Source organism: Diplotaxodon limnothrissa, linkage group LG16 (genome assembly GCF_057381915.1).
Source record: "Diplotaxodon limnothrissa isolate DT_005_m linkage group LG16, D_limnothrissa_male_GT1.1, whole genome shotgun sequence".
Lineage (NCBI taxonomy): Eukaryota > Metazoa > Chordata > Actinopteri > Cichliformes > Cichlidae > Diplotaxodon > Diplotaxodon limnothrissa.
This window is the reverse complement of record NC_140611.1, coordinates 12,362,667-12,484,562: the sequence shown is the minus strand read 5'-3', so window position 1 is coordinate 12,484,562 and position 121,896 is coordinate 12,362,667. Positions and strand designations below refer to the sequence as shown.

Sequence of the window (121,896 nt, the reverse complement as noted above, 5' to 3'; positions counted from 1 at the left end):
TGATGGATCACATTAAGAGAACTATGTCGATGTTCCAAGAAACATTTGACACTCAGTGTAGATCTTGTTTGTTTTGCCTACAATGGCTTTAATTTCAGAGATAAACAGTGAGTGATCAGGTCACTGAAACACACAGGGCCATTTGTGCATGTGGTGTTGGTGGTCTTCCATTGACAGATCGACACTGCTTTACCAGTAGAGTTTGCAAGACAGCAGGTACACCTAGTGTGGTTGCCTACCTCTGGAAACACCTCCCTGCAGGGGAGTTTCCAGGATTTTTTAAATCCAAAAGCAGATTAATTTCAGATGTGAACTGAAGCTCAGAATAAAAAAAAAAGACAAGACACGTGCTAATAAAAGAAAAATTTTTAATCGTTTTATGTTATCGCAGGCAGGTAGTAGCTGTATAAATACACACATTATTTTCCAGTTTTTTTCAGAGTGGGTTACGGCTTTAGTTCACATTTGATCAACTTTATTCCAGTCAACTTGTCAAATCTTAATCTGACTGTCCTGTCAAAACAAAGGTAAATAGAATTTGAAGCAGTTATTATTTACATATGATACAAAAATAGATTTCACAATAAAAGAGAGATATATTTACAATAAGAAGCTCTATAAAATACAAATATCTTTCTGTTATAAAAAGCCATTTTTAAAATAACTCTTCCAGCTCAAGTTTTGCACGAGGGAGTGTAATCTGGTCTGTGGCAGGATGAATTGTAATTCAAACAACGAATGCACCTTTAATGGGAGTCCATTACTTCATGGCTGCGCAGTATTCTTGTCCTACAAAGCTAATCTTAACCCTGACTGCAGTCTTTACAGCCATGTGGTCTGAAGTTAGTGCTGGGTTAACTTTGGGAGCGCTGAGCGGCTGGAACTGATGCTGTGGTCGAGCTACTTGGCAGCTGCTCCGCCATCCAGCTGCATCCTGTTGGGTGGTTTTCTGTGAGGGGTGGGCAGGTGCATGTTAACTGTTCAAGGGGGGTCCTCCAGACTTACACTCCCTCCTTCCCTCATGGCCAGGCTCCAAGCTGACTGTGGGCCTCTGTGTCACATGCCTAGACCAGACAGAGACGGACACGGTTAGAGCAGGACTCCCTGGCTCCTGGTTCTATTCTCAGAATGGTGGACGCTCAACTTTACAGGCTGCTCATCGTAAACACTGGTGGCCCCAATAAACACACCACACTCCGTTGCTAACAGAGGAGCTGGCTGACTGCCTGAACGGCTAATTGAATGTCCAACTTTACAGACAGACGGGATGTCTGCGAAAGACGGATGTGCAGTGGCTAAAACAGAGTAGGGAGCCCAAGGAACAGACATGGAAATAAGAAAAGTTCCTCACTCCCACCCCTGTCTCTTTCCAATACTGACATTTAAAGTTGAAATTTCCGACAGGGTTTACCCGGCACACATTCCTTATTCTCTGATGCAAGTTCCAACTCTGACAAGGCCTGAGCAAAGAGGAGGCGCAGCACAAACCAGCCGTCTATTAGCCTAACATAGTGTAAGCTACCAAATTGCCTTCTCAGGTTACAGATTTGTGCATTCCAAGTCAACTCAGGTCAAATATTATTATTAAAGCCCAGTAGGCTAGAGATGACAAATTTGCATACACCACGGAACATTCCCTACCTCTGGGTTGCCAAATATACAGCAGAGGTTCCAGATTCAGCCCACTGAATGGCTTTGCAGAGTGCAAAGACTGCAACAAGGAGGGCATAAATTTTGGAATTTTCACTGCTTTTTACATTTGGAAGAACTGCGCTGCTAGTTGATAAGAATGAATGGTGTGATGACAGCTGTTATTTAGGTCACTGCTGGGTTTGCAGTTTATCCTGACATCACTCAAGGCTACACGAGAGTAAGGTGGGGGTTTCTTTGCTTCACTACCACCACATATTGTTCAAACTGACTTGTTTTTCTAAAGACATCTCATCATTATCATTACAAATAGATGTTTTATTACCTGTAGATATTTTCACATTGGAGTTACACTTTACATGAAAAGAAAAGAAAGTAATAGGAATGATTTGGAGGGTTGAACTGGGCTGTATGTGACCCACAAACTAAAATAAGTTTGACACCCCTGCTCTACACTAAGAGGATCAATTTGGATAAAGAACAAAAGCCCAGAGGAAAATGCCTCCGTACAGGGTATATGTACCATGCACTGTATACACGGAAAGAGATAGGGGAAGAATAGACCAGGATGAAATTTATAAAGCAGCGTTCCACTGTGTATGATCTGCACTTCAAAGCTGAGTGACAGGTGAAAAGGGATACGCAGCCTTTCTCTCCAGTGTGGCCCTGGAGGCCTGGAGGTCCATATAGCAAGCCTCAGCCACTTCATAATCCTGACACATCATTGTTTCATAGAAACCTGCGGGGTGGCTCTCATGGCATTTTATGAGCAGTTGTTAACACAGCCGACACAGGGAACAAACGCTCCGGTTAATCCCGAGTAGCGGGTGGCGCCAGCATGCAGGCTAATTTATCATGGGGCTCTGACAGCCAGATTGCATTTGTGCTTACTCTCTAGTGTCTTGTCCAGGTCAGCGATGAAGTCCTCCAGCTCTTTAGTGTCGCCCAGTTTGGCTGCAATGGAGACACGCAGAAAGAATCACAATTTTGAAGCAGTTTAAATATAAGCTTCTTCAATCACTCATTACCACATATACAGTACAATACATAGCTTGTTTATGTCCATGAGTTTTCAAGGGCTTTTACTCACGTTTTGGTGACATTAGGGGAGGTGAGGTGGTGGTGATGGGGGAGAGCATGGTGGGCGAGTTCAGTCTCTCGTCGCTGAAGCTGAAGCTGTTTCTGTTGAGAGACTCGGCACCTGTCAGAAAGAGACAGAAGAGAAAATGCAGGCACATAAGATCAAGCGAGTACTCACTTTTCTCTACATCTGTGTCAGTGGAACAAGCTTCAGTGTGTAATCATCGCATTCTCCTCTAATGACACCCTTTCTCTATGGGCTGTCGCGTGCATGCCTCACAAACACGTGCGGGTACAGCACAAAAACTAAAGTGTTAAAATGAATCTCTACGGAAGTCTTTGTTTTTCTAGCAGCAAAAGTTTCTGGATGACTTTCAAAGCTAAAAAAGAAAAAGTCTCGATGACCATAAATCATGGATTAAAGCACCACTGAGGCTGTTAGTGACAGTAATATCAAAAGTTTTTCTGGGCAAAGAGGTCTCTAAAGGCAGCCAACTCTTCTCCTGCTCTTTAGTAAGATTTATCTTTGACATGTTCAAAACAGCAGAGCACGCTCTTATTTGGGATACTGTTTGTGTTTTTTATGCACCACCCAAATCTCTACACAGAGTCTTACATAAATGACCTAATAGTCACCTTTATTTTGCCGCACAGTACTTCAAACCACCACTCTTGCTTCACAGCAAGGAAGGTTCTGGGTTTGAATCCACCATCTGTGTGGCTGCTCCGGCTTCCTCGCACAGCCCAAAGACTTGCAGTTAGTGGGGTTAGATTAACTAGTGATTCTAAATTGTGTGAATGTGAGTGAGAATCTTTGCTTGTGGCAGACAAGTGACCTGTCGGGGTGTAGCTTGGATAGGGATAAATGTTTATCCGACAGCATGAGAGACTTTTTAAATCATTCTTTGTAGAAGTGCAAACCACACTGATAATAATGAATGTGTAGCTGTGAAGTGTGTGTGCTCAAACTAAGATTAGGCTACACTTAAAGATGCCGATGTGTATCTTGCACCATGTCTGAGATGTCAAGCACCCACTTGTTCCCGCCTCTCTGACCAATGCCTCTCCCGCAACTCTGGATTGTGGGAAATTGCACATGGGATAAAGGCAAAACACGCGGGAAGTGCAAGTGGATCACATGCAAACACACACACACACACACTGATGAGCCCTTAATGTCTGCACTTGACTTGAACCTGAATCCCTCTCATTTCTCAGCTTCCTCTGCTGCTCTATATTCATGTCTGTCTGTCCTTCTTATTCACTCCTACATTCTTCATACCACTTTCTGTGGCTCTCTGTCGCCTCTCTCACCCACACTGACACTCCAGGGTGCAGCTCCAAGACTTTTTTGTCATCTATCTACGCCTTCAACAGTCAATACATCCATCAGACTTTGAGACAATAGATGACCCCTGTGGGAGACAGCTCGTTCGTCATTACTTCACTACCATGGAGAGGACAGGGTTCAAGCAGGAATCCGATCCACTGATCAAATCAGCAAGCTCATTAGTGCCATAGACATGTGTTCAAACACCTTCCCTGTGTTTGTATCACTGATGTTGCTCCCTGCGAGATCATTAGTGATAATGGCCCCTGTTATTGTGCAATTATCTAGTTTTAAACATCTGATTCTCTTTCTAGTATATATCATACATTCGACTGTTTGGCCATCAAACCTGTACACCCTCTTTCCTCCCTTAGACGGCCCAACCCACTGGCATGTGTTTGGAAAAGTATATTTGCGCATGGGGACATGAAGCATATTTTTCTCTGTGTGTCAGCATATCCCACTTGCCCGCCTGAAGTCGGCTCTACAGCTGGGGGAAGCTAGACTTTTAAGACACTGTATGGTAGAGTGATATGGTAACATATGACAGTAAACCCTTAGAGACGCAGCCACAAAATAGGGGCAGGTGTGCCAAAATATGCAGCTCAACGTGACGCCAACATCTCTGAAGCATGAGAAAGGGATTTTCTCTCACTGCTACTCTCCCTGCGTGCGAGCATACATGAAGGCGTATGCAACAGTTTGACGCTCGACTCGGGTGCCCTCTGGATGCGGCACTGTAAATGCAAACAATACCCTAATCAATTCAAAATAGTCTGTATGCTTATCTGTACCTCATACACCTGTGAGAATGTTAATGTTTAACTTTCAGTAAGTTTAGCAGTGTGGTGATCCCGATTCCAGTTATGTCGTGTTTGCACTTCTTGTGGATGTGGAATGTGGTCTCTAGCATTTCCTCCTGTTGAGAATAATGATTCCTGCTCAGTTTTCTTGTTTAGTTGATGGTCAAATGTTTGCTAGCGTTTATGTAACTGTGTGGTATTTGGGCCACTGTGACATTAATCAGCAATACTAAATTAAAATTAAATAACACTCTCTTATGTTTATGTGTACTATATTACATTGATGTGACATATCCTCCTCAAGCCAAGTACACTCAAAATAAACAAGCTTGTGAACCTGGCTTTTTTTAAAAGGTTTCCTTACTTAGAGAGTTTGCATGTTTTTTACATAAAGCCTACTTTACAGTGTACCTGATAAGACACTACACACCCAAGGCATACAGTGCGCTATAGGAGGAGTGGTACTGTAGAGATAACAAACCCTGTGTCTTCAGTCTGCAGAGAAGTACAACGTGTCATTATTTTGTGACACTCTGTAACTCTTGCCTGACTGTCTGGGGTCCAATTTAATTGCTCCATGTTAAGGATGACAACAAAGTCGCGCCACTGAACCTTTCCACTGGTTAGATAACCATGGTAATACTGAGGAGCAGGTGAGCCGAGAGTAAATCACAATCCTTGCCCACTTACTTTCTGTGTCGCTGATGCCGCTGTCGCTGACGCTGGCGCTGCTCCTCCTCTTCATGGTCTTCAGGTGTTCGTCGTACCTGAAGTGTCGCCTCTCCACCGGCGATGTGAAGTCTTCGATCACCGCGTCGAACTCGCACAGCACATCGTTCAGATCCTCCTCATTGACGAACTTGGCTGCAAAGGGGGGGGGGATAATTCACAAAATTGAAATAAAATGTTACGCAAACTGTTGATGTTATGATTCAGGTCTGAAAATCATTCACGTAGCACATTATTCTATTCTTATATAAACACAACTGCAATTCAGTTATCGTACTCATATATAAGATAATATTTATATACATATATATTTAAAACAAACGACATTACCTTGAGGCTTCAGCTTTGGGGACTTCATGATTCCACTAGTTCGCTTAGAAATGATCCAGAAACGTCGTGAAAACTTCTAAATAAATAAATGTGGCCCTCAGCGTAAAGTCCCACTTCGTCGTAGGGTGCTTCAGGTCTTTATCTAACCTCCAGGTCCAGGACTGGCGCTTTTTAACGAGCCCTGAGGAGTGGGGGCGGAGACGCAGGGAAGGGAGGGGAAGCGTATGTGTGTGCGCGATCTCTTACGCGCTCGCCATTACCAATAAAGCTTCCCCCGGTTAAAGTTACGGTCCCCTGACGTCTCCTTCTTAAAAGTATGTTTGTAAACAACTTCTGTGTCACTTGCCAGGCAGAAGTGTAATGCAGGGATATTTATAATCACGAGTCAGGGCTTTTCATATTTTATCACCGGGCAGATCATCACAGTAGGGTGAGTAAGTATACTTACTCACCCTACTGTGATGATCTATAGCCTCATCTTTGATGAATGACCAAGTTTCTATAATCAAACTGCGTTTCCTCTCTTTGCATTTAGAAGAAATGAAATGAGAGTATGATCAGTGTGGGGCATCTTTAGATCAATGATTAACTCGGTACATCTCAGCCTTACTGTGAGTGATTGATTTTCATTCACACAGTGGGAAACTGCGTGTTTGCTGCTAGAGTTATTCACAAAGAGACAAAACACTGACAGATCCCATAAAAAATCAAGTTATTGAATAATTTCTCTAAAAAATGGGAATTTATTCTGGTTTTATAGATAGAACACTATTCAGGTTACATAATCTGCACTGTACTCAGATAGGAGTAGTGATGTATCGGTCGCGAACGAAACAGCTCTTAGAGCCGGGTCTTTGAGTGAACGACGCGAGCCGGCTCCTTATCGCAGGCCATGGTTTTTTCCCCCTTTCTCTCACCCTCTCTCTCGCACTATTTTCCGCTTCACTCCGCATGCGAGCCTTGTGCTTTGCGTTGGGAAGAGGGGGGACTCGCAGTAGCACAGGAACAGAGCTGAGGGAGAGACAGAGAAAGAGCGCCAGGGACAACAACGTCACATTAGAAAGGTATAGTAATCATCCACAACTATTTTCAGTTGCAGATGATAAAGGATTCAGAAAGTTTATTCATGCAGGCCCATATGACAGAGAATATGCATGTTCTTTTTGTTTTTATATTTTAATTTATATTTAATTGTGTTGTGGTTTGCAGTGTTTTGTGTTGTTTCACTTTAAATTTGTTTAAAAGGAAAAAGCTGAAAATTTAAATAGTTAAAAGTTGAAATGTGAATAGTTGGTTTTTGTATTATATGATTTATTTATTACATTTTATGTGGAGTGAATAAATAAAAGTATATTTACAGTGGCCCCTAGAGACAAAGCACATACAATCTTCAAAACACGTACAAACCCTGAAGCACGTAAAAACTCCATAGCACGTACAAAAGACAACAGAAGTGCTCCAGGATGCTACGTGCAGTGTTGAGCTTTTGTTATTTAGTGGCTACACAAGCCAGCAAGTACCAACGACCGGATTTGGTGTGTGGTAGTAACAGGTAAATGAACTTTTTTAAAAAAAATTATTTGAATATATATGTGTGCTTGTGTTTTTCTGGGCAAAGAGGTCTCTAAAGGCAGCCAACTCTTCCCCTGCTCTTTAGTAAAATTTATCTTTGACATTTTCAAAACTTGTGTCCTTTTGTGCATAATTTTATATTATTGTTAATAATAAATTAATTAAAGCAACAAAACAGCCTGAAGAGCCAGTTCGGAGCCGACTCTTTTTAGTGAGCCGAGCTGAAAGAGCCGGTTCTCTAAAAAGAGACGGAAATCCCATCACTAGATAGGACCTCCATAATCCAACGAGACAGCTCGTTTTGCACTGTATGATCTCCGGGGCTCTTATTTTGTCTAGGTCTGATTTTCAGCCATCGTGAAACTGCAGTGACATCTGGTGGTGGAATCTCACAGTTGCGGCTGATCTTTGCTCAGCAATACAACAGTCCCAAAACAAAATCTCACCTCAGTTGTATTTTGAACTGAACTGTAATCTACATCAGCAAGTACAATTTAAGGAGGGCGCTCTCAATATATCGCCTTTGCTTTCATTTCCAGAGTACCCAGAGGGAACCCACGCAAAGACGGGGAGAACATACAAACTCCACACAAAAAGACCCCGGCCGGGTGGTGGAATTGAACTCAGGACCTTATTGCTGCATCATCATCATCATCATCATCATCATCATCATCATCATCATCATCATCATCATCATCATCATCATCATCAGTAGTAGTAGTATTAGTAGGTTCAAGGTTCTTTATTTGTCACATGCATAGTTATACAAGTATAACACACAGTGTAACCTGACACGCTCCTCGACTTGTGCAAAAAGGGGGGGGGAATAGAGGAAGAACATTATATATATAATATATACATTAGTTGAATGTGCGGTAGTAGCATACATGCAGTATTATTATTTCCAAATCACACAGTTAAGCAGCTGCTCCCAGGCAGACCGCAGGTGTCCAATAAGGCTATCTGTGAGTTGATTTGCCTCCATAGATCAGTAGCAAAGTAATCCAAACATGCTGAGACGTTCACACCTCTGGTGCCCCGTTTAACATGATCAGCAAATGGATAAACATAACGTGTGTGCAGCTGCATGTGTCTGTTGACTCTTGTGCTGCGAACCAAGGCTTGGCCCCAGCAGAGGTGTTAAAAGTGAGACCTTCAGGACATGAGAAGATGTCAGCGTTCCCACACTCATGCTTGGGATACCAAGGCTCTCCATTTGTACAGCGTATTCAGTCATGCAAACCGTCCATCCATCACTGAACATGACACCGAATAAAAACAATGCATATTGTATTTATTAGAAATAAATTACATATTCGTTCTCTGCTTACATATTTACATGAATCAATATTTGTTCCTGATAAAATACTGCATATAAACTTGAAAATACAACTAGTATTTCATAAAACACACAAATCCGACTTACTCATTACATTTTTACTACTTTTTACTACTTTGATTGCAACTTCCAAAAAATAAAAAATCATAGTGACAAGTGACAATTCACTGAGTTACTCAAGCTACAAGACAAATCTGGCAAATAGTCTGAAACAAACATGTGTGAGTTTTTTTCATGTTAGCTGTGATTTGGTATTTCTATGTTATGTTACCTTTTTAGCTTCATGTCCATTTATTTGCATATTCATGAGCATGCTTGAGCTGACCTGTATGATCTATTATCTATTATCACTCAAAGTCACATCCAAGTAGCTCAATTCTCATGGTGATGGAGGTCATCCAGCTTTTGGGGATGACTCGGATAAAGCGGGAGAAAATGGGAGGGTAGATGTAGTTCCTGGCGTGGCCGTTGTTATTTGTATTTCCCACAAAAACCTGGATTTGATGTGAGCAGAGAGACAGGAATTGTTTACAATCACTTCTTTACTTCACTCAGTGAAAACACAAGTTTACTTGCTCAACATGTTGGACGGCTCACCCTGGCAGGCTCATCCTCACTATCCGTGTACTCTTTCCACTCTATCCCATTGTCACTGTACTGCAAAATGTAGGACATGACATACATCTCCTTCCCCAGAGACTTGGCTCCCTGGGTTATGACACCTGTGATCTTTTTAATCTGAGGCAGTTCTACCTGAAGCCACTGGTCCATGTTGTTATACTGAGAAGGAGAAGAAACAAGAGAGGCAATCAAGAAAAATCTGAATGCTAATGAACTGGCAAATTCTCAAGGGTTTTTAAGTGTTGTAGGTGTACTGGTTTTTACGCGATGCTCACATTAAATCTGAATGCACTTCTGTTTTATCTATCACGGCAATATTAGGACATTTACCATAGCCCGCCATGCGTTGACGGCACCTTGTCTGTTGAGGCGTGCGAGTGATGGTTTCCAGGGTCCATTGTACCAGCTAGTGGCTGTAGAGCTGGCTGTGATGTAAATGTCCCCTATAGCTTCACTTTCCATCCCAAGAGGCACTGAGCAGCCTGAGGCAGGAGATCAGAAATGTTCAGGACCTTTCACTTGATCATAACATACACTTTTAAAATTTTCACAGCATCCCTTACAGCCAGTTTAAAGTCTTATGCATTTAGTCTGGGGTTTGAAATGCACAGTGTCCAAACCTTTTTTTAATTTTTTTTTAACTAAAATCGTTGTTACTGTACCGGCTTACCATCAAGCTCACAGCCAAAGTACTCCATGCGGACTGTTGCCATGTTGTACCATTCAATGGGGTGAAGCCTAATGAATCGTCCAATCACGGGAGGGAAGAAAATATTTGTCTTTGTCCCATAGGCTTCCTGGTTACCAGTGAATACCTGGTAAGAGAGGATAAGACACAAAGTGAGAGAATTAGATAGCTGCTCCCAAGCTTGTCCAGTTTGTAGGTCTCTGCATTAAAGAAAGGAAGTGATCAAACTTCCCCCCCACCTTTCTAAAGCCTTCGCTGTCGCCTTTATAAAAGATCCACTTCCGGCGGTCGTTGCTGTAGGAGATCAAATATTTGACCACATACTGGGAATAGAACATTTGCTTGGCTCCCTGAGTTGCCACCTGGCTGATCACAACTGGCCGCTGGAAGTCTACCTGTGTAGGGGAAAGTAGATATTAAGGCACAGTGTCAAACATAAGGCCCGCTAAAGCCTCCAGTCTGTCCCACTGGATGTCTTCAGAAAAGAAATTTTGGACTTTTAATTGTATTTTCAGAAGTTTCACAGCTTTTCCTGCTGATAAAGATGTCCCCCATGGTCATCCCTACTTAAACAAAGTTATTCAGTTATAGATTTCTGTAATTTTACACATTTACTCTTTAAAATTTAAGACTTGTGATGACAGATTTCTTTCTGTTAAAATAGTTTGTATATGAGATATACAGTGGGGCAAAAAAGTATTTAGTCAGCCACCGATTGTGCAAGTTCCCCCACTTAAAAATGATGACAGAGGTCAGTAATTTGCACCAGAGGTACACTTCAACTGTGAGAGACAGAATGTGAAAAAAAAATCCATGAATCCACATGGTAGGATTTGTAAAGAATTTATTCGTAAATCAGGGTGGAAAATAAGTATTTGGTCACCTCAAACATGGAAAATCTCTGGCTCTCACAGACCTGTAACGTCTTCTGTAAGAAGCTTTTCTGTCCCCCACTCGTTACCTGTATGAATGGCACCTGTTTGAACTCATCATCTGTATAAAAGACACCTGTCCACAGCCTCAAACAGTCAGACTCCAAACTCCGCCATGGCCAAGACCAAAGAGCTTTCGAAGGACACCAGGAAAAGTATTGTAGACCTGCACCAGACTGGGAAGAGTGAATCTACAATAGGCAAGCAGCTTGGTGTGAAAAAATCAACTGTGGGAGCAATCATCAAAAAATGGAAGACATACAAGACCACTGATAATCTCCCTCGATCTGGGGCTCCACGCTAGATCTCATCCCGTGGGGTCAAAATGATCATGAGAACGGTGAGCAAAGATCCCAGAACCACACGGGGGGACCTGGTGAATGACCTGCAGAGAGCTGGGACCAAAGTAACAAAGGTCACCATCAGTAACACACTACAACGGCAGGGAATCAAATCCCGCAGTGCCGGACGTGTTCCGCTGCTGAAGCCAGTGCATGTCCAGGCCCATCTGAAGTTTGCCAGAGAGCACATGGATGATACAGCAGAGGATTGGGAGAATGTCATGTGGTCAGATGAAACCAAAGTAGAACTTTTTGGTATAAACTCAACTCGTCGTGTTTGGAGGAAGAAGAATACTGAGTTGCATCCCAAGAACACCATACCTACTGTGAAGCATGGGGGTGGAAACATCATGCTATGGGGCTGTTTTTCTGCCAAGGGGACAGGACGACTGATCCGTGTTAAGGACAGAATGAATGGGGCCATGTATCGTGAGATTTGGAGCCAAAACCTCCTTCCATCAGTGAGAACTTTGAAGATGAAACGAGGCTGGGTCTTCCAACATGACAATGATCCAAAACACACCGCCCGGGCAACAAAGGAGTGGCTCCGTAAGAAGCATTTGAAAGTCCTGGAGTGGCCTAGACAGTCTCCAGACCTCAACCCCATAGAAAATCTGTGGCGGGAGTTGAAAGTCCGTGTTGCTCGGCGACAGCCCCAAAACATCACTGCTCTCGAGAAGATCTGCATGGAGGAATGGGCCAAAATACCAGCTACTGTGTGTGCAAACCTGGTAAAGACCTATAGTAAATGTTTGACCTCTGTTATTGCCAACAAAGGTTATGTTACAAAGTATTGAGTTGTATTTTTGTTATTGACTAAATACTTATTTTCCACCCTGATTTACGAATAAATTCTTTACAAATCCTACCATGTGGATTCATGGATTTTTTTTTTCACATTCTGTCTCTCACAGTTGAAGTGTACCTCTGGTGCAACTTACTGACCTCTGTCATCATTTTAAGTGGGGGAACTTGCACAATCGGTGGCTGACTAAATACTTTTTTGCCCCACTGTATAAGGAATTAAATGTGCAGTTAAACTTCTGTTCAATGGCAGAAAGGGCAGTTTTGCTGGTCTGCCCCACATAAGATCAAAGTGGATCAAAAAGGAGTTTTGATCCACGTATTTGGCCTTTGACACTTCTACACACTGGACAGGTAAAATTTGTGCAAATATTTTGTGCGGTAAAAATATTTTTAAGACCCACATTTTCTTAATGCAGTTGTTCACACCAACTGAGTCATTTCGCCTGATGAAACTTGCAGCATTTATTTTTCAGATAAAGATAGATTTTTAAATTTTTTCCATATGAACAATAAATGTGACAAATCAAACTGCTGCAATTGGTGACAGGTGCGCTCATAGCGCACCGAAATCGAGTATACAGTGATAATAGTTAAATAATAGCAGAGGTGCCAAAAGTACAGACTTTACTTAAGTAGAGGTATGGATAGCTGGGTTAAAAATACTCCAGTAGAAGTACTGAAGCAACTTCTTTACTCAAGTAAAAGTGAAAATATGCACTCAAAGTAAGAAAACAAACTGTAGGTCTTTGATTCTACTAACCATTTTTGTCCAAAGGTAACTGAGGCTTGTGCTATATTAATATAATAATAAAATAATGTTAGTACATGAGAATTTAATTTTAAATGCTAATTCTAATGAATATACTTAGCTTGAACATGTTATGTAGGACACATGAAGTGAAAGAGAATTAAAAACAAACAAACACACTATTTTCTGTTGCCTACATTGTCGAGGGTGCCTCCACAGATAAACAATAAAATGAGTGCAGTCAAGGGTTACAGTCGGATTCAGTGGGATACATCAAGGAAACTCTAAGATCTGTGCAGAGTCTAAGCGTTGGGAAAAGAATCACAACTTACATTAATTTCTAACGTGAGCTCCAGTAGGTTTTCTTTGTGTACATGCTGTAATCAGCTGACCAGCTGCTCTTTGTGGATTCACACAACTGAACATGATGTAAGCAGTTTCACAAGCTATCTTGGCTGATGTCTATCCCCTACACTGACACTACACTTTTTATACGGTGTTAATAATAGATAGTATAAAGCTGGAATTCAGTTAATTAATATAAGCATCATTGACTTAAATGCAAATTCATCTCTGCTGCACTTGTAACCTAACACTGACCATGAGCAGCACAGCCACTATGCACCAGACGCACACAGTGTTTTAATAAAGAATTCGCCGCAGTACTAAAACTAACCTGTTTACCCAGTATTTTCATGCAACATTTGAAGAACATAAAGTTTGTGTAGGTTTGTTTGTTTTGCAAGACATTTCACAATATGATAATACATAATTTATCAAAACACACCATATACAAATCAAATATGTGATTAGAATTATGACATTGAATACAAGCTTTAAAGTTGCAGTTTATCAAGCGTCACTGAGCAGTCTTTATCTTTAAATCTAACCTCTCTTTTTCTTACCCACTCCTGTTTGTGTTCCTACATCTTTCTCCATCTCTGAGTGAACTCATGTCACACAATTTTCTCTCCCTGTAAAATACAGCAGCTGGACCTTTAGCTAGCAGGAGCACTGTTGTGCCAAGGTAGTTATACTTGGCGTTGGGAGTGCACAACACCATTCCACTTTAACCCCAGATGATAAACGCTACAGATGACACAGCTGAACCTAATGTAACCTATCCCAAACCTAAGCTGTTTTGAAAATGGAAGTACAGCTAGTCATTTAAAGATCTAGGGAGTAAAAGTAAAAAGTTGTCAGAAAAAGAAATTCTCAAGTACAGATACCTGAAAATTGTAGTTAAGTACAGTAACAAAGTATTTGTACTTCATTACTTCCAACCTCTGACTATTTTACCTAAGACATAATTTCTCTGCCTCTTCAGATGTGGTCCCAACTTTGCCAACAAGAGCTCAAACTGCCCCGCTCACATCCTGAAACATGTACAAGCAGTCGTAAAACAGCTTCAATTCCTGGATTTCAAACCATGGAGTTCTCCCTGCTGCTGCCTTCTTGTGAGAAGTGGATGAACCCAGAATCTCTCTGTCTTCCCTTTCTGGTTTAGAAACATCAGGACCAGCTACTTTTTTCAGTCCAGTGTTGGAGGAAAATTATTTTTTGTGAGGACAAACGCTTTCAGTGTGTATATGTTAAACAACAAGTTTGCATCTGAAAAATGTGGAATTTCGTGTCTTTTTTTTGCATCGCATCTGGTATGTAAACAACTGTATTTGCATGGTAAGCATGGGAGTGTAGGTTATCACATCTACACCACATTACCTGAATAAAGCTGTTGTTCTTGTCTGTGCTCCATGCATTGTATTTACCCTGATTGTTCAATCTGGCAAGATGGGGCTCCCAGTATCCTTAAAAGACAGAAAAAATTACAGACCTTTACCATGCAATAATTTCCCAGGTCCTCTGACAAGATACCGAACTGCCGATTGCCTCCGATGTATCCATCAGAGTGTGATTGGTCAAAGTGCAGAAAATAATGCGGGACAGGGGTGAATGCAGCTTGTGGTATAAGAAGTGCATTGAGTCCACAGTAAAAGTCCTTTTTATGAGAATTATATTGTCGGATATGGTGGTGGATTTGGAGACACAACTGGTGAAGAGAAAGATTTCTGTGATAGTTGGTGCTAGAGCATCTGTTCAAGACTGTTCCACCTGTAGATATAATGTAGAAGTTGGACTTCTAGCTTGGCTTTAGTTTTTATTAATATTTTTAAATGCCCTGGGCTTGTTTTATTGTAAATAAATCATGTTATTTGCTACTCTTGAGTTTTGTACTCCTTGGCTATCACTGCCCTTTTAGTGTTTTAGTTGATCTCCACCCAATGGAAAAGGACCTCCCTCTTCCTTCTCCTTTTCCTGCATTACATAAAGGCAATGACCTTGATTACCCTTCTAGTTTTAGTCCAGGTAACAACAACATCAGTAGATCAGTAGTGATTCGTGATGTACTGTGAGTTAAGTAGTACCGAAGTGTATTTGTTGCTAAAATAAATTATTGCAGACAAGAGGTAGTATAGCTACCTCTAGTTTTGATTGCTGTGATCTCTCCATCCTTCACACTGCCCGATTCTAGACCCAGTGGACGATAGCAGTCTTGGGGACACACGAGAAATATTTCAGTATTAAAATGTAAGACATATAAAACATGTCAAAATGGGTAGAAAATCATGTTGTAAATGCAGCAGAGTGATAGTTTTATATTTGCACCATTATCCAGAACCAAAAAGAGTGTCTGCATGCCCTTCTGTTGGCTAAGGCCAACTTCTGTCTCCAGCTGCCAGAGGCCAGGTTTGGATGGATACATCTCCAGGGTAGCAAAACCCCCTGCGAACACAGTTCATCACACGGACTCACTTGAAACTTTTCTCTCTGCTGCTACAGCTGACAATCCAAATCCTGCAGACTGTGAATTCTAATGTTTAAAATGTGGTGAAGAAGGTGTTACTCTAAGTTTACATATCATTCTCACCAGGCAGCAGTGGGTAGACAGCCTGTCTGTAGCTGGTGCTCTTCTTGTGTATAAATGTCTGCCCATGAAAGTGGACACTATGAAAATCATTGGGAGAACCCAAGTTGATGAGATGCCAGGTCACAAGCTGGTTGGTGTACATCCTCAGGCCCTTCAGGCTGTGTATAATTCCATTGATTGCTAAAAAAACCAAGACATTTTTATATAATTCTGTTTTTGTCTCTAATAGGTGCATGGTATAGAAGGCACTAAAAGTAATGCATTACAATGGAACTTTAGGTTCTCCTTGAACGTGTGATCCATGATTCTCCTTCGCCTTTTTCTTTGCATTATCTCAGAGTTCTTCTCATAGTACCAGCTCCGTGACTCATCAAAAGTCATGAAAAGTAGTGTGAATTCTCTCCTATCTGTTAATTTCGTGTCCAAGGTTCCCTCTCGACACACCAGCAAAGGCCCAATCAAGCCTGAGTGGATATCCCTTTCCTAAGAGAAAGCGCACATGTGAGGTTCAATATTATTTTAAATAAATCATTACTTTGTTTTTGTTTTATTGAAGATATAACTTAAACCACAGAAAATTCTCTGCATCTCTCTTTTTTATAACAAGTATTAATTATTATACTCACAGGATTTACGCCTGAATAGTAGGCCCAGGTTCGGCAGACAGACTCTTCTGGTTTTGGCCCAACTGTATGCCCGACTTGCCACAAATAAGTAAAGGTGCTATTGGGTTTAACCTCATTGTCATATTGGAACCAGTAATGGGATTCATCCTCATAGGAGAGGCCTTCTGTCCGCTTGGTATAGGACACCCCATTGGGGTGTATTGAATATGGACGGTTGGCATTGTTCCTGAACACCACCTACGAGACAGTGACACACATTCTGCATTTTGGAAAGATGGAGTGTTAGGGTTGGGGTAATAAACTTTTTTTGGAAAACGCTCTTTTTGATTATCTTGCTGAGAGTTAGATTAGGAGCTCTGACCTTTAAACCAGGATAAAGGACACATAGTGAGTCTATTAGCTTAGTGAAGGTAATTGGTTAGATGGATCTTGGTTGCTTTAGACAGAATATATAAATATTGAGAAAGTAAAGGCAGCTGGCTTATGTCGGGTTAGTCTTACCATGATGCTTTGTCCAACCTCCGCTTTGATGACCGGCCCCAGGATGCCGAGATGCTCGTCTATCTCCCCACGGATGTCGGGTGTGGTGAAGCTACTATCCAAGTAACCTCGAAAGACTACCTTGGTGAACTTAGTTTCTTGGCTGAGTAGTTCATGCTTTTCTTGCCTCCTGTTTAAATAACAGGATGATGCTTTAGCTGACATGTTCTTGATTTCCTGTAAATCAGCATTCAGGTGTTATATTAGTCTTTTAAATTTTCACAACTCTGAGCTTACCTGTGTCCATACCCTGCATAATCCCATTCGACCTCCTCTGCAGCAATGAAATAAGTCTTGACATTGGGGCCTGACATTTTTAAGTAATATTTTGTGGTCTCGTCAAGGTCAAGGTTCTTGATATCATCAGCGACGCTGTAAGGGTCTTTGTACATCACGTACTCGTATTCATCCTGTTCTTCTAGCGCTAGGTGATCTGGTTCTCCCCCAGGAATATAAAGCTCATAGTCGCTGAAATCAGGCCGAGGCACACCAATAACAACGGGCATGTCAATGACGTGGTCCTCAGTCAAGACGGGCTTTGGTGAGTGAGGCCGTGACCCACGAGGAGTCATTCCTGGATTAAATCCACGAGGAGAGAATGGTAAACCACTCCGGGCCTGAGGCTTGTATTCCTTTCTTTTCCTTGTTTTCATGCCATGTCCCTTCTCTGGTCTCTGTCGACGGTTCACAACCCTGACTTTCTTTTTTGGAGGCAGTGTTGTTTGAGGGGTTTCCTTCTCAAAGTGTTTCTTCAACTGGTCTGGAAGTTCCTCAGGTATCATTTGGTAAGTTCCTTCGTAGGTCCAGTTGTGACCTTGTATTTTGACCAAACTGGTTTTAATAGCCTCTGTATTGTTTTCCTTAAGGAAGATGATCACTTCTTCACTGCTCTCTGAGAAACCTAGCTCTTCAGAACTGAGGGACTGGTTACCTGAAACTGTAGTCTGATTAGAAAGACTTTCCAAAGATGTGTTGGTCAACTTGTCAAAGAGACTTGAGATATTCTCCTCACGCCCCATACTGCTCATCACTGATAGAGCTGATCTGGATGCATCCCCTGTGACATTTTGCTCATTCTCAAGCAAAATCTGGGTTACATTTTTATAGCTGGAATTAGTTGGAGTAGTCACAACTTCAAGGTTAATTTGAAGTCCATACTCTAGCTCTCCTGAGCTCAAAAAAGTGTTATTGTCACTGGTTTTATTTTCTGTCCTTTTAGTCAACTCCAAGATGGTTAAGTTGTTCCTTTTAATGTTGCTGCTGACTTCTTCAGCATCTACCTCTAGAACTGACAATGAATGGTTTGTTCTCTCTGCTGACGTGTTGCCATACTTTACTGCAGTGTTAGTCTCGTCTTCCCGTTTTGTATTTTCCAGCAGAGTGTCAGCTGATAAATTGCTGTTTAGGCTACTGTTGAAATTGTTAATGCTCGGCTTTGACAGAGGCACAGAGTAAGAGAACACATCCCCTCTAGTGTATTTCTCCTCAGAGTCCTGTACAACCTCTTCAATAGAAGTGTGGTTATCAGTGGTCAGTGTTACATTTATTCTTTCCCTTTCTAAACTGTTACTTGAATTTCCTGATAGTACTGCAGTGAGATTGGTCGGCTCTTGCAATGCTACGTTAGGTCTGGTAGTCTCTGATGACAAACTGCCATTTCTAGTTGTACTGGAATCCTTTTGTGACACATTGTGGCTATTCAAACCAGTTAGGTTCTCTGTTTGATACAGAGTGGAACTCTCTAAAACTGACTGTGTCAATGGTGTACTGCTGTTCAGTATATGTGTTGTATTCTCACTTGTGCTTTGTTTCTGCAAATTACCTATTGTAATATTCAGGACTTTCAAAATAAGAAACCACACTTCAGTTAATGCATCTGAGTTTATAGTGGAGGTCTCGGGTTTACTCTTTATCTCTGTGAAATTAAGGGTGCTGTTCATATCTTTTTCAAGGACATCAACAACATCGTAATCCAGGAAAGAGAGGTCCAAGTTCTCCATATCTGAGTCAGCAGACTGGTTCTTGAGAGACCTGAGATTCAATTCTTCTGCAAACATTTGTGTGTAGATATCTGGCTCCAGTGATGGGTTTTTATCTGGATCTACCTTCTCTTTCTCTTCTTTTTCTTTGATTTCCTCCAAGCTAGGGGGCTTCCACACAGTAAACTCACTTTTTGGCAATGAATCTTCGTACTCATACTGGTAGTCACGGAAGCACTCAGCATCCCGAAACTTAACACGCATTCCGTTAGTTGTCTCGTGGGAATTCAGGGAAGCAAGAAGCCAGACACCTGGTTTAAAAGAGACACAAAAAACATCAGTGATAAAACTATGGAGTGTGCATCTGTTTCGGATGGTGGCAGTGACTGGTTAATTACATGGACTATATAGGATGGATATGGGAAATGTTACGTTACACTTATGAAGTTTCGTGAAGTCATGAAACATTTTTGTTCTCACCATCAACCCACCAGCCTGGGGTGCCTCTAAACATGAAACCAAAGGACACTATCTTTGATAAATCGTGAGCATATCCTCACCTTTACAACTTTGTACAAAATGAACTTCTTGTATATTAACTATGATCTGTAATGTAACAATTAGGGCCATAAACTCATCAGAAAAGCATTTATTTAGGGCACAAAAAAGAGCGCTGAGGGTTCTGTTTCCATAGACTTCTGTGCAACTGCACTGGTTTTAATTTTAACACCAGAGCTATTGCATCTATGAATCTACACTTAATATCATGCAGTTCAATAAAGTGTTACTTTCAATGTCTTTCTGAAGGTAAAAAATATCCTGGCAAATAATTATCTGGATGTTAAGAATCTGACATAATATGAGCACTGTCAGTCCTTACTGACCAGTGTTGAGCATGTTCATAGTGATGGTCTCTCCAGTCATGGGGTAGAGGCTTAGGAAGTCCTCTGTTCTTTCATTCAGCTCAAATGTGTGGCCGTAGAAAGTAGCTGTCTGGATGTAGTCCTGTGCGCCAATGCTGGACACGTGCCATGTTGCAACCTCACCACTGCAGAAGCCCAAGGGTGGGTCGTCCTTAAAGATGTAACCGTTGACAGCTGTAAGGTAATTCATGACAGTTAGTTGACTGCAGCCAGGTAAATGCAAGGCCAATATGTTATATGAACCTTAATTAGCTCAAGGAAAAACTCACTGTGCTTGATATTGGACTTATAAAATTCTGGGTCTTCCCTGTTGACTTTAGATTGATTACAATATTGGCGAATGTTATCCTCTAGATACCAACTCTTGTTCTCATCAAAGACCGCAAACATCGCATGCTGCTCTTTGTCTGCTTTCAGCTGTAGACAAAAAGAAAGACATGTACTCCTCTTCACACCATCAGCTTCTATATCAACAGCAAATACATCTCAGTCTTATAGTTTTTGGGCTTGCAGGTATTTTGGTCATCATCAAATTATTCGACAAATTAAAACAACATTCATTAAAATCTTTTTCAATAGTTGTTAACTAAACATAAACTAAAAAATGATAACTAACTGAACAAGATTGTGTGCTCACAAACTAAGTTTAGTTTTACTCTTTGCCTGGTTCTGGCGGAGGTTTCTTCTTCCTCTGCACTGGCGCCAAAGTGCTTGCTCGGAGGACATCTGATTGTTGGGCCTTTCTCTGTAGGTTCTTACCTTACAATATAACTCGCCTTGAGACAACTGTTGTTGTGATTTGGTGCTATATGAATAAAACTGGACTGAATTCAACTTAAATAAGTGAACTTGAAAAACTATATGAAACCAAACTTAATTCAAAATACCACTTAAATATGAAGACTGAGGCCTTTCTGTGTGGAGTCTGGACGCAAACCAAATAACACTGAAAGCAGCATTTATTATTTATTTTTTATTTTTGCTGCCCAGTGTCTAGCAGCTGTTTTTCTTACCTGCACATTCCTGACATTGAGGGACTGACTCTTGCAGATGAGCATTGGTCCAATCAGTCCAGAGGCGATGTCCCGTGGTGTGTTCACTGCACTGTGATAAAGTCGTGTCAGACATCTGGAATCTCCCTCCAAAGGCTCATCCTCTTCGACCACTTTCCACACATAGGTGTGTGTCTCACCTGGCTGGACACCATGAGAATGGTTTCCTGGAAACCATAATACAAAAACTCCATCAAATATATGTCAACTTTTAAAATAAGCAAACTAAAGTGGGCTGTTCAGCCTTAAAACGTTTGCTTTAAATGGGATGAGAAATGAGTACCTCCTTTTGGGTAGTTGACTCCTTCTTGGGACTTCTCTATTGTCAGTCCATGCGGGTAGATACTGTAGGGTCTGGAGGCCATGTTCTTAAAAACAATCTGTAACAGCAGTAAGGGTACATGAGGACAAACAGTCTGTAATCACTGTGAAATAATTACACAATCCCTGCAGTCCACTTTAGTGAGACACACACAAGATACTTGTCTTAGCTCTGTGTTTATTGATTTGAAATACCACTGACTGTCTGGATAAAGTGTTGACTTTCAACTCAAAAGTACATCTATTTCCTGTCTTTGAGAGATAGGTTTTGAATTTTTGAACATAGTTAAATAATATTCTGTTTTAAATCATTTAGTGAAGACTGTTGATGCCTAAATAATTGTCATTTTATTGCCTGTCAGTGCACGTTGGTGACCCTCCAAACCAGGTTCCCTCAGCCAGAACTAAGAGTGAGACTGCTTTGAAAGTAAAGCATTTGCAGCATGGTACTTTTAAGCTGTTTTTTCCTAAATATGTTTTGAGTTATGTGGCTCGTGTGATCATGTGGAGTGATATGAATAATAATTGAACTCATAATATGCTAAGTGACTATAATTTGGCTTCAATACATGTTCTCTCACCGTGATAATGTCTCTGATTTGCGCTCTGATCACTGGGCCCAAAATACCCAGCTCATTTTTCCTCTGCTTGTTCTCTGATTTTTCAGTGAACGTCTCATCTTTGTACTGAGTGTACACTGCCTTCTTGTACTTCCCACCTATGCGTGTTGGTGACTGACTCAGGTACTGGCGCTTGAAGTCCCTACACAAAAAAAATGAGAAATTTTCTATATCAGTTCATGTCGGCACATTTGCAGTTTTAATCTTTCATAAACAAAAAAATACCTAAAATGTTTTAAAATATAGTCTGCTTACTCATCAATATGGTCTTGCTTGGTAGGCGCATAGTCCCAGAAAATTTCCTCAGCAGCGATGTAGTATTTCCACTCCCTGCTTCGTCGTTGTTCTGCATAGCTCACCCACCGCTGTGGTTTTTCAAATCCTTTACAATTTATCACATCCACAAAAGCGTGCATGCTAGCTGCAATGATAGGAATGAATTTTTACTGTCAGTTTAACTACACAGGTGAATACTTTTCTACTCTGGTTAATGTAGAGAAACACTTACCTTCTATGTGCTTGACGGTGTGTGAGGAGAGCAGCCAGCGTCCTGTGTGGACAGCCACCATTCTGGCAGTGATGGAGGAACCAGTGATGAGCCCGACTGATGACACTTTATGCCCAGCATGTTCCAGTACTTGCCCGTTCATATGCACTGAGAATACCTCTGGCTCTGAGCTCATACCCACCAGATGTACACTCACAGGGGCATAGGTGCACATGCTGACATCTGGAAGGAAAAGAGGAAACTCTGAGTCTCTTTATGGTTTTTACATTGTCAATATTGACAATATTGACATGACAGTCAATATTTTTCCTTTACACCGACATACACACCCTAGCATTTACCACTCAATTCCATCAGCAATGTCACTGTTCCTGAAAATACAGTTGTGGCCAAAAGTTCTGGCAATGGCACAAAGGTCTTTTGGTACACTTTGCAACTTGCAGCTTTTGAATGATTAAATCTTTGTGATTGTTCTTCAGTTTATCATAGAAACCTGTCAATAATAATTTCATTAAAAACAAAAGCAGCATGAAATGAATGAAAAACTTTGTGCCAATGTCAAAACTTTTTGTACAACTCACTGTATAAACCCCAGCTGTCAGAGAAATGGAGTGAACTGTAGCTAAAGATTAATGAATCTCATGGAAATGTGAATCAGAGATGCCAGTGTAAATAATTGTTTAGTATACATCAGAGGAGAACAGAAAAAACAACTGTGAAATTCTGGGCTGCTTCTGGGGTCTGTATTTAACGTAACAATTTAGTCCATTTATATATATATATATATATATATATATATATATATATATATATATATATAACACACACACCCAGCACGCCCCTGCGGGCGGTTTATCCTTCAAGCTCGGGTCCTCTACCAGAGGCCTGGGAGCTTGAGGGTCCTGCGCAGTATCTTAGCTGTTCCCAGGACTGCGCTCTTCTGGACAGAGATCTCCGATGTTATTCCCGGGATCTGCTGGAGCCACTCACCTAGCTTGGGAGTCACCGCACCTAGTGCTCCGATTACCACTGGGACCACCGTTACCTTCACCCTCCACATCCTCTCGAGCTCTTCTCTGAGCCCTTGGTATTTCTCCAGCTTCTCGTGTTCCTTCTTCCTGATATTGCTGTCATTCGGAACCGCTACATCGATCACTACGGCCGTCTTCTTCTGTTTGTCTACCACCACTATGTCCGGTTGGTTAGCCACCACCATTTTGTCCGTCTGTATCTGGAAGTCCCACAGGATCTTAGCTCGGTCATTCTCCACCACCCTTGGGGGCATCTCCCATTTTGACCTCGGGACTTCCAGATTATACTCGGCACAGATGTTCCTGTACACTATGCCGGCCACTTGGTTATGGCGTTCCATGTATGCCTTGCCTGCTAGCATCTTGCACCCTGCTGTTATGTGCTGGATTGTCTCAGGGGCATCTTTACACAGCCTGCACCTGGGGTCTTGCCTGGTGTGATAGACCCCAGCCTCTATGGATCTTGTGCTCAGAGCTTGTTCTTGTGCTGCCATGATTCGTGCCTCTGTGCTGTCTTTCAGTCCAGCTTTGTCCAGCCACTGGTAGGATTTCTGGATATCAGCCACCTCCTCTATCTGCCGGTGGTACATACCGTGCAGGGGCCTGTCCTTCCATGATGGTTCCTCGTCTCCCTCCTCTTTCTTGGGTTTCTGCTGCCTGAGGTATTCACTGAGCACTCGGTCAGTTGGGGCCATCTTCCCAATGTATTCTTGGATGTTCCTTGTCTCATCCTGGACTGTGGTGCTGACACTCACCAGTCCCCGGCCCCCTTCCTTCCGCTTAGCGTACAGCCTCAGGGTGCTGGACTTGGGGTGAAACCCTCCATGCATGGTAAGGAGCTTTCTTGTCTTTATGTCAGTGGCTTCTATCTCCTCCTTTGGCCAGCCTATTACCCCAGCAGGGTACCTGATCACGGGCAGGGCGTACGTGTTGATGGCCCGGATCTTGTTCTTACCATTCAGCTGACTCCTCAGGACTTGCCTGACCCTCTGCAGGTACTTGGTGGTTGCAGCTTTTCTAGCGGCCTCTTCATGGTTCCCATTCGCCTGCGGGATCCCCAGGTACTTGTAACTGTCCTCTATGTCTGCAATGTTGCCTTCTGGTAGTTCAATCCCCTCAGTTCTGACTACCTTCCCTCTCTTTGTTACCATCCGACTACACTTCTCCAGTCCGAATGACATTCCAATGTCATTGCTGTATAGCCTGGTAGTGTGGATCAGGGAATCGATGTCTCGTTCACTCTTGGCATACAGCTTGATGTCATCCATGTACAGGAGGTGGCTGACAACTGCTCCGTTCCGTAGTCGGTATCCGTAGCCAGTCTTGTTAATGATCTCACTGAGGGGGTTCAGGCCTATGCAGAACCGCAGTGGGGACAGAGCATCTCCTTGGTAGATCCCGCACTTGATGGTGACTTGTGCTATGGGCTTGGAGTTGGCCTCTAGTGTTGTACGCCACATCCCCATTGAGTTCCTGATGAAGGCTCTTAGGGTCCCATTGATCTTGTACAATTCTAGGCATTCCAGTATCCAGCTGTGGGGCATTGAGTCATAGGCCTTCTTGTAATCAATCCAGGCAGTGCACAGGTTGGTCAGCCTGGTCTTGCAGTCTCGGCTGATTGTTCTGTCTACCAGTAGCTGTGGTTTTGCGCCTCTGGTATTCTTGCAGTCAGCTTCTTTAGCCAGTAGGCGTGAACCATGTCGGGCCCTGGTGCTGTCCAACTCTTCATACTGGAGACCCTTTCTTGGATATCTGCCACTGTGATGGTTACTGGACCCTGTTCAGGGAGGTCGCTGTGGTCTGCCCTCAGATCCACTAGCCACTGAGCATTGCCGTTATGGGTTGCGTCCTTCTCCCATATGCTCTTCCAGTATTGCTCCGTCTCCAGCCTTGGTGGTGCTGTTCTTTTATTATTATTATTGTTCCCTTGCCACTGAGAGTACACCTTTGCTGGTTCTGTGGAGAACAGCTGGTTTATTCTCCTGCCTTCTATCTCTCTGGTGTACCTCCTCAAGCGGCTGGCCAAGGCTATGAGTCTTTGCTTGGCAGTTTCCAAGGCCTCAGGTATGGACAGCTTGCTGTATTTCTTATGCACCTTCTTTGTCGCACCTTTCTGCAACTCCGTTAGTTGGCTAACCTCCCTCTGTGCTACTTTGATCTTGCCCTCTAGCCTCCTTCTCCATGGAGGGTACTGCCCCTTGTGGCTGTTCAACTTGTAGCCAAGCATCTCACTGATCACTGCTGCTGTATTGTAGATCAGCTTGTTAGTGTCGGTAATCGTGGTTGTAGGTATCGTCCGTAGTGCTGCATTAACATCATCTAGCAGACCTTAACCCGTAGTCGGTTATATATATATATATATATATATATATATATATATATATATATATATATATATATATATATATATATAGTTTTCATTGTTTTGCTATTGAATACTTCATTATTGTATTGTATTATTGTAGAATCCATATATTAAAAAAGGCTAGCTTTTAGATCCCTTAGTGACAAATAACTGAGTGTTATACAGACTTACCTGGCAGAGATCCGTTTGTATATCCATTGATAGTATATTTCACATGGTTGTCTGAGGTATAGCCGCTAGGCTCGTATTTGCTCCTGCTCTCATCAAAAACCCCGAAAAGAAATACATACTCGTGGTGGATGCCAGCCTGCTGCCCTGATTCATCTAGACTGCCTGCCCAGAGAGAAAGAAAAAAAGAGAGCGTTCAAAATTCTAAAAGCAGTGTAAAAAAACACAAAAAGCACCAACACATTTTCATAGTTACCTTGCTTGCAGATGAGCAAAGTGCCAATGAGGCCAGAGTTGTAGTCTTTGACCACATTTTGATGGGAGATGTAGGTGTAGGTAAGACAGGTGGGGTCATTTTTCTGAGGAGCAACATCTGACGTCACCTCCCAGTAGTAAACGTGCTCACTGTTTGGAAGTACTTTGTCGTCCTCTTTCTCTTTTTGTGACGTGTTGTCAAAGTAGTAGGCTCCTGTGAAGAAAGGAGATAACTACTCCGAATTACAGATAAATAATATCATGATGGCAAAATTAACAAAATGCCACTGGTGTGCAGCAACTACAACTAAAAAATAAACTAAAACTAGATGTGAAAAAAACAACAACATTTTAGTTAACTAAAATAAAATAAAAACCAGCCTTTTGAAAAAGAAATTCAAAATAATTTAAATGATCTTGTAAACTTGGAAAACTAACTAAAATGAAATTAAAATATATAGAGAAAATCTCCTTAGTTGCACTGATGTCATGTTCACAAGACTTTAAAAAGTTTCTGTTTTGTTACTGTCATGGTCCTGGGTCAGTGAACCGGTGTTTTATATTTTGTGTTATCATGATTTACTACAGTTAGCGTTTTGGTTTCTGTTTTGTATTTCTAGCTCCTTAAGTTTTCTAGTAGTTCTTGGGTTTTGTTCCTGTGCCCCTCACGTTTAGTGTGGATTTTGTTCTGTCTTCATGTTTATTTTCTTGTTCCCCAGTCAGTCGTGTCTCATGTCGCTCCTGTCCCGGTGCTCCGTGTTCCCTCTGTTCAGTATCAAATCCATGCCTCTGTGCATCTCGTGTGTTTCCTGTTTTATTTTGATAGTCCCTGTCTTGTGTTCAGTGTTTTGAGTTTTTACATCTGATGAGTTCCAGCTGTGTTTCCACCTTTTCCCCCATCCTCTCGTTTCCTACGTGTGTATTTTAGTTCTCAGTCTTCCCCTGCTTGTTATTGCGTTGTACTCTCACAATACTGTGTTTTCCTCCGTGTTCCTAGCCGTTCCCGAGTTCCTGGTTCGTTTTCTTGTGTTCTAGTTGAAGTTTGTAGTTTCCAGTTTCTAGTTTAGTTTTGTGTTTAATGTTAGTTTTTACACCCTAAATAAAACTGCCTCCTTTAGTTCGCTCTTTCGTTGTCTGCAGTATGTGGAAGTCTGAGAAGATTTAGAGCTTTTTTTATAACCAGCTTTAAACAGTTTACAAAGATAATAGAGACTCTCCTGCATGGTTTTCTTACATTTTTGTGTTTCCTGTGTACTCTGACTTTTGTATTAAGAGCAAATTAAGGAACACTTTGCCTCAATTTCCTAAGTTCACTTTAATTCCCGTAAGTCTCAGAGAGTGATTTCCTAAGGCTTAGCAGTTCTTCCTGTTGGACTTCAGAACTGTCTGCTTTGATAATCTGCCTGCCTGGTTAATATTTTAGAAGAAGTCAAACAGATTTGTTTGTTGTATTGGCTAATGTTGTGTAATTATTACAATAAGGGACATCACAAGCACTCACAGTAACATTATGAGGCAGACTATGTTATGAAGTAGTGGTACTGTTGTTTTAAGGATAGCAGCATCTTTTGCATTCATCTGTTAGCAGCTGGGTTAATACGCACTCACCCTCAGACTGTTTCCCATAAGCCACACCGTGTGGGCTGATGCTATACGGGCTGGTGGCCATGTTTCTGAAAGTTACAACAATCGTCTCCCCTTCTTCTGCCCTCAGCGTGGGACCAAGGAGACCTGCAGAGAAGTTTATTTATGTGGAATCATGTCGTTTCAAAGGCTTTAGTTCATCACAGGGACACACTCGGATAAACACAGACTGACTCATCACTCTTTCTCTTTAACTGTTGACTTGCACAGCAACTTGACCGTAAACATTTGCAATAAAATGAAAGTAACCTTCTTCTTTGTAAATACAGCTTTATATTTTTTTCTTGCTTTCTGGGAAAGGAATTATTCTGTGACTGTTATTTCACTATCCTGCAAATGAATATATGCTTTGGCACCACATAAGAGGTGGAAGGGAGAAAGTCCAACCTTTTAATTCAGTTCCTTCAGAGAAAAATTAGCAAAAGTGGTAGCTGCTTATCCATTAATATGCACTCGGAGTGATACATTAAATGAATAATAATAACCTAATGTGTCCTAAAGTAAAAAGAGTGCATTTGATAGCGACTGTCTGTGTTTTTTTCCCACTGCGTGACACCAGGGCACCTTAAAAGCTCCTCAACACTGGTTCATTAAGTCTCTAATATACATGCATGTACATGGTAACTGCTTTCTGGGACCGTTATTGGTAAATACACCCCTCTATCTCACAGGTTAGTTAATGTGCAGACAGCGCAAGTGTTACTTAAAAATTTAAACCAGACATACGGTGTGTTCATGTAAACCGCATGAAGCATTTACCTAACCACGATGGATGAGTCTTAGCCTGTCTGAAGCCTTTCTCATATTCCCGAAAGACCACTTTCTTATAGGTGGGTCCAGACCTAAGGAAGGGTGGAAAAACACAAAACATTACTCATTGTGCACACATAAGAAAATCCCCACAATACTTACACAATGGTGCATAGAGTCTAAGATGTGAAATTTACTGATTTAACATGGTGTGACTACTGATTTCATAATAAAACGGATTTTTAAAAATACAATAATAAAGTTACCAGATGCAAAAAAACAAAAGACAAAAAAGCATTCCAGTTACTCTTTATCAAAGTTTGAAGTGCTGTCCTACCCGTCTGTGTCGTTGCCAGAGTATTTCCAATCTATCTCCACAGCAGCAATGTAGTAATGTCTCTCCTTAGGCTGAGGCTGGTTTGCTTTGACCTGGTGGGCAGTCAGAAGAACCAGGACAGGTAGGAGCCAGCGAGCTCCAGTCCGGACACGGAGCCTCATACTTATGATCAGAGAGTGTGCTCTCTTCTACAACTCAAGAACGTGGGAGCTGACAGACAGTCTGCTGTGTCCTTTATCTGCCACTGACACACGTACACATACCCACACTTGCTAGTTCAAACATTATGTCCCAGGGCAATGAACTGCGCCTCTGCATATTTTTCTTCCCTTTTGCAACTGGAAACATATGTGCGTTGCTGTGAGTCATGCCCGAAGGGTGTTGATGGTGGGAATGAGTGTTGAAATTCTGATCATAAATTTCTCTGGCCTAAGAATGTTCCAGAAAACCACTCTTAAAAACATGCCATAATTTCAGGGAAGCATTACTGTAAGTGTAATAGGTGTGGCCACACGTCATTCTGGTTTACCCCAATTTCACGCAGTTGAAATACTATTAAATGTAGCCTAAACTCATATCTGGACATTCACTTAGTGTTTACCAGTTTATTATTATTTTTAAGTAAGATGTGACTTAAAGTATCACATTTACATAAAACAAAGACAAAAAAAATCTATTGAGGCTACGTCCACACGTACACGGGTATTTTTGAAAACGGAGATTTTCCGTTTTCGTTTTAAAAAATAATCCCGTCCACACGTAAACGCAGAAATGAAGGAAAACGCTGCTATGAACATGCCAAAGCAACAGGTGGCGATATATTCCTAACCGTGCAGAAATGTTGGCCAATCAGAAGTCTAGAAGCCTCGGTGGGAAAAAGTAAACAAAGCTGGGGCATTGAAGCAGAACTGAGTCGTATGTGTGGAGGGACAGTAACTGTGTGTGTATATGTAAGCATTCAAACACTGCAGAGAGTAAAATTAACAGTAACAGTATTGTAGAAATTCATTTCACCGAAACAATAACGTGGCGCACAGTGTGACGTCAAAAAATGCGCACACCTTTGACGCTGGATTTTCTCGGTTTTTCTCATCCATGTGTAAATGCAAAAACGGAGTTTTCGAAAATATCCACCCTGGCAGGCGTTTTTAAAAATCTCGAAAATGCCGTTTGCGTGTGGATGAAAGGTGCAAACGCATAGAAAAATCTGCGTTTTCAAAAATACCTGGGTACGTGGACGTAGCCTCATACTCACGCTTTTATTCGTGTATCGTTTTTCTCTTGTCTCTTATTTCCCCTTGTCTCGATTGTACTTTATTTTCTTGTCCCGTGAACATACTTTTCTATGCTGTGGTGTGCTGGGGGAGCAGCACAGCAAAGAAGGACTCATCCAGGCTGGAGAAACTGATCAGGAGGGCTAGCTCTGTGGTCGGCATGAAGCTGGACACTCTGGTGACAGTGGCAGAGAAAAGGACATTAAAGAAACTGATGGACATTATGGACAATGCTAGGCATCCTCTGCACACGGCCATTAACAACCAGAAGAGTCTGTTCAGTGACAGGTTGCTTCTCCCAAAGACAAGAACTAACAGACTTAAAAACTCCTTTGTCCCACACACCATCAGACTGTTTAACTCCTCTCTGGAGGGGAGAGGGAGGGGAAACAGGAGGACAAAGGAGGGGGGAACAACTAAGTTGTAGTGCCTCTTCACCTCACTGTGCAATACCTTTTGTGCAATACTTTTGTAAATAGTCAACAGTGCAATAGACCTCAATACTTGAAATGTGCAATTCACTTGTATTTTTATTTTTTATTCCTATTTATTCTATTTATCCCCTTCGTATATTTTATTTATATTGTCTCTGTATTTATATATATGTGTGTGTGTGTGTGTGTGTGTATATATATATATATAATATTCTGTAACTCTGTAACTTCTGTCGGTGCTGTGCTTTTCTGGAAATCGAATTTCCCAGAGGAACCCACCCGAGGGATTAATAAAGTTCTATCTAATCTAATCTAATCTAATAGAGTTTCCGCTCCACTGCCTTATTTCATACGGGTCCACATTACCGATGCACACTATTTTTTCCAAGTACGGCCGTCTGGGCGCAATCGGTCGCGATACAGCCCTTTGTCTTTTGCGCTGATTTTAATTTCTCTTTGATATTTGGGCATATTGGGGCCCGATGAATGTAAAAACAAAGAATTACCAGATTTTTTTTAACTTACTTTTGTTTTTAAGAAAAACGAGAGCCACAAATGAGGATATTCATTTAAGATTATGATAGAACGGTAGCAGTATAATGTTCTCGTAAGTGGATATCAGGCCCATGTAGAGCAAAATTGAGTATTTTTGTCTAAATAACCCAAATGTGATGTCCACATATGTGGACGGCAGGTCCTAGGAGGTTAAGCATGGTTCTGATAGTCCTGCTTCCAACACAGTAGTGTGTTTGTTTTGATTTGTGGCCTTCTGTCATGGCGCCGCGATCCCACAATGCAATGCGGCGTGACGTCAACTCCAAAGCCCAAAACGGGATGACGTCGTAACCTGTGTTTTAACGCATGCGCAGATCAACCAGGAAGCGGTAGTGTTGGCGAAATGCAATCCCTCGGTTATGTTTCGTACTAAAGAAGACTAACAGGCAGGTATTTATAACACTGCCCTGTTTTCTCATGTTATGGACAGTAGCCTCAAAAAATAATTTCCGAATATTTAAAAGAACAAGCGTGTTTTATCGGCGTTTATTGGCACAAAGGTGACGATTTAAAGGCTAGTGATGCAAGGCCACCTCTGTGCTAATAGAGCTGTGTGTTGAATTTTGTGTGTTTGAACAGTCTAACTTACCGTCCTGCCAATTTTCGGGTGATTTTTATAAGTTTTATGAGTATTATTGGACATGGCAATGGAGTTTAAATTATCTCAAAAGCTGGAAGTTGATTTAAAAACTGTCGACTAATTTGCCGTAAGTTTGTTTTGTTAGTTCTTAAGTCACTAAGTCTTTGTAAAAGTGAAATATAACTACGTATTTTAGCAAAGTGTCGGTGTTTAAATTCTGTGTATTTAGGTCTGTGTAGGTTCTCAGACGCCAAGATCATGGTAATGTAAGTCGCGTTTTTCCCCAAACGCCTTAGATTGCAAGAGTACAAAACACGTATTTTCTCTTGTGAGTAGGTAAAGGAGAGGAAGCACTGTATCAAATAAGCTTAAATTAAAGCAAGAGTACTTTTAAAACATCATTCAGTAGTTATTATAGCTATCTAGTGTAATCATTATTATTATTTTTTGTTAAATTAGTGAACAGAAACCCCCCCAGCACCAATACTTGTTGTTAAGCAGGGAGTGTTTTTTTGTCTTGGTGAAATTGTGGATATACAGTACTGTGCTAAAATATTGAAGCTAGCCTCATTTGTGGCTATTGGCGGCTTTTTTAAAAAAAAAAAAAAAAAAAAAAGAAAAACAAATTTTCAGTCCAGTCATTGTACCTGATTATTTTCAGAGGAACTTTTATTTATTTATTTTTGTTTGTTTGATAAGCCACTTAACACTGACCTGTGAATTATTCAAGAATAGGAGAGCCCAACTCAGTGTTGTGTCTGCACATAACAAACAACTGAGCAAAGAGCCAATTTTAAAATATATTTCTAGCCACTTTATTACTTGCTGCCTCTCACAAAAACACAGAATTTGTGCCCATTTACTTATTTGAATATACAACAAATGCCCAGGATAATGCTGTTTGACAGGGACAAAATTGTATTTTTTGCACCAAAGAAGTGTTAGCTGAAAACTTGGCATATCTCAGCGTGGTGTGCAGCGTGTCTTTAAAAGCAAAAGGAAGGTAGACAAGTGGAGGACAAAAGAAGAAGTGGCAGGCTTAAAAACCTGCCCACAGCTGATTAACAGTATCTCAAAGTCACGTTCTTTAGAATAAGGGGGGGAAAAATGCAGCAAAGACCTGACACAGGACCTGAGAGATGCATCTGGGCTTGCAGTTGATCCATATACTGCTTACTGAAGCCGCATCAGAAATGGTGTCAGTGTGAGGGTGGCTGTCAAAAAATTACTCTTAAGGAAGGGAAATTGGAAGAAAATGTTATGGTATGCCAAATGACACAATAACCAGACTGAAAATCCCTGTGAGCCCTGTTGCAACAGTGCTTATTGAGTCATAGTTTGACAGAGAATAAACAAAAACAGCCAACATCCACATAAATCTCTTGGATTACTTAAAGAATTGACCTGAAAGCTTGCCTGATACATAGATTTCTTGGAATATAAAGGTCATCTTACTGAATATTGAAGTTTTAAAAAATTCTTTGGCAGTATAATAATCATAATGTAAAGGGGAAGTCTGATAAACATGTGTGCGTGCATCGTTGTATGTATTCCAGCAGGTTTGGCTGGATCCATTTCCAGTCGCAGCCATGGCATGCTGCCCCTTGTGCCCCAGGCTGTGCTCCCGCTCATCAGCCTACACTCTTGCTCTCGGGCTAGGCTTTGTAACACTGGGGACCAGCCGCATCCTACTTCTGAAAATGTCTGCCAATGCCGGTGATTACCTGACAGTAAACACATGCACACAACTTTTTTTTTTTTCCACAGCTGGATAAAAAGATTTAAAAAACAGTGTTAATGTGTTGGCAGCTTGCTCAGCACGTGTCTTCACATTTTGTTCTTTTTGCAGAAAACAAGTATGACTTCCTCCCAGCATCTGTAAATCTGCTTGCCGAGGCTCTTAAACTGCTCTTCTGTCTGGTCATGTCAGTCAGGGTCATAGTCCGAGGTAAACTTTGATGCCTGCGTGTGTGTCCTAGTTGGGATCAGCTTATGTTCTGGTTTCATATCACATCTCAAAGTGTTTTCTCACCTGCGGTGTTTTGTCTGTTTAAATCAAACTCTAGTTCGTTTTCCCTCCTTGGTGTAGTTCGTTCGTGCAGGTGTGACTGCACTCAGGAGCGGATGAAAAGAACAGCACCGAGACCCTTTGGAGGAAGTGGTCTCAGTACAGTTCCAAATTGACTCCAGAGCGGTTCGTTTATGGTGTGAAGGTGTAGTTTGAGCTATAAAAAAACCCCCATCCCATAGCAATGTATGCTTTGTAATCTCAGCATCGAAAGGTACTATAGATGTGCAAAGGTCTGTACGAGCTAGCAGCTAACCATGAAATAAATGTAAATTCTCTGTGTTCAGCACCTTCTTCCTGCGTTTACTTTTGTTGCTCCCAGCCCGACAAATCTGGCTGCTGAGCAAACTGAACATTGTCACATTGTTTGTAGTGACGCAGTTTGGTTTGTGTGGAGTTCACTTGATTTCTTCTCTGTGTGGAAACAAACCCAATCACAGCGAAAAGCTAAAAGTTTACAAACTCATCAAGTGGCTAGGACCAGAGTAAATGAACTATAGATGTGAAAACACCCTCAGTTTCAGATATCTGGGCAAACTGCTTGAATGTGGAAGAAGTTAAAAAGAAACTAAGATAATGTTGGAAGTGTGATTACAAGTTTGCCTATGAAAATAAAGAAAACATAGCAGTTAAATATGACTGATCTGTTTTTAAGGTTAAAAGCCCCATTTTTGTGGTTTCATTTGTGTAAATTTTCATCTCAAACTTACAAAGAGAGAATCTTTCTGTCAGACTGGCCCAATTTCCTGTAGAGGACCATTATTAATGAATTATTAATTATGTGTTATTTATTATAAAGTCCTGTGTCTCCAGAATTTTGGGATTGTACCTATTAGTTTATCATACATAGGTGTGACTGCCTGTTGAAATTATTTTTAGATTTCAATACATCTGCTAGCTTGGATCGTAGAAGGCACTAAAAATCTAAACTAATGAAGTCTATAGGAGACAGGTTAGTGAATGATGGCCAGTCAAAATAAGGTCAACCCTCCAATTAAAGGTCAGTGGCAACAGGAATGTTGAATTAACCATTACAAAATAGAAGGGATCAATAATCTGGGTATTGGTATTTATCATGTCTCGAATATGACAAAAACCACGACAAGTCTTACAACTAATATTTGTGTTCATAAGTTCATCTGACCTCATTCTGTGTTCCATGAGTGAAGGATGTTCGTTGACTCTTTCTTTCTGTTACTACAGAGGGCCGATCATGCAGAGATTTGGGTTGTGCCTCCAGCTCTTCCTTCCTCAGCTCCCTGAAGTGGGCCGTCCCTGCTTTCCTTTACTTTCTTGACAACCTCATCATCTTCTATGTTATGAGCTACCTGCAGCCCGTCAGTACAGATAAGATATTTAAGATGTTTGCTAAATGATAGCTGCTAGAGGGAAATGTGGTTGCCTGGACTGCAAATTTTTTTAACCCTTTGTTAACATCCAAATCTCATTTTCCAGTTTGTAGATTTGAGCTTTTCATATCAGACTGGCATTAACAAAATGTCCTGCACATTTGATGCTTTAAATGTGCTGAGCTGCTGCTGTTCTTTTTGTTCCCAGGCTATGGCAGTGTTGTTCTCCAACTTTGTCATCCTGACCACAGCTGTGCTCTTTAGAATAGTTTTGAAGTAAGTTTCACTTTTAACTCAACTGTTCTTCAGAAACATGTTGTGTGTGTTTGATTGTGGAATGAGAGGTGATATTTTAAGATTTTATTTGGTTGGTCTCTTGAGGAAAAAAGACATTTTTTTCATGTTTTCCAATTGTAAGCGGACCAAAGTGTGCATGTGAGTGAGAATGGTCTCCTATACCATGGAACACTGTTACTGAATGTGTTTTGCTTGTCCCAGTGCACTAAAGCACTCACAGGTAATTTGATCTTCAGGCTGTTATTTTTATTACTGTATATCATAAGCTAATAGATTAAGCGTCATTTGTTTTTTGTTTTTTACTTGGCCTTTTCCTACAGGAGGCGCCTGTCTTGGGTTCAGTGGGCAGCGTTGGTTATTCTCTTCCTGTCCATCGTTTCCTTGACAACAGGATCAGGAGGCAAGCAAAACTCAATAGCTGTTCCCAGTCTTCACTCAAACCCACTTTCTAGCCCCTCCAACTCTTGCCTACTCTACACCCAGCTTCTGGAGGAGATGAAGAACAGCAGGTAAAAGTGAAGCATGCAGGATTATTTAACCTTTACTTAACTAGGAAGTAGATCTTCGGAGCTTTAAAATATTTTTGCAGCAGAACAATTTTCCAGAACAAGATGAGCAGCAGCACGAAATAGAACAATACACACCCAGTGAGCATATTTATACACATGAGATAAAGAATAAAGTGTAGAAACTTAAGTAAAACATTTCAAAACTATGAAAACATCATGGCAGGTCAAATGTAGTGAGGCTGCAAAACATTTATCACTGTATTCAAATAATTTCTAATCACCTTGAATTCATTTAGTGAGATCAGTCCCCTCAAATGTAGTTGATTTTGCAGCTCATGCTGGGAAGCTGAATATTAAACTGCCCACAGCTGTAGGGAGAGATGGAAAGATTATATGTATCAGTTCCAACTATTTTAGCAGGTCTTTTATGCAAAGGGAGAAGAAAAGGTTTGGTAATCTAATAAATGACACATATCTGTCATATTTGTAATATTAGATTTAAATGATGGTGTTTTTGACTGCTGCATCGAGAAAGCATTCTGTAAGTAAAATGGCGCAGAGAGCTTTGGGAAATTCTGAGCACTTCTTTTGCAACTTGATAACATTTTTGTATTATTTATTAATCTACAGTGAAATACTGTAATGTACACGTTACATTAAATACGCTTTTTCACATCTTTGTTCCTTTACACTGCCAGTATATCATGGGCATCAACCCTGCCCGGCCAGGCCTGGAGGGACAAAGTAGTATCGAAGCTTCAATCTCTGGGTGTGGGTCACATCCTGCTCATCCTCCAGTGCTTCATCTCTGCCATGGCCAACATATACAATGAGAAGATTCTCAAAGAAGGAGAGCAGCTCACTGAAAGCATCTTCATACAGAACAGTAAACTGTGAGAAGCTGCTTGTGAAGAAAATGGGAAAGCAGAGGACACGTGGATGACTTTGGTGCTAACATCAGTCGTTTTTACTGCGTGTTTTTTAGGTATGCCTTTGGTGTGGTGTTTAATGGTCTGACTCTTGGGCTCAACAGCGAGGCACGAGGTCTCACCATGCACTGTGGCCTCCTACATGGACATAACATTTATTCCCTGGGCTTGGTGCTGGTCACTGGTGAGTAATGGTGGATTAATGACTCGCACTGTCATCACAAATTTGTATTTTTTCTTTCCCCATTAGTCAGATTTGTCAGTTTCTTCCAAAATGTCAGTGTTAAACAAAAGTGGACCAAAACAGCTTCAACATTTATTCTACTTTTGGACATCATGCAGTCATTGGGACCACAAAATTACATTTAACATTTTTAACTTTTGGTGTTTCTGCCTATCACAAGATTGATAACTTCAGTCAGCACTGTAGTGCATCATTCTCACATCAGAGGGACATTTGAATACTGTTTTATACAGCATATGACTGGAAGATGAATATCAAGCAGGCATAAGTGTGATGTTTATTGAACTGAGATCTCCTACTGTCATTTCTGTTGCTGGAGATGTCCACTCTAATTTAATTTAATTAGTTTGCTGCTTTGAATTATATGCAAACATGTCCATGTGGATTATAGAAGTTGCTTGAGGAAGAGAAAATATGTTCATCAAAAGAAGACAGTTGAGGTACTCGGGGCATCTAACCAGGATTCCTCCTGGACTCCTAGGTAGGTGAGGTGTTTTTGGCCATGTCCTACTGGGAGGAGGTCTCAGCGGGCTTGGGGAATACTGTGTCCTCCAGGATGAGCTGGAAGGGATGGCTGGGTTGAAGGAAGTCTGTCAAATTGATAAGCAGAGGAAGTGGTGCAGCACCTGGTTCTGTTTGTAGAAGCTCAGATGTAGGGGCAGCCAATCAGATGAAAGCTGGCGTAAATAGAGGAGGGGTCGGAGTGGGAGCTCCAAAAGACTGTAGCATGCAAAACCACTACTTTGTACAATTTCTGTCGTCTACAGACAAAATCATCTTAACTTGTGATCTTGTAAGCTGCTGGTACTTGAGTTGTTTTATGCCTCTGAACAGAACCTGGTGGGTATTTGGTCCTGCTTCTGGCATCAGTGCTAAGCTACACTAATCCAGCTGCTGGATGTAATTTGTTATTAACTGGACTAGTTCATTTATCTATCTCTAGTATGCATTTGAAGAACTCATAATCTTCTGTGTTCTCCCTAGCTGCCCTGGGCTTATCCGTGGCCTTCATCTTAAAATTCAGAGACAACATGTTCCATGTGCTGACTGGCCAGATCACTACTGTTCTGGTCACAGGCCTCTCCCTCTTCCTCTTTGACTTCCACCCTTCGCTGGACTTCTTCTTCCAGGCACCCACTGTCCTGCTGGCCATCTTTATCTACAATGCCAGCTGGCACAAGGACCTGGAATATAGCCTGCAGCGAGAGAAACTACGGGTCATCAACGGGGAGGTGTTTGAGAGGTCAAGAGGGGTAGGAGACAAACCACATATCCTCAGTAGTCACGCACACAAGCCCACACACTCCTTTTCCTCACACAACTTCGCTCACCTAACCCCGATGTATATCCACTTCCTCTACTCCCGCCCACATACCAAGTGCTCTGCAGGAAACTTGGCTCTTGTTTCTCTGTAATGTCATTTCTTGAGTGCAGGAGGAAACCTGATTCCCAGCTATGAAAATAGCATTCAGGCTCATGCTGGAGCCTTGCTTCATATAATTCCTTTAGTAGTCAAGTGTTTTTTGATGGAAGAAGCTATTTAACAATACAGTAGTCTGTGGGGATACTATCCTGGAATTCTTTTCATCCCCAGCGTCCCCAGGAAGAAACCCTGTAATTCATGTGAAATGCCAGGTTTCAGGTGTTTGTTTCTTTGCTAGAGCACTAACAAAAATACCCTCTCCATTGGCAGCCGTGGCTTTAAAATGCACGGTACTTCCCTGGTGTTTTTCGGGGAGCAAATACTGCCCTCCACTTTCTGAAGACAGAAAAAAGATGTGCACGGTGCCTCATTGTCTGCAGATTTGTCCACTGGATTTGACCACTTGTGCATTCATTCTGATGCCTTGTCTCTTTTTTGTGTTGCAGGACGGTGAGGAGCTCGAGCTCCTGACAAAGGCAAATGCAGACAGTGAATCTGATGAAGAGTCCTTGTAGTAATGATAGCGCTAGTAGTATCCAGAGGATACTCTGCATCTTTCCTGCTGCTGGTGTCGAACTGCACAATTGACTGGATGGAACATGGTCACAGATTGTCTGTGAAAGCATTTATTTGAACAGTGATAAGCAGGTAAACGGTGAAAGATACTGTTGCTAGATTATATGATAGACTCCTAGAATTAAAAACAAACAAGGTGTTTAATAACAGAATTAGCAAAATCTGTATATTTTGGAAACGTGCCTGTCTGTGGATGACTGCTGTCATTCGTATGGGGGAAAGTACCAGCAACGCTGTTTGTTGGAAAATAAGTGATAAGTGATACTTTTGGATTCATTATGGATTTCTTTTATGGACAGTGTATTTCTTTACATGATTCCTGTTGTACATGCTGCTATCTGACTGCTTGCTGGTGCTGGACGTCTAAGGACCAGAAACTGCAGTTTCAAGATTGTTTTGATAATAGATGTCCAACGCAAACCCCCCCCCCCCCAAATCTCAGCCTTCATGAAACTCCACTCTTGTCCATCAGCCTTGTTTCCACTCCGTTCTGCAGTCATGAATGGATGTAGGAGCTCCTTTAACTGTCTGGACATTTGCAGCTCAAATAATTTCACATGGTGATGAATAGAACCACAGAGAAGACGCAGAGTTTTCATCAAGGTGGATAAAAGAAATTGTCTTTTATTTGGTGATCTCAATTCTGGAATCACAAAAGAAGAAACTCAACCAAAAGGAAAAAAGGAACAGAGGCAACTATTAAGTCCAAAGTAAAAGGGGAAAGAAAGAAAATACCACTCACATTACTACGAGAGGCAAAAAAAAGTTGTTTTTCATTGTTGAAAAAAGGAAAGCAGAGCTGCAGCTTTTTATAGGACCTCAAATTTCCCCCAAAACAATAGGAGGCTTGCTAAAATTTAGTACACCCGACATTAGGTGGAAACAAAAAATATAAATGAATGTTTTATACATCTGGCACCTGGACTATTATTTTCATTGGACTATTGGTGTTTATTTTCTGAGCCAGAATAAGTGGTATTGATATAATTGCCACTAATGCCTGACTTTCTGTCAGCACCACAAACTCCCTGCTTCTCTTACTTGGGGCTTGAATATTTTCTTGTTAAACTGTAAAATAACATTGTCTAAAGATTGTTGTTTGTGCCATTAAAATCCTCACGTGTGAATGCATTTTCTTGTAAAATAAATGGCAAGTTGTTTTACTTCTGTGCAAGTAATGCAATTTAATACAATCGCTGATGTCTTGTCATAAATTTATGTGCATTTATTTAAATACTGAGGTTTTCTGGAGGAAGACCTAAAGGGTACTAGCTGCTCTAACTCCGTTTTTATTCTATTACTTTGCACATACTTGATAGCTGTTTTAGCTCAATATCAGTTCCTCTTAGATATTTTACCCACCTGCTGAATAACAGTGTTCCACACCCACTAACATTATACAGATCCAAGAGAAAAGAGACTGTAACGCAGTCTGATGTCTAAGCTTTAAATGAACAAGACTTACTTGTACATACACTTTGGCCATGTTTAATACAAACTCTCTCTTGCTCTATGGCAGCTGAGAGATGCTCCAGCCTCCCCATGCCTTTAATTGGATAAGTGGAAGAAAATGGGTAGGTGGATTCCAGCCCTTCTTACTCACAAAGTGTGTTTGCAAATGTGATTGCATTGAGGGGACAGTAAGTTGAGAAGGTCTGAAACTACTGTAGATATTTCAAGTACGGCAGGTTGTTTCAGTCATTACATGACCACTAAAATATACTTGGAAATATCTTTCCAGTTTTGCCACTAGGGGGAGGTGTTGCTCAAAAGATTATTGCAGTGCATTGGCACTGAAAGTGAGACAAATAATTTAAAGGACCTGGTAGTAAACAAAAGTTTATTTTCATATAGCCATATAGAAACAGAGTATAAATAGAAACAATGTATAGCAACAGAAACTTTACAAAAGAGAAATAATGTGATGCTTTTAATAATATTATTGGTAACTGCACTTCAAATGCAACAGATGTCCAATAAATATGTTCTATTATCCACAAAATCAACGTGTGTGCTGAAACTATGTAAGTCTGACCTAAAAAAGCCAGCTAGAGATGACAGACGATGCAATAATGTTTTAAGTTGAAAGAAACAAAAAAAACCCGGCAAAAACTAAAGTACGCAATCCATCTTTGAACCTTCAGGTTCATCCATAAATTTACTGACTAACCAGATCTGACGCTGCTAAGTATAAAGCAGCGTACTATGCTATATAGGGAATGTTAAAGAACTGGATATGTGAAAGCATTTTTCTTCCCTTCACTAAGTGCTACAAAATACTCGTCTGTGCCAACTGCCCGGTGGGAGATGGGAAAGACACAAAAAGGTTTTGGGCCAAAGGAAGGTAGCACCAAGGACCAGCTGCAGGCCAGTGTGCATCATTGGAAAGCACACACCTGTTAGTAACCATACCCCTGGTGATAGCCATCCTGATAACTGTGTTCGTATCCATGTTGATGGTAACCATAGCCACCATATTCATCTTCAGGGCAGCGCATGCCAAGTGACTGCTGGATGGCCATCTCCTGTCTGCGGAGCTGCATAGAGTCTACCAGGTCATAGATAATGGCCATGGACCACATGGGTGAGGGGTACCAGGACTTGACATTGCCATCCTTCCCCACCAGCAGCATGGAGAAGTATTCTGGGCTGATTTGGAAGTAGTTTCTCATGTCCTTCACGAGGGTAGCTGAGAGCCCTTCACGCTCCACGGTAGCACTCCCTGGATGGACCAGAGGATCAGGTTAGGAACAACGTATTAAAGAGTGAATTTCACAATAGATGTAGCACATCGACATTTTCCTCTTCCTCTAAACTTATCACACAGAACTCAGATACCAAAAAAGTAGAGACCTTAGCTTTCAGAAAATATATCTGTTCACTATTTTGTATTAAATATTCTTACCATTGATAGGATAGAGCTCCAAGACTCCGCCCATATCTGGCGACTCTGTGCCAACCAGCTTCAGAATGGCGATGTGCCTCAGGCCTGTGTAACCATGGCAACCATTTTTTGAAAAGACATCAGAATGAGGCAAACAATTTTTAGACAACAGCATGACTTCAAATGAGAACAGCAGTATGCTGACCAACTGTTCCTTATCAGTCTGCTTATTTAGGCTGATTGTTACTTATTTGTTATTGGAACTGTCCTAAGCACTGGTCTCTAGGTAAAGGGAGGAGAATGTGATGGTGGTCCAGAAAGCCCTGCCAAAAAAGCTGTTTCCTCTGAAGCGAGAAAGCCCACATTAAACACAGGAGAACGCTGGCTTCACTTGGTGAGCGCCAAGTGCTGAATACCAGGATCAAACCTCTCAGGCCTTCAGCCCAGTCAGCAGGACAGGCCTTTGTGTGGGATGAGGGAGCGAGGGGGCAGCCCTGGGTGCTAAACCAGCCAAGAGCAACACACGAAGGGAAAAAAGTCCCAGTAGAACCTAAACTGGATCTAGTGATAAAGCAAGAAAAGCTGATTTTTTCAATCATCTGACTTGACTTAAATAAAAACAGTGTACACTCAAACAGATAAATGGTAGCACTTTCTAGGAAGTTATATTTCATGAGAGCTTTATAAGCTAGGACAAATGATAAATAATCTGTTAATGCTTCACAGATCAACAGTAAGCTAAAAATATTTTTTATCATTGCAAGGTTGTAAAAATTTGCTTTGGCTTAAATATAAACCCCTATTTAATGCCCCTGTGTACACACAGTGTATGTGTGTTTGAAGGTGAAACAGGCATGAAACATTCAAAAAGAGAGGGCAGTGAAAGATTACTTGTCATCTTGTTCACTAGCCCTTAAGGTCAGAAACTGATATAATGTAATTGTAGATTTAATGGCTGATTGTTACAAATAAAACATCTGACTCAAGGTCAAGCTCATACACGTGAAAGACCATTTAGTGTTTTTTACAGCCTATGTTAACCTGTATGAATATGCAGAAGCAACAAAAGTCTGAAGGGAGCCAGGAAGAAATGTCCAAAATCTTCAGCTTGTGCAAACAAAACAAGAACGTGAGGTTCATCTTGGGCAGAAAGTCCTGCTGACAGCAGTTATTTGGTTTCACAGAGAAGGAAAGTTCACCGTGGGCTATTTAAAGTTTACACGTGTCTTCCACAAACCTGTCAAACGTATCAGGTTGTTGAGATTTGCAAAGTTGAGACAAATGCCTCTTTTTGAGATGTGCCGTAATAACTTTCAAGTTGCTGTGGAAAAATTGACTAACCGGCCGGCTGAAAAGTCTCCTGCCAGGGGAGGAAAAGAAAAACAGTTCAGTTTTTTGCCAGTTCCGTCATCTGGGATCCTTCTCCACATCCACTGGTGAACATGCATTAACACACACATAGTGCTCATGTGCATAAACACAGGCTGATAACGTCTGGAAAGTTGCAGTAAACAAAAAAACATAACTTGTTCATTTGATTTCATTGCTTCTTCATTTGATTAACATATTCATGAATATTCTGACTAACATTTTGGCAAGCAGGGACATGACACAGGCCCGTGTGAAGAGAAGGTCACCTTGGAATAAACATGTCATCAGAGGGAAGTTTCATAAAGAGTTCTGCTCTTTTAGGTATTTCTTCCCAGGAAATGAATCTTTGTACTTTCGGACTTGCAGGAACAGAAGATTGTTATGGGCGGCTGTGCATCTTCCACTAATAGGAAGGTCAGTTGTTCAATCTCTTACAACATTTCTTATAGGGTACAGAGTACAGTGAACAGGCACATCGTGACCGTTTACGATGAATTAGACTAAGGAGTGTTAATCACACTAACAATTGGTTCATTGAGCCTGCAACTGTGTTTCTTATAGATTTGTTTTTTGGTTGCAGCAGGCAGCAGATTTTGGAGAAAAAAACCTACACCACCTAAACAGCACCAAGCAGCAGAGAGACTCAATTAGAGCTTGGGTGGCGAGCATATTTGAGCTTTTAGCAACTGAAGTGACCTCTGAAAAGTTAAACTGGTTGACTTCTGGTGACTCACCCAGATTGCAGGCTTGGCTGTTGAGGGCGTAGAGCTGCTGCTGATAGGCCCACTCCTCGTCGTTGGGAGCGGAGATAATGAACAGGCGACGTCTCCATCGGAACCTGCAATCACAGAAAATTTGAGTCCGGATTTAAGTGGCACTTTGGTCCCGCAGTGAGAGCTCTGTACCAAGACAAGGAGTTTGTGCTTGTGTGCTACATATTCCCCTTATTACTGCCAGAGGGTGACAACCCGGAATTATGGTCAAAAACCTGCCAGATCTCTACACTGTGTTCGGGGGGGATTCAGGTCTCTATGGCAACAAAAGACAGCCTGTCTTTAGACATCTCCAGGAGAAAATGTGACTGAAATGATTCAGCCTTGAGGAATGGCAGGGTTTTTGTTACTTTTGATTTTCATGGAACACACACACATGCATGCTGCTGCAGTCTGCCAAGTGCTGCTCAGAATTATTTAATTGTGGTCCAGCTGACTGCAACAGATATTTGACTGATGTGGACACACCATGATGGGACCACCCAGTAATTCCAACTACACAGACTATATTGATCCTTGGGGGAACAACCTATATATGGCATCAATCTCAATAAAATGTTGTAATAGAAACTGTACTGAATACCTCAATTTGTCATGGAAATCTTGCACCCATGGAATGGTTTGTGCATGTTATTTTTAAGCTACAAGTTAATGCTACATCAGCATGGGTGCTCTTATCCAGTGTTATTTTCACTGACCAATTATTTTTGTCATAATTTTTGTCAGTTACCTTTGTTTTCATGATGAAAGGGAGACAATAACTAACTAAAAACTAGTGCACGAGACAAAAAAGTGCGATGGAATATATTGATACTTTGGTCTAAAAAAAATAAAAAATGTGAGATCCAATCAGAAATATTTAAGCTGTGTACAAAGGCGGGACGAGTTTGGAAGTGACCCAATCAGAGGTAATTGCCCTGTGCATAAAATGTGACCAAATATCGAAACCTGGGAGGAAGAGGAGAGTGAGCATATGCACACATTTCACATTTGATATCAAGGAAAATAAGATGGAAACAAACCTTTACACTTTCAATGATATTTAACAGACTAAAAATAGAAATAGACTGAAACTACAATATTTCAGATGCCTAAATTATGACTAAAACTAAATATTCAAAAGACTATGACTAAAATAATCAAAATTAAAAATGTAAAACAATCACAGCAGTATTCCTGTACACAAATCCATTCTTGTGTGATCCCCGAACAGTTTATGATTGCAGCTTATTAACCAAGCTTGCTAGTGTTAGCTAATAACTTTCTCAACCTCAACCTGAATTGTGTCTCCAAAAACACCACACCATAATGCTAAAATGTAAGGTTTTCAAAGCAAGTGGATCAGTGAATCAGTGGGTCTACAGGCTTTATTTACTGATCTCACTCATGGGCGAATATCAGCAAATCCCTGCTGATAGTTCTTATGATGTTTTTGTCAGAAAAAAAGGTTTTAATGTTTGTACATCCACAGTGTTTTGGTCATGCCCTATATTTCCATAGAAATCCTCACCTGGAGAGAAAGTTTTCCAAAGATCTGGGCTTGTCTTCCTTCTTACAGACCACTCCATCTCTCTTCTGCTGCTCCATCTCTCGCATTCGGGAGGAGAAGGTGTCGATGTAGTTAAATACAGCCTTCATGGCAATGGGAACCTCAAAGGATTGCTGACAAACAAGATTGACAAGAACCAGTCATACTCTCCCAAAGGTCGAGTCCGAGGTGAAACCACAGAATAAATAAATCAAAATCCCTGTCGACAAAAAATAAAACAATAAGTAGCACTACAGTACAGCGGGCATTAAAATAGAAATCCACTGCATGAAAATGGTGAAACTCCTTCCAGTAATGTGATTATATGAAGTTATGCATGTTAGTAAATGTGGTGTGGGCTTTATCACATCCCAGCAAATCTTTGTAACAACTTCTGGGAAGCAGCAAAACCAAGTATCTCATTTCATCCTAACTGGTCATAACACGAACATCTGAAATGCGCACAAAAATGTAACACACTTGCACATCTTCCTCAGGACATGCTGAAGTTGCCATTCTGATTCTTTCACACCTTTCCTTGCACTGCGCTCTCTGTCCTTTTTCTGTCTAATACACACACCCACATCCGTGTACATTCACAGACTCCTCTGTCTCTGCTGCTGACAGCAGAGGATGTGAACACTGGCCTCTTTGATGAATCTGTCCGAAAAACAGGCTGGTGATTTATCCTGGCACATGCACACACACTCTTATACACAGATGTTGAGCAAATGTCATGTTGTGTAAATTTAAACAGTGTTTTAGTAAAAGCACCATGTTGGCAGTATTAGGGCAGAGAAAAAGAGAAAGATTTAATGGAAGTGTAAGCAGATAAGTTGTGAATCAGTGAACACTGGAAGAGGACCAACCGACCAACAGCAGTGCTGTTAATCAAGGCTGTTTAAAAGTATTAGTCAAGACTATGTGAAAGGGCAAGTAAAAAAGTACGATTAAAATCCTCCCTGCTAAAATATCATAGTATATTTAGAGGTCTTTCACAATTCAGTGACTGAATCCCTTAAGGCTATGTTCCAGGAAGGCAGGACTTTTGACACAGCTGATCATGCAGTCTTGGTGAATATGCTACATGGCAACAGTCTTGTCCAATAACACTGTAACTTAGTTTTGAAATAACCATGACGTGTCTGCTTTCCTGGGTCTTCTTCTGTGTTTTTTCCTGTTTCCAAAGAAATGCCTTTGGATGTGTGTGTGCATCCAAAGGCACTTTGCATTGGTTACATTGTTGCTCTGCTTGGTTCCTTCTTATTTTTTGTATGTACATGTGTAACAGCCATACCCAGCACTGCCTTCACTTTCACAATATTTTACAAATATTTGTTTCCCAGAGTCAGAACAGACATTAAAAAGAAGCATTTACCGATGCTGGCTATGTTACGTGGCCTAATCTACAGGGGGATATCTTTTATGAGTGTTTTCCATTTCCCTGCATTGCTTCTCTTCTCTTCGTGTCATGTCAGCTATTTACAGTGCAGCTGACTGAGAAGAGCTTACACTGCAAATGCTTGTTAAAGGCTCTTTGAGACTGATGGTGGCCTAAAGGTTAGTGTGAGCCTGCTATTATAGTTACTCACAATGGCAACACATCACTATCATGCTAACCGTCTTGTTAGCATGTACTAATTAGTCCTAAACATAACATGGAGCTGAGGCTGTTTGGAATGTCACAGGGTTTTGACATCATATGTTTAGACTGTTTAGCTTACACGTATGTACCTCACTGCATGTTTATTGGGCACCGATGCATTACAAATATATATTTACTCATTTATTTTTTTTAACACCTTGTTTTGTGTTTTCTTAACACTTTACTAAAACAAGACCATTTAATTTTGGTATCTCACCATAGCACTTGCAACAGTTAAAACAAAGTTAATTTGGAGTAGAAACCAAGTGTAGACATATCAAGTGAACACTAGATATATCTGTATGCCCATCCACATTATCTTTGCCTATATTGACAGCTGTTTATCTCTCTGCTTCAAGCTTTACAGGTACATTAATGACAGTTCTCATATTTAGGCTAAAGATTATTCTCTCATTATTATTTCCTCTAGATTAGGGTTGTAGTGGAGATATCAAGGATAGGCACGGTTGTGGCACTGATTCAGTCTTTGAGCACTACTGTCACCCCGGTGTGTCAGCCAGAACACAACTTAAGGGCAAATTGTCGCAGAGTAGGGAAGAAGGAGCTTGAGGTTCGGTCTGAGGCACTTTATTGTCACGACTCAATTTCTGGGGCTGTAAAACCGTTGCATGTGTATGTGTGTGGTTTTACATAACATCCCGCAGGAATCAGTGCACCCCACCGGACCAACACTGCTCATCGGACCTTAAACTGCCCACCTTACTAACCGGATGATGTCACCATACGGTGGGCTGGCCCAAACTGACAGAAGATTGAATATTAAATGAACAGTAGATAAACTTATATAAACTTATGAACACCAATAGAATTATCCTATGAACTTTGGGGCCTTTTATACAAGGGTCAGTCAACTCCAGGCCTCAGGGGCTGGTGTCCTGCAGGTTTTTGATCTCACCCTGGGTCAGCACACCTGAATCAAACGATTGGTTCATTACCAGGCCTCTGGAGAACTTCAAGACATGCTGAGGAGGTTATTTAGCCATTTAAATCAGCTGTGCTAGATCAAGGACAAGGGTACACACATGTATATTTATATGGCTCTTTGAGAGGCTATTGATTGACAGCAATGCATTCCCAAGTCCCTCCAACAGGACTTGAAATTGGTGTGAAATAGAAGAGCTGCCCAAAAACATGTAACTTTTAAGAATTTCATCACAGCGTGAAACTACAGTTCTCAAAAAAGCTCACCACACCACCTTCTTCCTCGACACCGTCACATTCAGTGAGTATATGTTTATAACTCTCTTCTTTTCAAAACAAAAAATGTGAGTGTGTGTGAATCTCCAATCATCTCCTGGATGATTGAGAATGCATCAAGACGTGAGTGTGTGTGGTTCATTTAGGGGACATCTTTATATTTTAGAGTGAAAAAACTGCTTGACTTACATGCAGTGCTTTAAGTGGGCCGGTACGCGCCGGTACTCAGTACCGCCACTTCTAAATATAGCTCTTGAGAGTACCGCCACCTCTCCATGCGCCCAGAACGTGCTTTTAGCGTACCGGTACTCTCATTTGCACATCTGTTATAATCGTTTGGCTGCGCTGCCGCTTTTCAGAGCGCCCTTCACAAGCACGCTTCCTAATTCGTCCCACCGAGAGCAGAGACTACATTACCCATACACCAATGTGTTTTACAAGTGAAAAGCGCATGCGTCGCTTTTGCCGTTGTCATGTCAACTCAACGTGGTCCGGAGAGGGTGTGTAAAACGCGCAAACAGCTGCTCGGTTAAAATACAAAAACAATGAACACTTAATATGCTCTCCTGGCTTCAGACTCTGAGTAGTAAAAGAACAAGGTCAGAATCAGAGGACTCGCTGGCTGACACCCCACCAAGCCAGAATGATATCGCTGCAGGTCAGACGCAAGCTAATGAAAGCTGCACTAGTGCCGCAGCCGCGGACGACGGCACTTTTTGCGACGACGAGGACGAGAATGACACCATTTCTACCGATGACAACAGCCGCGTTAGCGAGCATGAGTGGCCAGAATGTTGGTCCCAAGCACAAGTCCGGTATTTCTCCACAAATTACAAGTGGCTGATCAGCAGAAATCAAAAGTTGGGTCGTAGTGTGTGTAGTCAAGTTTGTGCTCGCGTGGACATGCAGCAAGGGCAGAGAGTGTCGCAGGAGTGGAGTGGGTGCTTAATCTCGTCTTTTGGAAGGGACAAGGCTGCACAACAAAACTCACTACGAAAGAAAATAAAAGAGCACAGAGACTCAATTTATCACAAGAAAGCAGTTGAAATAAAAGAGAAGGCAACACAAAATACAATGCAAAAACACAATGAAGATATGAGAAAGGCTGACTACGCTTCAACTTGCAATGTGTTTAGAACAGCTTATAAGATTGGCAAGCATGGGCGTCCCTTTACAGACATGCCAATAGATGTCCAGTTGCAAGTCTTAAATGGTGTCAAGATGGGCAGAGTTTTGCACTCTAATAACTCATGTGCAAATATACTGGATCACATTGCAGCTGAAATGAAAAAGAAGGTAGTCAATGACATAGTGATGAATGAAAGAAAATTGTGTGTGCTCATTGATGAATCCACTACAATAAGTGGAAAGTCTGTGCTTGTCGTGTGCCTGCGGTCAGCTATTTCCAGTGAAAATCCAGACACAATATTTTTTTGAACTGATTGAGCTGCAGGGGACCACAGCAAAGGACATCACTGAAGCACTGTTAGGATGTCTTCATAATAATGGCTTTGACCCTCACTACCTACAGGAACATTTGTTGGCATTTGCTTGGGAGGAAAGCAGGAGTTGCTGCGCAGCTTTGTTCCAAATTCCCTTACCTGTTTGTCTGGCATTGTTCCAATCACAGACTGGAACTGGCAGTTTGTGATGTTTTGAAGGAGGTAGGAGGAATCAACCACTTTAAAATATTCTTAGATCAGCTTTACTCCCTCTGCCATGCATCACCAAAAAACCAAAGGGAGTTAACCGAGAGTGCTCACAATGTTGGACAACGTCTCCTTGTGATAGGCCGTGTTTTATCAGTGCATTGGGTTGCTTCAAGTGAGAGAACAGTGAAAGCAGTATGGGAGAACTACCAAGCTCTGCAGGTACACTTTACAAGTGCTGCTGCTGATACCAGCAGTGACTCAAGAGAGAGAGCAAAATACAAATTATTTTATAATTTATTTTATATACATTTTGTTAAAAATAAATTTCAATACCTTTTTGCACATTTTATTTATGTTCAGTAGCTCTTTCTAGCTCAAGCAAATCCGCAAACTAATAAAATGATTTATTATTTTGTATAAGGTTGTCTGTTGACTGTTGTATATAAAACCCATTCAATAGTTGTTGTTACCTCAGGGGAGGCGGAAAAAAAATAGAGTACCGGCACCTCTTTTGGGCCACTTAAAGCACTGCTTACATGCTTTCCAAATTCACACCGCATTAATTTAAGTATTCAACAAGCTAATTGATCTACACAGCACGGCCATTCTGTTATGGGGCTGCCCATCGCATTCTAGCCCCTTTATTATCAATATAACATGCCTTGATGAGACTGTGGTCTGGCACTATTTACCTAAATCTGAATTAAATTATTCACAAGTCACTACAAAAGGTATACTTGTGTTTAATTTGGCGTATTTGATGCTCTTCCCGACACAGCTGTCAAGGGATTTTTTTTTTTTTTTTTTTTTTTTTTTTTCCTCCTCCTGGTACTTAAATAGGGATCTTTCACTGTTAGGCAAATGTGCAAACCACTACACTATAGAGCCACAGCCTTCACATAATCATCCTATACTGCTTAGAAAGAGTAAGTCTCTACCTTGACTCTCATGTCAGTGTCTGTGAGGACCATGTAGAACTCCTCGTAGGTCATGCCAAACTCTTTCCTCAGCTCTGTGATCAGATCCTGGTTCACCAGGTCTTCCTGACGAAGGCCCTTCATAGGCTTGTCATTCTCTGGAGAAATAAAGGCACATTAGACAGATTCAACATCTACTTTCCTACTTTAAAGAGGGTACTAATTTCCCCTTTAAAGAAAATCAATTAACTGTTAAAATCAAAGGAACATAACATTTATTATATTTGGAATCTTAGTGAAATGGTCCAAAAGTCAAATGTAAATCTAATATATTGCCTGGAATATCAGATTGGAAAAATTGGGGAAAGAAGGAAAACTGCACACTATTGGTTAATCTGTCTTCTGTCATGTCTCCCTCCCCTCACTGCCAGTCGGTTGCAGCAGATGGCTGCCTCTCACTGAACCTGAGGTTTCTTCCTGTTCAAAAGGAGTTTTTTTTTTTTTTTTTTTTCTTCTTCTCACTGTCACCAAGTGATAGCTCATCTTCATCTTCTGAATGTTGGTTTTTTTTCCCCTGACAATTATTCAAATGGTTATGGCTTCAAAAGGCTAGAAAAGTACAGGGAAGATACAAAAACAGCTTAAGACATGTTACAGTCGTATTTCTTAACGTAAAATGAAGAGCAATTGTTTCCCAGTTAACATGCTTACTCCTCTTGTAGTTTAGTCATCTATGCTGATTTCAAAAAAACTGCTCCTTTAACAAATTTGTCTGAGAAGTTTAAGAATTAGACTCTTGAGTGAAGAGCAGAACTGAAGCATGCAGAATGAATCGGGGACAAACTGGACAAACAGCAGCTGAGATCTAAAAGGGTTGGATGTCTCAGAAGTCTAATGGAGCTGGTGTTTATGCAGACCAAAGCCTTTAATCATAGCTCCTTCCGTGTGTGTGTATGACATACAGACCACGGAACAGTGTGTTCTTGGTGGCTGGTTTGTATGAGCAATCACGTCAGGAAACCCCCAGTACATGTAGGTGGCAGAGGACAGACTGTACACACAGATATGTACAGCAAACACTCTTTAATATGGTCTATATGCAAAACATACACATGGCCAACCAGGCTACAACCCAAAGATGAAGTCACTGTAAGCAGAGGAGGGGCAATGCTGAAAGGACCAGCTGTTTGTCTGTGCACTGTGATCACACACAGTGAGTTTCTCTCACTTCCAAGGACTCTTATGTTGACTTCCATTTACTTTCTTGAGATTCATTTACATACTGTTGCTTAGCTTAACCTAAACTTAAATCAAGCCTTCATAATTAAAATGAATGAAGACTTACCAACAGAGGTGGGCCACAACAATGTGACTACATAAAAACATTATGTCTGGATAAAACCTCATCTGCACATTGAGTGACACACTTAAAAAGCTTAACAAAGAGCAGTTAACACACATCAACCGCAGCCTCTGGTTTGAGACGGCTATAAAATGTCTCAAAATAGAAGCCAAGCACAGATGACGCAGTGCGTCTCACAAAAACAGCAGCAGTTTTGTTGCATTTGAACAAGTAGGTTTTCAAGCACTGTTATAACTGCTCTCTGTGTGCATGTGGGTGTGATGAATTAAATGTCTCCAGCTTACACATCAACTCCACAGGAGATGATGCACAGGAAAGGTATGCACTCTGGTTTGCTCTCCCGGTACATGTTATACAGACTCCTGTACTTCATAGCTGCTGAACTCATCACATTTTGGATTGGAAGCTGAAGGCATTCCTACCTCTAGCTACAGATAAAGTGTAATTACTAAAATAAGCAACGGTATTATGGTAAATGAGCCGAATCTAACATCACTGAATTCAGAGGTCAACACTGTTTAGTATCACCTGCACAGAGAAGCACAAAACACTGTGGCTTTGGCAGAGTCGGTGCACATTCTGGATGTCACTGTGGGAGCAGAGATCTCTGCTGAACACATTTAGTTTGACATAATGTGAGGAAGGTAAAACAAGGACAGGACAGCAGATGTGGCAGGAGACACGTTTCCTTGCCACAGTCTCAGTATGGACAGCACTCACACAACATTTCCCTGAAAAATGGTATTTTAAGGCAAATCACATCTACTGTATTCCTAAAAACATGCAAACTTACTTACATTTATGACAGAATGCCCGAGTCTGTTTATTTCAGTGCTAAGTAGAGAGAAAATGCTTTCCTTTTTGGTGATAACCACAATTGTTATCAACAACCCTCCGGTGTAAGAGAGAGTTTCACTGTGAAGGAGATTAGTGGTGAGGTCAGTGAGAACATGTGGCTGGAACTTCATCTAAGATGACATTACCTTTGCCTCTCAAAGCCTTCTACTGATCTGAAATACAGGACTAGAAAGACAGATCCTATTTCTTACATTCTTTCATATTGCTTCCAGTCAGGCTAGATCGGGAAACCCTGAATCATCCCTCAGTCATGCTGCTGTGGGCTCAGGCTGATGGGGGACTTTGCAAAACACTCTGAGCATCGCACTGAACAACTCTCTGAGCTTCTCTGCTCACTTATTTGTCTTCTCTTTCCAGCAGGTTGCGCCTTGTTCTCCTCTCTTTCTCCTCACTTGCCCAACTGTCTCACCCTGAAGTGGTTCTGTCAGAAATCTCTTCTTGTTAAAAAGTTCTTCCTCCCCACTTTCACCAAATGTTTACTTGCAGTTTACTTGGTATCTGATCATTGGGGTTCTCTCTTGTATTGCAGGGTCTTTAGTATATAAAACAACTTGGGATGGCTGTTGTTGTAGATCGGGGCAATAAAAATAAACCTGGACTAACTGCTTTGTTGTTCTGTGTTTCTAGTTAACATGTTTGTTTGTTTGTTTGTTTTTGTGTGGTGCACAGAAGTTCCCACTGTTGTGTTACTGGTTTAATATTGTTTTCCTCATACTACACGTGAGTATTCTGTGTCTTCGCAAAGTAGAACAGAAAAGCGGCAGCTCTTAAAATGACAGGAAAAGCATTTAGCTGGATCTATGATGACTCTGTCATCCTAAGGAAGATTTACTGACAGCGGAAACATGACTTTGATTTAGAATTACAGCCTTCTGCTGGTTAACTGCAGTGTTTTGCTGCATGGAAGGGCTGTTTGGGAAATCCATCTTCAGTGCTGGAAACTTCAAAAATGTTTCAAAATGTTGCAGTTGAGAAATGCTGCACGTCCGGAAAACATCTGCTCCAAATTGAGAGCCACATGAGCTATTCAAAAAAGGTGCCTGGCTGAGCAACTGAAAGACTTGCTACAGTTAATAGCGATTGTGGCATATACCATGTCAAAACAAGGAGCAAAAAAAACAAAAACGTATTGAACCCTCTCATACTGCATATGGAACTACTTACCTATCTGATAGTGGTCGATTTTCATGGTGGAGTTGGTCAAAGAGCCAAAAATAGTTATGATAGAAACTTTCCTGATGGCCATCTCACACACAGACTCCAGGTACTCATCCCTCTGCTGAACATACATACTGAGCTCCTCACTGGGGGATGTAATCAGCTGGAGGAAGGGAGGGAGTGGAAACAGGGAGGTTAGAGTATCCTGTGTATGCTGTGACACGCGCGCGTGCAAATACAGTGTGCTGCAGAGGTGATGTTTACATTAACCTGTAGGCGGACGATGGGGCATATTTTCCCAGCCTGTTCACAGCACCACTGTGATAAGAATCTATGCTGGCTGCAAAACAGAGCTGCACAGTCTGTTAGCTCACAGCTGTGCAGTCTTTCAAATACCTGGATGATGGTTGTGCGACCTACCCTACCACTTCACTATACAGAAGTGACACTGTACAATAAATGGTACAGAGGTGCTTACCTGTTTGTTGACTAGTGAAAAATTAATCAACAATAAATGATTTGTCCTGATGTGAGTCTTTAGAACATTTCAGTACTCTGTCTTGGAAAACAAAGTCTTTCCTTATTGGAGCCGCACCAACTGTAGGTCACTTCCTTCTGCTCCACACTGCCAGCTGCTCAGTGACTCAGAATGGTGTAATGCTCAACTTCCCAACTCAAAACCTATCAAGCCGATCAAAATTTGAAGTCCAGAATAAAAGCACTAATTTCATGTTTGACTAATGAGTTTGGCTGATGGCTGTGTCTTTTAATTTCTCTTATAGCTGCATTCATTACTGTAGTGCTGATGTGTTTCTTTAAAGAAACTGTTTGAGATTTTAGGGAATTTTGCTTATTTGCTTCCTTGCTGCAAGTTGGATGAAGAGATTGATCCCATTCTCGAGGTTGTTTGGGAAATATATTTTATATATATATATATATATATATATATATATATATATATATATATATATATATATATATATATATATATATATATATATTAGTTATAGCTATTGGCCAGTTAGCTTAGCATAAAGCTGGCTGATAGTTGTATTTGACAGAAAACTCAGTTAATTACTGAGGAGATATTTAGATTATTACAGAAAGGAGGCAACATCAATTAATTACTGAGGTAATGCTAAATCAGAAATTAAATCACATATCATGCTTCATCTGTTGGAGCCATTTTTGGCTGGGTGCAGAGAAGTCCATGCTATCTGCTTATCAGATGCCCATGGTCTGATATTTGTATTCATCTGTATTTTGGCAAGACATCAAATAAGCACTTTGGCCAAAATGTTAAACCTGTCCTCACACTTAGCGATGGTGCTCTGAGTACTGACATTTCCCTCTGGCCAAAGCTCGAAACCTGGAGTTTTGCCAGGTGAAAGAGCCTCTTGTGAACTGTCAGTATTATGTCATGCTCTCACCAGCAGCCGCCTCCTGTTTTCAAAGTAATCCAGAAAGGAGGCAAGGGCACTCTTTGGTGGTGGCGTTGGCTTTTTAGTGGGCTTTGGATAGTCCACTTTCTCCGGGTACTTTGACGCCTTCTTTCCATTTTTCTTTCCCCCGATCTTTCCCTCCTTCCCTGGCTTTCCTCTTCTGTCGGCTTTCTTGGCACCCTTGTCATTCTTTTTCTTCTTCTTGTCATGCTTATCGTGCTTTCCCTTCCTGGTAGGAGTGATAACAGTGATGACTTCTGGCTCCTCTGGATTGTTTGCTGTTGGCTTGCTAGGCTCATACTTGTCTTCATACTCGTTAGTCAACACCTGCGCACAAAAGCAGATATTATTTTTCATTTTGTTCACTGATTCAAACACTGTGAGAATGATTTGGTCTTGAGCTGGTGTCGTGGTAAACTTTTCTTTGTACACACAAAAAATGATGGTGAAATGAGTTATGTTGGCTGCTAAACAGCTATTTCATTTGAAAAGCTCCAATGAAAAGCAATTAAAGTAATCAGCAAGAAGTGTGCTGCATATGTACTCATGGATATTATTTATAAATTTATGTAATGTATGGTTTTAGCACTAATATATATACCCAGGTGTTTTGTATTCTATAAATAGCATGAATCTGAAACCCATTAAAATACAAAGTCAATCTATTAAATCTATCTTTAAAATGAATGTTACAGATTACCTTGTCTCCACCGTTCTTCTTCTTGGTGGGTTTGGTCTTTGGGAGTCTATGTGTGATGGGTAGCTTGCGGCTGTGTGGATCTCTGTTGAGTTTGTCAGTGCGGTTATCTCCAGCTGGGGTGGTTTTCGGTGGGTACCGTTCCCTTTCTCTGCGGTTGTAGTAGTATGGATCAGCGGTAGTTCTTGGCAGTGGGAGCCACAGGGCTGTGGTAGGAGCTCTGGTCGTTTTCTGAGTGGTGGTAGTAGTGGGCCTTTTTGTGGTGGTTGGTTTTCTGGTTGTTGTTGTAGTTGTTGTTGCTCTGGTTGTTGTAGTAGTCGTAGTGGTGGTCGTGGGCTGGGTGGTTGTTGTTGTTGTTGTTGTTGTTGTAGTGGTAGTAGTTGTGGTTGGTTGTGTAGTTGTTGTTCTGGTGGTGGTTGTAGTAGGTCGAGTTGTTTTGCTATTTGAGTTTAGTTTTATTGTAGGTGTGTCAGGAACTGGCAAGATGGAGACAGAGATCACAGGTAAACATTTCATTTTGCATACACTCAAAAAAAAAGATTATTCACCCTAATAAACATGAAGCAACAATTTTGAATAAAACACAACTGAAATAAATACAATTTAAGATTAACTTAAATTCAAATTCAAACTTTTAATTGAAATAGTAAATTCCTAAGGAAAATGTGCTTTGTATAAACTGAATGTATACTATTTAAGCAAATTTAATTTGAGCAGATTCCATTAAATGTAACATTACATTGTACTTATGTAACAATTTAATGTTATGCGTCATCAGTGTATACTGTTAAAAAAAAAAACCTTTGTAAAACTACAGGAATTTTAGTACAGTAATATACTGTACTCAATTTTGTTTCTGAGTACAGCTGCACACTGTAAACGATATTATAAAAAATATGAACAGCAAGATACAACATAATTTTACAAAGAGGAATTTTTTTTTCTTTTTTGGTTTAAATCCTGGATTTAACAGTGTTGTGAGAGTTTTTCAGTTATTTGGTGTTTAGAATTTGTTTGTTTCTGTATGAGGTGTTTTTAAGAGACTGCGTGAGTAAGAGTAGGGTTAAGGTTCAGCTGGCAATGCATTATAATGGCACAGAATCTTTTAGGCAGTAATCTGAGATAGTAATAAACTATAATGAACTACTGACAGTGTTACTTAGTAAAAGCTATATTCTACATTACCAGTACCATAAAGGTTTTTACAGTGAGGAAGTTGTTGTAGTTTATAGGAGGGCACTGAACACTGTAACAGCTGACAAATCTAGCTGCCAGCCCCCTGAAAACCCTGAGTGCCATTATTCACATTATTCAAACTGGTCTAGAACCTGAGGAACGGTTGAGTGCCAACTTGATCTCATGGCTGCCCTTCCTGGTGTAACCATCCAGTTTATCCAGGCTGCAGACTGACACTAAGATCGTACAAGTCTGTTTGCAGCTCTCAAACCAAAGATCTTTTGTTTATAGGGCACATGTGGTAATCACTGCACCATGGATATATTCTAGAAAGGTTCAATGTTAATTAAGAAGTTTTAAAACTAAAAAGTGTGGATTTCCCTGCTGTGAAAACAAACATGTTGAAAAAATGTTTATCATGGTCATTCTCACCTGCAAGTGTGCCTTCTTCCACTTGTCCCTCCACACCTGCTCCTTTACACTTCTGGATGAAGCCTTTCTGGCGGAGCTTCTCGAGCTTCCTCATGGGTGACTGGTCAATGACCTCATACATGGCCTCCAGCCTCACAGGGTAGGGATATCTCTCTTCCACCTGCAGGGTTTTCTTCAGAAGCACCATTCCAAACTTGCCTGCAGTTCAACACATTAATAGATTAAGGATATGATATGGTTAATATCAGCACCTGCAATGACATTTTGACCCATGCACAAGTTGAGACAGAGGCTTATGCTGTCTACCTTCTTACCTTTCTCTAGTTTTAGGAAGTTCATTAGTCTGGGGATGAGTGCAGTATCTAGTGGCTCCTCCATCACTTTCCCCTCTGTTGTGATTCTCCGGACCTTGCCTCCCATCTCTCCTTCTTGGTGAAACATGACTATCTGGTTGACGTGTCTTTCTGCCAGCTCGCAGTAGACATCTGGCTTCAGTAGTGACATCATCAGTCGGTAGTAGCCGTCTGAGTCATGGGGCGCCGAGATAACGAGGACTCGGTTTTTTCCTGCAAAGCTGGCCAGCAGATTTGGTGACCCGGCGCTGCTGGGCATGCGGGTAACTCTGGCTCTGGCTCCTGGAGTACCTTCATCTGTCAGTTGACGGGACAAGCCAATCTGTCCATTCGTCCCTATCCTTCGCAACCGGCCTCCTGCTTTCTTGACTCCCTCCAGGTTCCCCGACCTGGCGGTAAGCGGAATCGCCTCGTCTGCCTGCACATTTTGTGCGTTCTTGTTGCTGTGCACCGAGATTGCCGAAGCATATCCAGGGCGCAAACGTCCCTGAAAGCGTCGGCGCAGTTGCACCCGCTTGAGGTGAGTCTGTTTGTCGGCTTGGGTCCAGGTAAGCAGATATATCAAAGCTAAACTGAGAACAAAACCCCTCATTGTTGTGTGAAATTAAAGTAGGCTAAACACTCACTGCCGTAAATGCAAAGATCCAGTGGTGGATCCTTGAACCTGTGCGTCTTTAGCGCATCTGAGGGTGACAATCAATTAATTCCAGATGAAGAGTGCAGCGCACGCGGGATCGGCACATAATCTGCCAATGACCACTTTCAGAGCATGACTTCTACTGAGGAAATCCACGTTGCTGTCTGCCTTTAATCTGGCAAACAATACGAACACGAGAAGAGCTCAGAGCACAGATCTACAACTTCATCTCAGCAGCACTTTCGTTTCCAACTCACAGAACAGAAGATCAGAAGCGTCGATCATTGCAGTTATAATCTGCAAACATCCTCAAGTGGCTCAGAAAAAAAATCTATCACCGCGGGATACACTCAATAAAATCCTAGAGTCCTAGAGTGAAAAGTTAAGGACCACGTCACATCTCCAAAATGCAAAATTTGTTTACGCCCTAATTACGTCTCAACTAGTCAAAGTTCTTTTGGGCTCTGTTTATTTCCCACAACAATAAGTCTTCTGGCTGCAGAAATAGTGAAGATCCCTCAAAATGCAAGACAGTTAGTCTGAGCTGGAAACCTGCGCTTAGACTGTGCAGAGGAAAAGCGAATCTGCCTCTTCTCAGGTCTCCCCTTTGGCAAATCGGAGCTCTAGAGGTTTTCCCAGAAACGTCCACACTAACCTCAGCCTCCGGACTCTTGGCGACGCAATGTCAGGACCTGCCCCGGGACATTCGGTTGCCAGTTCACTCTGCAACACTCCTTTCACTGGAAGGTTCTTTATGGGAAACTGGTCAGAATGAGGTGGGTTGCACTCAAAAACACATTAAGTAGCTGAGGAAGATTTAAGAAAGAAAAAAGTAAAGGAAAAAGTTTACTCCCCTGCTGGCCAGATCTCCGGGAAGAGAAATCCCCATAATCTTACACAGTGTCAAGTTCCCCCTTTTAAGGCGAAAGAGGAACGCCCCCAAATTCGATTTCTTTCTACCAGCATATTCCACCTCCTCATTTTCATTCGATTTAAATTCACAGCATGACCGCCTCTTTCATCTTATTCTAAATGTCACTGCGAAAAAAGGAGAAGAAAACGCCAAAAGATTAATATTTCCAAAATAACGCAACTGCAATGATCGCCCTTGCTCTTTTATGATGTTTCTTGAACCCAAATCAGTGTTTCTCAATTTCCTCTATGAAAGTTTCCTAGGTTGGCTTGTAATTAAGGCCTAAGTAAAGAAAAGAAAGCCACCAAGTCTAAACCACATCCACTCTCACCCCAAAGACAAAATACTACCTCAGCATAAACAAAAAGGAATAGCTGCCACATTTCTATACACACAGAAAATATATCATGCCATGCAACAACCATCTTCATCTTTCTTCGAGTGATGTTAGTGTTTAGATGCAGCTTTAGATTAGATTTCACTTTTGGTCCTTTCCGTCCACAATTACAGCAACGTGGCATTATTGATGTTTCGTAGATGACATTGCCACTTGTAATGACACTTTTCTTGATCCTGCAAATGCTGAAATCTGATTACAAATACACACAATCAAATCAGCAAAAGACTTTGTGAGCTTATTCCACTTTACTATTCCTCTCACACGTATAAAAATTGAAACGACTTGTGAAGGGAAAGAAATGCAAGCTTTCTGCAGCTTACTGCAAGTAAACTCTAAAACAACAGTTGTTATTAACACTGTATGGCATTTCATAACTTGCAAAAACTCTCTTTATGATCTTTATACAATTCTGTGTATGTGCCACTGCGAATGTATTGGATTGGTGTTATTTTTATTAAAGGATTCCTAGGGCAATTTTAGGATGTTTAGTGAGTTAGGTTGGTAGAATAATGTTTTTAGGGAATTATATCTTATATACCTGTTATTTGGCCCCCTACCCATAAACCTTATGAATAAAGATACATTCTAAGCACAGCACAACTGAAAAGATCATCATAACACTGGTAGTTTCAGGATTTGTGGTTCAGTATGGATGTATCCTATGAGTATTTGTGCTTACCATTACAGAAGTCTTATGTCTTATAAACAAGTAAAAACATTATGTAGGGACATTGTTTGCATTCACAGTGGACAGAATCAAACAGAGCACTGATTACTGCATTCAGTGCACAAACTCCACAGACTTCTCCACGATTTGCTCTGTAATTACACTCAGTATCCGAAATCACCAACGTCCTCTGGCCGCTCCTCTCTGAGTGAGCCAAGGTGAAACTCATTCCCAGGACTGCCGGCCTCAAACCATGTATTTTGCTTCCATCCAGATGGTTCTGTGCAACAGATCTTTAATACATTCAGAGAACCAGAATAGGCAGCAGTGGATGGCCGTATGGAAGGATGCCAACATTGAGGAGGGATTCAGATGCATAAGTCACAGTGGAGGAATCACATTTGGACCTGATACTGAACCAAACATTTATCATCCAGACTATCTGATAAATTATCTGATATTTACAACATGGTTTAGTTAACAAGTCAGAGGGCATGTTGATTGTTGTACACCAGAGCTGTGTTTCTTATACCAGACACCCTTTTTAAAAGTTCTTTAATGCTGTAACAAAGAAAAATATCCAAAATTGTTGGTGTTTGGCTTAACAGAAACTGAAAATATAACATTTCATTTTATGGAAAATATATGGAGAAAGCCCGTTCTTGGTGACAGCTTGATGTCATTTTTTTGTTTTTGTTTCAATGGTGTGTGCACCAGTGTCCTTTCTTCAATTTTGAACTGTGTTTAAAATATTGTAATTGTGATTGTAATTATATGGCAGTGCTTTAATAAAAGGCATTCTCCATTATTGCAATTGATTAAACCACAAAGGTCAATTCATTTCAGGGTTATGAAGAGACATTCTGATGTTGTGATATGTTGAGAAACAAATTGTACATCCTTGATGAAATACTGCCTTCTATTGTATCTTTTCAAATTTGTTAAATAAATAAAATAAATCTGGACAAGGACACTGCTGAGAGTTACGTAGAAACAGGAAATATCCTGTTTCTACGTAACTCTTGTGCTGCCCATTTAAAAATAAAAGATGTCCAAAATGTAATGTTGCGTTTTCCATTTCTTCCATTTCTGAATGTTTGGTTTCATGAAAGAGTGGAATGTTTTACAGCTGGAAACCAGGCTGGTTATAGCTCTGAACTGACTGAGCTCATGCAAACATAGTATCCTGCCTACCCAGTCAAAAGATAAGAAAAATGATTTTGGATTTTGTTTAGCTAGTAGAAAGAGCAGCACAGAAAACACAAATGCCAGGTCTGATTTCTGATTAAGTGAATAGCCGAGAGTAGACCTCCAAAGCCTTCCACTGGCAAATAATCTTGACATAATCAGAGATTTGATTCAATTCAATTTATATACTGCTAATTCAAATATTGTATGGTAAAGACCCCAACAGGCAGACAACCCCTATAAGCAAGCACTTGGCGACAGCAGGAAGGAAAAAAATCCCTTTTAACAGGAAGGAAGACAGGAAGGAATGACAAGGGAGGGCAGCCATCTGCCATGACTGGTTGGTGGTGAGGGCAAAGAGAAACACCAAGGTCAGAAGAAGCGCACCACTGCCATCTCTCTGAGCTCTGAATATTCTTGATTAGTTTGTTAATTGATTAGCAATTAGTTTAGTAGTTTATTGTTTTTGTTTTTTTTAGAGATCATCTGCAGAGTCATTTCAGATATGCCAGCAGCTGAACAGTGATTCAATAAATCGTAGGTTATTAGCAGTTTTTTTTCTTTTTCTTTTTTTCATCCAAATTACCCACATCTCATTTTCAACTGCCCACACATAAGAGGCTAGATCTGGCCCTGGCTGAAAAAGAAATTACAATTATAATAAGTGTGGGAGACAGGATCAAAAAGAGCAACAAAATAGTAAGTCCACAGAGAGGTACTTCATGTTCCATGTTTATACAGTATAGTATTGAATTTTCTAAGGAAGTATCTATTTGAATGACAATCAAACAATCAGGAAACTGTGTTTAAGAAAGAACATTTTGGCTCCCCTGCACCACCTTCTGCTAAAATTAACCTCTTCCCACAGTCTGCCATTCCACCCAAAGATTACAGCCATCTGTATCTCACATGTTCTGTTCAAAGGCTTGCTTGAGGAGTATAACATGTCTGAAACGTCACGGGCATCCTTAGCTCTTCCTGAGATTTAGCTTTAAGGGGTCCTGATAGTTCTCACGTGTCCTATAAAGCGACCTGTGGTGCGCGGGTGAACGGTGGCCTGCTGCATCTGTAATTTTAAGATGTTCGGGGAAAGGTGGATTTGGTCACTTCATGGTGTTCAGTTCCTCTCTATTCTAAACAGGGGAGGCGGAAACAATTAGACAGACATATTTTAAAATAGGAACAAGATGCCAGCCATCTGTTTACCAGAAACCTGCACATATCTTGAACATCATCTCTGCAGACCAAGCATGGAAATAAACAGTACTGTTTATTTCATCCAGCTGAGCTACACCCATAAACAATAATGACCTTTGACCTTGCTCACTGGCATTTGGTATACTTTTCTTTTTTTGACCTTGCTGGTGGGTTAGTGAGAAGGAAACCTGTTGCACACATCTATATGACACATGATTGGAGACAGAAAAATCAAGCAGCATCTTCACAGGAGGAATTATTTATTGAAGCAAAGTAAAAACAGAAAAAAGTTAAGAAAATAAAATGTTTTTTATTTTCTCTCCCAGCATGCTTTAGAGGCAAATCCTTGACCGACTCCACCCACAAAGTTTCCAGCTCAGGGGAAGAGAGGAACTGTAAAAGAAATGAGAAGCTAGTGTTTACATGTGACTAAAATAACCTAATGTTTCTCATATATTATCATTTAGTGAAGCAGAGCACAAGGGAAGGAAAAACTATGTGAAATAGGACAGTGAATGTAAGAGTGAATGGTTCCTTATCTCATTGTGTTAGCCCTGTGACAGTCACGTGGCTTGTCCAAAGTGTACCCTGCTTCTCACCTGAAGGCAGCTGGGATAGGCTTCCCCTGTGACCCAGATAAGGATAAATGGATAGATGGATGTAGCTGATGCTGATTATCTGACCTGTAGTCCAGTGCACAAAGTTAAAATTGGGACAAAAAGAAGACTTCAACTATTTTATTATATTATATATTAGAGTGATCCTTAAATCCATCTCAGACTCTGCATCACAGCACAGGCATCCTCACCATTCTGAAAAGCCCTTATATTACCACATATCCACTGACTCATGTGAATAGATTCTTCTATCAAGTTTGCTCAGCTACGCTGCTTCTAAGTGTTTTAACCTTCTAAGGCACATGGGTGTATTTCTAAATATACATATGGATGGTTATGTTCAAAAAGCAAGCTCGGGCTGATGACCTCCTGGCCATGACTCAGTTTCCCTCAGTGCCCCAGTATGAGGCTAAGACCATTCATCATGTCAATAGGGAGCCTTTCATAGGGGTGAAAAATCAGAGGCCCTGCGGTGGAGGAGGACAGACTATGAGTCAATTCCCGCTTGGTGCTGCCCAGGCCAGGGCTTTCCAGGTAATGACCCTAACATGTGGGCTTTTCAAAACAAACTTGTTTTAAGTTCTCTTTACGGCATAGCAGACATATTGTAAAATTTTATTTAAAGCTAAATCTGAGACTTAAATGTCAGTGGGGGTGGGGTGGGGTGGGGGGGGGGGGGGATTTATCTTCATGGATAAGAGCTGTAAACTTGAAACCCAGTTAAGATACAAAAATAAGGACTTGAGACAAGAAAGAAATAAACCTTGAAATGTCAGATTTTGATTTCCACAGAGCCACAGATTTTGAATATTTTGTTGATTTTTGCTTCTTTTCTTGGATGAGTGGACAGATGCACACCAGGACTTAATGCTATAACGGTGTGGTTACTAACAAGTGTCAGTATACATATAAAATAAACCCAAAGGGGCTTCACAAATAATGAAAACTACACTGGAACTTGAGGCATTGAATTGCTGTTGCTGTATTTTATTGTTGTTCTATTAAAAATTCTTTAGATTGTACAGTCTGAGAAACATCATGGAGAAACATCACCAAAAGAAATACAAATCATAAATTGAAATAAACAAATGCACTCATAATCAGGGGCTCTGGCTCAGGAGATGGAGCAGGTCATCTGCCCTGTTGTCTTCACTGCAGTGTAGCTGTTGGAGAAAAATATTTATTTATCATATTTGGCAATAAATGCTGTTAAATTGCAAGCAGCAGGAAACTGGCGCTGATGCCGCTTGCAATGCAGATAAATTAAAGAGCCAGTTGCAATGAGCCCCAAACCCAAACTCAGCGGGTCAAAGCACATTCCTGCACCGCATTCGTTTTATATGAAGACGAGGGAAAGAATGTTGCCTGACTCATCCTGGGTGCGGGAGCAATACGCTGAGACCACACTGTATCCCAAATTATTTCCATGTGAAGTTTCTGTTATTGCTATGCTAATGGCTTCAGCGCAGTGATACACTGGGAATGTGTGAAGAGAGCTTGGGCTCACTGACAAGGGGATCCCAGAAGAAAGAGGAAGGCATTTGCATCATATTCAGTTGCTTTTGTTCGATCTGCCATTTGTGTTACAAACTGAAATTTCCCTTTGTCATTCACTGCTGAAGTAGTTTTTTATTCCCATGTTGAAATATGTTGGAATTTTAAGCATTTCTGTGTGGAAATTAAATCATCGTGGCCGTGGATAGAACCAGGAAGGAGCAAAGAAAGAAGAATATAAACATGGAACAAACAAACAAAAAATAGAGGTTCATTTACACAAAACAAGCTAAACTGCATCTGTAGGTGATGATGATATTAACTATACTATTGTACTGTATGAATATGTGGAAATGAGCTATATGAGTTATATCTGCACTCAGGAGTCTTGTTAGTTATATTGCCACACAAACTGGATAATGACTTACAGACCTCACTCTTGGAGGAGTAATGGGGCTGCTAACCTTGAATACAAGCCACTAAGCCATACACATGCATACACACAACATGTCTAAATCCAAACACATATCAAAATAGATGTCCCATGCCTTGTGGAAGGAAATAGCAGCTATAATAGACCACAGATGAGGTTGATTATGAAAATCTGTCTATGTTGCACAGTAAAGCGATCCAGGCTGGACACCGGATGTTTTTCTTGGATTGTAAGGTCAATCACGGTTTATAGGCATCTTTAATAAGACTGCAAATGTGTTAAGCCTCAAAGATTGTTCAGACTTGGATCATTCTTACTCAGGAGGAAATGTCTTTCTCCCCAAGTTTCATCTAATAATTCCACATTGTTTGGATAAATTACAGTATGAGCCTCTTTATTTATTTATTTATTTATTTATTTTGCCTGTCCCGTTTGGCTCTTTTGCCATCAGAATTATTGTCTAAAGGCAAAGAAAGATGCCCAACGGATTTACTTTACCAAATTGACCATCCCAGCCTTGCCGTAATGGTCCATTTGATTCACCTTTTATTGTTTATTTTATTTTCACTTACTGAATACGGGACAGACTTGACTGGGGGAAAGAAGGGGAGAAAGAAAGAGGGAAAGAGAAACAGCTGAGAAGAGGGACGGGGGAGAAGGGCAAAAAACAAAAACCAACAGAATGAGCAGGAAAGAAAAAGAAAAAAGATGCATATATCGATCACCTGGATCACCTGCTGAGAAAGAAAAAAGAAAACAAGCAGAAGAGAACAAGAGTAATAGAATAAACAACATCACAATGATATATGGGAATATGACAGTAAATACTAAATATTAAACATTATTGTGCAGCACATAAGATCAACAGAACACAGTGTGCTTTGAGGTAGGAGCCAAAAAGGGTGTAGTTTGTGGGTGTGATCACCCGTGTGTACACCTGTGAGCATGGACGCGCTTGTTTTTTTTTAAAAGGTTCCTTCATGTAATGATCTGCTAGAGGGTGTGGGGGGGGCCACAGCCCCGTCCTCCAGGGCATGAAGCAGGTATGGAGGAGATCAAGACTTCAGACATCCAGAGGCCCCCAGAACACAAGAGACCAAGGAAGACCAACAGAGGGGCAGCCGCGCCACTGTCCCAGTTAGAGCTGAGGAGAGTCCCAGTATGAGCCTCTTTAAAACATAAAGAACTTTTTATTGGTTTCCTCATTTAATTGTGTTTACTTTATTCAGTATGGCCAACAATTTTCATTTTCAACATCACTCTTTGTTCCCACTAACTAATATCAGTAAAGGTAACCTGGAATCAGTCACGTGCCTGACTTGTGAGTGCAGAGATTATCATGTTGCTATTTCAAGGTCTAGAAAACGTACGTTAAAACTGTAAGCATTTAAATCTTTACATTTAAATTTTTATTGTTCCATAACAAGGTTACTGCAAGCAGCCTATTACGCTCCATAGTTGTGTGCAACCTTCAGTGGCAGCAGAAAGCACACTCAATGGAAAGGATGGAGGATGTCTGGTTATATTGTTATGGACCCATAAAAATCAGTATATAGAGAGGTTGGGGTTCTTGGTTGATGAAATGTTGGACTTGAGAGGCAGCAATTTTCACACACCTAGAATAATTTCTCCTCATTTTAGACAAATAGTGTCTTTCTGTTTTAGTCATGAACAATATAAAAACCTTAACTTCATGTTTATTATTGTAAATATGACTACAGGGTCACATGTTGTAACACAAAAGACAATCTTTGCAATCGTCAAAGTCACCAAATTAATTCAATTTTACATAGTTGCAAATCACAGCAATAGCTGCATTAAGGCAAACAAAAGACCCTACAGTAATACAGAGACTGGCAACAGTGGGGAGGAAAAACTCTGCTTTAACAGGAAGAAACTTCCATACACTCCTTTCTGACTGTTCACATGTTACACAGCTCCTAATTATGAGAACCAGGGTAAGGGTGGAGCAACCATCTGCTGCTACCAGATGGGGGGTGAGCAGTGGGAGAATCAGAATTAAATCATTGATGTCCACGACAACAACTAGCTAAAAAAAGGAGCATACTTTGTCAGAGAATACAACAGTAGATCACAGATTTACTGTACAATTTATAAGGAGGAAGCTCTCAGCCTCTCTCTCCCTGTCCAAACCAGGACCGAAACCAAGAATGCGTCAATTTGTATATCAGATTTTTTTTCTCTTAGTCAGAGCATTAAAACTACAGGTCATGGTCAGCCTGGCAGGGGAAAAGCCTCTCTGAGCTGACGTGGCTGAGGGCACAGCTATCGGCCTGAGAAACGCCAAGCTAACAGTTTAAGCCGCATGTCAAACGCACTATAAGCTTCTTGTGAGATGAAGAAAAAAATGGAGTAAGCCATGTGTTGGAAGCAGTAACTGGCTTTTACTCTGATAACTTTTTAGCAAGCTCCATGTTGTGGCTGTAAAAGCAGAAAAGAAACCCACGTACTTTAAAAGTCCAATAATACCTCCTTTTTCCTCAACAATGCCCACTATCAGTAAGCATACTTTAATTTCCTCTAACTCCTCCACATACCTCTAAACTCATTGTGGCCTGAGGCTGAAGGATTTTGGATTATATACACTTTTTTTTCGTACAATACAATAACACTTCTTTGACATATGCTGTTTGACTGCTCCACTTGTCCTACTCCCTGGACAGAGTAGTTGTACACTACAAATCACAAGTTTATTAGCTCCAGAGCTGAGCAATGCTCGAATTCACAAACAAAAACTTAGCAGAAGCAGCCCTATTCTTCCCTAACAGCAGGGAAAATCCAAACAGATTCTGAATTAAAAACTTGCTACCTACACAGATTTCTAAAGACAATACACAGAGTTAAGCTCAGTCCCACCGGAAGCCAAAGAGGTGATGAGATGGAACATTTCAAAGAATTTTACAACAAATCTCAGCAGCTCCCTTATGTTGAGGTGGATAACTGGTAGACATGTCTTTGGCAGTAATATTACAGTGCACAAAAACGTATGGTCATGCACATTTGTGTTATATAGATAAAATTATTGGGCTACACTTCTTAATCTCTGAATTCAGGGGTTTTTTTTTCAGTCCCTTTGCCACAGATGTATAAAATCAAGCACCTAGTCATGCAGTCTCCCTTTACAAATCTTTGCAAGTGATTTAGAGAAGTTGCTGAATTTCAGTGTGGGGATGTAATGCCACCATTGCAACAAACTGGTTGGTGAGATTTCTTCCCTCCTAGATATTACAAAATGAACTGTAATTAACATGTTAGGGAATCACAGCAACTCAGCCACAAAGTGTCAGACCATGTAAAGTTAGACCAGAATAACCCAGTGCATACAAGTCAACAACACTCTGCTAACTCAATAAGTACAGATTTCCAAACCTCTGCTGGCTTGATCATCAGTAAAAAAACTGTTCACTGAGAGCTTCATGACATGGTTTTACATGGCTGTGAGGCTCCTGTAGTAAACTAGTACTTTTCTCTATAGTGTGCCTGTAGATAAACCCGATCTGGCACTCTTTCTGCTTTAAAATACTGTACAGGGTAGAGCAAGCAATATATTTGAACATGAATAGAGAATATTATGTTTACTACTGAGGTGGCACCTCAATGATTTTAATCTGCATGCGAAGGGAACATAGTCCTCTGTGTGGTTAAGTCTATAATGTTTGAATAGTGCATTCCACAGTCAGGCTTTAGAATAACATTGCCTTCATGCACAGTTACTGCTACAAATATTTCCAAATGCCTCATCAGCTACAGATCCAGAACATTTAAGCTTTCATGCACAAACTGTACCTGTACAATCACATATAGGACATGCAAGAGTTCACAATCATGTACAATCATATTTGCAGCTTATATGGAATACACACACACACTTTATTCATGTTTAAGTAATTTGTATTTTCTCAGATGATCTCTAGATTATTGGTAATAAAGCATATATGGTCATGTTTTAATGATGACAGGACAGGATAGAATGCTAGAGAGTTTATTTCCATAATTCACAGTTTTACAGTAGTCCCTATTTATTTTATTGTGGGCCTTTGTGCAAAACATCAGTTTATCTATTGTCTGAAACAAGCCACTTTCACTCCTCTGCTTTAAGGCCAGGGTTCGTCTGATTGGCTGCCCCTCATAAACAAAACACCTGGACAGCAGATGGGGCTGTGGTGCTCACAACCAGAACTTTGTATCTGAGATGACCATATAAGTATATATTTCTTTTCATATCTTATACCTTGTAATATAAAGTAATATATAATCAAACCCAAAAGCATAAAAAACAGTCTGAAATTAAGCCTTTGTGCTCACAGAGATTATTTGTACATTTTTGCATACTTGTACATCTAATGTAAAAAAAGAGAGAGAAAGAAAACTATGTCTCATTTTCCATTTCTGATCTTCTCTGACAGCTTGGTACAAGACTCACTAACATGAAAAGTCAAATCTCTTCTCTTTATCTCCATCTGCGGTATGTGGAGAACTTGATCCCTGGTTATAGCAATGGTTATAGACCATTCTGCACATCAGAGATCCAGATTGTAAAAACCTGAGCTGAAACAAACTATTGCTATTGTAGGTGAATCTGTTTTCCATCACAAGTACCCCAAGTACCCCACATATCCCTTCAAAGACTGTATAAAACAGTTAGAATGGAAATACCTGCATTCAATACAGGGGGAATTAAGAGCCATCAACTTCTTCTGCTAAAATAAGTTCTAAATTTATTTTGAAAAACATATCCAGTTAGAACTCATTGTCTGAGGAACTAGAGAGAGGTATTAACATCATGTCTGGATGACAGTGTCCTGGGGCCTTGGCAAATCTGGTGGTCAAGTTTACTTTGGGGAGGATTAAGGACGAAAATGTTTGCTCAAGCCAAAATTTCTTTAGCGTCTTCGCCCGCCCCAGTCGGTGTCTCCTTGTGCCAGTTCCCCCTGAGGCTAGCAGCTTAGATGACCACTGGGCACCAAAACATCGCTCATGTCTGGAGTTGGATGAATAGAACCCTAATACTAGGTTGAGGATCCCATAAAAGATCAGATCACAGGCAGACCTAAACTAGCCGGGGCCCTATCATTAGAAATGCAGACCCACCTGTACAAACATGCACACTTTTAAACACACACCCACATCATGGCCTTAAAGAGGTCAACACCCAAAACTAAATGTTTAGCAAGTAGCACAATGTAGCTCCACTGTGGATCCTGGTATTTTTTCTTAACTTTGACACTGGCAGCAATGAGCAAAAGGAACATGGTGTGTATCAGTATGGTTCTATTTTATTTAGTGTGCTCATAATCATTTCAACTATTTTAATGCTGAAGAAAAAAAATGCTGTAATAACCTTGCTGGGTAGTAATGTTATACAGCCAGGGCAGGTAAAATAGATTATAAAGGGGACAAATGGCAGATATTTTGTTGGCTTCTTTTTTCTGGGTGTGTTTGATGCTGCTGTACTGAATGTGTGTATGAATGAAACTTGTTATAAAAGTGCCTTGAGTGCTCAGATTGATTAAAAAGCAAGTACGGTTTACTATTTACTTGGAAAGGTGATGAAACCTTCTGAGTAGTGGCCAGCCTATCAAAATTTCTCCAAGACCACATCAAGGACTCATCCAGGAGGTCACCAAAGGTCCCAGAACAACATCTTAAGAACTGCAGGCCTCACTTTCCTCATTTAAGGTCAGTGTTCATGATTCAAGAACACAAAGGCTCATCTCACATTTACCAAAAACATTTTGATGATCCCCAATACTTTTGGGAAAACACTCTGTGGAATGACAAAATAAAAATGTGAACTTTTGAGATGATTTGAGTACTGTTACATTTGGTAAAAACATAACAGAGCTTTTCATAAACATAACAACAACAGTCAAACATGGTGGTGGTAGTGTGATGGTCTGGACATGGAGGATTTGGCGTGATTAATGGAACCATGAATTCTTTTCTCTACCAGAAGATCCTGAAGGAGAATGTCTGACCATCATTTTGCTGCGGATGCAGCGGGTACCCATCGCACCTGGTGCATCCGCAAAGCCACTAGCATTGTCGAGCAGCCCTCACACAGGCTCTTCATCCTGCTGCCTTCTGGCAAGAGGTGCCGAAACATTCGGGCCCTCACTGCCAGACCATAAAACAGTTTTTTTACCCAAGCCGTCAGACTCCTGAACACTCAGTGACTGGACACACACACACACACACACACACACACACACACACACACCTTCATACACGTCACTACATCAAGCACTTTTCGCACAGTGTTCAGTCTCTGCACATTTCTCTTGCACTGTTGCGTCTGCACTGTCTCGTGTCTGTATTGTTCTGTTCTGTCTGGTGTTGCACTGTCTTCGTTTTTGTTTGTCTTTTTGCAATTTCTGCACTTTATGTAGTCCTGTGTTGATTATCTGTTATGTTATATGTAGCACCATGGTCTTGGGGGAACGTTGTCTCGCCTCACTGTGTAATTCACCACTGCACATGGTTGGAATGACAATAAAGCCACTTAACTTGATTTGACTTGAAGCACACTTAGTTTATGCAGTTGGACAATGATCTGAAACACACCAGCCAGTCCTCCTATGAATGGCTAAAATAAATAAATAAATGAAAGTTTTGTGGTGGCCTGGTAAAAGTCTGGACTGTCATCTAGTTGAGTTGCTTTGATGAGATCCTAAACAGGCAAGTTTATGCTTGAAAACCCTCCAACATATATCACTCTCCAATTATATCAATTCTGCCAAGAAGAGTGGACCAAATTCCTTCACAACAATGTGAGAGGCTGATAAAGACATATCTATTACTTGGTGCTAAAGCTGGTTCTACCGGCTACTGAATCATGGAGTGTACTTAGTTTTTCACAGGACTTCATAGGATAAATAAAGGATGGATTCTGCCAACAACTCTAACTGGTTGCATGGAAAAAATAAAAAACTAATCTGAAAACATTTTTATCTTGGCCTTTGATCATTTCATTCAAGTCTGTTAAGTGTTAGAGACCACACTAGATGCTTCTGCATGGGTCCATTAACAAGCTTTCAAAGGATAATATTAGATCCTTATGCAAGATCTGAGTATGAGAAAACAAAAAGAAGAGGGACAGATGAAAAGTGTGTATAATAGAATAATCATTGTCAGTTGCATATTTCCAAGCTAAGGGCTTAAAACATTATTTCACACTGGTCTCATGTGTCTCTCTTTGCAAGCACATTTTGAACATGATCACAGACAAACTGGGTGTAATTATAACATGATAAATAAATATGCAGTCTGGTTTATATTAGATGCTGCATTAAGAGTTCAGAACAAAGCTTCAAATAGTCTGCAAAAAACACAAAAATTCCAAAACAGAGCCGAGCTAAGCTTTCCCAAGTGTCCCATACTTTGAACGCTTTGTCATGTATCCAACAGCCCCATTGTGGAGTAGAGAGGCAGACAGTCTGTGCTGTAATAATGTTGACATTTCACAGAGACAACAGGGGTGCAAGTGCTACAGTCACTGTTCCATTGAGCACCAAGTCTCTTCAACACAGACTGCATAACTTTCTCAAACAATTACACAAATGACTGCATGAAGCAGTTTCATTTTCACATCATCTGGGATTGAAACTGAGCAAGACCTGATATAGATGTGCAAGCACTCAAGTATTATGTACCAATCTATGCAATACATTTAATAGTAGGCATAGCCAGCTCTTGTACACCCTTGGGACTGACAATACACGCGATGGGAAAGTAATTTTGTTCCACATTTATCTAAACAGCTCATCATGAAAGCTGAAGTTGCTAAAGAACGATTCTAATTGATGTGTGGTGGATCCAGTTTAGCTGTTCCCACAGGACCTTTGTTTGTGATCAAGCTTAAATGGCAGGATTTTTGAACAATGCTTGGTAGAACACATCACAAAGTAGTGCACTGCTTACTACATCCTGTAATGCAATTCCTTCATTTTCAAGAATTTAGTAAGTTAGTTATTCTTAACAGAATCTGAAGCTAGCGATGCTAGTTCAAAGCAGCAAAACTCAAGATATAATTGCTGATGATAATTACTTCCTTTCATGGAAAGGGACTCAAATCCCATTGAAACACCAGTCACAGGTCACTTCCATGTTCTTCCCCAACTCTCTCCACCTTCCTCTTCCTTTTTATTTCCTTGCATATCTCAGGCGAGCCAATGCTGTCACGGTCTGCGGAGGCAGACCGTGCGGAAATGTGTGTAGTGGACCCAGGAGCGAACACAAGCGAGGATGCAGGAGTGGAGTTAAACAAAAGCGAGCCTTTTATTCTGGCTGATGAAAGGAACAAAACAGAGTGAGGGCAGCATAAGAGTAATAGTTCAAACAGAAACCTAAACTGGACATAAACTAAGAAAAAGCTATGGCTGGAGATACGGAACACAGGGGGTGGTAACACAGACGACGCGACACAGACTACATGAAACACAGAGACTAAATACACAAGAGGGATGATCAGGGGAAGTGGCCACACATGGGAACACAGCTGACACAGATAAACATAACAAGACATGGCAGGAGTAAACAACACTGACGGGAGACTGTCAAAGTAAAACAGGAAGTACACAGGTGCAAACAGGAGGAGAGAGAGAGCGCGCGGGCATAGTGGGCTGGGGAAACATGGAATGAAACAAGGAGGGGAGATGAGGGCTCACAGATACATAGAGGGGCACACAGGGGATAAAAGTCACAAGGGGAAGTCAAATAAGGAACAACACAACAGGACAACTTAGGAAACATGGCCTAAATAAGGAACGAAATACAAAAATATAAGAAACTAAGAATACTGGGCCCACATGGCCCAGGACCATGACATCACCCCCCCCCCCCCTCAAGGGCTGGCTCCAGACAGCCCAAACACAGGAAAACAAAAACCAAACAGAAAACGACCCAGGACGGAGGGCTCGGAACAGAAAACAAAAAGGAAAGCACAGCTCAGTTCAGGGGGCCGGCCGTGCACAAGGCAACGGCGACGACGTGGAAACAGTTCAGGGGGCCGGCCGTGCTCAAGGCAACGGCGGCGACGAAGGAGACGACGGAGCAGTTCAGGAGGCTGGCCGCGCGGAAGGCGGCGGCGGCGAAGGAGACGGAGCAGTTCAGGAGGCCGGCCGCGCGGAAGGCAGCGGCGGCGTCGGCGAAGGAGACTGAGCAGTTCAGGAGGCCGGCCGCGCGGAAGGCAGCGGCGGCGGCGAAGGAGTTGACGGAGCAGTTCAGGAGGCCGGCCGCGCGGAAGGCAGCGGCGGCTCTCCAGTGTTAGGCGTGCTGGCCATGGCCCGGTGGCCACAGGGCCAGGCGAGGCAGGGCCAGGCGAGGCAGGGCCAGGCGAGGCAGGGCCAGGCGAGGACGAAGACTCCGAGGCAGGGCCAGACGAGGACGAAGACTCCGAGGCAGGGCCAGACGAGGACGAAGACTCTGAGGCAGGGCCAGACGACGGCGAAGCAGGGGCTGAGGCCGAAGCCGGACCAGGCGGAGCAGAAGCAGATGGTGGCTGGACGGGCTCCTCGGGCCCTCCAGCTGACATGGCATGAGGCTGGTGTGGTTCTCCGGAACCACCAGCAGACGAGGAAGGCTGCTGAACGGGCCCCTCGGACCCCCCAGCGGAGACAGGAGGCTGAACAGGCCCCTCGGACCCCCCAGCGGAGACGGGAGGCTGAACAGGCCCCTCGGACCCCCCAGCGGAGACGGGAGGCTGAACAGGCCCCTCGGACCCTCCAGCTGACGAGACATGAGGCTGGACGCGTTCACCTGACATCTTACAGTTAACAGTCCAGAAGCAAACAGGTGTCAGATGTCCTGAGGCACAGACCAGCTCATTCACTTCAAGACTCATGTAGGCTGACATAACAGGCTCTAAAACAGAAAGTCCTGCTTCTATATTCCTCCCTTCAGTCTCGAGCAATGACAGAGCTTGACGGCCCAGATAAGCCGGGTCAGCCACAGGGAAAACAAGGACTACAACATTCCCCAGAAAAACACGACTTAAGCCTTCACGGATAAGCTCCTGGGCAAACATGAAATGTTCAGGAATGAATCTGGGCGATGAGAACTGACCAGCATGATGGCGGTAAGTGTTATATTGACTAGGAACCATGTGTGAGGTGGACTGTAACTCAAGGGTGTTATGTAGTGTGTATGGTGAAATGGGTACGGCTAATGCTGTGCTAGCATTCCTAGCTGAGACGGGTGATGTTACACAGGTCATGTTACCCTGATTTGACTCCATGTCGTCATCTTTAAGTACCAACGTGAGTTCATGATCAGCGTTCTCAGTTTTAAGTTCATTGGGAATAGGAGCAGCATGCAAAACAGGATTACACATCATCTCACACTCAGTACTCTTATACTTTACGTCATGACCCTCCTTTAAATAATCCTTATGTGCTAAGGAAGCACAGGGGCCTACTTTAAGTAGCTCGTTGGTGAGCGGAGCGGGCTCGGGAAGGGAGGCATTAGCCACAGGTACTTCAGTCTTTGATGGAACCCCAGGCACATTAAATGACACAGAAGAAAACACTTCCACCCCACTCCCCACACAAGCAACATCACGGCCTGTGGAACTCTCTGTCAATCCAAGTGTAGTGTCAGAGGTCCCTACACGATCACTAGGCCTGTCCAAGAGCCTCTCTGAAAGAAATTCACTTGGCTGTGGCTTGGTTAGCAGAGCATTACTCAGTCTGAAGTTAGCACTGGCTAATTCCGAAACAGTGGCTTTATTTTCACAAACAAACACACGAAACAGGGGATTCCCCGGTCAGCTTAGAGGCTGGACAGTCAAACACCTGTTTGGGTGGCGGTGACAAGAACACCGGCTGAAACTCCCCAGTGTTGGAATTCACAGTCTGAGTGGGTCTTACTCCCTGTTCGTGGAAGCCAGACGAACAGACCACACCATTCACAGTACCAGAGTCAGCCATTGCCACACTATGTGTCTCTGTTAACTTTGACCCGTGGCTTTGTAATTCTGAGTCCAGTTCATCTTCTACGGCTTCAATGGAGGCTGGTGATGACAGGTTGCATTCACTCACCTCCGGTCGTCGCGCAGCACGACGGGCACGCGAACGCCGTTTCTTCCTGATCGCAGCGTCCGATGAACCAGGCAGGGGCGCCTCATGCGCGCCGGGGGGCGTCGCAGAGGCTGGGGAACTGGGCGCTGATGGAGCGGTAGGTGAGAGTTCTTGGAAGCTCAGGGGACCCCCGAGAGCCAGGCGAGTTCCCCGGAAGACCTCGTCATAGTCAGGAGCAAGCCACGGCTTCCGCCGGAGCTCTTCCTCCAGTCGAGCGCATGCCGCGCGCTGCCGCTCCCCGAGGTCGAAATCCACTGCCTCCATAGCATCCTCACGTCGCACCGTGGAGGGCGAGACATGCCGTAGCGACGAGCGACGGCGACGTGAACGCCGCTTCCTTTTTGAAGTGGTGGTGGGCGAAACGTGGATCTCTGTGGCGACCGGCTCCTCGTCTTCCGACCACATCCGCGCCAGATAATAAGCGGGAGAAAAATAGTCCGACCGAGGCGGCGAGGGCGGGCGGCCGGTCCGAGGCGGGGCGGCTGGCGGGAGCTCCTCCTCGGAGATAAGCCAGGGCTTCCAGCGTAGCTCGTCCTCCCGATACGCCCGCAACACCTGCTGCCGCTCCTCCTCACCGAAGTCAACAGCCTCGGGCATCTCCGTACAGTCAGGCGGTGGCGAAGATGCGGAAGCCGATGAAGCGGGAGCCAACGGTGTGTCGGTGGTGAGCCTCACCGTTCCGACTCTGACTGCCACTGGCTCATGAGGCAGCGGGGTAACATCGCAACAGCATGGCTCTGGCGAAGGCACACGCACACCGGGCCGCTGCGGCTGCGGATGGAGTTGGAGAGTGGTGACGAGAAAGTCAACGATCAGTGGGTGTAGTGCCTCCCATAACCAGGGGAATACAGACGCGCATACTCCCACTTGCCGGGCTAACTCCTCCCGTTCCTCCACTCCGGAACACTGCAGCCATTTAGTACATAGTGACTCCACCGTCTGGATGATCTTCCTCTCGTGTGTCGCTGGGTCCGGCATGGTCGCGTCGTACTGTCACGGTCTGCGGAGGCAGACCGTGCGGAAATGTGTGTGGTGGACCCAGGAGCGAACACAAGCGAGGATGCAGGAGTGGAGTTAAACAAAAGCGAGCCTTTTATTCTGGCTGATGAAAGGAACAAAACAGAGTGAGGGCAGCATAAGAGTAATAGTTCAAACAGAAACCTAAACTGGACATAAACTAAGAAAACGCTATGGCTGGAGATACGTAACACAGACGACGCGACACAGACTACATGAAACACAGAGACTAAATACACAAGAGGGATGATCAGGGGAAGTGGCCACACATGGGAACACAGCTGACACAGATAAACATAACAAGACATGGCAGGAGTAAACAACACTGACGGGAGACTGTCAAAGTAAAACAGGAAGTACACAGGTGCAAACAGGAGGAGAGAGAGAGCGTGGGCATAGTGGGCTGGGGAAACATGGAATGAAACAAGGAGGGGAGATGAGGGCTCACAGATACATAGAGGGGCACACAGGGGATAAAAGTCACAAGGGGAAGTCAAATAAGGAACAACACAACAGGACAACTTAGGAAACATGGCCTAAATAAGGAACGAAATACAAAAATATAAGAAACTAAGAATACTGGGCCCACATGGCCCAGGACCATGACAAATGCATCTCTTATGGGCTATGTTTTTTTCTTTTTTTTTTTTTTTAATGAACTTTATTGGCCAAACAATGAGTATACAACATACAGACAGATGAAGTATACAAAAGAACAGAACATGAACACACAAAACCAGGGGTGAAAAAAATGATTAAATTAATACATGCAAAAATTCACACACACACACACACACACACACACACACACACACATATATATATATATATATATATATATATATATATATATATATATATATATATATATATATATATATATATATATATATATATATATATATATATATATATATTGTTTGCGAGCCTTTTTGTTGGTGGAGTCTGATATTGATTGTATGTACAATTCCACATCCTTAAAAAAATGACAGAAATATGGCGTTTTATTAGTAAATTTACATTTATGGATAAAAAATGTAGCTAAAAGTATTAACAAATTTATTATAAAAACATTTATCATTCTTTTTTGAGAACTTAAAGAAACAAAATAAAACATTTTCCCATTGTAAAGAAAACTACCTTAAAATATGGACAATAACAAAACTGCTAAATTCCTTCCAGAATCTCTGTGTAGAAGAACAGTACCAAAAAAGATGTGTCACAGTTTCTGGATGATCCCCACAGAGAGTGCAATTAGTATTTATGTCTCTTTTAAATTTTACTATGTAGTGACTGGCTGGGTAACATTTATGAAGAATTTTAAATGAAACTTCCTTCACCTTATTTACAATCAGATGTTTATGGGAGACGATCCAGACTGTCTTCCAGTTGATATCTGGAACATAATGGTTCCAGTAAGATGTTATATATGGGAGAGAGATGATATCTTCTTGGAATAAATTACGTATTCTCTTATTGCTGTTACCAAGTTCCTGTGAAAAGCAGATTTTTCCCACTGCTGACTCAGCTGGATCAGAGAGTGACTGAGGTATATATTGAGCTGTCAGTGTTTTTATATAACATTAAAGTACCTGAGGGTATGGCACCAAGCACCATTGAGAATTCCCGAACACTGACAGGAAAATTATATAGTGCAAGAAATTCATTGTAAGTTAGTAGTTGTCCCTCTTTATTAACCAGCTGAGCCACCAATAGGATCCCATTTTGGACCCAAGTTTCCAGGAAAAGTGATTTATTTTTAAATAAAATGTCTCTATTGTTCCAGATGAGGCTTATGAGCCATGTTAACGCCTGTAGTTTTCAAATAGGTTTGGATAGCTTTTTGCAGGATAACATGGCTGACATGGTTCTGGTCCCAGGAAACCCAGAACGGGCTGCACAGAGTTTCTGTTCTCTAAGGGCTGCAGAGGAGATTGAGCAAGTTTTTCAGAGGTGCAACCCACATTTTCAACTCTGTTCTTCACCCCATAAATGCATTTTCATTACAAATGTGGTACAATTTAAGGGGAAATGAGCATGCTTTCCAAACGTATGAGATTTATTGCCAAGAAACATTGTTACAACACAGAAATTATTGGCCAAACGAAAATTTCTGTACTTTATACCGGACACACCTTCCCAATTTTGTACTCTATTTGAGCTCCAAAATTTCTCAGTCATATGCCAGTGCTGCCCTGGATCACTGTCATGTTTACAATTGTACTAGAACACAGGAAAGCACAAGGCAAAGGCAGTGAAGGAACCACCGAATACCACATTAAGAGGAAAGAAGTCAGTCTACCCTGGATCAGACAATTACAGCATGCTATAGCCATTCCTCCACCATCCAGGAGATAACAGAAGAACCTTTGTAACGCAAGTAACAACATATTTGTAACTGTAATGTAATTACTGAATATATTATTGAAAATGTAACCGCAATGACAGGAACACGTTACTTTGGAATGTGCTTCACTCAGCAGTGTCGGAGAGTAATCAGGGCAGAGCCTAGACACCAAACCTTAGTTGTACCTGCTGCTGTAAAAACAACAACATTTTTTTAATGTAGTGTGCAGATTTTGATTTTCAGTGTTTCTGCTGCCCTACATATAGTCAAATGCATCCAATTCTACTGTCGACATTGAGCATGCAAGGTCAGCAAGGAAGATGTCAGAGGTGAAGGCTTTTGGATTGGGTAAGTAATTGCATTTTTAAAAATATATTTTCAAAGAAGAATGTGCAAGTCTGATGGCATGGAGTTGGTGAAGCAAGAGAATACTAAGCAGGAGAATGATGCCAGTGCTGCAACAAATAGCTTTGTCCTAAAACTGTGAGAGAAATGAGCCATTGTGTTGTTTCTCCAAAGATTCTAACATTGTAGCTCACTGTGCAGTGAGGTAAAGTCAGCATAGTTAAATGTAAATATACAGTACGCTGCAAATCTGCCTGCAACTCCTAGCTTTTAGCTAAAGCCAAGAAAAATTAACCAGCTTAGTACTGTTTATGTAAGGGAGGATCTGTAATACACTGAAGCATTTTAAAAGTAGTGCATTCAGAGGTAAATGAACAGTATAATGAATAATTGCTGCTCAGTTACAATGGATGTTTATTGTTGGTAATGGAAAAATGCTGCAACAAATCATTTCTTGGTCAGTGATGTTATAACATTAACGAATAATATAATGTTCCCATAAATGTGACTTTTAAAAGAATGTTTCTTTTAAAAAAAGAAACTCAACAGAGTTCCTGAGGCTGGATTCATGGAGTAACACCAGTGAGTGGGTTATTTCCATTCACTGGCATGTCCACTTTTCAACCCCCTCTCACAGGTATTGTTCACTGAAAGAATGCAGACAGGAATTGTCTCAGTCTTCGTATAAAGCTGGGCATACACTGTGCGATTTTTTCAGTCGCGTTAAGCTGGGCGTACAATGAGAGGCAATCAAGAGCTTTAATATTCTAGACGATCATTGCATCAAGAACATAAGGGCTACGTTCACACTGCAGGCGAAAGCACATCAAATCCGATTTTTTTTTACCCACATCCGATCATGGTGTGACAGTGTGAACGGCACAAATCCGATATTTTCAAATTCGATCTGTGTCACTTTCGTATGTGGTACTGAATCCAATACATATCCGATGTTTTAGAAAGCAACTGCTGTCATGTAGCATTAAATCCGTCTTTTACGTCACTGACACAAGACAGACGCCAATTATCAGCACCGGAGAAGCGCCCGATAAGACATCGCGAACGCTTCCTGGCCATCCAGCGTAGACAGGCTCTGGCTGAATTTGCTGCTTTTTGCTCCATAAATGGCACAGATGGGCTGGACTACATGCTGAAACTGAAGCAACAAGCGACAAAGATAATCTCAAAATAGCTCTGCAGGAATTTAAGTAATAATGCCTTAATACACATCTGTTTTCCTTTCATCAACCTTTACAAGTGTGATGACATAACTTTTGGACTGTAAAAGCTATTATAGGAAGTTGGGTTTTTTTGTTTGTTTGTTTGTTTGTTTGTTTTGCCTTGCTAGCCATGCAGTTTGGGGAAATGCCAAAAGTCTCTGTGTCAGCTGGCCCACCACTTTGATACAGATGGAAAAGACTGGAAGGGTCTCCATCAAATTTAGTACAAACACTCATGGTAATTGTTGTATCCAGTGAATAATTAATGTACCCATCACATCGCAAAGGATGAATTTAAAGCAAAACCATGTTCTTTTCCAGTCTTAACCATGTGGTTTCAGTGGTTTACTCTAACCAAACATAAATGTGGCCCCAGAAAATACCTGAAATGCAGTCCATTGCTCAACAGTTACCCACCAATCTGCTTATAGAATAGAACAGAATAATGCTTTAATTGTCCCACAAGGGGACATTTGGTTGTAACAGCAGCAAAAAACCACATATATAAACAGAACAGGACACAGGACATAGAACAGAAACACACACAATTTTTACATATTTACATCATGGACAATAATTACCAAGACAGAGTACTGTACAGTTATTAAAATTAAAGGACAGATAAGTGGCAAACCCAGTGTGACACGTGTAGACATGTATGTAGACACGTAACTTCCAATAAGTTAGAATATATATAAACTGAGAAAAGTAATACGCAAGTTATAACATTAGAAGTTGCTCTGTTGATTAGTGTACTTTACACTAGTTTAAAGTCAAAACACTCATAGGTTGCAACAAACAAACACACAACATAATCGTTTAGTTAGAGGAAACCATGAGGTTTCACATTGGTGGTTTTAGTGAAATTTCTCAACTCAACTGACCTCAGCGTTTCATTGTGATGAAATGTGGACAAGTGATAAATGACTTTTTGCCTTCAATCGAACACATTCTTATTCTGGGGATGTTTTGCCAGATGTTCTGCAAAGTGCAGTCTGCTGTAGGAGGTCAGAGTCAAGATCATGATGATGCCGTTCATTGTTTCCGCTGGGGGATGAAAAAAAGGCAAGAATATGAGGAAATGAATTGCTTCGTGAACAGTCTTACCCACTACTTGCAATGCTCGCACTCCTTCTGCTCTACTCGTCAGGTGAGGAAGCAGCGAGGCTCTGGTTGATCACAGAGAGCATTGGTTCACGTCTTGAGAAAGCAAACAGTGTGAGAATTCGTAGCTTCTTCGTTTCAAAGTGATCGCTTTACTTGTAAATATAGTCGAAACTGCATCACAGCCATTATGTTTAACTTCTGTGCACGGTGATAATGTCAGATGACGAATATGGCAAATACTCGAAAAATTGTGAGTCAGCTTCAAGCTGTTCTTTGTGTTGAGAGCTAATTACCAAGCGAAAACACAGTAGCGGGCAAAACTAATAAGGTGAACATCTTAAACATCATGCCTGCAAGACATCCAAATGTTTGCATTGTTCCTGTGAATGTTTAACATTTAAAGCAGTCACTGGCATGGCTGACTGAAAACAGAAGGTTGCACTCTTTACACCATGCAGTTTGTAACAGCTTGTGTTGCTTTTCTATTTGAGTGCAGGTTTTGCAACAGCCAGGTCTATAGAGAGCATGGGCTAAATGTGTCTGTCCAGAATAAACAGAAGCTGGATTCATGTGTTAAACCTGCAAAAACAAACCTATACAAGGACTACATCATATTCACACACATACTTTATGTGTTTAAAACAAACTCACAGCTAAATAAAGTGCAAAGCTTTCTCTCCCTATTGTGAGTTCAAGCAGGCCTGTGTCCAAAGACCTCTCAGTAATTTTCCGAAACATCCTCCTCGTTTGTAACGGGGCTGAGTAATACGGGTGTTTTTGTTTATTTACCCTAAACGCAGTTCTGCAGAGTATTCAAATATTTTTACTCTGGAGAAAAATTCGGTGTTAATGAACAAAAAAAGCAAACATGCACAAAAAAAATACACCTAATCATAACCATTCTTCTAAAACATTTCAAGCAAACCGAGCATTCATAGTTTTTCATAGTATTTCTTGCCAAGTGATGTCATTGGGAAGGTTTATGGTTAATATGAGCAACAGGTTTCCTGCTTCCTATGTTAGAGCAGACATCCTGGAACCTGAGGAATCCCAGACTCAGTCCCATGAGACGAGCCTTTGACCCCTAGCAGAGGTTGAGTCAGTTGGCAGCCACTTCCCACCAAAACTTTCCACTGATGTCATAAACAACCTCTACCCAGATTCGGGGGAGTGAGGTTGACAATCCTAGAGTTGGCTGCCTGCTTATGACAGCAGCCATTTTTTTCTTGAATCCTAACCATCAGGAGTTACAGACCTCATGCTGCTGAAATACTCTTTACTCGAATTGACCTGGCCAGCAGTGTTTAGTTTATAACTCAGAGATTACTGACAATCTCAAAACTCACACAAAATACTTTTTGTGTGAAATCTGACAAAATTGTGCACACATTTACAAATCATTTTAAACATTTAAAAATAAGACACCTTAAAAAAAACATGAAAAAAACATCTTCATCTGTTTCAATAACAACAACAATGAAAAAACATTCTCACGCCCTCAGGCAGTGGAAAAGGCCCCCATACCTGTCCTGCTAGATGTCAGCACAGCATTTGACACGTCTGATAACAATGTGGTTACATTACTGAGATTGGAACATATTATTGTACTAGGGTGGTTAAAGTTATAATCTTACTTGTTCAACCCCCTGAGCCACGGTCGCCCGTGGCTCAGGGGGTTGGAAATCACATCTGTAACTGGAAGGTCGCCGGTTCCATCCCTGGACTCTCTGTCCTGGTCGTTGTGTCCTTGGGCAAGACACTTTACCCTACCGCCTACTGGTGTTGGCCAGAGGGGCCGATGGCGCGATATGGCAGCCTCGCTTCTGTCAGTCTGCCCCAGGGCAGCTGTGGCTACAACTGTAGCTTGCCTCCACCAGTGTGTGAATGTGAGAGTGAATGAATAGTGGTATTGTAAAGTGCTTTGGGTGCCTTGAAAAGCGCTATATAAATCCAATCCATTATTATTATCATCATGTTACCAGTGATTTACCATGTACCAAAAATATCGTCATGGAGTTCCACAGGGTGCTGTGCTTGGACCACTACTCGTACTTTTGTACATTTTTAATACCTTATGATCACTTCTCTTAGGCATTATAAAACATGTTGGTCAGAACCACTATAGTCCAAAGAAGACTGATTTACCCGTCTGTAGTAAATTATATTTGGCTTCCTGCTTTCGTTTTGGGTTCACCATAACCTTCAATGGCCAACAGTGATAACAGTTATGACATCACAAGTCAGATATCCCATGAGATTCGCCAGCTGGATGTTTAGAAAGCATCAGCTCAGCCATCAACTGTCATTTGGGCTGAAATCAGGTGATCTGCTGGAAATATGGCTGAGCCTGATTTTTGTGGCCTTCCTCAACTAATGGCATGATCAGTTTATTTTATAACCATAAAAAATAAAAATGTGCATTTCATGTTAGGGATTGCTTTTTCAATAAGCAGGTAGAAGTTGGTCAGGTTAAAGCACTCTTATTTGTGTCCATTAGGGGAAACTGGTATTGCTAGAGTGGTTCGCTCACACATAAAAAGCATGGAATATGCATAATAAAGGTTATCAATGTTAAAGTAACATGGATGTTAGTTCAACAGTGATTTGAGGTTGCATGAAGGTTGCCTGGATTTCCTTGTTAGATTTTGTAGGAAGAGAAATTTGTGTTGATTGATTGATTAGAAGACGACAAAATAAAACATTATCAATAGAAAGAAAGAAGAAATAAATCAAACACAGTCTTTTTGAATGAATTTTAAACCCACATGTTTTCCAGCTGATTTAACCAATGCAGTATCCAGGTAGCTGCAACCCTGGGTTTATGATGCTAACACTGGAGATAGAGAAAAAATGGCTGTATCAGTCTGAGGCACTACGTTTACCATGCAACAGATGAGACCGATTTTAGATGTAGATAAATTTAACTGTCTTAAAAGGGTCATTGACCAGGCAAACAATGTCAGAGTGTTTTGGAATTTTTATGTGCTTTTTGGAGTTTGTACATGTTTTGTCTCTACGGGCCACCACATATATTTCTATCTAAACATATATAAATAAAACCACTTTTATTTTACATTAGTAATTCCTTTTGTGCAAATTTTTTATATTATTGTTAATAATAAATTAATTAAAGCAACAAAACAACCTGAAGAGCCGGTTCGGAGCCGAAAGAGACGTCTCTTTTTAGTGAGCCGAGCATCACTATTTCCCTGATTACCTTACGTCAACTTAAACCCTTAGTTTTCTTTTGTTCTTTGTCGTGCTGGACTATTTGTTTGCTTGGACAATTTCTCTGTGTATGACCTGCCTTTGCTTAGTTTTGAACCCTGCTTTTTCTTTTTTTCCCCCCTTTTTTTGCTACCTTACCTGAATAAAGGTTCATTTCTATTTATTCAAACCTGTCTTCGAGTCTGCATTTTGGGTTCAAGTTCCCCATAAGCCACAACAGTATCTTAAGTTAATATCCCCATATTTGGGTATATGTCAATGTTCTGGGGGATCTAAGTAACAAACCTGACTTGGATGAAACAAAGAACTGATTTGGAATTTGATGGTTAAAGGTCTCAGTCTATACAGAATGCGTAATTCTGGATAGACATGTATGTAGACTGTAATCTGACAAGCCACAAAAGGCATAAATCCACATAGTGGCATTCTATGTTTACTGTGGGTTAGACTGGAAACACACTCATGCTAGTTGTTGTGATGTAAACCACTTACACATTGTTTTGTCCATTGTTTCAGGGTCCAAGTCTGCATAATGGATGTGGAGTGCAAAGTTAGCCACAACTTGTGGCTAACTTTGCACTCCACATCACATCACTACACTCAACATCAACATGAGAACCATTCCAGCCTGAACCTTAAATTATCCTTTAAATGTGTCCAAAAACATAAACAGTTGCAGATTGCAAACAGTGTTTGTTTTTCCACTTTTTTGTTGTTGTTGCACTTTTAAAAGTCAAAAATTTTCATTTTGTTTTTTTTGGTAGGATAATTTTATGTATGCGAACTCATCAGTACTGTTGGCTACATTAAGAAAAACACACTGTGAAAATGTGGTACTTTCAAAGCTTAAGTAAATTTTTAAAATCCCTTCATTAACTTCAGGAAACCAGACTGTGCAGTTCAGGGGTTCCATCTCTAAAGAGTACTTGCATACTGGCTTTTTTTCTGGCTAAGTGTTACATTTGTTACAAAGATCAATAGCAGTTTAATTTCTGTACGTTTCAATGTTTGTCCAAAGTGCTTCTGTGTATTATGGACAAACATCTCCACTTTTGTCTCGTCTGTCCAACAGATGTTGTTCCAGAAGTCATGTGGTTTGTTCAGATGCAAACCTAAACCTTACTGCCATTTTCTTTTTAAATGGTAAATGGCCTGTATTTGTATAGCGCTTTTCTAGTCCCTAAGGACCCCAAAGCGCTTTACACAACCTGTCATCCACCCATTCACACACACATTCACACACTGGTGATGGCAAGCTACAATGTAGCCACAGCCACCCTGGGGCGCACTGACAGAGGCGAGGCTGCCGGACACTGGCGCCACCGGGCCCTCTGACCACCACCAGTAGGCAACGGGTGAAGTGTCTTGCCCAAGGACACAACGACCGAGACTGTCCAAGCCGGGGCTCGAACCGGCAACCTTCCGATTACAAGGCGAACTCCTAACTCTTGAGCCACGATCGCCCGAGAGAGAAGGCACTTTCTCCTGGCAAACCTCCTAAGCACGCCATACTTGTTCAGTCTTTTTTAATTATTTAATATACTAACTGAGGCCTGAACATTGCACAGTCTAACCTTGGGGTGAATTTGATGGGATGACCACTCCAGGGAAGAGTTTGGCATCAACAGACACCTGAATGCTCCAGTCCATCAAACTACCAAGACTTGTGGTCACACTCTCTGATGATCAGGAGCAACCTGGCTGCCCTTAAACCTCTTTATACATGTGGTGAGGGTCCTTATTTTTTCACACAATGTGTCTACATTTTTACTTTTTTTTTGTTAAATAAATAAAGGCACTGTTTTTTTTGTTTTAGTTCATATGAGATTGCAATTTTGACACCTCTGCTAAGGACCAGGTGTTTTTTATTACATCTTTAATCTTAGAACTGACAGATGATGTGCTTTCTTTTTGCCATGACTGTAAGAGAGAGAAAAAAAGCTTCTCATCAAACTCTTCAGCAGGCACTCCTTCAGCCAGTTTTACATTGCCCTATAACACAGTGCATAATAGAACCCTTTCATGTTTGCCTATCTGCCCAGTTGTTTGTTTTCTCGAAATAGTTAAGCAAGCATAACACCCACACACCTGAACTTCTGCTGAAATGTCAGAGTTTCAGCTCTGGCAAAGACAGGGAGCACCAGGTTTTTGAAGATTGTTTTCTTTTCACAGACACAATCACCACAGGAATGCACTGCTGAGACGCATAGGTCAGAATGTGTTGGAAAAAAAGCTGTGAAGAGCCGCAGAGAAAAGGACTTGCTTCAGTAGTGTGTATGTGTGTGTGTGTATACACAGAAATGCACACATATAAACACATATATAAAAAAAAACACATATACATGCACGTATACACATGTATATCATATACCTGCTTCTCTTTAAATATTCACTTCAAGGTTACTGTGAATGGGCACAGCACTGCACTTATACTTGTTTGATTTATAAACTGTTTATTTTTTCCAGTCTTAAAAAGAGGCTGGACTCTATGCCGCAGTTTAAAAGCTGTTTCAGTTTGCACAGCTGGTTTAATTAGAACTCACCTGTTTGTATTTATACAGTGTTTGGAGGCAGAGGTGTGTATTATTGTAAATGATGCAACACTTCCATCTGTGGGTCAAAATTTGCAAGCACATTGTCCAGTGGGGCTCTTAACTTGGCATTACATCGTTATTCTGATTAAAACTTCAGTTTGTTCCAGGCCAGACAAACTCCTCGTGTGCATTTGTAAATGTCCTGTGAGCAGCCTGCCGCCTTTTGGTGATTTCAAAAACAAGTCCTGGGGAAACCTTCAATAACGTGCACACAAGAGGGAGCTATTAGTCCAGTATTTCTCCTTGACCTGGAGTGACCCATTAAGAAGCTGCAAGGTAGGAAGACCTCCCCGAACCCTCACCTGGGTCATTTCTAACACAAACCGTATCTTGTGAAGATTATTTACAGGTTCTCTTTCAGCTTGAAACTCACTCCAATTTGCTTAACTGATGCCGTCTTCTAACTGTTTTTTGACTGATCGCTTTCCACAGATCACCTTTCCTTGTTACGGTGTTCATTGTTGAATGTCTGCTTTAAAAAGAAGTAGGCAGGTTTTAGTGTGCAATCACCTCCCTTTTTTATAAGGTACAGGTCTGTGGGACTATGTGCAGAGGAAAAAAAATTGAACATGCTTCAAAGATCTGTTATTAAGTTGTTCCACAATTCAGCCATGTCTGGTTCAAAATTTTTCATTTCCTTGAAAGAGCAAAAAATAAATATACCTGCAGTAAGAAAATGGATGAGACTTGTTGTAGTCAGGGGCATTTCCAGGATTTTTTTTTTCCACAGTGCACGAGTAAAAGTTTGTTCTTAATCCTGCTTATTATACAAATGTTTTTATCATCCAAACATACAGTGGGGCAAAAAAGTATTTAGTCAGCCACCGATTGTGCAAGTTCCCCCACTTAAAATGATGACAGAGGTCAGTAATTTGCACCAGAGGTACACTTCAACTGTGAGAGACAGAATGTGAAAAAAAAATCCATGAATTCACATGGTAGGATTTGTAAAGAATTTATTCGTAAATTAGGGTGGAAAATAAGTATTTGGTCACCTCAAACATGGAAAATCTCTGGCTCTCACAGACCTGTAACGTCTTCTGTAAGAAGCTTTTCTGTCCCCCACTCGTTACCTGTATGAATGGCACCTGTTTGAACTCATCATCTGTATAAAAGACACCTGTCCACAGCCTCAAACAGTCAGACTCCAAACTCCGCCATAGCCAAGACCAAAGAGCTTTCGAAGGACACCAGGAAAAGTATTGTAGACCTGCACCAGACTGGGAAGAGTGAATCTACAATAGGCAAGCAGCTTGGTGTGAAAAAATCAACTGTGGGAGCAATCATCAGAAAATGGAAGACATACAAGACCACTGATAATCTCCCTCGATCTGGGGCTCCACGCAAGATCTCATCCCGTGGGGTCAAAATGATCATGAGAACGGTGAGCAAAGATCCCAGAACCACACGGGGGGACCTGGCGAATGACCTGCAGAGAGCTGGGACCAAAGTAACAAAGGTCACCATCAGTAACACACTACAACGGCAGGGAATCAAATCCCGCAGTGCCAGACGTGTTCCGCTGCTGAAGCCAGTGCATGTCCAGGCCCGTCTGAAGTTTGCCAGAGAGCACATGGATGATACAGCAGAGGATTGGGAGAATGTCATGTGGTCAGATGAAACCAAAGTAGAACTTTTTGGTATAAACTCAACTCGTCGTGTTTGGAGGAAGAAGAATACTGAGTTGCATCCCAAGAACACCATACCTACTGTGAAGCATGGGGGTGGAAACATCATGCTATGGGGCTGTTTTTCTGCCAAGGGGACAGGACGACTGATCCGTGTTAAGGACAGAATGAATGGGGCCATGTATCGTGAGATTTTGAGCCAAAACCTCCTTCCATCAGTGAGAACTTTGAAGATGAAACGAGGCTGGGTCTTCCAACATGACAATGATCCAAAACACACCGCCCGGGCAACAAAGGAGTGGCTCCGTAAGAAGCATTTGAAAGTCCTGGAGTGGCCTAGCCAGTCTCCAGACCTCAACCCCATAGAAAATCTGTGGCGGGAGTTGAAAGTCTGTGTTGCTCGGCGACAGCCCCAAAACATCACTGCTCTCGAGAAGATCTGCATGGAGGAATGGGCCAAAATACCAGCTACTGTGTGTGCAAACCTGGTAAAGACCTATAGTAAACGTTTGACCTCTGTTATTGCCAACAAAGGTTATGTTACAAAGTATTGAGTTGTATTTTTGTTATTGACCAAATACTTATTTTCCAACCTGATTTACGAATAAATTCTTTACAAATCCTACCATGTGGATTCATGGATTTTTTTTTCACATTCTGTCTCTCACAGTTGAAGTGTACCTCTGGTGCAACTTACTGACCTCTGTCATCATTTTAGGTGGGGGAACTTGCACAATCGGTGGCTGACTAAATACTTTTTTGCCCCACTGTACATATGTAAATGTGGTAATTATGCAGTGGTAATTATTATTGATTCATTAATGTGTGTATCACTGTGATGGTGTACGCTTATATTTTAAAATCTGCAAAATAACGTGTAGCTAAAGCTTTTTTTTTTTTTTTAAAACAAAAAAAATGTATGGAGTGTAAGTACACTGTTCGCATCCATATTGCAGTTGAGTAGAAAGAGAATGCAAAAATGGGGGTCTGATTTATTATATAATTCTGTCCTGCAGTATCATACATAAATAATACAGTATGCATTTAGGGTCTCTGGGTGGTCCCAGTCTATTGATTGAGACCTACTGCCCTCTGACAACCTGTGGCACAGTTCAGGAGTGTTTGGCTTCATCTATAATTACAGATAAAAACACATTCTATTTTATAGAAACGCAATTTCTGGTGTGTTTTGGTTAAAAGACTTGTTTGTGGCGCTTTAAAGAAAATGAAAATCAGTTTTAACTTTAACAAATAAAAGCATACACAGACACAGTGAGTCGGTCGGGTATTTAAATGATGAGTGGCAGTGAAGTCAACACTTTTGTGTCTGTTTAGGATTTCTTTGATTCGGTCAGTGTCTTTGTTCCCCCAGTACCACCGCGTTCCCCCGCTCTCCATTTTCCTGAGGGGCCTGCAGTCAACTTTGACCTCCACGAAGAGTTTGTTAAATGCCTGCGTAATCCCCACGTCTGTGTTTGCGAGTGTTTTTATTCACTGTTTTTGCGCAAACGCCATGTCCATGTGTGCGTGTGCGTAATCCTTTGGTCAGCCACTCAGGAGACATCTTGTCTCTGTCCATCAGATCAACCTGACTGATGACACGGCATAATCCTTTAAATCATTTGCCAACAAGCTTTTCCTAAAGCCCTGGGGCAGCTTCTCCCAGCCAGATCAATACTCCCAACAAATCAACCACTGAGCCAATGTTTTGTTTCTTCTTTTTTTCCTGGTTGAAATACAGCCCCCTGGAGGGTTTACAGGAAGAAGAAAAATTTGGGAAAAACCTGAATCTATTCCAAGCTTCTAGCAGTGCCAACTCTGGCGGCCCCCCTTGAATAATGACAGATGATCAGAATGGTCTGACAGTGAGTCACCGACATCCACAGACATGCCTGTCTCTTCCTCTCAACCCTGGTTTTCACCTCAGCATGGAATGTGAAGGAATGCTCTTCAATTCTTATGGCGAACAAACCAGGATAGGAATCAACTCGCCTCCCTTATATTTGCACTTACGAGGATGTGTGCAGTCTGGTGAACAGATATGAGAAAATTCTTGGGGTGAGAGTCATGGTTTGAATAAGGACAGTGTTTATAGTATAGCAGAAATATGTGGTGGAACAGTTAAAATAAGCTTGTTTGTGCAGGCAGTGCATGCATACTGTGCACATTAGGCAAATACAACTAGAAGAGGGTTTGAAACTGAGATGCAGCTGCACATCTTGAGAATCAAGAGGATGATGGAGGTGGTGTCACTGATTGCAATTGTAATTCAATTACTGCACCTTGTGTGTGTGTGTGTGTTTTCAAAAATCTCCTGCCAGCCTCATAGTGTTCAACTTGGAAAGTGTCACGAGCAATAATTCAGAATTTTCTGTTTCATTTAATGAGTTCAAAAAATTACGTTTAACACCATCTTAACAACTCTGCCTGGATTTTGACAGAAAACACATTTAAAAGAAGTTTTGGAAACAACAGCATTAAAAAACCCAAAATGAAACAAAAACTGAACAACGTCAGGCGACTCATTCTTTAATTTTATTTTTAATCTTTCGTCAACAAACATTGCAAAAGTGAAGTTGAACCATGGACTCCCCTTGGACAGAATGCTTTGTGACCCACCCAGAGCTGTGTTGATGGGAGTGGGTGGTCCATTTTGATAAGATTCTCATGGTTCCCATAGGATTTAATGGCCTGACAGACAGAAACTGACAACCTCTAGTTAGTTTACAACAAGATCTCTGTGTGTTTTGCACTTACCCTAAGGCCACATACCAAGGTGTGTTGTGTGTATGTGTCTGTGTATATGTGTGTGCCTGTATGCCTGTGAGCTGTGGGGGTTTCTATTAGACTAATGTTATCTAAACTACCCCAAAAGGCATTTTATTTTGAACAGGCAGCTGTTAGATAAGATCGCCTCGGTGAATACATTAGCACCCATCGGCAACCATTCCATCCTTGTAGTCAGTGAATAAGGCAGGAATGCAGGGCGGTGGTGTGGGTCAGCTGTCTCAGAAGCTTCTTCGAGCCAAAGGGGATAATCAGTCATTTCTCTGACACCAGGCTACAGATCTACGTATCTCCTCAGGCAGTTTCCACAGGTTACTGTGGGAGCTTTTATTTTGACAGATACCTGTTATGTGCAGATTGTTTTTTAGGTAGAGTGGGCTGCTTAGCATTAAATCAAAATGGGGCTCAGACATGCACATCTGCACGTATATGCTCTGGCACACATGTAGGGGTGTAAGATGAAGCCTTCATGAACTGTGACCAAGCACCCTGAGTCAAAGGTCAAGCTACTGATTTGCCCCACCCAGCCCCCTCCTCTTGCCATGCTTCAGAGGGAGGGTGCTGAACATATCATGACCTGACAAGGTGCTCGAGACATGACCCCCCCAAATCCTCCCACTCAATATTTCCTACTGCTTCTTTAATGCCCTCATTTCTTTGAACAAGTTTGGCATAAATCTTCCTCACCCTTTGTTTCTTCATTCCCACCCTCATGTTGCTTCTCTTCGCTCCTTCTTCTCCCTTCTCTTTACTCTCTTTTTTGTCCTTCTCACTCTCTTCCCTCTATAACTGGTGGAATCCCAGCCCATCCACCTAAGTGCCATCGTTTAAACAGGGTAGAATGCTTCGCTAATATATAACCAATTACACTGGTCACATTTCCTGTGTCTCCTTTGAGCTCTCTGCAGGCTCAAAGTGCCAATCAGGCCTGGAATGCCAGAACATGGCTCTTATTTGCCAGGGGTCAGCGCACCAGTAACCTCACATTCTAAAGAGCCATTGTTCCCATGGCTAGAAAACTCGGGAGAGGCACACACACACACACACACACACACACACACACACACACACGCAAACCTACACACAAACACACACACGCACACACACACGCACAAACCCTGGCCCCTAGAGGCCCCACATCAAGGGCCTGCTCTGTTTAAACAGCATCCGCCTGCATAGCCACCCGCCATGAAAAGGATTAAACAAGGTGTGTGAGTATGTGTGTGTGTGTGTGCATATAGGTTTATACACTGCAAAAACATGTCTGTGATAATGACTGATTTAATACAGTATTTGGTCAAAGTATTCGATCCATGTGTATAAATGTTTATTTTTGTTTTTATTTAATAATAAATTGCACTTTGTATGCATTTGGGCATCTGTGCAAGAGTAGGAGAACATAGCAGATACTCGGCATGTCTTGCTGATCTAAAGTGCCCAAACTGTCCTTGCACAAGGCATGGTGACAGAGCAAGGATGCTTTATAACGCACAGTGCAGAGCTTCGACATTCTGTCGACAGGATATGAAAACACAAACAAGATATGACTCAGTGTGGATGAACACTTGTCACTAAAGTGAGTGTGTTAAAATTGAAAAAGAAAAAGAAAAAACTCTTTGGCTCATTCTTGTCTGCAGTAGAGATATTACTGTTGCTGGTTGTTCAACCATGCCCATATGGACACTGAAGTATTATATCGACAATAATATTCTTCTCTATTCCTTTTGTTACATTATTTTCATACTCATGTAGAAGATGAGGCCTGATTTGCAGTTCGAATACCAGTTCATCGTAAACATGGGGAGGTGATGGGGCTAGGATCAGGGCTCAGTCAAGTTCTTCTTCAAGAAATAACAATTTCTTTGTGAACTTCATTTTGTGCATAATCAGGTTTTTGCACCACAATGAAAGTTTAATACTGTCTTAATTAAATCCATCCTTCTATCGGTCTATATTTCTATTCATTTACTTGCGCTTATTCAATCAAGGGTCTAGTATAGTTAGAGAAACTCTAGTAGACTGCCCTGATAGAGCTCCTTGAATTCTATTAGACTTCAGTGAACAAACCCCTCCATGAATTAACACCTTATGATTGAGATGTAGTTGGGCTTGCCTCAACACACAGATTGGACTCTGGAACCAGTTCCTTGAAAAGGGCTGCCATGGGTGAGAGGCAGCAGGCAGGGGTAAGTACATTTTTACCCCACTGGTCACTTGCACAGTGAGCACTTCAAACCTTATTCAGGCAATGATAGTGTGACCTGGAGGGATGTGACTGGGAGCAATGGCCTACCCAGTCCGAATCCCAGTGACTTATGAGTTAACCACACAACATTAAGGGTGTTTATACACCCTTAATGTTGGGCGACCGTGGCTCAGGGGGCTGGGAATTGCATCTGTAACCGGAAGGTCGCCGGTTCAATCCCTGGGCTCTCTGTCCTGGTCGTTGTGTCCTTGGGCAAGACACTTTACCCTACCGCCTACTGGTGTTGGCCAGAGGGGCCGATGGCGCGATATGGCAGCCTCGCTTCTGTCAGTCTGCCCCAGGGCAGCTGTGGCTACAACTGTAGCTGCCTCCACCAGTGTGTGAATGTGAGAGTGAATGAATAGTGGTATTGTAAAGCGCTTTGGGTGCCTTGAAAAGCGCTATATAAATCCAATCCATTATTATTATAACTGAATGCAGCACCAGAACAGAAAGTAGCAGGTTGATAATAGATTTTGTAATTATATTATCAGATCTGCGGCCTTAAGTCTTGGACAAGTCTTGGGTGAAGATAAGGGCAGAGTGGTAAACGATCATCACCTAGTGGTGAGCTGGATCAGGTAGTGGTGGGAGATGCTGGACAGGCAAACGACTCGGGAGTGGCGCTTTACTATGTTCAAAGTGTAAATCGTTAATAAATCCGGTGTTAATAAATCTATTAACTCTGGCTGGGTAATGGATGTTTACTGTAGAAACAAAGAAACACAAAACGAAGAATCACAAGTGTCTCAATGTGAACATAGGCAGCATTAACCTAGCATATCTTTGTGTGGCAAACGTGCCTGAAGAAAAGTCACACTGCCCTTTTCCACATAGTTTACTTTTGTTTTCTTAATCTAGCTCTTTAATTAGGTTTAGGCACCAAAACCTATTGCTTTAGGACAAGATCATGGTTTTGATTGAAATACAATAGGATAGAGACCGCTCTCGCTCATGCCGTGACAAGTGAGAGTGGGAGTGAGAATGAGCTCCAGCCTAAGACACGATAAGTAACAAAAATGCACAAAAGTATGAGCACTAGTATGTTTGTTACCTCGTTTTTCTGCAACGACAAAGAACTTAGGTTAATTCGTGGTCTGCCAGACACCTGTGGCATCCTATGTGGTTTTAACTCATGTCACTGGAGCAAATCCAGAAATCTGATTGGCTATAATGTTTGCTGTCTTTGGATTTCAAACAATTATTGGATTCCAGACCTTTTTATGTATTTCAGCAGAAACATGCAAATACATGCACGCACATGCATACGCACACAAACACACAGTTTCACACCGGTATGCAGTTATGTTAAGAGAAACCTGACATACCTGATGGATCGAAACTACTCCTACGCTACTCTGTTAACCCCTCAGTGTTCAGCGTGGGAAACAATGCTTTAGCTATGCCAGCTAATTCCTGCTCAAATACTTAAGATGGATGGATGGATAACGGAAACACTGATAAATGCTGACACGGCCTCGGGATAGAGGCTCCATAATGGGAAGAAAAGGTGAGGTGTGGAAAAAAAGGAGAGAGAAGGTTGTCAATGTGCTGTTTCTCATTTGTTCTCTCCTTTTCCCCTTCCCCTGCTTGCCTATAAGAGATATCTGAGGCCAAAGGGCAGACAGCCCTTTCAGAGAAACATGATTGCAGCCTTGTTGCGAAAGGCCTTTCATTTAGAAATATATGACTTCTGTTAAAGGAGAAAGCTGAAGCATTCCCTCTTCCATCACTGCTTTTCTCTACCACACAAAACCCTGGCAGAGAGAGACCTTGTGCCTCTGAAAAAGGCCTTTCAAGACACTTGTGTTTTCAAGGTCCTGCTTTGAAAGGCTGTGGGTTTACAGACATAAAAATCACCACCCAGATCAAGCTGAAGTGACATATTTTCCTCTCTCTGTAACATACTGTAATTCCTCTTTTCACTGTCTTTATTACACACACATATATCTAAATATCTGATTAATGAATGCAGATGTATACATGGAAGTAAGCTCAAAAAATCATTTCCCTTCTTTAGTTTCACACCAAAATGCCGCGTCATGCAAGCTACTCTGTTATTTTGGCCTGAAGCGCTTGGAGGTTATGTAGCTTAGGTCAATACCATCTGCGTGTTACCGGCATGCCACAGGGTGATGTCACATGTCCTCACTGATGTCAGCAATTAGATGGTTGAACTTTTAGATAGCCTCAAATCCTCAGCCTACTGTTCCCGGCTCATACATTTGATATCTTGATCCTTATCAGTGATAGGGGCGCCATACAGCGAATAGACGCTGCTTGCGTTTATGTCACTTAAAAGTGCCTTGTAACATGATATTCTTCATAAATGCAGAGGCTAGATGTGAGGGATGTGAAAGGTTTTAGATGTGGATGGTATGATGAGTTATATTGAGTGTAAGTGCAGCAGGAGCCACATATTTTATTTTTCAGACCAAAGACTGAGTAGTTCTATTTTTTATAGAGTGATTTTACCAACACATAAACATCAAGTTCAAGGACATTCTACAAAGCTGAGGGCTTTCAAATGGTGTCCTGGGCTTATTCACTCTCTCCCTACAGTAGGCAGATTTTTAAAGCACCCCCCACACGTGGGCTTGTCCACTCAGCACATGAGCTGAATGTTGCGTGATGTAGGCCACACTGATAAGGGGAAGACAAGAAGGAACATTACAGTGCACTTGCTTTATCAGCGGCATGTCCTTTGATATAGTTTCACTACTGGCAGATTAAAGGCGCCTGCTGACTTGCAGGGACTGCACTGCGGCGGCAGTAGGCTGATTGTGGACTTGAGCCGGCAGCTCGCACTTCTGCCCTTTCACAAATTTGGAATGACTTGTTAACGGTTGTGTAATGATGACTGTACAGGGCAAAAACTGGAGGTGGAGAGAGTGGTGTGAATGCTCGGGTAAAATTTTATTATTCACCTTAGCTTCTGAATTTCTTTCTCGCACAGGTGTCCATTTATCATATTTGGGATTTCCCTCACTTTCACCTTGGTTTAAAAAACCAGGTCACAGTCTGTCCTCTGACAGATGAACTCCTCTAAACATTATAGTTGTTGGTTGGGACTAAAGTTCGAAACTGAATCGTTTTCTGTTCTCGTTCAGTGTCCCGTATTTTGGATTTCACTGGAAACCCCCTGCAAACAGAACATAAGCTGTTTTCTTGCAAATTAGTGGATTAGTTTATCCTGTCACAGGTTTAACATTCCTCCTTTTATAAAGGTCCACTTCCCATGCCTGCAAGGCTGGTTTCTATGACAGTTTAAGTTATAGAGATAGAAATAGGTTCCGGTAGGGGATAATCACGGTTTTCTTTCCTTCGACAGCCAGGAAAATCTATCCTACACCTCAGGGTCATTGTTCTTTGTCTGGCAGTAATATCTGCATGCTTTGCACAGCAGGCTCTTAGCAAAATTACGCACACTTGAGTGTCTGCACTCATATATGTATGATTTACAACAGCATATACTATTTGCTTCGTGAGACACAGTTATGAAAACCACAAATTAGGGCTAAAAAAACTAACTTTAATGTTCCTAAACATCAGTACAGTCTATAGGTTTATGTTAAAGAATAAACAATGTTACATTTTAAACAATGAAATTGTTGCTTTTCATCCCTCTGGTGCACATTTCCGACAAGCAAATCCTCAGTATGGCATCAGCTGTGGTGCCATTTGTTTGAACATTTGTTTAGAAAGAATGAAAAAGTTAGAAGTTTTCTGAGCAAAGACAGATGGATGGATGGATGGATGGATGGATGGATGGATGGATAGATCTGCTCAGCCATAATAGAAATAATAATAGAGGAAGACATAGAAAAGCCTGCAATAAGATTCTTTTTTCTTCAGCAATCAGACTTTTTATTTCCAGAATATGACTATAAGTTCACACAGTCGCCAGATCTTTTGTGGTAAATTTAGTTGTTTCTGACATACACGGCAGTGTCTTACTTAGTAGCAGCCAAGTGGCTCCTTCTCTTCTCTGGCGCCAAGGCTGATAAGGAAAGCAAAAGCAGGATGAAGTCACAAGGATTTTCTTTTCCAAATACCTTATTTGAGAGTTATTGTCAAGTTTATAAATGTTGCTGCTAGTTTAGTAAGTATTCAAATGTTGCCTGACCTTGTGTTTCCAAGTGAGAATCAGTAATACAGTTAAGATGATCGTGGTTCTTTAAAATCACAGATATACACAACATGTTCAGAACATGCAGGAAGTTTTGAGCATGGGCAGAAAATCTTGCTAAAACACATCTGTTTTATTGAAGTCAGCAGGTGGATGATTAAAAATAAACTGATTTATTATTCCTAAAAATAATATATCAGTCAGAAAATGGTACAGTACTGCCTCTGGGTTTGGGGGGGTGGGGTGTTGTCAAGCAAGAGAATTTTAATATTTTTTGGGATCTTTTTTATGAGCGATGGGAAGGTGAGCGTGAGGTGGATCATCAGACTGGTGCAGAGCTAGCAGTGAGTCAAAACGTTCGATTAAGTCTATCTATGTTCAAACAACCACCTGACTGAAAGGCTAAGGCCATGTGAATACAAGTAGGCAAAATAAGTTGCTGCCGTAGGGTGGTTGGGCTCAGCCTTAGAGACAGCTTGAGGAGCACGTAAACCTGGAGGAGGGGTGTTGAAAGGACACATGGGTGGCTCCCCTTGGAGGTTTTCTAGGCACGCCCAACTGGGACCACACCCTGGAGTAGACCCAAAACTGCTGGAGAGATATTTATGTCATCTGACCTGGAAACGCCTCTTCCCCCGGGAAGAATTAAAAAGGATGTCTTGAATATCCTGCTCAGCCTGCTGCCACTGCAACTCGTTTTTAGGCAGAGGATATTGGATAGATCAATGGACTGATAGTTTATTACTGATCGCACATACATCCGGGGTAAGTTCCCAAACAAAATACAGAAAACTAGCGTGATATCTGACCAAATCTTTTAGTCTTTGATATTATATACCAGTAACTGTTGTTATTTAAAGACATTTTAAGCATTTGACACAGAAATTGGTGCATTAAGAGTAATCTAAACAGAAAAATGAATTATCAACGTTTCATGGGTGAAGACTCCCCTGACCATATTGCTTAACAAAACTTAGAGTTACAACAACACATTTTTATTTCATGGCACATCTTTTTGGTAATTTTATTTGTAAAATAAAGCAATCAAGATGTGATTCAAGTGCAGACTTTCAGCTTTAGTTCAAGGGTTTTCCACAAAACTGTTGTACTGTCATACGTTTAGGAAGTGCTGCTGTTTTTATACATAGTCTTATTGGTCTTACTTCACTGGATAAACAGACAGAATTTTAAATATATGGACTCTTGCTCTGCTAGACCTTTATTGCATCCACCTTTGGTTGATGCTTGTTTGTGGATCTCTCTTCCTCCAGGTTGCTCTTCAGTAACTGAAAAGCATGCTCTGCTGGTTAGAGCCCTGGTGACTGAGTTGGCCATTAAACAATATCTCATTTCATTACCTTGAGTAACTCTTGGCTTGCCTTTGCAATATGGTTTGGATCAATGTTCCCTCTAATTTTTCATGTGTCTGAGCGAGCACACAAACTCCCTGAGAGGTCCCTTGGACCACTGTGAGCCACAGCAGACGTGTGCACCGTGGTCACGCCAGCATCGAATCCATCCAAGTTACATGGTTTATTAAAATAATAAAATTACAGCATTTATGTTAGACTACTTTTAATTAACTGCTTTAGCCCACTTACAATGAAAATTAAAAAGAAAAATCTTGTTAATGACCTGTGTAGTATGTTCACACTATTGGAAGTAAAAATAACTTGAACTCCAATTTTGAAAAAACAACTTTCTTTCTTTTCTTTTTTTCTTATATAAAGCTCTGACTCTTATTATGAGTATGAATCTGTGGTCTGGGAGAGAGTCCTGTAACTCTCTGTCTGCAAAATACAGTATATAATGACCAATGATGGGCAATTAATTATATAGTTACTTCTTCAAAAAAGTAACTGAGTAATGCAAACAACAAAGTTTTTTGCAGCTGTTTACCTAAAAATGCAGCCAAGGCAGTTTTAAATAAACATTTCAAACTATTTACAGAACAATCAGCTGTTCTGCATCAAATTTGATGCCACACAAATTATTTGTGCCACTCCAAAAAATAATTTCTGTCCACTATGAGATAAAGGAGAACAACAGCCTGATACCTGCAGGCCTGACAACAGGAGATGTATCACTGCTGTAACACCTGTAACATTCAGCAGTCGCCTCATTGTTCTGACACACACAACCTATTGACTACACTACACACTAACTACACAAGATTTGCGCTAAACGTCACAAATCTCTCACATGCCAAAACACCGCGTCACTCCTAAAACTTCCCCCTTTCCTAAACACCTAAATGCCATGTTGCCATATCATCTTTTGATTGGTCGACATGGTACATTTTTCGAAAATAGGAAAGGGTGGCTTTTTTTGGTTTTGGTTTTGCTCACTCATGGCGGAGAGTGCTTTCGAGCGTTTTCCTTATAAAACACAATTTTTACCGTTTCTTCCCACAGTAAATATAAACAACGATAGTATTCAGGAAGGAAACCAAACATTGCAGATATTTTTATCATAACTCTGGTTTTACGTGGCCGATCAACTCAATTTACAAACTGGTATAAAGTCCACACTTTTTCCATCAATTGTTCCGTCTGTCCTGCTCACATCTCCAATGGTTGTACACGTTGTCATTAATGTGGCTTCACTCCACATCAGCCACGCCACTTTGCTAGCTAAAACACCGGTGTCGGCACATAAGGACGCTGTCATAGCCTGTCAACGACGTTGATTAGCTACCTATATACGAATGTGAATCGCATTATTGGCTGGACTATGGGACAAGGTGGCATCGTTCTAATCCCATACGGGAGCAGCCAGTCACTTACTGACTAACACTGCAAAACAGAATTGTTAAAGTTTTAATTTCAATTCAGGTTAGATTTTTTTTGTGCGCAATGCAGATTTTCTGTGCGCAGAGACCGTGCCAGCAGTGCGCAATTGCACACGTGCACAGATGGAATATTGGTTTGGATTGTTGTCCATTGGCACTCTTCAGTGCTCTCCAAGCAGCTCTAGAACATTTGAGTGAATCTGAGCAGAATATAGCCAACACACTTCATAATCCATCCTGCTGCTTCAATCAAAAGTCCCATTATCAATAAACACTATTGGTCCAGTTCCTCTGGTGGCCATAGCTGCCTCCACCAAACTTGAAAGATAATGTAGTATGCTTCAGGTATTTCCTTCTCCATACTTTTGTTCTTGAGTGTAGCCATTGGTTTTCACCTTGATTTTAGACTTTGACAATGATATGCCCGCTTTGTCAGGAGTGTTCTTGACTTTGCCACATGTTGCAGATGGGTTTTTCTCTGTAGTCTTTAAGGCCTTTTGCATTCATTTGTTTTAAAAATGTAACAGGTTGTCGATATGACTGCTCCTAAAGTTTTGCTCTTAAAGCATGTGCACTAGTTTTGCTCTCTTTGATAGAATTATTTTGTTTTTTTTAACCTAATGATGGCCTTCTTCACTTTGACCAATATTTGTTTGGACCGTATATTAAGAGTCCCACTGAAAACTTACCAAATTAAATGGTTGGAATCAACTCTAAATATTTTATTAGCTTATTTTGTCATGGAATAACTAGGAAACAGGCCACACCTGGCATTGAGATGCCCACTGTTAAGGCAATTGTTAGGCCAGTGCTAGTCATAAAAACTCTGCTACTAGACTTCCCCACTGACGCAGGACACCCTCTTCTCTGATGGATGACCATGACATACTGTGGTGACTCACAACATGTGTCTCTGTTTTTGTTCTTTTAAGATGAAGGAAAAAAAGAAGCACAAAAGTCCTCCTAACCATTTTTTTTCTTGGAAAACACCAGCTGTCAAGTAGAAGTGCTGCATTTGTGAACATGTGCAGGTTTGTGCATGTGTGTGTGCGTGTGTGTAGCCAGGACACTGTCTTCATCCAGACCACAGTAAATGAAACAGTAGCTTCTGGTCAGAGATGAGGCAGGACTCGAGGCTGGTTATGGTAAATACAATATGACTCATGTACAGTTGGCCATGTGGACTGAACAGATTTGATGTGTTGTGCCAAATGTTGGTTTTCAGATCTTTGGTGCTTGAGTTCTACCATCAGTTCTACCATCAGTATGGAGCACCAAAAAAAAATAATAGATAACATCTCACAGTTAATAATATAGAGCACATACTGTACTTACAGCAAGTGATGAAAATGATTTTCTTGTAACCTCAAGGGAAATAACAGAATACAGTGTTATAAATTAGAGGGTAAGGATTTTTGCTGCAGGCAGATACTGTTTGCACCTGCTCAGCTGACATAGTTTCATAGTCTCATCTCACATATATATCTCACCTCATGTCCTCCTGAGACCCAGCCTATTCATTTATGTCCTTGTAATGGACATTTGTTTTTGGTCTATATTTTTTGCTTATGCTCAATAGAAGACATCCTGGACCTACCAACGATATCTCATGTGCTTGGGTGGGAAATCACATATATATACTGTACAAAGAATATGTACTGTACAAAGAATATGTGTATATATATATATATATATATATATATATATATATATATATATATATGTACTGCTTCTTTGTACAGTATACATATATAATTGATTCTTAAAAATGTGGAAAATGGTGGGCTGTGATGATAGTTTGATCCCCCAATCATCGTCCTGGATTTTATGGTTTCAAATGATCTTAGGAGGGGTGAGGCTAACTAGACTCCAATCAGCTCCAGCTGCCTGCTACAGGACACCTGTCACCAGTTAAAGCGGCAACTCCAGTATCCATGACTTAATAAAAAAGGTATCAAGGAATGAAATATGATGTGGCCTCTCACAACATCTTTTATAAACATCTTTTTAATGCTTGAAAGTCCGGCATTTTAACATACCAGTCTATGGAGATCGACGCATGTTTGGAGCAAACCTCAAGTGGCCACTACTGTAACTGCAGATTTTGGCATTTCCATGCTGACTTGATGGACTGTCATGTGTGATACATGACATTTTTTTTTTGAGCAACAGCGCAACACTGCTTGGCACACCTCTGAAATCTCTTTATGAAGGTGGTTTACATGCTGTATACTGATTCTTGGGGATGGCTGCTAAAGCTAATAAACTTGAATATTGAAATTCAAAATGAAATTTGGGTAGGTGTGTTTTTCCAATGATTTCATGACTTAATAATGAGAGAAACACATTGTTTAGTCCATATTTCAAAAATTCTGTTGGACAGATATATAAACTTGATAAAACAGTCCATATCAAACAAAAGATGTTGTTATGGAAAGACATTTGAAAAGTCCACAAAGAGGAAAATCTTTTAGGCATTTATCAGCTGAAAAAGAAAAAAACAGACATATAAAAGTCCCCAAAATGTCTATTTTTAATGGGGTTTTCCATCTTTTTGTAGTTGCTTTTTGTTATGTCCTGGTGTATTCACTTATCAGTTATATGCGTCATCCTGTTTTGCATCAGTTTTGTGGTGGTTTTTGCCAGTTTTTGTAGTCATTTTGCCTTCTTATGGTAAATGGTAAATGGCCTGTATTTGTATAGCGCTTTTCTAGTCCCTAAGGACCCCAAAGCGCTTTACACAACCTGTCATCCACCCATTCACACACACATTCACACACTGGTGATGGCAAGCTACAATGTAGCCACAGCCACCCTGGGGCGCACTGACAGAGGCGAGGCTGCCGAACACTGGCGCCACCGGGCCCTCTGACCTTCTTATGATCATTGCACATCTCTGTATGGTTCATTTAGTGTCTTTGTAGTCACTATGTAGCTGTTGTAATAATGCTGTGCAGGAGACCCTAGGCCAGTGTCTACTAGTATGGGTCAGGAATTCTTCCTGGAGTACAACTGTTTATGTTACCACATCAGCCGTTTCCAGCCACCAGGACAGCAGTTTACTGCTGCTGAGCTGTTATCTATTTTTGGAATGTGTGTGAAATGAGTGAAAACATTACACAATCGCTTTCTGATTAAACATGCATTACAGTTTTCACGCTGACTTTCATGAAAATCATAAATCTAGGTTACAAGTTGTTACTTTACATGAGCCTCTTTTAAAGAAAAATCACTAAACAACTTATTTAATTAATTATCTGATGATCAGAAGATTTTAGGATGATAATTTAAAAATATCCTATAGGATATTTTTAAATTCTATCCTATAGGATATTTTTAAATTAACAATAATAATAATAACAGTAATAACTAGTATACTAGTTATTACTGTTATTATGATTACTATATTAGTAATCGAAAAGTAATATAGCAATTATATTACTATATTAACTGCTGTAAGAAGTATTTCTTAGTTTGAATTGAACCTAAACAATATCTAAATTACTAAATAATACAAAATAAAATAAAGACTAATTAAAGACAAATTCAAAAATGCAGAACTGTATTAACTCCTCCAGAATGTTTTTTATATTGCTGCTAATTTTAGATCGCCTCATGTATGTTCATTCCACAGACACTGTGATGCATGACAGATCTTATCTATCGTGTCAAACAGCAATCCTTACATTTCAATTTGAATTACAATTTTGGTAAGCGGATGGAACATCTATCTGAAAGCAAAGATTTTAATTATGTAGCCAAGAAGCACATGTACTATGTGCTGCCACTACCACAGTGGAAAGTACAGAGCCACGTCTCACAGTGAAAAAAGGGAAAGCAAATTTTTTCCATGTTTATTTAACTTACAATTGAAAAATTGTAATTTCTTTTTTTTAAACATACTCTAAACGTTTTGAATGCCTTTTGATTTTGTGTATGTGGACACAAATCAGTACTTATGAGAGTGAAAGTTGTGCTCATTTTTACAAAATAGTGTAGGGAAATTTGTGCTGAGGAACAGCAGCACACGTAATTAGACTAAAGGTCATGTCTATTTCACGAACTGCCGTGAGACTGAGTTGAATCACCACACTTTGAGTTATTTCCAATAAATGTGTTCCTTTGTACCAACCAGGTCACAATGGTACCAACAGGCAGCTGTGCTGGAGGCAGTCCAGAGGTGGACTGAGAGGAGGCTCTTTAAGGGAAGTCTGAGTTCATTTAAATGAGATAAGGATTTTCATTTGATCACATCTTCTATTTTAGGAGTGTTGTGCCATGTTTAGTGAACATTTATTGCACCTTGTTTCTTTTTACTACAATACAATGGGTGGAAACCATGCTAATCCTACCACTGCTTGTAGGATTAAGTGTGGGATTTGTTAAGGCCTGACTGAAGACCCTCTGACATATCATGTTTCAAGTTAGGAATGAGAGGAAACAAAAATGACAAAATAGGAATTACAAAAATAGGAATATCTAGAATCCCTTTCTGTTTTTATTTGTTTGTGATGGGACTGTGTTTTAAACCTGTCTACAGAAAGGGAAGAAAAGTATTTATCACCCTGCAAATCGCATATGTAGCGTGTCATTTTTTTTTTTACCTGCTATGTCTGTTAACCCCTTTCACTAATTGTCTTAAGATGGACAGAACCCAGGCAGGTATTGCCACATGAAGTTCATCCACGGACTTAACTGAACCCACCCACTGTGCCGTGATTAAAGGCGGTCATTTCTGTGATGGGTCACATCAACATCTGCCTGCTTTTCCTTGCTTGCCTCTACCCCTCCTGCTCTCTTTATCCTTCACCATGTATGGCTTAAATTACAAAGATTTCAGCCAGTAGTGACTCATGTCAAGAAAATGCACTTCTGTCTCTCATTTTTTTCTTTTGTTTGTTTTGGGTTTTTTGTTTTTTTGTTTTTTCAAATGTATTAATGCCTTTCAATCACACTCACTCTCCATTTGTCTCAGTGTACTCTTTTTCATTTCAGGACATTTCCACTTCTTTCTTAAAACACCCTTTTGTCATGGATTTGGAGTGCCACATCATATGCTACAGCAAGTACTACAGTGCATCTTGACAGAGTGTGGCAGCACACATCCTCTTCCCATTTGCTAGACCCTCACCCCCCAAAGACCACTGCAAGCCTCAGATCCAAGCCCAGAAAGAGAGAGTTGGGAAACACTTGGGGTTGTAGAGAGGCAAGGATCGGAAGAAAATGGAGCTGAGGGAGATGGATGGACATGAGTTGCGTGGATGAGGAGGGAGAGAAAAACGGGAGCACAATTAGTCATCGATTTCAAAGACAGCGTATAATAAAACATTTCCCCCTTAGGTAAACCGCCCACGCTTTGCTCAGTGAATAAGGCGAAAAGAATGCACGAAAGCCCACTCACCGCCGAGCGGCTCGCCCCCCCTCACTTATGCTGGCGCTCTCTCGCTCTCTCTCTCTCCGCCGACACATCTTATAATGGGTTTCACCTCCACCACTCAAACGCGGGCTTTGGCAAATAATAAAATAAAATAAATAAATAATTTGAAAGTAAAACTGAAACATTGTTTAAAAGAGATCCACGCTCGAGAAGTGACTGTCAGTTTTTAAGTTTTTTGGGGTTTTTTTTGCAGCCGTGGGATTTGTCAACAGATAGCAGCACAATGACGAGGGCGTGCCAACCTGGTGAAAAGGACTGTCGGTTTTGAATCCAATGAAAAGCATCATATTTAATGGAGGATGCACTAACGGTTGGGTGACTGGGGGGGGGGATACACACTCCAAAGAAAGCCCCCTGAATACAGCGAACATGTGCCAATAAAGGCTAATAAAGGCCACTGATGTCACACCGCCTTTGATGAATTATGGTGAAAATAAAAGTTGAGCAGGGGCGACGTACATTAGCAAGGGCAAACCTCTGTTAAATTAATGAAAGGAGCGAGCCTACTCAGGTGGTGAAAGGAGCAGCAGAATGGTGTGCAGAAACAAATGTAAGCGAGCAGCGCGGTGATTTAACTGACAGCGCTGATGATTGAGACCTGTTTTGTCCGGCTGTTAAAGCGAAATTCACTGTGCTCGAAGAGAAACACAAAAGACAAACGCATGCACAGTTTGCGTGTGCTTTTTCCTTTTTTTATACTCACCTGAATGTATCCTTGCTGTTACCCGAGCAACAGGCAAAATTTCAAGGGCTCTTGTACTGCACTGGTAGCCCAGACCACTCTCTCTCCCCGTCTCTCTCTCTCTCTCTAAAACACAGGCTCTTTAATACACAATCAAAGTCACTGATAAAGTCATTGTAGTCCTTGCACAAGCTGACAATCAGCAAATAGTCACTGTTGTTTGGGGGTGGTTGTGGTGGAGAGACAGAACAAAAGAGCAAGAAGTTGAAAAGCAGAATTTCCCAAAACCAGATGGGCGTTTCACAGTGTGTCAAAAACATCAAATCTCTGACAGAGGTTAAATGAATGAGAGCTTTTGTACAATGTGTTATTTAATGTGTGTGTGTGTGTGTGTGTGTGTGGGCACAAAAAAAGAAGAAAAAAAAACACCCTAAAAAAATTCTAAGAAGTACAATGAAAGATACAGAGCGGTGATCTCTGTGGTGTCAGGGTTGACCTGGTGTCCTAACATTTACCCTGACGTTCACGACTGCGGCAGTCAACTGCAACATATGTGAGTCACATCTTTCAGCATTTTTCAACGTTGTTCATGCTCACACAAACACACACACACACACACACACACATGTGCACACTGCGATCAAGATAAAGGAAACCACGATGAGTCAGGGACAAGCTACAAATCAGCTTTCAACCCTTTAACTAAAGGGAAAACACGGTGACATCAGACGTGACCTTAAACATGCTGATGAGCGAGCTCTGCATGCAAGCACAAGCACAAGCACACGCGCGCGCGCGCGCACACACACACACACACACACACACACACACACACACACACACACACACACACACATGCATGACAGTATTATTATTATTGTACACGCAAATACGCAGCCAGGCATCTGTGAAAACCCCAGTTTAATTTACTGCATCTTAGCCTTCACCTTTTCAAATAAGTGCAATAGCGGTCAAAGATCTACTGGAAATGTTTCACCATGTGAAACTGCCCACTCTTTGTTTGACTACAATATTACTCGAAAATATTCCCCTTTTCCTCCAGAGTGAAATACTTAATTGGAGAGTTTTCAGTGTACTCAAACTATGAACTCACTTTCCATTTCTCTCTAAACTCTCAGACTGTTTTCAAGTAAGCTAATCAGCATCTCCTGCATTAGTCACCTCTTTACCCTCTCCATCCCTCTTTCTCCATCCCCACTGTCTGCCTTCTGTTAGTGCTGGCAGTGTTTGGCTGTGTAAGTGTCCTTTTGACTGTCATCTTGTCTGGGGCCGCAATACATTTCTCCCTCCTCCACATTTTCTTCCTTAATGTGTATGAGTCAGGGTCTTAAGCACAGGTTGTACAGTGGTAAGTGTTGAGGAGGGCTTTGTGTGTGATGCGTACGTGTGCATATTTGTGTGTCTTTATTTGCATGTAGCCGTGTGTGTATGTGCATGCCTGCTAATGCCAGTAGGCACCATTATCTTTCCCGGTTCTTCATTAGAATTAAATGTCAGAGCAATTACCTGCATTTGTGACTCACCCCTCAGCCAGGTGCTCTTTCCAGAGGTGGGACCAAGTCATTGTTTTGCAAGTCTCAAGTAAGTCTCAAGTCTTTATCCTCAAGTCTCAAGTCAAGTCTCAAGTAATGTCAGGCAAGTCAGAGTCGAGTCTCAAGTCACTGGTGTAAAAGTCCGAGTCAAGTCACAAGTCTGAAACTTTGAATTTCAAGTCCTTTCGAGTCTTTAAAAAAAAAAACAACGAAAAAATAATGTTGCAGTTATGCTAAATGTAAATATTAGACCATGTAATTTTTTAATCTGTGTTTTTCTCAACACATGACAAAATAGTGAACTTAGAAAATATACACAAATTGTGAAATTGCACCTCTTTAAAATGCAGCTCAATTAAACTTAGCTCCAAGAATAATTTTCACCGACAGTTCTGAGATAAGCTGCATGTTATTCTTGGATGCGGTTGTAGGACCGGCTTTAAAATCGCATGACAAAAATATCATACACATTAAAAAAAACTGTATCACCAACGTAGCCTGGACAACATTTGCTAGTTAGATGAAGTCAGCTATCTCATCGTAGCATATTTATATGCATATTTATAATCATACGGTTCTTGGAGTGAGTGCATACACTCATGAAGTTTAGTAACTTCAGGTCACTGCAACAAGCCCGGGTACAGTTTACCGACGGATGGGTACAGGACCTTGAAATGCACTGTGTAGAACGAAAGACCATCGTACGTATCATAAGTTTACCAGTCTCACAAATCGTCGTCATAAATACACATTCCTTAACAGTTTATTAATAGGACCTTTGAGCTCAACGGTAATTAATTAGTAGTGGAAATAATTTCTGGTATCCATCACAGAAATGTAGCAGTGACAATAATACTGTATGCTGTAATTGTACTGGGCAATTAGTGATACAAAAAACCTGTTTTATCCTGTGAATAAAAGTACATGTTTTTGTCAATGTACCATAATAACAGAAGCGAAACGCAATATTGTGTCAGGACAATTTACTATTTATGCACAATAAATAAAGGAGCATAGCGCGACAATTTCTGTTCAGCGCCAGACTTGCTTGTAACCTATATCACCAATTATGTTAAGAAAAATGACGTATTAACTACTAAAAAACACTGACCTTCGTGTAAATGCTTGGAGCAGACTAACCTGTGAGCTGGAGTGTTCTGGGACGTTATATTTGGTCTTTGAATGGCTGCAACCCAGTCGCCTCTTTGTTACTTCGGAAACATGGCTTGAACAATTTCTCTTCAACGACGTAATCCGATAACAACCGATCTCTTTACCCGTCGGCTTCCCGTGGCTGTCATGCGACCGGCTATTGCAGTTAATAATACAACGGCTTCTTGACATTTTTGTGTTTCTTTTTATCGCTGTATAACTGATTTTAATTGAAAGCCTGCGTGCGCTAGTACCGCTTGCCACGAGTTCCCAGAATCCTTTGCGGTTCTACCCGTGAATGACGTCACATTTTCAATCTCTATATAATATGCATGTTAAATTTTATATTTGGGGTAAAATATCAAGTCTTTTCAAGTAAACCGGTTCAAGTCCAATTCAAGTCCCAAGTCATTGGTGTAAAAGTCCAAGTCAAGTCACAAGTCTTACAACATTTTTTTCAAGTCAAGTCTAAAGTCATAAAATTAATGACTCGAGTCTGACTCGAGTCCAAGTCATGTGACTCGAGTCCACACCTCTGGCTCTTTCTCTGCTCCCACATGCAACCTGCAAACCTGGAATTCAAGGATGCAGATATATGCAAGACACACACAACACAACGCTCCATACACACTTAAACTTCCAATACACGGTGAGAAAAATGTGGGACCCTATGGCCAAACTGCTCGCCCACAGATATACCTAACATACCACAAATGAATATCATCACTTGGCATTCTGAACGACAACAAGCACACCAAAGCTTTGCTGCGTCAAGCCCAGACTCATTCCCGTTGCTCTGGCTTCCTTTTTTTGTGATACTTTCTGCTTGATCTGTCCTGTAAAATTTTCCCAGGTTTTTTTTTTTTCCAATTAGTCCACCTCTGAAATATTTCATTGGCTACTTTGTGTCACTAATTGTTGGAGGGGATGGAAAGGATGCCACGACTCCAGGGATGCTGATGTTTTAGAAGCCTTAACTTGTGTTTAGTCTTTAAAGCCATTAAGTCTACATTTCTTAACTGATTGTCCTCAATAACACTAAGAGAGCTACAGAGAGGGAAAATAACGTAAAATGAAAACAACATTAACATTAAAATGCACCTTTACTTACCAGCATTATTCGAGGTGTTTGCAAGTATACATTTTTAAACACTTTTTCACTATCAGTTAACTCAGCTTCACAGGACATTGAAATGAAACAAATCTAATCTGACAAAACCTTGTTCCCATTCCAACTAGGGGCCTAAATATTAAATCATAAAGGCCCTATATTGCAAAGTACCATTAAAGCCAGGATAGCAATTCCACTTCCATATACTTTGGTTTAAAATATGTTGCAATTCAGCCAGAGGCACAGGAGGGGTGCTTACAATCCAATCCGCAATGAGTAGTAGTGAATGGAGCTAAACAGCTAAAATAAACATTTATACATGCTTCTGGGAAGAAAAAACCCATATAATTTATTTTGCAGATAATGTAACCGAACTGAAGGAAAATGGCTCAAGTCTTTTAGTTTTTCTTACTGGGAGGCCACTTCTGGAGTACTGCCCTTCTGTTATTCCATGCCGATTGGTTTATTACGGATTTACGACAAGAGGATGGATTGTCTGTTGATGGCACAGCTTTACAAATGATAACTGAAGTTAGAAGCACAACCCACAACAGAGACAACTGTGTGTATAAGAAGCAGCTGGTTATGATGGCTGAAGGTGACTGTTATCAAGAGGCTGCTGCAGCAGATGCTGAAAAGTGGTTTCTGATGCTGGTATGTCTGTGATATTTACAGAGAGGCACTTTACTCCAATTGACTAAATCTCGTTTCAACACACTTCCAGGTGTAAAACATGACGGAAATTGTCAGAAGAGAAATGGTCACCCCACAAAATTCAAATTCTTAAATTTTGTAAATAATTATTATTATTTAAATATTTCAATAAGATTGGGCATACTTTGTTATATGGTTGTTGAGTTTAACTTCAATCTGGAATAAATAAATAGCATTAATAAGTCGAATGGTGTAAAGCTTGATAAAATAGACTACATTATCACTGAATAGGAATCAGAAGGTAAACGCTAATCAGAAAGGTAAAATAAGTACAAATATGAACGTTATGTAATAATATATTACAGAGATGCATTGACTGCAATTTTCCAGACTGATTTCTGATTGTGACGCACCGATACTTTTTTTTTTGCTTTGAAGAAACAAAACTAATTTAAGTGTCTCATAAAACCGCTCCAATCTCTGGTTGATTGAGTGGTGCCCTGTAAGCCTGCCACTGCACCGCCCCTCCTCTGCAGCAGAACCCATCACATACCTCCCCCTCCCAACTGAGGCAGAGGAGCCGTCCGGCCAAGCCGACTCCCCCCCACGTGAGCAGCCAAAGTCAGCCATAACCATGTGCATCCCCTATTGGACCACCATGAACTTAAATGGCTGTAAGACCAGATATCACCAGGTTGGCATCTTTCATGCGGTGCAGCCATTGCAGCAGGCCGTGGTCTAAGTAGAGGATGAATGAGTGTCGCAGGAGGTAATAGAAGAAAAGGCAACCACCCACTGGATTGCCAGACACTCCCATGCTGTACCTGGGCTCCCTCTCCGACAGGTTCTGCCCCCAGCCCTCTGTTTGAGGCATCCAACTGCCGAGCAAAAGGGAGGGAGAAGTTAGGCATGTGGAACAGGGGATCCCCACAGAAAGAACTGCCTCACTTCTTTCTTGGTCTTGGGACATGGGCCAATGTTTTGTCCATCTGAGGGCACCCATGCCCCAGTACTCCAAATACTGTACCTCCTTCCATCCAAATGCACACTTCTTCGGATTGTCTGTGAGCCCTGTATGTCTCAGGGACTCCAGGACCGGGCCACCCACTGCACATGCTTTGTCCAGGTGTCACTATGGATGATGACTTCACCCAATTAGGCAGCCGCATATACAGGGTCACCAGAGAAGCAGTTTCAGGCTCTCGCCATGCTTTGAGGAGGTTGAGGTGATATATCTTTTGGCTCCTCCGCTGTCAAAATTGTGGAAACACTCCAGAATAAGCATAAAAACATTGAAGACATTGAAAAACCTTTTCATCTACAATACTTATACTTAGAGACTTAGAGCTTTTTATTGTCATTGTGCAGTTTCTTGCACAGCGAAATTGGGTAGCTGAACCACAAAGGTGCTAAAGTAAGAAGAAGAGAAACCAATATACAACGAAGGCGGAAAAAATTAATAAATAATTAAATAAATAGAATAAAATTTAAAAAACAGTGTATATGTATACATATGTGAGTGGAACTATATACATGGTGTATGTGTAGGAAACTTGAAGCAGACTGGGAACATGCACAGAACATGGAAAGACTGAGATATTGCACATAGATGATCAACAGCAGTGTCAGGGTGGATGTGTTGGGGAAGTCTTTACACACTCTTAGTTTGCATTAAGAGTTCTGACAGTCCACGGGAAGAAGCTGTTCTTTTGTCTGTTGGTTTTGCACCTGATGGATCTGAGCCTTTTTCCAGAGGGCAATACATAATATCATCAAAAGATTCCAGAAACAGTGCAGCAGTCCATTCACTAAAGCTCATTTAAAATGGACTGAGACAAAGTGGAAAACTATTCTGTGAAAGACAAATCTAAATTTGAAATTCTTTTAAGTTGATTTATATATCACTAGTTGAGATAACTCATCCCTTTAGTGCTCTGTATGCAAGCGTGAAAATTTTAAAACAAATTCAACCGGGAGCCAATTTAGAGAGAATAAAATAGGGGTAGTGCATGCTTTTTGGAAAACATGGGCACGCCACACTTCAGACTACAGAGAAGAGGGAACATCTGGCTCGTTATTAGCTCTCATTTCAAAAGCCTACATCTCTGGTGGTATGGAGGTGTATTAATGCTTATGGAACTGGCAGCTTGAACATGTACAGTTTTTAGACTAACATATGCTTCCAACCAGAAGACAGCTTTTTCAAGGAAAGCCTTGCACATTTCAACAAGTCAGTGTAAAAGTGAATGCTGCATCTATTACAACAACATGGTTTCATAGTGAAAACCAAACTGTCAAACCAAGTTTCAAAATGGTCAACAAGAATTTCTAAATTCTGTTTAGCTTTGGGAGGAAAGAATTCCCAAACTTCCTGTTTCATAGGTGGTGCTGATATAATAACAAGGATAAAAAATGTAGACCTGTTTAACGATATCCCCAAAATGTAACATTTATGGGCTAAACTAAATTACATTTATTATGACATATATATTATTTTATTAGGTGTACAGACTCTCTGTACACTCGTTCTGACTTTAGACCAGCATGTGTGGCACAACAATGTCCACCTTTTATATACAGTCTATGGTCTTGATGTCACATTTGAAAAACTTTGCTTTGGAGGCAATCACAATGTTACAGTGTGAGGTTGCAACACATGAGAAGTGAGCAACTGTGTGAATAAGAAAAGAGAGCTCGACAGGTGACATGACAGCTGACCAGTTGGACCATTCACTGCATTTCTATCTGTTTCCCCATATTTCCTGTCTGTCTCTACTTCTCCTGTCTAATAAAGGCAAAATGCCAAAAGAAGCCTGAGAGAAAAACTCCTACTTTCACACTTCCACTGATCAGCTTACCTTGTCGTGTCGCATCTTCAAGTGGGCATGCTTCGCAGAGTTTCACTTACATAATCTGTCAGAGACAAAGTGGTTCTAGGATGCTACTAGACAATTTTGCCAATATTTTGCCTGGAATATACTAACGCCCTTATCATGGTCGGTGTTGTTCTAGCCCATGGATGACCAGAAGGCAAAGGGACCTGTCAAGTCTGTAAAATTATTATATAGATGGACATTCGGCAAAAGGCTCTGTGGGGCCAGCTGAATAACCTGCTGGGAACACGGGTTATTTAGACACACAATTTGAACATGCTTTTCCTTACCTCACTTTGTCCAAGCTACTGTTGGAATACCTGAAACGGCTGCAGTCAGTATCACAGATAAGCTTCTTTTCATCTCATCTTGTTATCATTTGACTCTGTGTGCATCTCTCTGACGAATCCTAGGAGAGCACTTCAATCATTGAGTCAAATGCTCTTGGTGCAACCTAGGTCCCGGCTGAAAACCAGAGGTGATCGTGCTTTTGCCATTGCTGCACCTAATCTCTGGAACAGTCTTCCAGCTGATATTCGCGCGTCGGAATCCATTCAATCTTTTAAAACACGATTGAAAATGTATTTATTTGATCTTGCATATTAGATTAGTTAGTGATTCAGATCAGATGTGCACTTTGTACTTTTATTGCATTTGTATGTAATTTTAACCTATTGTGTTACTGGGTTTTTCCAGTTGATATTTCTGTGTTGATTTTATCTAACTTTTACACTAGGAGTGAAATATTTCTTTTAACATAGTACTCACAGGTTAATTAGTGTTTTGCTTTGTTTGGAAATGTATTTGTACTTTACTATCATACCCATATGTAATTAATTTTATTTCATATTTTATTATTGAGAAGCACTTTGGTGTAGCTCTGGTCTTGCTATATAAATAAAGTATTGATTGATTGAATCACCCTGTGTGGTCATTACTCAGCTCGCCCTGCTCGGAGACAAAGGCAGGTGACAGTGTGATGCTCCGAATAAGCATCTCTCTTTGCTTGTGTGGCGCACCCAATATATGATGCCCTCCCCCCATCTCCCCATCTTCTGACCCATGGAGAAAATTATTATGGGGATGTGTGGGGGAGGAGAGCTAGGTGACAGAGCTAGGTGAAATTAACTCAGTGGACCTCTGACTAAGCACCGCAGAAAGAACTGTCACTGCAAAAATCCTGGTAATTGATGACTTACAGCTCTCCCACTGTTAATATATCTCTCCCCGGCCTACCAATGCAGTGCTGCTGCTCTGCCCAGCCACCTACGCAGTCAGAAGGCCTCTCTGTATTGAAGGCCTTGAGCTCACTGCTCGCTGCACTGTTCTCTGGCTTTAAAAGAGCATGTTTCCACAGTATCTCCGAGGCGTCAGTTTTCTTTTCCCTGAACATCCTTTGTCAAGGGCTGCATATTTCTCTGACCTCCTCAGCGTTCTTCTCCATCCTCAGCGTCATCAGCGATACATAGAACAGGCCTTATAGGCAAAAGCAGGACTAGATACACACACACACACATACACACATGTTCCTATATGTGATTGTCTTGGTGTTAGGTAGCGTGAGTGTTTTACAGTGCGGTGCAGATCACATGTATTCGGCACAGATCCTTAGGAGTTTTGGCAGCACAAATGAGGCAGAAATACGCTTCCATTATTGCACGACACATCATTGACTTCTCATCTCTCTTCATGAGGCAATGCATGTGTCTCTCCTTGTCTCTCTGATCTTGCTGGCATTCATAAACCGCTCTCAGTAGCATTCGCTGTCGCACACGCAGGCACACATTTGTATGATTAATTATGTGTTCATGTAATGTATTTCTCCCCGCAACCACTGCAAAAACAGAGACATCAAGGTGCTGCAGTGTAAACATGCAGACGGCTAAATGTACACCCTTTTTTATGAGCATGACATGGGACTTCACCTAGGCGCACCTTATAGCAACTTAATTCTTTTAAATGTAAATAATTTTATGATGCTGCTTTTTCAGCTGAATGCATGAATCCAGCTGAGAGGATGCAAGGCTGACTCTGGAAGATTTGACCGGATCTTACTTCTAAATCCACAAACCTTAATGCAAGAAAATCTACATTTGTGTTACAGAATGTATTTCTTTTATGTGAATTTGGTTTCACAGATGCCAGTCTTCTATCAGATGCTTCATGCTGTTCCTGCTCTAAATTTCCTGCCAGTTATCAAGGGATTTGTCAACGCACACAGACGAACATGATGATGATAGACCTGCCTTTTACGCACTATTAAAGGAAGACACGCTGTTGCTGGCAGATTACAATGTAAAAAAAAAAAAAGGAAAAAAGAATAGTAATGTGGGTACCCATCACATACTGCAGCTGTCCTTGTGTCCTTTTTTTCATAGAAATGGATAATGGCAGGCCACCACAGTTATTCAAAATAAAGGAAATGTGAACTTGGTATTGATGATAAACATTGGGTAGTAATATTAAGTTTAAACTATATTTATCCTGAGAAGCATTGCAGGCTTTTGGATGATTTATAAAAATGTGCAGGTACAGTGGGGCAAAAAAGTATTTAGTCAGCCACCGATTGTGCAAGTTCCCCCACTTAAAATGATGACAGAGGTCAGTAATTTGCACCAGAGGTACACTTCAACTGTGAGAGACAGAATGTGAAAAAATAAATCCATGAATCCACATGGTAGGATTTGTAAAGAATTTATTCGTAAATCAGGGTGGAGAATAAGTATTTGGTCAATAACAAAAATACAACTCAATACTTTGTAACATAACCTTTGTTGGCAATAACAGAGGTCAAACGTTTACTATAGGTCTTTACCAGGTTTGCACACACAGTAGCTGGTATTTTGGCCCATTCCTCCATGCAGATCTTCTCGAGAGCAGTGATGTTTTGGGGCTGTCGCCGAGCAACACGGACTTTCAACTCCCGCCACAGATTTTCTATGGGGTTGAGGTCTGGAGACTGGCTAGGCCACTCCAGGACTTTCAAATGCTTCTTACGGAGCCACTCCTTTGTTGCCCGGGCGGTGTGTTTTGGATCATTGTCATGTTGGAAGACCCAGCCTCGTTTCATCTTCAAAGTTCTCACTGATGGAAGGAGGTTTTGGCTCAAAATCTCACGATACATGGCCCCATTCATTCTGTCCTTAACACGGATCAGTCGTCCTGTCCCCTTGGCAGAAAAACAGCCCCATAGCATGATGTTTCCACCCCCATGCTTCACAGTAGGTATGGTGTTCTTGGGATGCAACTCAGTATTCTTCTTCCTCCAAACACGACGAGTTGAGTTTATACCAAAAAGTTCTACTTTGGTTTCATCTGACCACATGACATTCTCCCAATCCTCTGCTGTATCATCCATGTGCTCTCTGGCAAACTTCAGACGGGCCTGGACATGCACTGGCTTCAGCAGCGGAACACGTCTGGCACTGCGGGATTTGATTCCCTGCCGTTGTAGTGTGTTACTGATGGTGACCTTTGTTACTTTGGTCCCAGCTCTCTGCAGGTCATTCACCAGGTCCCCCCGTGTGGTTCTGGGATCTTTGCTCACCGTTCTCATGATCATTTTGACCCCACGGGATGAGATCTTGCGTGGAGCCCCAGATCGAGGGAGATTATCAGTGGTCTTGTATGTCTTCCATTTTCTGATGATTGCTCCCACAGTTGATTTTTTCACACCAAGCTGCTTGCCTATTGTAGATTCACTCTTCCCAGTCTGGTGCAGGTCTACAATACTTTTCCTGGTGTCCTTCGAAAGCTCTTTGGTCTTGGCCATGGCGGAGTTTGGAGTCTGACTGTTTGAGGCTGTGGACAGGTGTCTTTTATACAGATGATGAGTTCAAACAGGTGCCATTCATACAGGTAACGAGTGGGGGACAGAAAAGCTTCTTACAGAAGACGTTACAGGTCTGTGAGAGCCAGAGATTTTCCTTGTTTGAGGTGACCAAATACTTATTTTCCACCCTGATTTACGAATAAATTCTTTACAAATCCTACCATGTGAATTCATGGATTTTTTTTTCACATTCTGTCTCTCACAGTTGAAGTGTACCTCTGGTGCAAATTACTGACCTCTGTCATCATTTTAAGTGGGGGAACTTGCACAATCGGTGGCTGACTAAATACTTTTTTGCCCCACTGTAATCTGTGAATCACAAAAAAGACAGGCATTTGAGAACATGGGGCCATCCAACAAACAGTTGTAATTTTTACTTGAGAAGTCTCTGTTGCTCATCTAAACAGGATTGCCAATTAAACTTGTTAATTCGCAGTGCATGTCATAATGTCAGATCCTATTCAGGCTAATATTTCAGGAGTAGGAGCCAATTTTTAGCCTCTGAATTTTATGCTCAAGACCAGACTACTATTCACTTTCACTATCTTTTTTATTATTGACAAGTTTATGAATCGGGTGGAAGAGTGGTGCGGCAGTTAGCACCATTACCTCACAGCAAGATGGTCCTGGGTTTTAATCCACCAGGCAGCTGGAACTTTTTTTTGTGTGGAGTTTGCAATTTCTCTTTAGTATGCATGGGGTTAGCTTAAGTGTGATTCTGAATTGACCGTAGGTATGAATGCGAGTATGAATGGCTGCTTGTCTTTCTGTGCTAGCTCTGCAACAGACTGGCAACCTGTCCAGAATGTACCATGCACACTGCAGCTGGGACAGGCTCCAAGTCCACCAAGACCCTGAATTGGATAAGATGCAGGGAAAAGATGGATGTGTGGATGGAAGTCTGACACTGTAGTTCTCAGCCAGAAAAGGGCTGGAGTGCCCACTCCACGGGGAGGAGTCAATGCCCCGAGCGGAGGAGTTTCAGTATCGGGGGTCTTATTCAGTGAGGGAATTAAGGAGTGGGAGATTGACAGATGGATTGATTTGGCACTGGCAGTGATGCAGATGCTACGATGAAGAGAGAGCCAAGTGTGAAAGTGAAGCTGTTGATTTAGCAGTCGATCTTCGTTCTTATATCCATTAGTTATGGTAGTGACCGAAGCATGAAAACATTGGAAATGAGCTTCCTTTGAAGTGTGGCTTTGAAGCGTGGCGATCGTGGCTCAAGAGTTGGGAGTTCACCTTGTAATCGGAAGGTTGCCAGTTCGAGCCCCAGCTTGGACAGTCTCGTTCATTGTGTCCTTAGGCGAAGACACTTTACCCGTTGTCTACTGGTGGTGGTCAGAGGGCCCAGTGGCACCAGTGTCCAGCAGCCTCGCCTCTGTCAGTGCGCCCCAGGGCAGCTGTGGCTACAACGTAGCTTGCCATCACCAGTGTGTGAATGCAGGACTCTGCAGTCTATTTACACCTACAGGCCAGTGGACACTCTTTCAATGACAATCGCGCACACATCCTGGACAAGGAGGAATACTGTTTTGATTTACATGAAAAAGTATAGACCATCTCTAAATCAATCAATGATCAGTGATCTTTGATCAGTGGTTGTTGATCAATGGTGATGACAATTTGCATATTAATAATCAAGAAACTGACCTCCCAGCCCATTGTTCATTCAGTGGGCTGGTTTCAGTCATTGTGCAATGTACTGTTTATAAGGTTGGGGAAACCTGCAGTCAGCTGAGACAGAAGAAGACACTTAGATGAGTGACGTAATGTTTCTCCCACTGAAAACGCTTCGT

At 41.3% G+C, this 121,896-nt stretch overlaps 4 protein-coding genes and 1 pseudogene across 6 annotated transcripts; 2 read left to right on the top strand and 3 right to left on the bottom strand.

The window, feature by feature from the left end:
- Window positions 1-377: 377 nt before the first annotated feature.
- On the bottom strand, window positions 378-6,052 carry rgcc (regulator of cell cycle). Its single transcript, XM_085374798.1, has 5 exons — window positions 5,923-6,052; window positions 5,554-5,727; window positions 2,741-2,851; window positions 2,542-2,604; window positions 378-1,064 (listed from the first exon to the last, which is right to left on the bottom strand). The coding sequence occupies exons 1-5, from the start codon at window positions 5,948-5,950 to the stop codon at window positions 1,057-1,059; spliced, it is 384 nt and encodes a 127-aa protein (XP_085230924.1). The 5' UTR covers window positions 5,951-6,052; the 3' UTR covers window positions 378-1,056.
- A 2,741-nt stretch (window positions 6,053-8,793) lies between these two features.
- f5 (coagulation factor V) lies at window positions 8,794-29,290 on the bottom strand. Its single transcript, XM_085375079.1, has 25 exons — window positions 29,019-29,290; window positions 28,691-28,773; window positions 27,896-28,018; window positions 26,289-26,501; window positions 26,036-26,197; window positions 22,469-22,690; window positions 22,216-22,381; window positions 21,922-22,102; window positions 21,303-21,399; window positions 20,981-21,186; window positions 20,237-20,384; window positions 19,929-20,141; window positions 17,303-19,355; window positions 17,027-17,195; window positions 16,526-16,762; window positions 16,166-16,382; window positions 15,900-16,079; window positions 15,638-15,754; window positions 15,452-15,523; window positions 14,693-14,778; window positions 10,382-10,537; window positions 10,125-10,269; window positions 9,785-9,936; window positions 9,431-9,613; window positions 8,794-9,327 (listed from the first exon to the last, which is right to left on the bottom strand). Exons 1-25 carry the CDS (start codon window positions 29,177-29,179, stop codon window positions 9,181-9,183), a joined length of 5,889 nt encoding a protein of 1,962 aa, XP_085231205.1. The 5' UTR covers window positions 29,180-29,290; the 3' UTR covers window positions 8,794-9,180.
- Window positions 29,291-31,603: 2,313 nt separating this feature from the next.
- On the top strand, window positions 31,604-40,399 carry slc35a5 (solute carrier family 35 member A5). Of its 3 annotated transcripts, none has more exons than XM_085374131.1 (10): window positions 31,604-31,667; window positions 33,418-33,577; window positions 33,711-33,809; window positions 35,133-35,266; window positions 35,487-35,554; window positions 35,896-36,084; window positions 36,783-36,977; window positions 37,070-37,197; window positions 38,242-38,510; window positions 39,127-40,399. In XM_085374131.1, the coding sequence occupies exons 2-10, from the start codon at window positions 33,451-33,453 to the stop codon at window positions 39,193-39,195; spliced, it is 1,278 nt and encodes a 425-aa protein (XP_085230257.1). In that variant the 5' UTR covers window positions 31,604-31,667; window positions 33,418-33,450; the 3' UTR covers window positions 39,196-40,399. The 3 variants fall into 3 exon arrangements, with proteins under 3 accessions (XP_085230257.1, XP_085230258.1, XP_085230256.1); XM_085374132.1 differs by having other exon boundaries at window positions 31,604-31,671; window positions 33,421-33,577; XM_085374130.1 differs by having other exon boundaries at window positions 31,604-31,671.
- An 876-nt stretch (window positions 40,400-41,275) lies between these two features.
- On the bottom strand, window positions 41,276-60,194 carry ccdc80 (coiled-coil domain containing 80). Its single transcript, XM_085374337.1, has 10 exons — window positions 58,685-60,194; window positions 58,371-58,568; window positions 56,766-57,238; window positions 56,054-56,392; window positions 54,630-54,786; window positions 51,266-51,402; window positions 45,795-45,946; window positions 44,246-44,349; window positions 42,162-42,245; window positions 41,276-41,978 (listed from the first exon to the last, which is right to left on the bottom strand). Exons 1-10 carry the CDS (start codon window positions 59,313-59,315, stop codon window positions 41,656-41,658), a joined length of 2,598 nt encoding a protein of 865 aa, XP_085230463.1. The 5' UTR covers window positions 59,316-60,194; the 3' UTR covers window positions 41,276-41,655.
- Window positions 49,120-50,112, top strand: LOC146615826 (E3 SUMO-protein ligase KIAA1586-like; annotated as a pseudogene).
- Window positions 60,195-121,896: the final 61,702 nt, after the last annotated feature.

Coding starts and splice junctions, on each gene's coding strand:
- f5 (XM_085375079.1), bottom strand. CDS start 29,179: ATGAGGCTCCGTGTCCGGACTGGAGCTCGCTGGCTCCTACCTGTCCTG. Junction 22,382..22,468: donor CACCGTCAAGCACATAGAAG/GTAAGTGTTTCT, acceptor CTATCATTGCAG/CTAGCATGCACGCTTTTGTG. Junction 15,524..15,637: donor CTTTTTGGTTCTGGATAATG/GTGCAAATATAA, acceptor TGTGTCCCCAAG/ACTGCTATCGTCCACTGGGT.
- slc35a5 (XM_085374131.1), top strand. CDS start 33,451: ATGGCATGCTGCCCCTTGTGCCCCAGGCTGTGCTCCCGCTCATCAGCC. Junction 35,555..35,895: donor CTCTTTAGAATAGTTTTGAA/GTAAGTTTCACT, acceptor CTTTTCCTACAG/GAGGCGCCTGTCTTGGGTTC. Junction 38,511..39,126: donor TGTTTGAGAGGTCAAGAGGG/GTAGGAGACAAA, acceptor TTTGTGTTGCAG/GACGGTGAGGAGCTCGAGCT.
- rgcc (XM_085374798.1), bottom strand. CDS start 5,950: ATGAAGTCCCCAAAGCTGAAGCCTCAAG. Junction 2,852..5,553: donor CGGCATCAGCGACACAGAAA/GTAAGTGGGCAA, acceptor TCTTTCTGACAG/GTGCCGAGTCTCTCAACAGA. Junction 2,605..2,740: donor TCCCCTAATGTCACCAAAAC/GTGAGTAAAAGC, acceptor TCTCCATTGCAG/CCAAACTGGGCGACACTAAA.
- ccdc80 (XM_085374337.1), bottom strand. CDS start 59,315: ATGAGGGGTTTTGTTCTCAGTTTAGCTTTGATATATCTGCTTACCTGG. Junction 51,403..54,629: donor AATCGACCACTATCAGATAG/GTAAGTAGTTCC, acceptor TTATTTCTCCAG/AGAATGACAAGCCTATGAAG. Junction 45,947..51,265: donor ACACTGACATGAGAGTCAAG/GTAGAGACTTAC, acceptor CTTGTTTGTCAG/CAATCCTTTGAGGTTCCCAT.